Source organism: Diadema setosum, chromosome 11, assembly GCF_964275005.1.
Source record: "Diadema setosum chromosome 11, eeDiaSeto1, whole genome shotgun sequence".
In the NCBI taxonomy this organism is placed as follows: domain Eukaryota; kingdom Metazoa; phylum Echinodermata; class Echinoidea; order Diadematoida; family Diadematidae; genus Diadema; species Diadema setosum.
In genome coordinates this window covers 33,230,672-33,374,850 of record NC_092695.1, presented here as the reverse complement: position 1 = coordinate 33,374,850, position 144,179 = coordinate 33,230,672, and the positions used below count along the sequence as shown (strand labels likewise).

The 144,179-nt window shown below is 40.7% G+C and overlaps 3 protein-coding genes across 3 annotated transcripts in view; 2 read left to right on the top strand and 1 right to left on the bottom strand.

Annotated features, from left to right (window-relative positions):
- Positions 1–20,222, top strand: part of LOC140234845 (cytokine-like nuclear factor N-PAC) — an 80,746-nt gene extending 60,524 nt beyond the window's left edge. Inside the window, exons 10-16 of the mRNA XM_072314890.1 lie at positions 3,750–3,815; positions 9,097–9,207; positions 10,694–10,795; positions 12,070–12,232; positions 13,246–13,425; positions 14,922–15,046; positions 19,332–20,222. Of these exons, the coding sequence (XP_072170991.1) occupies positions 3,750–3,815; positions 9,097–9,207; positions 10,694–10,795; positions 12,070–12,232; positions 13,246–13,425; positions 14,922–15,046; positions 19,332–19,406 (822 nt within the window). The 3' untranslated portion in view covers positions 19,407–20,222. The remainder of the gene's footprint in view (positions 1–3,749; positions 3,816–9,096; positions 9,208–10,693; positions 10,796–12,069; positions 12,233–13,245; positions 13,426–14,921; positions 15,047–19,331) is intronic.
- A 7,635-nt stretch (positions 20,223–27,857) lies between these two features.
- Positions 27,858–81,677, bottom strand: LOC140235084 (extracellular matrix protein 3-like). The gene is made up of 22 exons (XM_072315121.1): positions 81,559–81,677; positions 80,532–80,762; positions 73,892–74,020; positions 70,387–70,638; positions 59,431–59,580; positions 53,945–54,154; positions 51,376–51,573; positions 50,479–50,643; positions 49,662–49,844; positions 41,042–41,175; positions 38,875–39,027; positions 38,225–38,401; positions 37,571–37,826; positions 36,890–37,224; positions 36,090–36,291; positions 35,590–35,694; positions 34,967–35,094; positions 34,211–34,345; positions 33,652–33,778; positions 33,036–33,223; positions 32,410–32,556; positions 27,858–31,577 (listed from the first exon to the last, which is right to left on the bottom strand). Exons 2-22 carry the CDS (start codon positions 80,587–80,589, stop codon positions 31,149–31,151), a joined length of 3,861 nt encoding a protein of 1,286 aa, XP_072171222.1. The 5' UTR covers positions 80,590–80,762; positions 81,559–81,677; the 3' UTR covers positions 27,858–31,148.
- A 43,283-nt stretch (positions 81,678–124,960) lies between these two features.
- Positions 124,961–129,499, top strand: LOC140235434 (uncharacterized). Its single transcript, XM_072315461.1, has one exon. It carries the CDS (start codon positions 124,961–124,963, stop codon positions 129,497–129,499), a length of 4,539 nt encoding a protein of 1,512 aa, XP_072171562.1.
- The last annotated feature ends 14,680 nt before the right edge of the window (positions 129,500–144,179 follow it).

Sequence of the window (144,179 nt, the reverse complement as noted above, 5' to 3'; positions counted from 1 at the left end):
CAATTTGCGAAAAAAAAATTCATGCCGCGAATATATCATGTATTACAGTAGTGTCCAGTTGTGTATGTGTATGATGATGACAATTATAACCCTATTGCTGGGAACTGACTGCATGAAGGCTATGTGACCACATTACCACACTCCAGTGGTGGTTTTGTACCAGTGCCCCCCCCCCCAACATCCTAACACTTCATGTCACCAAGACTTGAGGTTTTTTTTCTTCTTTTTTTCTTGTCCGGGATATGAGGGAGAATCTCCGTGGCTGGCTGGTCTCAGCCGATTATTGGTCCCCAGCAGAGAGAGGCATTCAATGCTATCCCTGAAGAGTGTTTTTTTCGTGCCATGCCGTTCCATGGTAGTAGTCTCAGCGGCACTTGTGTGCCATCTCCTTCATTTCCTCAAAGCGATGTGATTTCAGGAATTAGGGGGTAGGCCTACTCATTCTTGGCCACTTTGAATCACCAAAATATGAAATGTGCACAAGATATACTCACTTTTCAGTGTCATACAAACACTGGATGCGTATTTCTCTCTATGTACTTGTACATCAGCCACTATATGCTGACATAACAATAATCAGCATGACTGCAAATTTGTGCAGATAGTGGAGGAATGATTTACACAGAGGAAAGGCTTGCAAAAATATAAAATGGAAACTGTATTCAAAAACAAACAAACAAGTAAACATCCATAGATTGTTACTTTGAGGTGTTTGTGTTAACTGTATAACTTCAAAGTGTTTGCGATTTGACACATATTAATCAAAAAAAAAAAGAAAAGAAAAGAAAAGAAAATGGCCTCCTGAAAGAAAATTCACCCATCAGTTAGTGGATGGATTTACACAATGTGTATGTACTGATTCACCTGAATTAGTCTTTCCAAAGTTTGCATGTATTAATAATAATAATAATAATAATAATAATAATAATAATAATAATAATAATAATAATAATAATAATAATAATAATAATAATAATAATAATGTACATTTATATAGCGCTTATTACAGTAGTTTCTAAGTGCTTAACATTTAATTCTTAAATTAATACATGTATAAGGATTATGAAAAGCATAATAAATGATATAACATTATGTTACATAATATTACATAAAATTACATTACATTACATAACATTATAATGAATGATTTTATTTATTTATAATATATAATATAATATAATAAAAAAACATTATAAAAAATAAAAAATAATTAATAGTTTGTGGTGCTTGGCTGTATCAGGTACAATCCTTACCAGTACCCTGGAAGGATATATGCACTAGATAGACCTTGATATGAAATAATTAGAGTGTTTGGGAATGTGCCAATGTAAAGCTGGCTGCTGCTTAGCTAGAAGTTAGAAGCATATTAAGGTCCTTGGCTCCACAGACTCTGTATGTTAGGCCTACTTACTACTTTCTGTTACTCACTGTACTAAGTGAAAGCCAAATATAGATCACATGCAAGAGATAAAATGAGATTGGTTTCGGTATATTTGATCTCGATTCCTAATAGTCCTAAGGTAATTTATCATTTTACCGATGTCAAGGGAGGAGGTTATGTTTTTCATTGGTGTTTGTTTGTTTGTCTGTTTGCAAAATGATTAAAACTTTTGAACGGATTTGAATGAAACTTGCAGGAAAAAGTTGATAATGACACAGGGACAGTTGATTTTTTTTTTCTTAGTGATTCAGGAATAATTTTATGGATTTTTGTTAAAACTCATATTTTTCTCCACTTTTTATGCCTCCGCCACGAAGTGGTGCCGGAGGCATTATGTTTTCGGGTTGTCCGTCCGTCCTTCTGCCGTCCGTCCGTCCGTCCTTCCGTCCGTCCGTAATGAATTTTGTGGACAAGGTAACTATCGAAACCTGTTGAGGTATCCTAATGAAACTTGGCATGTATGTGTATTAGGGGGTGAAGTTGTGCCTATCAACTTTTGGGTGCACATGCTCAAGGTCAAAGGTCAAAAGGTCAAGGTCAAATACATAAAATTTCACTATTTCCACCATATCTATTGAATGCCTGAAGATATTTTCTTGAAACTTAGTGTATACATGTCTTACCCAATTAAGATTCTCTGGTGAAAGTTTGGGTCATGAGGTCAAAGGTCAAAAGGTCAGGGTCAAATACATAAAATTTCACTATTTCCACCATATCTAGTGAATGCCTGAAGATATTTTCTTGAAACTTAGTGTATACATGTATTATCCAATTAAGATTCTCTGGTGAAAGTTTGGGTCATGAGGTCAAAGGTCAAAGGTCAAAAGGTCAGGGTCAAATACATAAAATTTCACTATTTCCACCATATCTATTGAATGCCTGAAGATATTTTCTTGAAACTTAGTGTATACATGTCTTACCCAATTAAGATTCTCTGGTGAAAGTTTGGGTCATGAGGTCAAAGGTCAAAGGTCAAAAGGTCAGGGTCAAATACATAAAATTTCACTATTTCCACCATATCTATTGAATGCCTGAAGATATTTTCTTGAAACTTAGTGTATACATGTATTATCCAATTAAGATTCTCTGGTGAAAGTTTGGGTCATGAGGTCAAAGGTCAAAGGTCAAAAGGTCAGGGTCAAATACATAAAATTTCACTATTTCCACCATATCTATTGAATGCCTGAAGATATTTTCTTGGAACTTAGTGTATACATGTATTACCCAATTAAGATTCTCTGGTGAAAGTTTGGGTCATGAGGTCAAAGGTCAAAAGGTCAAGTAGAAATATTAAAACTTCTTTTTTTTTCTCTGTACCTTGGAAAATTGTTCAAGGTATCTTTATGGAACATAGTATATACATGTACTGACTGGAAGTGATTATCTAGAGAATGTAGGGTTCATGGGGTCAAAGGTCAGGTGTCAAAGGTCAAGTGCAAGACTTCAAAATTTTACTATGACCCTCATATTTATGCAATGCTAGCAGGGTTATTTTTTTACACTTGGTGTATGCGTGTGTAACCTAACAGAAATTCTCTGGAAAGTTGTTTTTTTTTTTCTCTTTTTGCCTCAAAGGTCAAAATGTCAAAGATCAATTGAAAGTGCTGAACTAACTTTTTCCTCCATATCTCGGAAGTGGCTCAAGTTACCTTGAAACTTAGTACATATTATGCATGTTCTACCTGAAAGTAATTATCTCATGAATTTTAGGGTCAAGGGCCAGATGAAAATGGTAACAATTTACTATTCAATTCAGAAATTGCACTTTTTCTCCACACCTGTACCTTGAAAATTACTCAATGCCTAAATGTATGAATGGTTCAAAGTCAAGTTAAAGTCCTTAAATCCCTAGATACATGCTCTCCTATTCATCCAATTAAACCTACGTCAAGGAAGGTGAACATTCAACACATTTGTGACAAACTTGTCATTCCAATATTTTGCCAATTTTGTGAAAATGTAATCACACAGTGTCCACATGTACTATCTAGACCTATTGGGAAAATCATGCATTATGGCGGAGGCATACCAGTCGCCAAAGCGACATTTCTAGTTAAAAAATGTTTTGACAAAATGCTCTTGGGAGTTCAAGCTGCGCATAGGCCCATTTGAGATTTGCATATGAGCTCTAAAGCGCATGCATGGATTTGTCTGACTTTCATCAAACTTTCCCTGATATGTTCTACTAATATTGCTGCATTCACTCAATCCTTATGTATATGAAGGTGAACTTGTTAAGTAGTGACTGACATTGTACAGTAGGTTAGTTCCAAATTCAGATTGTGTTTTGTCTCTGATTTACTCAAAGTCCGCCTCAGCCGGACAGTATCCCCACGAGATGGCAGACGAAATGTTCTCGCGGGAGTTTGTCGAGGTATGTGTGTGTGACGTGCAGATATTAGTCTTCATTTTTTTAAAAACCAAACATGGCTGTCTGTATCAAATTCTTCATCGTGTATTGTAAAACTTACATGTACATCATTTCTTATTACTCATGAGCCACTAACCAGTAAAAGTCATGATTGGATAGAAATATGTACCAACTGAGGGAATAGAATGTTATATACAGCTAATAGTGATTACATGTAGTTGGGACTCACATGAACATTAACTCATGTTTGATGGAACAATAACATAGCAATGTTTCCATGGCCCGTAGTATACGCACCTTTGACAGGACGAAACATTAGCTGCATAGCAAGACACATTTTCCATCAAATATCTGTGAAATAGAAAATTTCGGATTTTCTATGCCTGGATGAAAGCTCAATCAAATCACAGCAAGCCATGGCCATGGAAAATGTGGGGAAAAATATGAGTTTTAAATCAAATAGAAAGAATGTGTGCAAAGAGATATCAGCATTAGCTTCTTAAAGGAGTTATTAATTGAGTAGTCCAGCCTAAAGCCCCAACTGTGATATGCCACCTGACAGTGTAAATTTCTGACCTATTTTAGACGGGACAGTTGTTGAATCATGACAGAGTCCTTCCTCCCAAATTGACTTGATTGAAATTTAGAAGCAGAGCTCTACGTAATATTCTGCACTAAATTTGCTGTCAGATGCCTTCATGATGTAAGATCAGAACCAAAAGGGAGTGTGGTAAGCACCAAGCAGAGCCCATGGAGATAATACCCCCTAGTTCCAAAGCGAAGAATACCGTAGTCTTTTTACTCTGATGGTCTCGATCTGTAACCACCCATAGCCTAGAGTGAGTCCAGTTTGCTTTCCAGATATATTAAAGGACAATTTCACCTCCATTAACATGAGGATTGAGAGAATGTAGCAATATTAGTAGAACACATCATTGAAAGTTTGAGGAAAATCGGACAATCCGTTCAAAAGTTATGAATTTTTGAAGTTTTTGTACAGTTACCGCTGGATGAGAAGAGTACTGCAGTGTATGATGTCACATGCGTACAACAGCATAGGACTATATAAAGAGAATTTCACAAAATTTCATCTTTTGAAAAAAGTACACATTCCCTTGATTTGTTACTGACATATGTTATGGGTAATATTATTCCCTTTGCTTTTAGGAAGAGGCAAGTCACGTGCTCTTCTATGATGTGAAAAAAGTGAAAATATGTTGAATTTTCTTTACATTTTCTTTATACTGTTGTACTCATATGACTTCACGTGCCTTAGTAGTCTCCTCAACCAGCGGTTCCAGCACAAAAGTTTTAATAATTCATAACCTTTGCATCGATTGTCCAATTTTCCTCAAACTTTCACTGATGTGTTCTACTAATATTGCTGCATTCTCTCAATCCTTATGTTAATGAAGGTGAACTTGTCCTTTAATGCTTTTGCAGTGAGTGTTTATCTCCATCATTCTTTTGTGGTGCGGAAATTGTTCATATTTGCAGTGCTCATTCCTCATCTGTTTTCTCCACATAACTCCCGAGTCTTTGGCATACTTACTGTATGCCAATTTCCGGCACACACGTATCGATTATCAAACATGATTTATACTGATCTGTGGTGACTGACACTTTTACACACATTCTCTTCATGTATTCCCATTGCTTATAATTCTAAAGATTATACTGACGACTCATCCCTCCAATAAACTTCTACAATTAGTTTTCGTAGAAAGATGATGAAGCCCAACATGTATGAGGTGACATCATTCTTGATTTTAATGTGGTACATGTATGCCTCATGATATTATTCGCTAGTCAGGTCTTGTGAGACAGTTTCACAATTGGTTCGATTCCCAACCAAGAACCGTTTTGCTGGGATGAGAAGTGAATTTATTTCACGTCAGGAAGCAAAGTCAGTGAATTTTTGCTTAAGCAAAACAAATCCACGTTGCACTTTGTACTGCTGACATTTTGCCAATATCAACTGACCGGCAAAATTTAAAACCAATGCAAATATTATATGGCAAATATACTGTGTACAGCAGTCAGATGAAGGTGTTGATAAAACTGAAATCAAACTCTCTTCATTTTGGTTTTGAATTTCACCTGCGTCTGACAACTGGTCTCACTTTGAAGCAGGAAATTAATGATGTGAAACTATATTATATGATATGAAATGTTTAATCTATTTTTTCCCCCATTACACTTCTGATTGTTTTATAACAAGGTCATGTCATGCTATTAATAGCCAACATGGCAATTACTGGCCTCTACCTTTGTCTCTCCCATTCAAATCCCATTTCAAATTGAGAAGCGGAGTTACTGGAGTGTGATAAATTTATCTGAATCCTTCCAAAGAAGGATTTTTTCTTAGTTACTGTCTGGTGATTTAGCAGGTGCACAGACGAGTAAAGCTGTTCTTTGATATCTCACCACTAGACAACCACAGGCATTCTTCTTCATTCCTTTTTGACGACATGTCTGGTATATATTGGGGACTTTGCAGAGTGGCGTTCCACCGGATTGACTTCATGAGAGTTTGAAATATCGTTTGCTGCTGGGAACTGTGAATAGATCCTTACAACAATTGGGCATGCTTACTTTAATTCTTTGCTTGAAGTACTCCACACTGACCCACCCCCCCCCCCAAAAAAAAAAACACCCCAAAACAACAACAAACAAACAAATAGATAGATAGATAGATAAATAATTAAATAGATAGATAGATAAATAAATAAATAAATAAATAAATAAATAAATAAATAAATAAAATAATATATATATATTTTTTTTTTGTAAATTTAGTGGAGGATGCTTAATTATTTCATTATTTCTTTCCCAGTTCTGTTAATTGCAATTTAGTTTTTCCTGCCCGTACTGAGAAAGACGTTCTAACTTTACCCTCAGGTCATGTAAGATAAGTTTACATGTCACTAATGATCCCCAGTGGAGGAACCACAGCCTTATGACTTCAAGATTGGATTGGAAACATATTCATTGTGGGTACGTCTGTACCAACATGTACATGTGATATAGTGGGATTAAAGCTTCTGCAACCAAACATGTTTGATTGTGCAGTTATGTAACTGAGCAACATTCATCTTTGAACAAATTGAACACACTCATATTAATGTCTTCCAGTTATGTTGACATGGTATCTGGTAAGAACGTTGATAAAAGTTGTCATGATCATGCAATGTATCACTAGATCTAGTTTCTTTTTTTCCATGTGATTGGTTGCTTTAAAGATTTGGTCAATAGGAATCATAGTTACTATATATTGTAAATTTAGTTCAGAGGAATTATCTTACTTCTTGTTGCTTGTTTCAGGATTTGTAGATACAAAAACAAAATCCATGAGACTGGTTTGTTATTTGTAGAAGAAATATATCTTTCTGAACACATGAATTCTCCGGAAGGGATTTTCCTCCCATTTCGTTTGCACAGCTATTTTGACATGCTCTACAGCAGTTTATGCGAAATTACTTCATTTTAAAAGTTGCACCATTATTCCATCTTACTTACTGTCTGGTTGGTTGTATGTGTGTTTCTGGTGATCAGTGACTTTCCTTTATCTTTGAAGGTAATAATTGTCCTCTGAGTGCTTTTCCTTGGAATTGACAAACTCTCAACATTCACATACAACTTCTTGGTTTAAGACATTTGTGTACAAGTCATTACTGCAGTAGTATTGTAAGGGAATGATATTTGCAAAACTGACCTAAACAGTATTCATTTTACCAAGTGTAGTAAGTGTTGGGATGCCTTGTGCTAAATTTGGAAGTTGTATTTGACATAATGTCTTTTATCATGGCTACTACTAAAACACTGAATAATTGGTGCTTAGTTACGTGTATGTCATTGAAGGACAGTTTGTCAATCAGGTGTCATAAAAGCAAGTCGACGCAAGAGTTCATTAGTTTGACGTAATGTCTTGTTGAACAATTCAAGATGAATGACTGATAATGAGGCGAGACAGCTACAGAGCAACAAATTGGGGAAAGAAAGAATTGAACTGAAGTGGATGTGTAAGTCTTCTTGCTGCTTATTCACTGGGCAAAACTTGTCATGGTGTTTGTCTGAAAACTACTGCTGTGTTGGACTTTTAATGTGGGAGGAGGCTTGTGGCTGTGTTTTGTGGTACTGTGGCAAAATTTTACCACAGTCTGCATATACATACAGATACACTTGGCAATATTTTAAAAGTATTTCTCATGAATCAATAAGAGGTAGGTCAGTTGTCAGACACTTGATAGATTCATGCATTGCTGTGTGTATTTTCTGAGTAGACTGGCAATGCCAATATTTCAGTGTTGTGTGTCTTAGAAATTCTTGGGTTTATCTCTCTACAGAGGATTCTACAAACTGAAACATCAGCAAACATGAAAAAAACTTGAAAATTTGCAAGTTGATTGTGGAAAATATCTCCCCATCCTTTTTTTTTCTTTTCTTTTCTTGAGAATGTTGCTTCTGAACAACTCTCCCAAATTTAAAGAAATAAGCAGTTTTGCCTGGAAAAAGTCACATAACTTCATTGTGACAATTCTACATGCATAAGTTGCATAATAACAAAAGAAAAGTAAATCAAATTAAATGTAGAGATTGCTTGTAGGTTCTGACATCAGCAGTGCAATACACATCTGTACACGGCGAATGGCCAAGCTCATGAATATTTATGAGGAACCACCCTTTTTCACTGTGAGAACTTCCTATTTGTTGGCAAGAGAGGGCAGCAGACAGAATATTTGTACTGCAGAATGTACACAATTGCAGCCTTGTCCTGATTGCCTGTATACTGTCACTGCTATCATAAAAATGGAAATCACTTTTTTCTCACTTTATGAATGATGAAATTATCAAAGCAATATCTTTATTAATTGATTCTTTTTTTGTCTGACCAAATGCATGTGCTGCGTACATCAATGGATATTTTATAGGATTTATATTGATTTGAGAATCTGTACGATGTATATCATACTTCGACTTATCAAAATGTATTTTACCTTTCCAAAAATATTCTTTTTAAAGAATACATTTTCATGTTTGCATATCTGTGCTGGTGTGTAAATGTGGGTATATGTATAGATCTAATTACATGCATATATGCACAGATAATAATATACCACACTAGAAAGGTATGTGTATATGCTATATGGACACATTAAAATGGAATTTTGTTTTGAGGTTTTAATAAGTTTATAAATTTCTGGGCAAACATGCAGCTCACAAGTTGAGATCCAATAAATGTATTTCATTACAAGTTTATCTTCTCTCCTCTTGTATCTTTCAGTGCGAAGAGTTTGTGAAGGCAGGAGCCAGCCAGGCGGAAACCGTGTCCGAACTCGTTTCCTCATGTGACATCACATTCTCCATGGTCTCAGACTCGGAGGCGGTCAGAGCGGTCAGTTATTGCAACAATCTTGTCGAGAATTGACTTTAAAAAAAAAGAAGATAGATAGGACAACAAAAGTGACAGTATCTTACAGTGCTTTGTTTGTAACTGTAATAGTTGGATGTGTCTGTCACGATGCATAAGACATGTTGTTCCTTATGGCAAGAGGAAAAAAAAAAGGCACTGTTCATTTATTAAAATGATTCAAGTAACTTTTATGTTTTTATTGTACATCCCTATTTCTCCTCAACACCCCCCCCCCCCCTTTATTTGTGGTTTGGTTTGGGATAGTTTGTGAATGCAGTTTCAATCTTTTTCCAGTACTGTAAAAGTGGATATTTTCGTGTGACTAATTTTTTTTGCGCTCGGCCGGGCAAGAAGAGTTTCATGTGTTTTTAATTCTGCAGAATCAAGACATCGACTACAGGAACGTACGACAAGCAAAAATATTTGCGTGCATTTATTTTTGCGCTAGTTTCTGGTTGCGTGAAATGCCCGAGAATTTCAACTTTGCGAAAATTTCCACTTTTACAGTATTGTCCAGTAGTTGTGATAAGATTGTTTTTAGAATTGATATTCTGCATGACATGTTCAAAGCAAATTTTTTAACCCTATTCTAACTGGGGGGGGGGGATCAAATTGACCCCCCCCTCGACATTTCGCGCCACGATTTCGCAATGCGCAAAGCTTTTGCTGCGTCGTTTCACGACTTTTTTTCATTGAAGTCTCCCGCATATTTTGAGACCTAATTTGCGATGTCCGGGTACACCGTTTTGAAGTTACGTAATGTTTTGCATATGCATGTCAACCAAAAAACAGCTCAAATTCATGATATCGTGTGCAAATCCAATGCAAATTGTGTTTTTTGGTTAAATTGATATAAATTAGATTATTTCAACTTTTAACCATTGAAATTAATCAATTCTAGTGTAGATAAGCCTGAAAAAGAGCCTGCAACAAGTTTTGGCAAAAAAACAAGAGAAAACAAAAGGTTGAAAAAAACAATAAAATACATAAGAAATTAACAAAACAATAAAAAACAAAAGAAATTAATTTCAATTGAGCTATTTTTTTACACAAAAATTGTTTGATGTGTCGTGAGGAATTCTGACGTAAAAATTTAGCAATCCTCCAGTCTTTTTAATGGAGTTATAGGTGAAAATATGATTTCATGCACAAATATGCATAATTAATTTATTAAAAATAGAAAGGCAATATTTTTCTATTGTATGACGATGTAATCTTGTAGTTGACATCCAGCTCTATCTTCAGGCAAAATTTCGCGGCAATCGCGCGATCGGCGGCCGAGATCTGAAGGGGGGGTCAAATTGACCCCCCCTCAGTAAAAACTTGGTCTCAAATAGCCCAGTTAGAATAGGGTTAAACATTAATATTTTCGATGAAGATGTTAATCAGTTTTTCATTGTTGGGAGACTGTATTATGCGTTCCTTCTGTACTTAAATGGATGACGGCTGGTGGTGTTTAATTCTGCAGATTGTCTTTGGTGAGAATGGTGCGCTGGACGGAATCAGTGATGGAAAGGCCTTCGTTGACATGTCGACAGTCGACATCGGGACAGTAACAGGGGTGGCAGAGGTGAGAGGGAGACATGGGTAAATGGGCAGAAGGACGCATGTTGGTGCTGTAGCTGGACTTTGAGGTGTTTCAAGCTCTGAATCCAAGGACTTGAAGATAAACTACAGAAGATTTGGATGATACGAAATCTTTCCTGATGAAAACTTTAATTGCTACTGAATGGGTCTATGTTAGCAAATAAGCAATGAAATTAGAATTCAACATAAAAACACATTAACCCAAATCTGTGAATAATCGGTTGATCCAACTCTCTGCGATGCTCATCATGAATGCATAGGACCATTCACACTGAAGTGAAAATCCACTTGGAAAATAAAGGGAACCTTTTTAGTGAAAGTTGCTAGGCAATGTTGTGTTAAAAAATACTTGAAATGTAGGTTAAAAGTAAACAACAACAACAACAATGATGAACACAAAAGTGCAATTTGTCTACCCGTGCATGAAGACAGATATAATAATTTGCAGTGCAAACCCCTCACATCAAGTAAAGAAGGCGTACGCTAATGTACATGGTTGTTGTCATATCTAAGATGTTCATATGACTCCCTGCAGCCATGTGAAAAAAAAAAAAAGTGCAGCCAGCTAGCCAGGGATACTGGTTATGTCATAGCCTTGATATCATGCAGCACACTGCTTTAATAGCCAAACATACATGCGCATATGTAGCATTAGCAAAAGACGAAAAAAACAAACAAGTCTTGATGTCTGGATTTTTTTCAGGGTGAACGAAAAGGTCAAACATTATGTTTCTTAAATGTCATGACATTTCCAAATGAGCATATGCCCCATTAAAACGGCAACTCATTACTCCTGGCTGTCTGTATTTAAGATTTCGCCCAAAGGGACTGTGAGTTGCTTACATCACCAGAGTATATTTCATAACAGTCACACATTGATAACAGTGAAACACCTTAATTCTTTCAAACACATTCAGAGCATGCGTATTATATGTTACAATTGTAATAAAGCTTTAGATACCACAACGATCTCATTACTGGGTCACCAAGATTCTGCGTAAACATGGTTGACTATCAATATTGAATTTTCACATGAAATTTTGGCAAGAAATAGGTCATTTTGAATGTCTCATATCAGCTGCCGGTATTGCATCTATTCACAGTCAATCCCATCCTTTGCAATAGCATCATTCAAGTTACCTTTACTACTTTCTGCTACTACAATGCACACTCTTTTCCAGTGGCAACAGTCATGGATGTGTCGTCACGGTGACAAAGCATACCTATAGTTTTTAATGTTTCTTTGATGCATGGCAGGCCGTTCAAGCGAGGAACGGTCGTTTCCTGGAAGCCCCCGTCTGCGGCAGCGTCCAGCCAGCCATGGAGGGCTCCCTCATCATCGTCGCCGCGGGAGACAAGGAGCTCTACGATGAGTGCGAGTCGTGTTTCCAAGCCATGGGCAAGAAGTCCTTTTATCTCAGTAAGTCAAAAAAATTGTAAAAATGGTTAGAAGAGAGAAAAACTAGCCCATTAACCACGTCAAATCATTGGAAATGAATATGGGAAGGGATTAAATTTTTTTTTAAAAAGGGAAAAAATTTCTTTTAATTCACAATTTCATCTTAAATTCATGACTTGGATCCCAGATTTATCATGCATACATAGACATTGTGCAGAACAAGAGAAAGTGCGAATGTATACAACGCCTCCATGTCATGTGCAACAGTCTCATGCCATGTTTTGGGTTTTAATCTCCCCCCCCCCCCCAAAAAAAAAAAAAAAGAAAAAAAGAAAAAAGAAACAGTGGGACATGATTTCGTAGTACATGCTTTATTTCTGTTAACCCGTTGTGGACAGGCTGATTTTGCTACACCACACATTTCCCATCAACACCTCACGATGAGTTGGCGGTGAGTTGGCTCAGTCGGTAGCGCGTCTGCCTCACGATCACGTGGCCCGGGTTCGAACCCGAGTCTGGACTGAGCAATGTTGTGTGTAAACATACCGTCTCCTCTAGCAAGAGGCAAAACACTCGGTCCCTCGGATAGGACATAAAATGGAGGTCCCGTGTATGAGGGAGCAACAACTCATGCACGTAAAAGATCCCGCTTCATTCATTCATCGCAAAGAGCAGGGTGTTTAACCCGGTGAAGTGGTCCCACCTCACATCCAAGTGGACCCCATGGAAGACCAGCTTAACGTAGCTGCATATGGGCTATCCAGCCATCTTGTCAGATGGAAAATGAACAAACAAACAAACAAACAAACCTACCCGAGTATACTCAGGACTTGTCCTCAACGGATTAAGTTATCTCCTCGTGTGAAAAAAAAATTGTGGCTGTGAAAGGTAACCAAATCTATGACATTTAATTCAGGTTTTATGCCATTTCACTAAACTCTCCCCCCCCCCCCAAACATAATCTTACCTCACCCCTATCAAGGTCATCCAAACAACATGTCACAGCCGTGTATTCATTTTCCTTTTTTTCACAGCGGACACGGGCAATGCGGCCAGGATGAAGCTGGTCATCAACATGATCATCGGCAGCGTGATGTGTAGCTTCGCCGAGGGCATGGCGTTGGCAGACAAGTCTGGTCTCAGCCAGAGTACGCTCCTGGACATCCTAAACCTGGGCTCCATCGCCAACCCGCTGATCAGCGGCAAGGGCAAAGGTGAGAGGTCACCGCCAGACCTGGGGGTGTTTCATAAAGCTGTTCTTAAAGTTACGAACGACTTAAGAATAACTGGTTATCATTTCTTGTCCTGAATTATTGAAATTCTGATAAGTTTAGCACATTAGAACTGATCACCAGTCATTCTTAAGTTGTTCGTAACTTTAAGAACAGCTTTATGAAACACCTTCTGCATGGCATGTCATATGTTGCATGCCTCACGATGATGCATGCAAATATTACTACCATTTCAGACTATGTTCACCCTAGTGAATACCTCAAGGATTATCCTGCATAAATGGGCACTAAAGAAATTTATTTTATCATTTATACTGCCTCAAAAGAACATAAATGATGTCATGATACATTTGCCTAAGCAGGCAACATAATATTCTCAAAGTGATTTGTGAATTTTGATTTTTCTTACTACAATCACAATCATTCTTCATATTATGGGCTACATGTCATGTATAGTAATTAAAAAGTGAAATGCATTTCATTCAATAGCTGCAGTGTTTTTTTCTTGATTTTACTTTATAGACCATTACCAGATCAGTAATGATATTCCCAGTTTGGTGTTTAAAAAAAATGTAATCTGAAAATTACATTAAGAGTGAAAATAATAGATAAAGATGAGCTCATAGATTTTTCCACAATTAACAACAGCTTTCACGGCAGGATTCAATAGATATTGATTCTAAACAGCCTGTGTTAGTGTATGTGGAACCACAGTGATGCTAACAAATGTTTGTGAAGAGCAAAAGGGAGTTATGTCCCATGTAATTTGCATGATTTCCAGGGTGCAGCTTTTCCAGCGCACTTCTACCATTATAGGCTTCTGTATCTTTATTGCTATAATGCATACATTCTAATAGACCAGATTAAAGTGTGTGTACAGTTCTGGTAGAGTTGAGGATTTAGCTTTTAACGTTTTGCGAGATATTCAGAAACCACTCTCTGAGATGTCAAAGAGCATGCAATTCTAAGGGGTATCAAAAGTTTATTTGATGAAAATTGGTTTTGAAATGGCTGAGATAACCAAAAACAAGGTGAAACAAAGAGATCCTAATAAAAAGCTTGGCCTGTCGCCTTTTAATATTATAATTTTTTGGATATCTCAGCCATTTGAAAACCAATTTTCATCAAATAAACATTGAATCCTTCTTAAAATTGCATGCTCTTTCATATTTCATAAGAGGTTTCTCATCATCTCACTTAGGAATGTTCAAAACACGAATCCAGACCTCAACCAGTACTGTACAGTCCCTTTAACACACAATGCATCTTTCAGGTCTTACGTGGAGGGTTCCCATTTCCAGTGAGATGGAATTGTAGGGTTGTGCAGGCACGTAGGCTTAAAACATCATTTGATATACTGGAGGATAAAAGATACATTCTCAATGAGATGCATCAGCATGACCAGTAGAAGTTAAAAAAAAAAAATGTCCAGCCCTCCAGACATCTTTAGAGAGTGCTTCTGTTCTCACCCGATGCAGCTATCCTCGCCAACAAGTACCCACCGGCATTCCCACTTAAGTACCAGCAGAAGGACCTGAGGCTAGCCCTCTCCATGGCCGAACAGGTGGACCAGCCCCTCCCCGTCACGGCAGCAGTAAATGAGGTGAGATGGCCCCACCCTAATACTGACTCCCCCTCTTCGATACCACACCTGGCTGTGAATTCACTTGATTATGATGAATGCCCTTATACATAGACCAGGGCCCCGTTGCTAGAAACTCGAATTGCGTTTGAACGCAACTTCACATCCAACGCAAGTATCTCCCGCAAATTGCGTTTGATTCCTGCGTTCCGTTGCTAGAAGAGACTTGCATTTCATTGTAATTTGCGTTTGATTCCGGTTAATTATTCAGATGTAAATCATAGTGGACAAGGATAGTCTGAAATTAGCCGAAATAAATCCCTGCAAACAGCAAGAGCATCGTGTATGCTTTGCAACAAGGGACGGCAGTAAGTATTGAAAAGTATGCCAAAATATGCAAATATGTGTCGAATACCCTGAATAATAAAGTTTTACAGAATGCTTCTTTAGGATTTGAATGGCTAGGATATTTCAATATGGGCAAAATTTGAATAAACTCACGTTCATGCCGACTTCAATCCCAGAAAAGCACATTCTCCGAAATGACATTGAAATCAATAAGTGGGACTATGGAATCATCTAAAGCTGTGGGGAGTTCGTTGGCAAGGAGTTTTTGCGATCGCATTTATCGCAGCTTGTAGTTTACACTTCGAATAATTCCTGACATAAGTGAATTACGAAATCTTTATTACATAAGTTTGATCGTAAAATACTATGCTACAGTGGGGAATAATCCCTAATTATGATAGAAAATGTATGCTTTCAATTTCGCGTAAGGTCGCTTACATGCGACATTATACCTTGCTAGTTGTAGCTATGCGAGTACAACGTACATATAAGGCAGGAATACATAGGTGTGTGTAAATGCTATCTTCGTTAGACGACGATCAAGGGGAGGGGGTGCTGTAGATAGTGTTGGGTTAGGGCTACAGAGCTGCCAACCGTTCCGAAAAATTCGTATTTGTTACGAAAAATCGAAGGGAATACGAAAATACGAAAACGTCCTTAGAAAGTACGAATTCACAGTGGGAAAAAATAATGGGTAAAAAAAATGGCAAACGAACGTCGCATGTGCCATGTTATCTGTACTCAGCTGGGATATCGATGCAACGCGTACGCACCGTATGTGGAAAGCCCCGAATAGAAAAGTGTGCGCACACGCATATCGCTGCTTGCGTACTGTGTACACCGAACAGAACTTCGCGCGTGTGAATCCCTGCCGCCTACGGTCCCTGGATGTTTACATGGATCGCCGTGGTATCCCCATGTGTGGCCGGCTGGGGAGCGTGAGTATACTGCAGTAGCTACACACTGTAGCAAGCTGCCACTTCAGTACCCTATTTCGTTTTGAGGCGGGGTAGAAAGCGTTCCGTTGTGCAATGTCTGCTTCTTTTTCTCTTCTTCTTCATCCGCTTGTTCCTTGCCTCCCAAGTACGAAATGATTTTAGAGTGTTGTGTGTTTTTTTGATAACGTTATTGCATCATTTTCTGCAAGGAAGAGGTGAGTTTCTGTTCGTGTATTGATGTGCACTGCAGTATGTGCAGGTGAAAAGTGTTCGAACTTTCTTTCCCGAGTATCGTGGAAACTCGATGTATTTCTAGGCCTATTAAAGGAGATCTCATATAACAGAATACTTAAAACAAACAGTTTTCCGGTCAAAATGAATTAATTTCCTTTGTTTTGTATCGTTTATTGACTTGATCCCAAGGATCTTGTCGCAATACCAAGTTTCCACTGTGTATTTATTTTCGCGTAGCTTTCGGTGCTGCAAACTTTTGCTAGGGCCTAAGCTTACTACTGAACTTCGTTTTATTTCTGTCGTTTCTCACACCTCGTTTGGTACGATTTCTTCCATTTTATATCAGTTATCCGTTCCCTTTATACTTTGAAGTATTTAAACGTAATTCTCTTAAGTGTCTCGCACTGTTATTTTCGTAACGGCGATTTCTCCGCTTCGCTGCAATACTTTTTTGAATCGAAGCGACGGAGTTTGATCCCACCCGCTTCGATGTGCTGTTTGTTGTACATTTTCCAAATGTTTGTGTTGTTGGGAGGTGTTGATACTTTGTATTTGTTATTTATTTTCCTAGGTATTTATCTCGAGGGATTATGCGTGTTTCTTAATGTTGATAGGAAAAGGCTAAAATGATCTTGAGTGATGTCTGATGGTGATGATAACTATGCTGGTGACTGGTGTAAAAAGACGGCTTCTTGTGAATGCTGAGCGTACGTGACGTTTGTTTTATTTCCCTTTCCCTCTTTATTCTTCTTTCCCCCTTACTCTTCTTTCCCCTCTCAAGAATGATAAAAAAAAAAGAAATTACATACACCTCACAACAAAAAGAACCACGTGCTATAACAACCTTCGTAAAGTTAAATCTAAATGTTCAATATCAGTAAAGAATAAGGGGAAAACGCGAATGACAAATAAAAGCGAAGAGATTGTGTATGCAGTCTCTTCGGCTCGAAGAAACTTGACACCCCACCCCTCTCCCTTGTGGAAATTTCCACAAAAGCAGGTGCCACACCCAGGTGCGTGCCAGACGAAAGAATGCGCGCACTGGAATAAACAGCGTGTAAATATCCTGGAAATATCGATCGGAGAACCAGCTCATTAGTTGAATTAAAGGAATCATTGCAAAGATATCTTGATTCTATTTCTATAGCCTTTCTTTTGGCGCAGAGTAGGAAACATCGAACAGTCGATTATAGTGTACTTGATCGAATATCTAATGTTCCTTGAACAATCATAAAAGGATTGATTATTCAGTCAATTAAAAATGCAATCACAGAAATACATGAAAGGTCTCGTATGCCCAGACAAATTCACTACGAGTAGGTCCAATGAGATGCAGTCATCACCTGGTTAGACAGCAAAATACAACATGTAATGACAATTAATTTCAGTTCACGCTCATCAAAACTGCTTATTACTTTTCAAAGTTTTGGCTATCAACATTCGTTCGTGGGTGTATTTTGTTTGTTTGTTTGTTTTGTGTGTTTTTCCCTCGTGAAAGACGTAATGATTTCTTCGTATTGAACGTAAACTGCATGTTTACCGTAAACAAGCCATTCAGCTCAGCTCAGCTCAGCTATGGCGCATTCGATCTATCGAACTTGCAGTAACCTCTTATAGGCAGGAGCACATGGCGCATTCCTTTAAACTTGAAAGTGAAGCCACGTGTTTGCACATCGGCGCTTCCACACACAGCGCGGCATTTTGCGATCATCGTTTTAGCAGACTTTCCGATTCCAGTCAGGGGAAAAGGAATTGGAATACTTCGGAAAATACTGATGTGTAAAATCCAATAAAAAGAAAAAAGCCTGAAAACAACACATGATTATGTTTTAATAGTAAACAATAATTGGAAACACAGAACAGAATTTTGCATCCGCTCACACAGAAGCTCTCTTGAGAAGATGAAAGCATTCCCCGTCCCCTGCTAGGTAGTGGAAGCTTCCATAATCAGCCCAGCAAGTTTTTGGAGTTACATACAGGTGTACTTGCACTTGTACACATTCATTGGGAGAAAGCAATCAATCAACGCTGAACATTGCGTAGTTTGGCATCTTTATCGTGCTGGTGACCAGCTCGATGCTTCGGTATGTGTCATAACGTTATGTTTAGAGCCTGTAGGCCTCATAAGTCGACGAGTTTAATTCAAAATAGCAAAAAGAGGGAGATTGAAAAAATACAAATTCTGGTGGAAAAATACGAATTTTGGAGCTGTTGAGTACTAATTTGTGCTTCCAAAGGTTGGCAGCTCTGGGGCTAGCTTATCCACCGGCTACATTTATGCAGTTGATTAAAACCAACCTTCATATAAATTTCCGCAGTGTTTAGGGATTTATTTTACTTTGCACAATTCAATAAACCTTTGTTGAACAAAATGTCAGCATACTGGTGGTGACAATGCAGTTTTTGCTACAATGTAAGCAGTTTTACAGACCATTATGAATCCAATGCAACTTTTCATTTGATCTGAACCAAGAGCAAAGTTTGATTACAAAGGACTTGCGTTTAAACGCAAGTCCTTTCAGCAACAGACTTGCATTCAAACGCAAAGTTGCAAGAGAGTTGGAGGACTTGTGTTTGATTTTTGGAGTTGCGTTTAAACGCAAAGTTTCTAGCAAAGGGGCCCAGTACTACCTTGTTGATGGAGACATGAAATATTTCAGCTATGCATGCATAGCCTAGCAGAGAGTAATAATGCATGATGTCATATTTGTCCAAGTCTATATATATAAGTCCAAGTCTGAAGAGATGATTAACTTGTTTGTTTGTTTGTTTGTCTCTTGCTGCAGCAATATAAGAGAGCGAAAAACATGGGACTCGGGGACAAGGACACGTCGGCTATTTACAAGTCGCTCAGCCACTAGGGCCGCTGGATGCCCGAGGCTAACTCTGCTCAACTTCAACTTCATATTCCGAGCTCGGCCTGGAAAACACGCCAAACTCCTGTAGACCAAGCCTAGTCATGTCCAGCAACGTTTGGCCTCCGTTGGAAGCCTGAATTCCAAACTTCTGGCTAAAGCTCTCTGTCTGTCTGTCTGTCTGTCTCCTTTCTGTCTGTCTGCCTGTCCGTCTCTCCATTTTTCTTTCTCTCTCTTTCGATCTCTCTTTTGTACAGTATTCTTCTGGTCAATATCTGTATAGTATTCTGCTATTTTTAGGGAGACATCCATTTCTTTTTTTCTGTCTCTCTCAAAACCCTCCCTACCTAGTCAGTAGTTATTTTATTGATGCAAAGCCCAAAATATGATTGAAATCATGCATTATTGACTGCTTTTTACTGTATTGTTTTGGTAGCCTTTATCTTTTATTTTTTTTATCTTATTTTTTGTAAATTGTGTGTGCAAATGTTGGTATTCTGTAACAGACTGCAAATGAATCATTGAGTGGTGAAGAAAGCCTTCTGTTTGATAAATTAAGCTAATTTACTACTCCAGTAATTGTCAGGACTTTCAACTGTAAATTTTGAATTGAGTTAGAGAGATATCAGTGAGGGTGGCACAATTTCCACATCTGCTGAAATGATTGTGACATAAATGCCAGTAGTAAAAGATAGAAGTCTGTGGAAATATGTGTATGTTGGGCTATGAACCAAGTGGGGTGCTCTTGTAAATTACTTCTATTCTTTTTTTTTCTGTTTTTTTTTTTTTTTTCAATCAGTGACTCTTGGTTTTAAATGAATGTATGGCTCTATAAATTTGCTCAAGATACATACTGTAACTGTGATCATGCTATCCCAAGAATAGTTAAAGAAGAAAAACAAATAAGATGATTTTTCAGCATTGAATAGGCATAATAATAGATAATGAAGCTCTAGATTGGATGATTGCATGAATCGTCTCCCACACTTACAAAAGCCAGCATGGTTCCAAAGAATGGGAACAAGGTCAGGATTTATGCCGATGATGATGATGAGAAGACTAGAGCCGGAGCAGACGTTTTGCTAGCGGGAGTACGTCGGCTTCGAAGAGTGATGAGGGTGCGATTAATCGCGTCGTACACCTGCTTCTCGGACCAAAATTGCACCACAGCGTATACCTGTGTGGTCTTTGCTCAGAGCTCGTATGTTGCCAATGTTGTGAACAAAAGCATGCCGGCGGAAACCCCGGTCCATTCCATCCACCACCTGCTCAGATGCCAGTTTTAAGAGCACAAAAGTCATCTTTAGGGGAGGTGCATGGCTTTAGAGTGGCAAAATGGATGTCATTTTTATCATAAGAGTCTCTCTCTCTCTCTCTCTCTCTCTCTCTCTATCTCAATGGTGTGACGATTTCCTATAACCCTCAAAGGAATCAGTGTCTAATAGGGAGGGGGAGGGGGCAATGTGGGACTATCATGTGTTGGAAAATCTAATTTTTCTCAATTACTTTTCCTTTATCAGTTGAGATAGATTTGTGGAGGCCACTTCAACAGAACAAATATAAAAGCTTGACAGTTGGAATGAAATGATGTTGAATAATAATAGCGAAATAATTGATCTGCTGTTTTGGCACATCTATACGCAAATGCACAGAAAACAAAAAACAAAACAATTGCATTTAATATACACAGACATTCATAACTTATTCCTGAAGTTCATTTCAATGAAATTTTGCGAGTATGTCCTTATAGGTATGTACATGAAAATTGACCTGTTAATGCATCATGCTGCTGTTCCTTGTGACTTCTAGCCCAACATAACCAAGATATGTGGGAGAGTGTGGACATAACGAGCACACTGAGGTAACAACATGGTGGTCACGCCTCTGGCTGAGAAGTCATCTAACCTTATTGTAGCAGTAAACTGAAAATTGACTACCGGTATTTGGGAAGAAAACCCCCAAATTTTGTACATAAAAGGTGAGGCTCCATCAAGGCAACAGTCTGTTAAGATTAAGTGCACATCTTTGTAATCATTGCATTTTGACGACAACATTTTTTTTTTCCAGTGTTGCAAAGATTAGAGGCATGTGCCTTGCAAATGAAGTCCTGTGTACTGATCCTTGCAACAGCATGGCATTGCCTTTGTCCACCAAAATTTACTGCACAGGATGCAGTTTCACGCAAAGACTATCAAGTTATCAACCTTACAGCCGTCTTTTCACAGGCTTTCTAATGGTCCCATGCAGTGCATTTGGTGTGGTGTCTGCAGAGGTTGTTAGATGGTTGTCGTGAATTGAGCAGTACTTGACCAAAGACTGTAAACAAGTGGAAAAGCAAAGTTGATAAGTCTCTCACCTGAGAACCGGCTTTCTTTGCAGGTTCGAGCCATTGGTACGGTAATAATGTGTATTTAGAACTTCTGAATTCAAAGTCTCTAATCTTTGGAAGTGAGCTGTGAAGAATGTTTCCAAAATTGTGTTGCATTCTCCCAAGATTGCGAAAGGCATTTTTTTGATGGTCTGCTGAAGAAGAGTAGAAAAAAAAAAATTGTTTCACTGAAGTGATTTTTTTCTGCAAGTGTGACTGTACATTCCCACAGTGGAATATGAAATGTTGACTGGATTAGGCAAGCTTTACTGCTGCAGTGACACTATTCCCTTTCGAGACATCCACAAGGCCATTTGAAAAAGACCTGTCTGGAAGAGGGGATCATCTCCTCTCCACAGTGCACGATGGACATGTGCACACACAACACATGCAGGCACACACTTTTGCCAACATGGTTACCAGTATGTGGGACCAGTTAAAAAAACCACCTTAGCAAGTGAAGAGCAGTAATTTACCTTTTACCTCTTCATCTCGTATGCTATATGATGCATTATGGTGATGGCATTTTGAGGAGTGCTGGTGTACATTTGTGCTGTGGCTGTAGATCTGAAGCTATGTAGTCTGGTGGAAATTCTGAGTTTTAGTGGAATGATGTGGAGTGCAGCTTTGGATCAGAGCCGTCTTTCCAATGTTGTGATGAACTGTGACGTAATGGAAGGGAAGAGGAATATGAGGGAGAATCGTGGGAAATAGCTCATTAGTATGTTTATTTTTGTACGTATTGTTGACAGCAGTGATGTTGTAAAATAGCTCGTTGGACATTGGTGTGTAAATAATGCCAAATTTTTGACAGGTCATGACTAACGAGAATTTGACGTATCGGACCATGTCATTAAATTACAAATGACATGATCGATGCATCTCGTTCGATGAATAAATGAAGTTTCCAAGTTTTGTTGTAATTCTTAATAGCATTATTTTGTTTTTGAAGCTTTGTAGTGGTAGCTGTCATCTCAAGATGCTATGTAGGTTTAACAGAGTATCTCTGACTTATAGAAATTTCAAAAGATGACATGGTTGATTAACCCCGTTACCCTGCTGTCTGTATTTGCCTGTAGTTTGCGTCAAGGAGGCGTCACGTGAGCTGCCATCATTTTTATTTTATCTTCTCTCTCGGTAATCTAGAAATACAGAGAGGGGTTGAAGGCTTAGCAGACAGTCCATGTGTACTCACATTTCTGTGATGCGTTTGAAACGTGTTGAGCGTTACGGAGCATTCAAACGGCATTCCCTGCAAAGGATCATGACAAACTCTAAAAACTGTCAATCAAATGCTCACTTCTCGATACGCTCACACAGTACTTTATACGCAGTATATTTCGAGGAGTTGTTCTGCATTTCACAAGTCCACCAGTATTCGTCAAAATATTGCCTCCTGTAGCACAGGTGCATTATTGTGTAGCGTTTCCAAGATGGGAATCCAAAACTTTTCTCCTGTAAAAAACTGATCATACTTCTTTCATGTTCCTTGAATGTGGTTCTCGATCGCAAATTCAACCATTTCCAAATTTTCTGACATGTGCCATTTGCAGAATGCTGTACTCCTGAAATATACGGCGTATGCAGTACACACCCATCTGCACGCAGTAAATACAAGGTTAAGCTATTAAATACATCTCCACCACTGTAATGATTTTTTAGAGATCTTACAGTTTACACTACAAACAAAAACATGGAATAGAGTAAGTCGGCAGTGGGAAACATCAATAAACAGATTACTCTGTTAGCACGAGTTGCATTTTTCAACACGTCTACAAACAAAGTGTCTGCCAATTTTCAAGGGCTCAGAAACCAGTCAACTATGCGTATGTATTTTTTTTTTTAAATGCTGTTCCACTAGCACACATGGTGATTCATACTGATATATTCTGCTGACAATTATTTTTTTTTTATGTCGACCCTTGTAATTATTGTCTCTGTGAAGTACATTTGTATACATATTTGTGACTCTGTTTTCGTTGTAGATTTCATCCTTTTTCATTTTCTTTTTAAAGAATGGCATTGTAATCGTCCTCTTCGTTGAAATAAACTATGATAAACCTTTTAGCTTCGTTAGTTTTTATCAAAAAGGAATATCATGCGTGATGCCTCATTATTGTGTGTTTGGTGCATTCACGTTATGGCAAGTAATCGTGAGATATCCAATCCTGCAAAAAATTCTGCAGTGGTGGATTGGATGATGTGGCATGGGATGCAGACATGGACGATGTTGAATTTACATTGTATCTAAAGGTTGTCAAAGTACTTAGTTTTTATGCTTCCATTTTTAGCTCACCTGAGCCGAAGGCTCAAGTGAGCTATTGCGATCGCTCTTCGTCCGGCGTCCGTCGTGCGTCGTGCGTCGTCCGTCGTGCGTCGTCTGTCGTGCGTCGTCCGTCGTGCGTAAACTTTTTACATTTTCATCTTCTTCTTGAGAACCCCGTGACCGATTTTCACCAAACTTGGCAGGTAGCATCGCTAGGGGGATAGGATCTCAATTTCTTCAAATGGGCACCATGGCCCACCTGGGGGGCCCCAGGGGGGCCCAAACACACTAAAATTAAGGAATCTTTAAAAATCTTCTTCTCTAGAACCAGAAGTGATAGGGCTTAATTGATACTATGAGTAAGTACATTGATGACTGTAGTTTCAAGTTTGTTCATGGGGGAATCAGGGGTGCCCCCCTTGGGACTCAGGGGAGGGGGGTGGGAAGGGGTCCAAATGGGGCCTAAATTGTGCATTTTCATCTTTACCTTGAGATCGCCATGTCTGATTTTCACCAAACTTGGTAGTTAGCATCCCTAGGGGGATAGTATCTCAATTTGTTCAAATGGGCACCATGGCCCACCTGGGGGGTCCCCAAGGGGCCCAAACCCCTAAAATCAAGGAACCTTTAAAAATCTTCTCTAGAACCAGAAGTGATAGGGCTTAGATGATACTATGAGTTAGTACATTGATGACTGTAGTCTCAAGTTTGTTCATGGGGTTGGCAAAATCAGGGGTGCCCCCCGCCCCCCCCCCCCCCCCCCCCCCCCTTGGGACCCAGGAGAGGGATGGGGAGAAGTCGTACAGTTGTAATGGAGCCTGAATTGTACATGTTCATCTTCTTCTTGAAAACCTCATGATGAATTTGACCAAACTTAGCAGGTAGCATGATGCATCCCTATGGTTATAGAATCTCAATTCCTTCAAATGGGCGCCATGTCCCTCTTGAGGGGCCCCTAGGGGTCCCACCCCCCCCCCCCCCACATTAAGGAATATTCAAAATCTGCTCTAGAACCAGAAATGATAAAGCAATGTTAATACCATGAGTTTGTACATTGATGACTTTAGTTCCAAGTTTGTTCATTGCAAATCCAGGGCTGCCCACCCCCCCCCCCCCCCCCCCCCCGGGAGTTGAGGGGGATCCATATGCAGACCTAAGTTTCCAATGTTCTCAGGTAAGAGTGTGCAAGAATGCATGGAAGGTGAAATTGCGAAACTCAGGTGAGCGCGTGACCCGCGGGTCTCTTGTTTTTTTAAATTTGCTATGCTTTAATCTTTTTTTTTTTTCATATATTCTCTCATGTCTAGTATTTCATGTCTAGTTTGGATTGTGCAGCTGCTGTAGTAGTATCGAAGCTATCAACAAATGGTTGCTTGTAAAAATTTGTATGCACACAGGTGAACTATGCATATTGAACATACAGTACATGTACCAGGTTGACAGAATTCAAGAGTAGAGAGAGAGAAAGAGCGTATACATGTATACAGTACATGTAGTGCAGCATACATGGCCGTGTGCATAGATAAATGTTTGATTTATATCACATGCCTTTGACTGCAGTACATACTGTATACATGCACACTGTCTGTTGTGTGTATGTGTATGTGTACTTGTATGTGTGTGTGTGTGTGTGTGTGTGTATGTGTGCGTGAATGTTTTGTTTATTTAAGATATGTAATTATGATATACTTTTTAACATTAAACTCACAATGGCAACATGAATTGGACTAACATTGAGTTGTGATGCTAGTTAATAGTGAAGGACCTCCATTTGAGGGTAAAATTCACAGGAACAGGAACATTCTACACTGCAGTTCAGGAGGACAATCTTTGTTGGTTTGCATTAAAAAGCTGCAATCAACAAGAATACAGCCTTACTGCAGTCCAAATTGGAAGGTAAATACATGTGTGCATTCAGACATGCACACACACAGACGCACAGACCAGACACACACACATGATCATATCAGGACTGCCAGCATTCACCCACCAAAATTCAGGAGATTCAAAACAGCTATCTGGGAGATACTTCAGTGTGTTACATGCAACTCCATGGGGAAGCATAATTCCTCAATCCAGGGAGATGTTTGAATACTCTCACCCTGACTTGTGAAGAAATATGAAGTTTTCAGGAAGTCTCCAACAGAATCAAAAGATTTGCAGCTCTGTCACAAGTACATACATAAAGACATCCCTCCACCAATGATGTTTTACTGCTGATTGCATCACACACACATCCTAAATTCAGTTTCACACCTCATTCAAGTTAGGATATTAATATCACACCAACAGAATGATCAAAGTTTTCATAAAATTTGGATAGGCACAAACAAACAAAAAAATGGAAATTTTGGAGTATCAAAAGATTTCAGTGAGTACATACAAGAGGCAATGATAACATCACCTTTATACAACTCTGCCATTTTTTTTTCTTTTTGTGTATGTATATATGTATGTGTGTGTGTGTGTGTGTATGTGCACTAAAATCTTATTAAAATCATGCTTTTGATCACTAATTTAGCAACTACAAGACCTTCCATGTAAAAGTCGTACAAGATTAATAATTTCAGATGAAGAATGTAATATCATTTTGATGTCTTGTCAAAATAGAAAATCAGGGTAAATATTCTAGGACTTCATATAGGAGACTTGTGAAGTATTATGACACCATCACTTCTGCCAATTTGAATGTGTGGATAAAACAAATATCCCTGATTTTGAGCATGGTGTTGAATTACACATTAAAAGATCTAAAGTGACATTAAAAAGACATTGCTAAAACTTGTAATTCCCAAGTGTTTTTCTGTTTAGCATAGTACTTGTTGATGTTCTGTAGGGTGTATGATTTCTAAGTTAAAGGCATAATTTACCATTTGCAGATGAAAGCATTATTGCTTTAAAATAGTTCTAAAATGTGAGTTAGGGATAGAAACAACCACTGTCAAAATTTGAATCCGTATAATCGATGTCAAGTGTTGTTAAATACACAAAATGTGAACAATAGTTATAATAACAATGTTTCAAGACTAAACCGTATACAGTTACGGTTTACTGAGAAAAACCCTGATATCTCCTTATATTTTAGGTTTTATTGCAAATATTTCATATGGTAGGATGTTTTATGATACAACAGACCTACACATATGCATCAAATGTGATATCTTGAACATTTTTGAAATCACTGCACCCAAAGGTAACCTGGACCTTTAATATTAGTAACTTTGCATCAGTAACCGTTATTTTGTAAGTCGCTGTGAAACTTATGGGCCCGAATTCACGAAGGTGGTACAAATTAAACCATGGTTTAAACCATGGACAAAAACCATGGAGCACCAAGTGTCGCACGGAATATTTCGTTACGAAATTGGTCATTTCATCGACAAAATGACCGCTTCGTTGACGAAATTATCATTTCGTGGACGAAATGTTCATTTAGTTACAAAATGTTGTCATTTCGTTACAAAATAATCATTTCATCGACGAAATATTCTGTGCGACACTTGGCGCTCCATGGTTTTTAACCATGGTTTCATTTGTACCACCTTCGTGAATTCGGGCCATTGTGAACAGTGTCTATGAAACACAGTTATCACAAAGTCCTCAGGACTATATTTTTTCTATATATATTTTTTTTTTTTATAGCTGAACAGTGATGAATAGAAAGATACATAGATGGTAATTTTGAGACGTGTATTTTTACTTTGCCGTTCCGAAAATTCATTATAATTGTGTTATGTATCCACCATCAGTATCATTATTATTGAACTCGTTTGAGTATGAGATGAGAGACAGTAAGAAAGAGAGAAACGTTTCACAAATCATCTTCCCCGCCAGGTTGATACAAGTTTATTGACATTTCCAGGCTCACTTTTCAATGCATTATATTAGATATATCCATCATTAAACCCTGGGGAGGAGGTTGTGTTCTCACAGGTCACGGCAGCGGGGACTGGAAACACGGTTTCGTTCGCGTCCAATCAGGCGCGGGCGTGAAAAGTGACAGCACAAGCTTCTCGTGGAAAAGTCACGATGGTGTATTTTTTCTGACTTTTTTTCTTTTTTTTTTCAAGAGAATACGTTGATCTTTCTTACAATAATATTAATAAAATAATAACATACAGGGCACCCTTCACCTTACGAAAAAAACAAACAAAAAACTACACAAGTTGAGTAGTTCAATGAATTTTAAACACATCATTACATACATTTCTATTCCTACTATGATTTCAATTTGCGCAAGAACATAATTCGCATCAAGAAGCAGAAAAATGAACATAATGACAGAAAATTGATTGTTGAATAAAAAAAAAAAGAAAAAAAGTGGTAATAATGTCAAGTATATCACAACATTAAATTGTTGATATTTTGCTAAACAAAAATGTGTAAATAATGACAACAATAACAGTACCAATAAGATTTACTATTTTAAAATCAAACAAAAAAATCACCAGGCTTCTATTGATCATGGTTAAAACTGCAAAAGACATGAATATTTTAACAAAACTTAATTTCAACTGTAACTCACTCTGAATCTGTTAACTACTAGTAGCTTAATCCATACATACATCCAGCAGTGTTTGATGCCCTGAACGGATAAAGAGAGGGGGTTTATTTCACGTCAAGATTGTGAACCTTATTCACTCTCCTCGCGCGGCAAGATTGCTGGAAGGGGACAAGACTTCTTTGCGACAAACTGCGAGTCGGCGTCTCGCGTTGCACTCCACACGTTGCGAACAACGAGCAAGAGCGGCAAACCATTTCCCCGAGGCCAACACTGCCTCCATCGTCTGTACATTTCATCTTGTTATCTCACTGAAGTTTTACAGCATGGCAGTTTTCCATAGAGGAATACCATCACGTACGATTTTGTGCCTTATGGATGACATTTTCAGGGGGCCACAGCTCTCGTTCTGAAGAAAAACTACCTAATCACAGATATCTACAACAAAATTTTTTCTTCTCTCTCAACATTTTTTTTTTTTTAAAACGGAAACAAACATACACAATCTGAATGTACACACACAAAGTGGAAAGTTGTATAAAGAACATCCAATCCAAACAGGAAAAACAAAAAGAAATATGGAACAGTAAGAAAAAGAAATGGGGTAAAAAGTACAATCTTACTGGACACCAAGGCAGCATTTTTGCACTTGAAAGAATAATAGGGCATAGCTCTTTTGTGATTTTAATCGGAGGTTGAATATTTAGGTGGCGAGGGTGGGATAGGAGCAGGAATGATGACTTATCCAAATCTTCAGACCATTATTGTCTGAATCAAGGCATAGACACGAATGGGTGTGCTACAAGGACTACTGCCACACCTAGGAGGCCAAAGTCTAAAATGCTGATTCTTTTTTTTTTTTAAGTGTGGCAACTTGGTGTCTAACTTCTCGGGATATCATAGTAAATTCGAGCCAGAGACCCTGTACGGACACATGATAACCAGAAACCTACAGGCAGGGACGAATGCTTGTAGCACAGTGTGAAAAAGAGTTTGTAAAATGCTTAAAATATAAGTTATCAACAATTAACTACATGTACTATCAAACATACAAAAAGTCTGAAAAAAAAAAACTTCATGACAAAAAAAGAAATAAAAATACCATTCGGAAGCACCAATTCATACAAGAAAAAATGCAAATCAGATTTAGTTAGTCAAGACTTGCATAGAATATATAAACATGCCTTTGCATATATCACACTAAATACAAAACAAGGAAAAAATATGCTACAAAATGACCGTTCGCGTGTTAACCGACACTCAATCACCTGCAACCAAAATACATACACATGGTGGTTTTCAATTCTGCACCCTTCAATTTTGAATCAAAGAAGTGCCGAATCAAAACAGAAGACTTGTCAACACTGTGCTAACTCATCAACCACTGAACTGAACTAAAAAATAAAAAAATAAAAAGGTAGTCATAAGAAGCCAGTTGTCATGATATGAAACACAATTGTTGCTACGCACATGTACGCTGCCCGAAGTCGTGTCTCACAGACAGAACACTAGAAACTAGAGTAATGCTATGGACAAAGTTTTCTTCTTTTTCATTCTAAAAAAAAAAAAAGTCTTACTGGCGATTACATCTACTGAATAGGCCAATAGAGAAGTGCAACAAAATATAGAATCCCTCTTCCACTCGATAAAAATACATCCTCATTTGCTCTGTATTTAAAAAGGCATATAAATATATATATATGCAAATATTAAAATTGCTTTAATATCATAATCACATACACATGTTAACCTTTGATCTACTCGTCACAAAAAAAATTCCTAGAGGTTTTCTGTCCCGTGTGTTTTCAGTCAGTAAGACAACGTCAGATACATTGACGCAGCCAGCAGCTAGCTAGGTGACTCTATTCTACATTGCACTAGAAATGAACTACTTCTATGCAGGTGGATGGTTTTTAGGTGGAAATAGAGGAATATTATAATTTAAAAAGACAGTTCTTCCCTGTTACCACACATGAATATAAAAATGCTAAAAAAAAAAAAAGACCTAACACTACTTGGTTATTGGTTGATAATCAGCTACAAAAAAAAAAGAGAAGATAATTACAATTTCTAATCATATTTTACAAAATGAGCACCTTGTGAAATACACACGATTCTTTTTTTTTGTTATAAAAAAAAGAGAAAAAAATAATTACCTCCATCAACCTCTTCTTTTCGGAGAACCAAAATTATTAAGGTTGTATCACTAGCGACAGCTTCACGTAAATAGGTAACAGGAAACAATCATATAGCATAGACAAAAATATAAATTACATAGAACTATCGAAGGGCAATGTGTTCGTAATGTCTGGGTCTGGGCAGTCGCAAACTTGGCTTGGATGTATCTCCCTTTCTCGATCTCTGCAGAAACTGGAGTGAACCTTCCAGGCACGTTGCGTTCTGCTTTGCCTCCAGAAGTCTCGCAGCATTTGTGAGTCAATCATCAATGACAGGTATAATGAAACAAATGGAGTAAAAAAAAAAAATCAACTTCATTTCGCGAATTGTTTATCAACATAATGATTGGTTTTTTGCCCTGTTAACTCTTCTCTAAAATTATTAACATTCCTCTTTCAATAATTACATCCAGGATGAAGCCGAAGCTCCCCTTCATTAGACTTCCGTGTTGTCGTCAAAGTGGCCATTTGCAACGACCTTGGCGGCGCCGTTGACGACCATCACGGGCTGCGCCTTCTTCTGCCGGCGCTGCCGCAATACGACGCCGACGATAAGCGCGATAATGAGTATACCCACGATGCCGCCGACGATCATGCCGATGTAGACGACGCTGTTGGAGTTGCTGCCGATGTCGCTGGTGCCCGGGAAGGACTCAATCTCGTTGCTCTTCAGGGACAGCTGGACGCGCTGCATGTTGGTGCCCTCGCCCTCGCCCAGATTGAAGTTGCTCTGTCGGCGCTGTCGTCCCGACCTGGACATGTCAGCAATGGCGTGGTGCTCAACATCTCGTCGGCCAATACCGGAGCTATCGGCAGACCTCATGGAATAGATGGAGTGAAGGTACCATGTGCGGCCATAGTCAACCTAGAGGGCAGTTGCCATTTGGAGAGAAAAAGAGCATTTGTTACTTCAAATTCAACTGAGTGATCTGCTACAGATATTACTGACATATTTTTTAGTTGCCATTTGGGGAAAAGTAGCATTTGTTATTTTGAATTCAACTGTGTGATCTGCTACAGATGTTACTGACATATTTTTGAGGTAGCATTTGGAGAAAAAGAGCATTTGTTATTTTGAATTCAACCATGTGACCTGCTACAGATGTTTGACAAATGTTTGACCTATCAGTGACATGGCTATACAAGACTGCGAGTTTTCTTGGCTCTATCTTCTAAACTTCAGTTCATGGTGTTAGGATCCCTGTCAGTAAAATCTCCTGTTTTATTGAAGAGACATAACTTGTGACCATCAAACATTCAGGTGGGAAAATGTATAGAAGAAAATCACATTTGACACAGTGGGCAATAATGAAATATTCAGTATCAATGGGGGGAGGGGGGGGGGGGGTAATCATTGGTAGCGCTGTAATTACAGAATCTTCAAGTCTGTAAACCTCACTTTAAGCGAAAAGTTTGCCCGACAGTAAAACCATTAGAGTTTTATAAAATGCGTGCGAGATATTTTGGCAGAAAAGCAAATAACATCTTAGCAGTAATAGCACACCTTCTCTTCATGTTAGAATATTGCACAAATGACTGTCTGGCCACTGGAATCACAAGAGGTGGCACTTAATCCATTAGGCTGCTGATGATGCAGCAATTTGGGGGTCAGTAATACTTTAGTGTCAAGGCAAAAAATAAAAAGAGGCAGGACACTATAAATAAGATATCATTCCACCCTGAAGGGAGATACTCACGCCAAATAGGGGGTCGCTGGACATGCGGAATCCATCAGCACCCGGCTGCTGGACGAGCTGCAGATCGTTGGGGTAGTCGATGGCCAGAGTGGCATTGAATGGGACGCCGTTGAACTCCCTCTGGACCGTGTCTGGTGCTCCACGATCCTGCAAAAGACCACCGCACAAACACAAGAAATAATGAGATGCGTTCACGCCATGGACGCTTAGGAGTTTTCATCTCTGATGGTGTCAGACTCTATGTTTTGAAGCCTAGACCTAAGCTCTGATAGCAAGTATCATTTGAGTGTGACACTAAATCCATAAATACTTTTCCACTATACCTGACACTATTGTATACAGTAAGTGAATGTCATAGACTTATCTCTCTTTGAGGAGCTGGCATCCCATTTAAGGGGGTATAACGTATGCTCTTTGTTGCTCGGTGTCACAAAGGTGGGATTAGAGCGCGGTCTGGTGGATCATTGTAGCTTTCCAACAGTCTTCAAATCTAAAACTTTGCAACTTATTCACAATCCAAACCAAAAATAGCTTTAAAAATCCAGAATATACATATAGGCTTTGGAGGACAAAACATTCTCGGCGAAATAATGTCTGCAACTCGAAAGAGGCGGTCAAAAACATACCAGGATCTTGAAGGCGTAGAGGAGGTTGGGCGTGTCGGCAACGCATCCGTACTCGTTGTTGGCCGGGTTGTACTTGGGGATGTATCCGTCGCGGCCAGTGCAGAGGAAGACCTTCTGGATGTCCAGGTTGAAGCCAGAGCCGAGGTTCTGGACGGGGTCAACGTGGATGCGGCCAAAGATGGTATCGCCTGGGAGCGAAAGGGAACAGGATGAGGAGGGATGATCAAAAATATGTGAGGATTGTCTGTCCTCTTGTGAGAAAATGGAAATGCACAGAGAGCACTGATTGTGTAACTTTTATGACGGCAGAAAGAAAAATGCTGACAAAGTTCTGTGAGTTCGACGGCCACATTGGTGGTGTTGAGGACCAGGAATTATGAGTCCTCAAATGAGTGCATTTGGGACAACGCTGTGGAGTGTTTTTGACCATCTTGACAAATCTGGTATTAGAGATGTTATAAACGGCTCTTTGAGCAGCTTATATGTGGGAAAACAAAAGGAGATAACACACACACATATTAGTGTGAGTTTCTCTTTGTTTTCCTGTTGTTGTTTTTTTCACTACATCAAGTAGACACACAGTAAATTTGTAGCAATAAATAAAAAGTTGGCCTACCAGGGTTGTAGGCAACATCACTGCCCTCGCCAAAGCCCATGGATCCGTCGGAGAGGTAGATGGCTTCCTTGCCGACCAGGACGAACTCGGTGTTGAGGCTGTACTCCTCGGGCACTGGGTCGCTCACCTGCAGAATTATGGGGAGAAGCACAAAGGGTCAAAGGTCAGGGCATCCCAAAAAGTCTGGTATTTCTCTCGTCTTACTCCTTTTTTTGTCTATTCATTTTCTGTTTTTTGTGATTCCACTTTTTCGCTCAAAATTCGGTCAAAGTGCAGCATACATGTAATTGTGACTCGACAGAGGATTGAATGACTGCAAACTTTAATATACAGTTATTGCCACAAGTACATGCCGAAATATACATGTCGAAATATACATGTACAAAATTTTATTTCAGCTTCATTTCATCTGTGATCTTATGCTTAGATTTACTTGGTAAGTTTGTTGTCTCACAGGTCAAAATGCCCAAATCTTGTTTGAATTGCTCAGAGTGCTGTCTACAAGAGCTGTGACATCTATCAATGCATCATATTAAAACAAGACGGTGCCCTAGCTCACCTGTTGGAACCTGATGGGCAGCTCAAAGTTGATGGGGTCAGCAGGGTTGCAGACCGGTGGGTTGCTGTAGACGGTGTTGGGGAGGGTGGTACAGGGGATCAGCTGGATGTTGTAGGTGCCACTGTAGTCAGACACCTGCAAGAAAAGAACCAATGGAAGAGAGGAGTTAGGATGGTAGAAGAGTTCTATCATATACAAGAGAGATGACTGGAGAGAGAGTTAACTAAGGACAAAACTAACCTCTTTGAAATGGTTCAAATCATTGTTTAGTCCTGATGTTGGGAGCACTGCAAAAGTTTTTTTTTTTTTATTGTCTGTGTAATAAACTGCCTTTTATGGCACACAGCCTTGCACACAAATGATCAATAACAATACTATATTAACCACAGAGATTGTATTGCAAATTGAGGAAAATGCATGAAAATGCCTGAAAAAACTATAAGAGAAAATACACTTTTTTATCACCATTAAACGGCAACAAACAGGCCATTAAAAACAGGCTATCAAGGCTTTTGAGAAAATTTAGAATATAGAGTTGTTTGTGTAATCTAAGGTAACTTCAGAAATCTCCTTGGGTAGAAGCAAACTGGTGCAAACTAAAACACACACAAAAAAAACCAAAAAAAAAATCCGCTTTTCAGACTGATGTGAAAAGAGAGGAAATTGGCATCACGTACACCTTGCCTTTGATGCTATTTGCTACTTTTTTCTCTCTCATCAACAAAAGTCTTTGAAGTGATGGAGGACAAAACTCACCGAGAGATCAGACACAAACTGCCAGAGCTGCTCTGGCTGGGCATACGTCGGCTCCGTTCTCTGCAGCGCCAGGGAGTAGGTGATGCCTGGGTGGTCCTGAGAGTTCACGTTGGAGACGAGGTCGGTAGCTGCGAGGGAGAAGAGCGGAGTAAAGACAGTGGAATCAAGATTGATCAGAGGCAGTCGAGAGAGATAGGAATAATGTCAAGGAGACACACACAAAACACATCCAAACTTTTGAAGTTGAAAGAAACTTTTACTAGATGAGCAATTGTAGAGATATATGATGGATAATCAAACTTGAGGCAATTTCCTCCACTTTTTGGTACACAAGCAAAAACAAAAATCTGTACAGCATGGTACAGTTATAGCATTAGATATACAGCACATGCAGACACAAAACTTTGGTCAATCTATTCAGTCTAAAAAAAGGGTTCACATGAATTGTGAAACAGACTTTGCTGAAGTGCTGGTGTAGCCATGCTTTAGTATGGGAGACAGTTAACATATGAATAACCTTCTTTTCCTCATGAGTTATGCACAAGACTCGCTCCTTTTTGACAAAAACAACCCCTAGAGTCTGGGCCAGGGGTCACTGGAATGCATGTAAATCTGATACTCACACTCATGAGACTGGACGAAGAGACCATTGAAGAGGGCTTCGGTCCTGAAGTTGACCACCAGGCGGCCTTCCTCGTTGATCCTCATGCTCGTCGGGTACAGGTTGCCTGCGGAATAATCACGAGGAGATAACGAGAATAAACCAGCGTCGCTCAACAAAAACTTGTCTCAAGTCGACTGTATCATGATTGTAAAATGTAAACATGAGCTTATACTCTCTGCTTCTACAATCAAAGCAGCAACTTTGTTTCCTCCGCTGTTTCTAGAACTTGACACTCATGAACATTCGGAAAGAGATTATGATGTCATAAAGAGTCTTTTTATAACTTCTAGCTTCTGCAACATCATGTCACTTTCAGAGTGATGACAAAAGTTTACTGAGAAACAACAAACACCAGCGACAGCGTCAACCTGCTAATTTGCCTGATGACAGAAATGGAACAATCACTTTGGAAAATTTGAAGGACAAAATCCGACATCTGAATCGCTGCTTTCTACTCACCCTGCAGAGACTGGGTTCCGCTGGTGACCTGGGAGCCGATGCCGTTCTGCCAGAGGATGGAGGTGTCGTAGACGAAGGTGAGCTGCAGGGTGGACTGCTGGTCAAAGTGCTTCCAGCCGCCGGTGGCGACGGGGGAGTGGAAGACAAAGGAGACATAGAGCGGGATCCTCAGGCTGACGTAGGACTGGACTAGATCCAGAACCTGGAGAGGAGATCAAGGCACACACCATCATCATGAGTGATCATTATCATCATCATTATCATCATCATCACCAACATCACCAATTATCTCCACTCTTGTCACCATCATTATCACCATATCTCTTTCATCATCATCACCATCATCACTATCTCCACTTTTGTCGCCATCATTATTATCAGCATCACTATCAATATTACCTCTTGAATTTCAATTAGCATCATCTTCTGTTGACTGCTCATTTGATGTTAATCTTAATGATTTCTAACCATGTATTGGATGACTATCTGTAACGTTGAACATGCAAATACACAAATTCTGAATGATATTGTACATTTTAGACTTCAAACAATATTACTCTCTAAGATTGAATACCAGAGTGTTTCTACATTCAAGTCAAGTTTAATGCCTTGTACCAAGAAACATAATAATGTTCATCTATTTCTTCGTGTTACCCTCCAAAGCTCATTCTGTCAAAAGTTGGTTTCAGTACACTATGTCTATCTCGGAGTTACCACATTACTATTTTGCAAATTTCTTCAGGAGAAATTTTTGCAGGCTCTATCTGACAGGACAGGAGAGCTCAGGAATCCAAACTGACCTGTCCATCGGTGCCAACGATACCACCACACTGGTCGAGGAGCTCGGACATGTCGTAGTAGGCGTTGAACTCCCAGAGGCAGGCCTCGAGGTTCAGGTTGCGGTAGAAGCGGAGCGTCTCCTCGCCGCGGAGCTCGGGCGAGAACTGGTAGGCGTAGGTGTCGCCGACCACGTTGGGGTTCTTGGTCTCTTCGCTGATGAAGCCGTAGTCAGTCTGGATCTCGTTGAAGTCCAGCAGGTTGGAGCAGCGGTGGGTGCCCACTCGGTATCCGTCCTTGCTCAGGGCCAGCTCAAAGTTGGAAAGTTGGCGAGTGGAGATGATGGGCAGCATACCATCTGTGGAAAGACAAAATAGATATAACGGTATCAGTACAAGAATACAAAACAGGCATTTGCTATTGGCTCGAATCAACAATGTATTCATTGGGCAAATTCTTCACTCAAGAATAGCTTTCTTCACGGGTTGAGTACATTGCACATGTATTTTTGTGAGGTGTACCGATCATTGTTCATTTGAAACTTGAAAGCATTGAACAGTCTCCATAAAGTACTGCAGTGTAATGAAACAAATCACTTGTGTACAAATTCATCTGTAGCTGTTGAAGCTCTTCTCCACAGAAGTAGCCAAGATAAATCTCTGTTCTTTTAGTATGCTGCCTACAAACAGGGAGAGGTCACTTACCAACATGGGGCATGGTGACGGTGAGGCGGACCTTGTTGGGATAGTCGGGGTCGGCGGGTCCGGTGTAACGGAGTCGGGCGGTGAAGGGCTCGGCGCCGATGGCATCGGCCACCCGCGGCATGCACATACCCTCCGTGGAGCTGACGATGATCGGTGGGCTGGGGTGCTCGCGGCCGGCATCCCCGTCGTTGCTGACGGCACGGGCCACGCACTGGATGCGGGAGCCAGGCCCGAAGTAGACACTGTCCAGTGTGATCTGTGGTGGTTTAGAGTGGATGTTGGAAGCAGTTTTCAACAAAGTGGCAGATCATTTTTTAAAGTAAGGGGTAACATTGGAAATGTAGAATAATTTATGAAGTTGGAAACACTCACAAGATCTTAGAGTATCAGGTACTTCTCATCAAACTCTCTGGAAATGTTATATGAGTGCTTTCACTTCAGATGCATCTTATGACAAATTTTACAGCATTTCAAATCTATTCTGACAACCAATCTCTTTATGGTGATGAAGATGATTCTCTCATATCACAAATACACCAACTTAAATCTTGAATGCAATCCATCTAACACCTTAGCCAGTTACACAATATTATGTATGACCTAAATGAAAAAAAAAATCTACTGAGCCCTGTCACCATGGCAACAAATACTCACGCTCTTGGTGCTGCTGAAGAAGGTGTCACTGTCGGTCTGCTTGAGGGGTGAGGTCACTCCAGAGCTGGAGGTGGGGGCAGAGACCATCCATCTGAACTGCGTGAGGGTGTCGTTCAGACCCTCGGACTCGCAGATCGGACCGGTGGTGGCAAAGTCGGGGTATTTGGGGTTGCATGGCTGTGTGGATCAAGAAAAAGTGACTCACTGTTAGAATGAAGTACTCAAGACTGAAAACAGGAAACATTGAAGATGTAGAACTGATTCAAGTTGCTTACAGGTCAAAAAGATTTACCACAAAGAGCTATAAAATCCAGGTCAATGCTGATGGCAGTGCAACACCAGTATTGGAACTGGATATTGTTTATCAAAATTTCTGTCAAGGATACTTCAGAAAATGAAACAATGCACACACACAAAGCCACATGATCTTGACAACACAAAAAAATTTGAGATTTGATCTATTTGTACCAAATTATCACATTCAACTGTATACACTAGCATTATTTGTTTCCTTTTCTTGGCACATGTACAAGGCAACTTCTATCAAGCGTGACTATGGCTCTGACACAGACTGAACTACACCATGACTAGGCTACGAGGTTAGGGGGGTCATGGGTCACTGAGCCACCAATAGAAGGATCGTCACTTACAGACACACAGATGACTGGGTATCCACGGGGCGGGTTGGTCTGGGCGTTGTCGATGTTGTCGTAGTCGAGGAGGGAGACGACCATGGGGGCGGAGGGGAAGGTGACGCCCGAGGCCTGTCCCTCTTGCTCGATGTAGATGATGGCATGGTTCATCTGCAAAGGGCGGGGCGGAGGAGAAAAAGATGATTACAGCGTTCATCAATAACCTGCAAACAGTCTAGACATCTACTTAGAACTGAGGATTCCCTTAAATTGTAGTTAATTCCATACCCAGACAAGTCTTGGATACAGGTGACTAATCAAAAAGAGAAAGGTCACAATCAAAAATAACATCAAGCCATATGTGAGCCCAGTATGTTTTGATTCAATCAACAACTATCAAAAACTCCTCTGCTTATTTGGACAGACTCTTAGAAGCGAAGACCATTATTACAAAAACTCATGTTCTCTTTTTTTTTTTCAGCTCTGCAAACAAATGTGAAGGGCTGACAGAACTAACAGCTCTTTCAGAAGGGAGAATAGCAAGGACAGTCAAAAGGAGGACAAAGGAATAAAGCTTGCAAGATTTCAACATTCAATCAACTTGAAGGTAAATGTATAAACATCTGGAATAGCTTCAAAAGTAACTCTTTTCCTGTAGTGTTGGGCAAATGTAATGTTTAACAGACTGCTTTGCATAAAGAAGAATCATGCTTGAGAGGTTGAAATGGGAAGAGGGCAAGAGCAACGCTACATTATGAAACCAAGTACCAACATAAATATCAACTATGTTCCCTAGCTGTAGCAATAAAAAAAATAGTGACAATTGAGAATACTGAGCGCAGGTAATGTATGCTCAAATGCACAACATGTTCCTTTTGATATGAGGAAAACTTCACAGTTTCCTTTTTGAACATGTTTAAATAACCTTACAGCCCGGCAGAGAGAATAAAAAATAAATAAATAAATAAAAATTGGCATGTTATACAGACTTAACCCCTCCCCCAACCTGGATTCTGAAATCTCGTAGTCATTTTGCAGGGCCTTGTAGGTTGATAGTAGGGAATGGTTTAACTACTTACATGATATCAAGATTACTGCAGCTACAGTTTGATGGTCCATTACAGAAGTAATGCACACCTTCTATGGCTTACATCTCGTATTCCTCAAAGATGATTATTTCTACTCTCAGGCTACTACCTTGTCTAACATCCTTTATCTGTACCTTTGACTGACCCCTAAAGTGACGACAAAAAACAGAATTATGCCAGGCTATGATCACATGCCCCCAATTCCCATTACATGCAGAACAGCTGTGTGCAAACTATTTTGAGCTTGTAACATTGATTACTTTGGATCTGCCTGCCTCTATAAGAATATTTCAAACTGGGTCTTCACAATCGACTCTAATGCTGAAACTCCAGCCAACATCCAGCCACCCCGCGGAAACAAAGAGCTCTTACAAATAGGAAATGATGTCCTAGAAGTGAAAAATGTTAGGACACCCCTATCCCTCCCCTCCCCCTCCCCCTCCCCCCCCCCCCCCCCACCTCCACAAATGTCCAGGGATTGATGTCCCCTCCTAATAAGTATCGTCTGCTGTGAGCTCACTGAAGACATCACATAACATGTGACATAATTCCATGGTTTGGCTCAACAGTTGTGTAACACAGCTGACTGTCTCGTAGAATTTAGGATCACCCTACAGAATGCCTAACCACCCTACCCTCAAGTCACCCAAAATCTCCCTTTTATCCTACTTTTGACCACAATCTCTCCTTCTGCTGAATGGTACAGGTGTCCTAATTCCCTTTTCTCCTGATAATCAAATGAATAAGCCTACATCATAGATAGACTGGCATGAACATCAGGTTACTACAGTGTGATAACACTGAAAATATGTGTATGTGTATGTATTTGTTATCATGTGTGTACTAGTCAATGTGTATGTATGTATGCATCTACATTTATATATTCATCTATTCACATCATAGACAGACAGACAGATAGACAGGGACACTGTAGATAGATAGATTCCTACATACATACATAATTACATACAGAAAGAGAGAAAAGATGGAGAAAGAGAGAAAAAAATACAAGGAATAATAAGATATAGCACAGCATAGGTTGAAAGGCACAGGGTTGTGTTCACTCGTTTGTTGCCAATGGTAATCTGTGAACTTACCTGGACATCGGCGATCATCATCTGGTCGGGGGTGATGTGGAGGGTGAAGGCCTCTCGCATCTCATTCCGGTCTTCGTCTGGGAGGATCTCGATCTCGACGACGCGCTCGGTGACGTTGAAACCAAACTCCAGCACTGCAGTGGCAGATGAGAAAGGCAGAACACAAAGTTTATTACCAGTCTATACTCTTCATTCAATCACATACACTGTAATAGCAAATTCTAGCCAATTTCATCAAATTAAACACTCAAAAGATGACATAAATAGTCAGACGTTTGTCCCTACTTTGACAAATGAAAATCAAAATATTATTTCAAGAGCTGCAATGATTGTCTAAAGAAAGTGCATACTAAACTGATATATAACCTGAACTTACTAAGTAACCCATTCTTTCCTATGGATATTTATGACATTTTGTTCTCTTTCCAGGTCAAATTGTTATGGGTAAATATAAATCTTGGGTTCTTTCTGGTGACTTGTACCACCACTATTTCCCTTCTAACTACAAACACTAGTCCAAATTCACCACAGCAGAGCACTTTGGTCGTTTTAATGGTGGAGAGCTCATAAATCATGCCTTTCATGTCACAGGTTTTTTTTTTCTAACTCTTCAATAGAAAAGTTATTGGCTGCATCAAGAACAAAGTCAAACATACAAATATGCATTTGGCCTAAAGAACTAACGATAAATTCCATATATCACCTACAGGCATAAAGGTCACTTTGACCTTTAACTTGCCGGGGCAAAGTCTAAACTAAAAGATATATTTCACAGCTCCTCGTAGCTCCTACTCCCCTTCCCCCCCCCCCCCAAATAAAAAGGGAGAAGTGTACAGAGAAACAGCTTGACTGTAAGTGGGGAGAATAGGCAAACACTGATGCAACATCTGAGCTCTTGTTGTGCTGGAGTTAAGAGAGAGACTGGTATGAGCCCCGTATCATATCGGAGCTTTTGGGGGGCAAACAGTCAAATCCGTTGAACAGGGCCTAACATTTCTAAAACAGAGCTTTTTGTGAAATTGCGGAGTCTGATGGGAGGGGAGGGATTTGGGTGGGGGGATTAGGGCTCGACAAAGGAAGAGAAGGAGTCGCAAGAGACTCGGCTGTGTGGTGAATCTCGTCACTTGGTGTCACGCTGACAAGGGTCTTGAGTGCGTGTTTACAAAGTATGCCAACTCCAACGACCTACGGATGGATGGATGGATGGATGGATGAAAGTTTGTGCAGGAACCAAAACGACAAAGCCAAATGTGCTTCATTTCTTATCTCAGGATTAAAATAGGCTTGCTAGTCACAAGTGTTGCATGTCTGCAGTTTTGCTTATCAAAGTAAAGCTTAGGAAAAATATGTTTTAACCTGAGAATGTTTTTCACAGTTCTGAGAGATAGAGAGTCTAATTATTTTCTTAGTATATCCACAAACTTATGCTCTCCAACATTGTATCTATTGACTTGTCTTAATAACATAAATATCTTTTGTGAGATCTCTCACTTATGTCTCTTTTTTAGTAAAGGTCTACCTGACATGCAAGGCATTAGATTTTTCATCAAGTGAGTGTGTGTGTGCGGGGGTTCCAAATATGACATGGGCAAGTTTCACACATTCAAAAAGAGTAGTCAGCCCCAGGAGAGCAAAAGAAAGTGTTAATGACCTTTCTGACAGTTTAGATCAAAGATCAAGTGCAAAGTGTTGAAACAAAGAGAAGAGAAAATCCCTTAGAAGACTGACATCACTTTGATACTGACACCTATGGGTTATGAGGAAAACAACAACAACAAAATATTTTCTCCTTTCTGTGTTTGGAATAGAATTGCAGCATGTCCTGGCAGGTGGCAATTTTTTGTTCGCACAGTCTTGAAATGTTATTTCCTCAAAAGATTGTTTGCATGCGATCTTCCATCAAAAACTACAAAGTGTTATGTGTTCTTCCAAACTGTGTTATCACTTTCTTTCTCTCATGAATCTGCAACACCTACATCCACGCCCCCAAAATTATCTGAAGCTCGTAAAATATGATGAGAGAGACACTTTTGATTTCAAACAAACTGGCGACTCTTTAATTTGAAAGCATGCGTAAATAACTCCTTCACAGTTCCTGAGTTTTATGTGCTAGTGCCGTCACCTCTACTGCTCAAGTGACCACTTCCCCAATCTGAACCTCCTCCCCTATCCCCCATGCCAGGATAAAAAAACTTGGAAGGCAAAACTTCCAGGAAGGATTAGGAATCGAAACTTGCCGAGGAAATAACTTGACAGATGATTTATAGAGAAGACTCCATCTACAGATCACGGCTCACATCGGTTTGGTTTCTATAATTTTCCCTGTCACTTACGAAAGCTGAGGATGGACATATTGCAGGAGTCTGGACTCGAGGCAAAATATTCACCGGGAGGAGGGATGGGACTAACAACTAGACCAGACCCTGTATAATTCATTTTTCCTGACGTCAAACACCATGTCATGAATCTCAACACTACAACTCCCTTCATTTGTACTGGGAGGGCAACCACCATGTTTTGATATTTCTCCCTCTTTATTTTTATTTTTATTTTTTTGGTTTTGTTCGCAGCAGTAAGGCAGCAGTAAGGCTTTATGAATTAGTCTCACACAATATTTTCACCGTAACCAAAATTATTCAAAAACATAACAATACATAAGATGAACTACTGTCTTACTTAAAAATCTATTCTTCGGTGTTGTTAAAATACTTTTTAAGGTCTGATTTGTAGGGTACGATAAAGTTTGATGCCTGTCACATTACTCTATGGCGTTTCAACTCCCTGACGCCACAGGAGAATTATGTTTCCCCTCCGCCATATTCTTCTACAGCAAATAACCGTGTCAGGCCTCTAACGGGCGCGTTGACGGAAGTCATAAACTCTCCTAACCCGGTCAGGTCTGCAGGAATGGCCACTGTGATTCGATCAATTTGCGTCGCGCCGGCAGCCGCGGCCGGCAAACCGAACCAACAGACCATGCAGCCAGCGCCAATGATTTCGTCGTCAAAAAAACTGGGTCTGTTTTTCCACTCTTGGCCCACGTGGTGACGGATCCTATTATTCTCTTTTTTTCTTTCACCCCCTTCTTCTGGCCCTCTCGTCACGGACGATTTCAAGCACAGGAAATGTTCAGTCGGGCAAGTTAAATGCCGGCAGTTAAGAAAGGAAAACATCATCAATTTGCTTTTTATTGGAAGGGAAATGTAATCTGATTCAAATCTCTCTCTCCCCATCCCCCCTTGAACAATTGTCATGAGCAAGGATTTGAACTGCACACAAATATTTTGACTCGCATGATTTTACTGATAGCAGTACGTAATGGATGCGGAGGACTAACAGACAGGTCGGCTTGCCAGGAATACTGGTTGCATAGGGTTGCAAGCTTTCTGTTATAAAAGATTCAGGCACTGCAGGGAAGGAATGGACAATCTGGCAAACTTTGGATATCGCAGCAGCAGACATTTCCCCAAAACATATTTCAATATCTATATTTTTTGTCATAACATTTTCAGCATATCCATTCTATTTTTATCGTCTATACAGCCTATAGAAAATATTTCACTCAAATAAATATGCATTGAAAGGACATTTAGCCCATTTAAACTTCACTATGAATATTCTCCATGTGAAAAGCTGCACAATTTGCCACCTTCACTGTCCAGTACTGCTCAGTCTTTATTGTTGGGGTTGTGACCTCGAATGACCTTGGGGGAGGGTGGGGAGTGATATGTTGCTGATTGAGAGATATGATTATTACAGCTACCCAACGATCTACCAGTATTACCTTGAACTAAATATTGGAGGACGTTCCACTGGAGCATTCATTTTTTTCCCTCCTCTATCCATCCGGGTCTAATTATATTTTCCTCCTTTTTATTATGCCAAAATAAGGTTAGATTTTGTTGGGATAATAGGCGTTTGTAGCCAGCAGACCATGAATGCCTCTAGAAGACAAGGTAATGAAAGACATGGTTGTGTGTGTATGTATGTGTGTGTGTGTGTGTGTGTGTGTGTGTGCAATAATCACCCCTGCTTTATCATTGGGGGAAGGAGGATGCCCTACAACGTAAACCCAGACGAGACATTCATGTGTGTGCGTTTCTACTACTCTTGAAGATTTTAAACCGCCATGCCGCCTTGCCTTGCCGTGAGCCCTCCATGACCGAATCCCTGCCCATCCCCTGCTAATCTTTCAAGGTATTCTCATCCATTAGTCACATCTGCCTGCACACTGGAATTTTCTCCCTCATTTGGTTTCCTTTAGTTTCTCTTGTCCTCTAAATCTTGGATGAATGTTGTCATTAATGATGTCAGCTTTGAAACTAATGTACCATTCAAATCTGTGGGAGGCAGGCTACATGAAAGAAATCTACATAAAGATTTTCTGCCTGATTACTTCATTTGTTATTTGCTGTATCTTTTTTTTTTCTTACTACTGTAATTTCAGCCAGATATCTTAGCCAGATACAAGATCATTTGTCACTCAACAATGTACCAGCCATGAGAGATATTTATTGCTTTACAATGTGCTTTGTGTATATCTTAATGCTTAGTACTTTCTTTGTTTTCAAGTAGCCTTTCTCTGCAAACATAAGGCAAGATGTGATAAAAATGGCCAGTTTTTCATTAATGTTTGTTGTACCGAAAGGGCCACAATAATAAAGTGTAATAATACAAGTCAGAAGCTCCCGACTATCTCAATCACATGATCTACGCATATAAAGATGATGTTCTCATTTCGAGCAACTTCCCACAAATAGCTCCTCCAATAGACCTGATCGGTTTTCCTTCCTAGACAAGCAATCAGACTACGATTACATGATTCAAAAGAACTTTTCATCATGGGGGTGTGTGTGGGAGGAGGAGGGGAGTGAGTTTTTTCCTTCATGGGTCTATCATGTAATGTAACTGAAAGAATGCTGGAGGCATACTTGCATACAAGAGTTACCGGGAGGGGAGAAGAAAATGTTAACTTTGGAACATACTGACGAACACAACCCTGCAGACTTCACCCCTGACAAAGTTTGCTTGCGGCGTTCTTCGCCCAGGTCACGAGCTCCCCAGTTTCTAATTTCCTACTCCCTTGTCTAGACGCCACGCTAAGCCAACTCATTTGTCACAATCATCTCACCGCTTCTCAGAAATCAATCCTTAAAACAACAAAGAATGAGATGGGGGGGGGGGAAGAAAGATACCCAAAAAGTGTAGTCACGCTGCAGGGACACAATCTGGAAGAGCCCTGGGCCAATTTGTTTGTTAGCTTGCTTCCTTTTGCTCTTTAATGTGTGCTTTTGTGTGCATGTGTACGTGTGTATTTTGGCAACTAATCAGGATGAACAATTACGATTTCAAGCAAAATGAGTTTGACTCAGTGCCACAAGCGCCCCACCCACCAGCCCTGACCTGATACTCATCTCTAGAGTAAAGTCTCTTTTTTCTCCGATGTCGGCATCATGCTAAAAGGAGCAAGTGTCTTAAAAGTCTGATTTTTTTTTTCTTTTCAAAGTTTCACTGATATCATAGCGGTTTTGTATTGTTTTGTTTCATCTTATCCACGGAGGCAAGCTAGGAAAGGAGAATGATTGATAAATGTCTCGAAGCGATGAGGTATCTAACAGAACACCGAAGATGAAAATGGTCCGGAAATGGAAACTTGGGGATGCTGAGGGACAGAAATAGATAGATAGAGAGATTGGGAACTTAAGACATGATTTGAGAGGTGTGGGGAGGAAATCACTTAGGAATCACTAAGGAGTACACTACACTGCACCCCCTGGAGATGCACTGTACATTGCAATCTCGCTACAGATAAAAGTCACTGCAAGATTATGGCTAACAGTAAACATGAGATAGAGACATTGGGCTAGAGTGGAATTTTACTTAATTTCTTGAGGCAAATCTAAGCCCTTAATGTGTTCAAAGAACAGGAAAGGAAGGATCTTTAGTTTCTTGGGGTGATTTTTTTTTTTCATTTATATTATTATTACTTTTCTCCCTCTCTTTTGAAGATAACAAGGATTGGGGGACGCATGAAAAACCTTGGGAGGTGAAGTATATGGTCGCACTACATCCCAAGATGGAAATTTGAGAAGCAAAAGAGGAAACGGAATTTGAAGAATAGAGGAAGGGGGAATATGGAAGGGGGGGGGGGGTTGGACCTGGAATTATTTGGTTGCTCACCCTCCCCCCTGCCCCAACTCCAAAAACTATGGGTGTGGAGAGATCGTGGCTCTCACTTGGGGAGTTGCAGGGACATGAGTCAGTGTCTGTTAGTTGGGATCAGAGAATGACTGACAAGGTACCCTCTCTCATGGGATCGACTCTCGAACATGAAACATTTTCCCCCTTTACCCTTTACCTCCTCTTTATTTGCAGCTTTTTTCTCCCATTTGTATTAAAGATTATAAAGAAAGTGGTCCCATCTACTTTATTGGACAATATAACCCGGGTGAATGCACCCTCAAAGTTAATATAGCAGTTTGCAAAGTTGTGACTTTGCATCTATGCTCAGCAAAACAATAGGTTCAAGCTCAGGTCTACAGATAATGGCAAGGTCTAGCCTCTGCCTGGTAGTAAGGTTGATGACAGAGAGAGATTGATCAGTGCTATATAGGTACTGTGCTTCCTCTTGTACACAAAGCAAGCATCTTATCTGATCCTGGTCTATTCATGCTTCCTCACTGAATGGATGTTGCAAAGCAAGAATGAGGGGCTGTAAATTGAGAGCATGATGCTTCCAGTAATGGCAATGACACTTTGCACAGCAATGGTTTGGTATTTCTTGCTTTTTTTTTCTTCTTTTTTTTTTTTTCTTTTTTTTTTTCTTTTTTTTTTTAAAGTATCAGAAGTTTTAATGCTGTGGGGAGAACGACAATTAATTGAATTACATATTCCAGTCTGGAAAGCTCTTACTATTGGCATCTGCATATGCTTATGATGATGAAATCATAATCAACTTTGTTTGAATTGTATGTAATTTGAAAGATTTATCCTAAAACCACAATTAAAAAAATATATATTATTTGTGATTTAAATGCTGAGCAAATTAATAATGTTAAAGAATGATATCACGTATCACAAAAATTCTGGAACATATATTAATGACAACTTCAACTACTACTACTATACTTCTACTACTGTCACCACTACCACTACCACCACTGAAATACTACCGATATTTTTCTCAATAATAATGAAAAACACAAATGGTCAATACTATATAATACCTAGACATTATCACTTCCTCTTCACTGTGACATTACATAAAGGTATCTGAGTTTATCTGTTTTATCGGAATATTGCAGTATTCCAGATAATGTTAAGTATTTGTCTATTGGTTTTTCTTTTGGTTCCTCTCAGAAGTGATGGTGAGATAATCTGTTCACCTTCAACAAATATAACATGCCGGTTAGCTGTAGCATGAACCTGAACCAATTTTCTGGCAACAAGTAGATAAAATATAAACTAGATTAAATACGAGCTACCTTTTTAAATTCTGTAAATTAGGGGCGGGATGTACGGCAAATGTGAAAAGGGTGAAACCCCCCCTTTAAGCATCCCTGCCGCTTCACGTACTGGGGAGACTTGCGCACCTGTTTTAGTCTTAAGCTACCTGAAACAATGACTCGCATCAGGCACCTGCCAAACGCAATGACGCACTTCTACGCATATGCGCAAGAAAGCGCTCAATTCGCCAGACAGAAATGGCTTGGCAACTTGACCCTGGCGGAGCATCAGGTATGACCTCACGACTCTGGCTGGGGTCACAAACCGAATTTCTTCCACTTTTCACCAGCAAAGTCCTTGCGATAAGTTTCGGTACCTTTAGTGGTTGATGATGATCCATCAACTCCTTCTTGTGTTTTTTAAGTCCTTACATATCCCACGAGAAAAGTCAAGGAATATTGGGACATAGCCAGAAATTGTCATCTCATTTTTTCCCCCTCCTGTCAGCCTTGATTTTGAGAAGCCGCAATTTTTTTTTTCCTGTTCTTTTTTTTTTTTTTCAGGTCGATACCAAGAAAAAATGATCACATCTTTGCTTGGAGATTCCAAAATGTTGTCGTCTGATATGTGAGGATGTGATTAATTGCAAAAGTGTTCGGGAAAAATTGATTCTTCCTCTTCCCTTCCTCAAATGTTCTGCTGCTTTTTCCAAGATTTAGTCTTGCTGATACTTAAACATACAAATAAACTGATATTCATCGAAAATCAGGAACCTGCACATACATCTCTATCATTATGTATGTAATGAACTTTTAAACAAGAGAAGCGCATGATAAATGCGTGGTAAACAACAATCTTTTCTTCAGTTAAAATACCTCTTCATGTGGACAATTTCACACTGCGACTGCAATTTGGTATCATTTTGGTAGTATTAACATGCAACTTTCTTCATTTGTTCAGAAAAGTTTTTATCATCCTCTAAACTACACCATAACCACCTATCTATCCTTCTTATCAATCCCCCCTCCCCCAAAAAAAGACTTTCTCACACACAAGGATTTTGTTTCATAGAATAGAATGGTTTGCAGTTAATGTAACACCTAGGCACCGTCACCATGGTAACAAATTTTGCAAAAATGGCACCCGGAGGTGCAAACTGCATTCATTCACGCACCTTGTGAGAGGGGGTTGTAGTCAATACCGCTCCTGGCAGAGCCGTCCTTGGTGAAGACGCGCACCAGCGAGGTCTGCGAGGTGTCGCCCATGCGGATGACGGGGATGCTGACCGTGGCCACTTCGTCCAAGTCGGTGGGCTCGTCGATGCTGAACTTGGTCTCTGGGAACTTGATGATTGGTGCTGAGGTGGAGTAGCAAATGTACATATTTATACATTTTTAAAGATTATCAACATTGAATTTCTATTGAACTTGTAATTTATTTTTTTTTAATTCTAGTACATTGACAAATAATGAAACACAAACGGCAAGTAAACTGCATAATATCATAATGGTAGAAAAAGAAAGATATGTATACTGAACACAATACTAGGATTTTTAGCACTTTAGCTTACCTACCAAATATAAAGATAAGAAAACATAAAATGATCATTGAAATGTTGTTTTAAAAGAGATATCAATCTTCTTAGAGTCATGTCTAGACATGAACTAAACACTGTGTGTCCCTTTAAGTCTAGGTATCCTGCTTTGAGGTCAGTTGCTGTTCATCCAAACCTCCGGTGAGTCACTATGACAATGGTGTAAAAAAAGAATAACTGACCCAAGCTTGGATTTGCATTTGTGGTATTTTTCATGTTTGTTTGCAGCTCTCTTTTTTTTTATACTTAAATTGGAAGAATGGCATGGTGCAGCCAAAAATGAGTGGAAATATTGTGGTCAGTGTGTGCGGTCAGTGGTCACTCACTGACTCATAGAGATATTAGTGGCTGCCTGGTCAAGAGATAAGATCAAGGGTCAGGTGTTTGCTCCACTTACCATCTCCGACGTCGTGGACGGTGACGACGGTCACGTTCTGTTCGCCGACGACGGCTGGTACGCCAGAGGCGGTGCGCGGGGATCCCAGGACGAGGCGGAAGGATTCGTCGGGCTCGAAGAGGTTGTCGTCCATGAGGAGAACAGTGCAGGTCTTGGTTCGTTCACCTGAAATTTCGACGAGTGAAAAACACAGATATGAGACTCAGCCCATACACATGCATTAAAACTGCACATTGAAAACATGGTATCTTTTATTCTTTCCTTTCTATTACTTTGAATTTTTCAGTTTACTAGAAAATATTAGTCAGGTAAAGTAAAAGTTATAAAGAAATGTTACCATCACTGTTATGTTTTGTATTCTCAACAAATTAAAACTTGTTTACATCATGAAAACTTACCCTCACCGAAACACCCCGACAGCTCAAGCTCCGTATAGGTGATAACTTAAGTTTAAAAGTGCTTTGATTTGGACACTGGTGCAAAAAAAAAAAATGCTTTGCCTTTGTGTTACAGGGACAAAACTTAACCTTTCCTTACCAAGATGTGCCAATGTCCCACTTATCTAACACATGGCACAACTGGATCCAGTAAGCATTGTGTTAACTGTCCTCTTTATCTACCACTACTTCAAACTGTTTCCTTTGGGGGGAAAAAAAAAAGGTGTTAAAGTTTGGGAAAACCACAAGGAGGTTCGATGCAAAGCTTTTCACCTCAAAGAACATATCACTGACAAATTTGACCCACTTTGGGTTTTTTGTTTGTATGTATGTATGTACAAGTGTATGTATGTATGTATGTATGTATGTTTGTTTGTGTGTTGTTTGTTTGTTTGTTTTTCATCCAGTAGTTTCTCCTTCAGTCAGGGAGGATAATTAATATCTCTCTCTTCTCACTCACCAGGGAGGAAAGTCACGATGGAGGCCTCGGTGTTGGGTCTCTCGTCGTAGTCCATCATCACCTGGGCAGAGCCCTGGCGGGTGTAGCACCGCACCGTGCTCTCGATGGACAGGTCTCCCGTCCGCACGATCTCCGCCGTGATGGTGTTGTCGTTCTCGTTGACCTCGTATGTCGGATGTCGGAACTCGACCTTGGGCACTGTGCGAGGGAAGATGCGAAGAGAGATGGTAAGATTGATGAAAGGATGATGAGACTATACTCTCGCTGGACTGTGTGAGGTGATAACCTGGTCCTGATGTAACTCAAAAATTCATGTAATATCCAGAATTTCTCACCCCTTGGCAACCTTCACATTGCAAAATTATGGGATACCCTTGCAAAAAATCATCTGCCCACTTATTACTTTCTTCCAGATTATTTCTGCAGAAAAAAAAAAAGAAGTACTAATTCACACAAACATTTTCTTTTTCACATCTCATCTCCTTCAGCCAAGATCATAGATTTTAGATGAACAACTTGTCACATTGTGCAATGATTTATGAAATGATCCACAATTTTCCAGTCTTTATTTTTTTAAGGGGGGGGGGGGGGGGGGCTTGGTAATGGTTGTGTCATAATAGCTCTGTTTCTGATTGTCATTACATCATGCTTGGCAGCTAACATCTCTGGCTGCCAGGCACTGCCAGGGTTTTATGACGACACGTAAAGTGAGGGGAGTCATCAATGGATCAAACTTCTCATAAAGAAGGTGACAGGTGACAGCTCGTTTCTACGTGCATTTGACTAATATCATGTCATTCCCGACATTCCTAATGATTTCTGTCACTGGACTGAGATCTGGAACCAAGATCCTACAGTCGCTGTTAACAGCGACACAGATACTGAACCTCTCCCCGCCCTCCCCATCTTCCGCCATCGCTGGTTGCAAATTGGCAATACCCATGCCCTGGGGATCGACTGTTCAACTCTGTCCCACAGGTGCAACCAATACCTCGGAGAGTTTTCGACCAGTTGTACTTTGCTCTAGTGCACATGCTTATCAAATCATGTAATACTTCTCGCTGCATTGCTTGCCTTTTGCCTAAATAGTCTGCCAGTACTTTGTTCTTTTGTTTGTTCTCTTTTTCAGCACTTCCCGTCACGTGACAGTGTGTACATCGTAGCATCATGTGGAGAAACTTTCTTCAGTTCGATCTCAAGAAGCAAGAATGAAAGAATGTTTCACTGCTTTCATGCACTGAATTTTTGATGGTACCCTAATTTCAAACAACACTCAATAATGTCTCATAGTGAACAATAAACAAAAATGACATGACTGATATTTCAGAAATGGACTAAAACTGACAACATAAATCATTCATTTTCTGTTGCAATTAAAACTCCTTCCCTTTTCTTTTCTATTAAGGAAGAATTACAGAAATCCCGATGGGGGCCACTTTGCATGAGACACACTCAATAATCTTGGCCATGTCTGAGAGACATGATTTCAGTGACATGTTGCGGTAGCAGACTGTAAATCCCAAGTCTACTGTACTTTCACTTGGTTCATGAGTGTTGCAGCCAGTCAACCAGGGACTGCTTCACACACAAAGTGACACCCAGAAACCTCCCACACCTCCCCCCTGCAAGCGTATTGCCTTTCACACCAGACCCAGTTTCGGAGCGCTTCGATCCGATTCTGCCCCTTCACTTTCAAAAGAACATGATATCCAGATTACTTCCTCTATAACTGAGTCACCACGAGCATCAAAACCAATCTGATATCCTATCCTCTCATCTTAACACATATATTGATTTTTTTTTTTCTTCTGCCAGCAAAGTTTGGGATTTCCATCTTGCGACTGAAAGAGTGATGGTAAACAATGAGAACTTGGGGTCTGAGAACCTACACTATCATTGCACCTGCTGCCAAGTAAACTGCTAATTCTCATTTCAGCCACTGACTTTCTGTAATGTAATTTGTGGACTTTTCAACCCATTTTCCTCCTCAATTTGGGGAAATTGTTTCTGGCTCAAAGGAAAAAGACAAATTTACTTTCTCATTGACCAGAGGAAGCATTCTGCAAATTAAATCAGTAAGGTGATTGACCAAAATAAATCTTCTGTTGCTATGGTGTTTGGGATATTGCCTTAGGCCTATATCTATCTGAATGACCATTGGCACTAGACTTCCACATGGGGGGGGGGGGGCCTGAGACATCATCACGTTCTGAATTGGTATTGATTGTATAAAGGAAGAATGCAAAGATGAATCAGTCTAGATATCAGACTGTACCATTATGGGTCTGTGGGGTAGGGCACCAATTTTACTTTTCTTACAAAATTTTGTACAGGATGTCTACAACTAAGCACTGCAGTTTTTTGTGTGTTTTTTTTCAACAGAATGGCTTTGGGAAAGGGCACTGTGATTGCTTGAACACACATATTTTTGCTTTCACTTGGTCTCATTTGATAGTACACTGTATGGGTATTAACTCAGTTCGCACTGTCTTCTACACAAGATCAACCTTTCATCTTATACATGTATCTTCGATGTAGGTAACAAGAGAACGGTCGGGCAGAAACTCACAGTCGGAGACGGTGTCGTTGATGGTGACGACAGTTCTGGATGGCGTGCCGAGCACTCCGTTCATGGGCATGCTAAGGACAAGCTCGAAGGTCTCAGGCCCCTCAAGGCGCGGCTGGCCCCGGTCGTCGATGATGTAGACGCGGACGGTCTGGAGGTTGACGCCGGGAGCGAAGTCCAGGTTGCGGCTGATGCCAGCATAGTCCTCATTGGCTGGGAAGGGAGTGGGGAAAGGAAGTAGAGAGACACACATCACAATTCCAGGTTTCAAACCACTCATTGCACTTAAACAAATGTACATCACATAAAGATATTTATTTTTTAATCTAGTTTGTTTGTTATTGTTGTTTTTTGTCAATCTGCCTGGAGTAGATTTCCATTCTGATTTCCATAAAGTCGTGTAAACTTTTCTCAGCAGCAAACCTCACTGCCGCCAAGAAGAATTCATGGATATTCACGCACTATTCTTTTGAATGCAACAGGATTCATATATCAGTTAGGGTGCTCTGGATATCTAAATAGAGTTGCCCAACAGGTAGGGGGTCAAGGAAAATTCAAAGCTATCTCTCCCATGTTTTTTCATGTTTTTCATAGTTTGCTCAACTGTTACATTGCTTCCCAGGGACACAAAGTCAACATGGACTGACCAAAACAAGAGTAACAAAAGTCGGTCAGATGGGAAAGTTGAAAAAAGCATAAGGCAGACAAACCACAGTCATGTTTACACAACAGCAAATCAGGTAAACACAGGTGTGCATGCATGTTCCCTCTAAAACCGATTGCTATGACAGTTAGAGGTCTCTGCTCTTTTCTGCTTCCCTTTTCTTTTTAAAAAAGAGAATAACATCTATGACACTTCCATAACACATCAAATGTTGAGACTTGAACACAAAAGTGACACCCATGCACAAAGATTACATAGTCTCACAAAACAATATAATAATTGGGAAGACAAACAAGCAATTGCGTTTAATCTAATTTCACAGAACAGGTTGTGGGCTCTGCATCTCTCGATGGCCTCTTTTCTCAAACAATGATCCACAACAGACACTCCATTTTAAACATGCACGTAAACAAGGGATGATAATTACTCCCGATCACCAACATGGACCGAGCATTCACATGTGAAGCTTAGGTGGTAGCCAAACAATCACCAAACAGGTGTCTTAAAGAACTTGGGTGACTACGTGCACGGCGATGAGGTTCACTGACTATTCATCTTTTTGCCAGGGTCTCTTTTGCCAAACAGATGCACCCTTCTGATAATGATGAATCAACTCCTATGTTGACACGTGCCTATCAATCTCTCTGATGTGCAAGGAGCTAGGAGGAATAACAGAAGGCATGTGTCAAAATCCATATCATAGATGCATCGGCCGTCAGGTGTGATTTCCGCGAGGCAACATTTTGGAATGAAGTGAATGTGGGATACTCACAGTTAAGTACACAAATCTGTCTAGTTTCACGGGTCCTCTTTAACAGCATTGTGGTGTTTTAGCAAATTATCATGAAAAGGAGAACAATCCTAGGGGGATGGACTCTTGAAGACGATTTTACTGACACTTTACGCCATTATCATTTTGTTGAATTCGCGGAAGAAAATATAAATGCACATGTGGAACAGGCTACGACTAATGCATGCATCTAAACATTGGAATATATACATGGAACGATCACACACTTGGCTCATGACATAACATAATAATTGCTCATGAAACAAGTGCTTTACCAGCTGGCCCCTTCCTCAGAGGCAAACTTGGTCAAATAAGGAAGAAAAAGACGGTGCATGTTAGTTTGTTCTGTACATGAGTTAGTAATGCAGAGCTGATTTGTTCAGTAGCTGAGGAATGGTTAATTAGTAATGTATACAATTGGAAAAACAAAGTTCATTGGTGGTCAGATGAAGAAGAAAACCAGATTTAAAAAGATGTGGGAAGAGCAGCAAAGGTGGTGACAGAATGTGGTTTCTTTATATCTTTTTTTTTTTCTCTCTCTCTCTTTCCTTCTGCTGATTGCACCAGGATGCCACTAATTCACAGTTCCTTTCATTTCATTTCAGTCCAAATTTTCTGAAAACTGATTCTGATGACGGTCAAAAGCTACTGGGAAGACTTCATGAAATAGTTCTAATTGGCTTGGGCAAGAGACTGTCAAAACGCAATTACACATCTTGTTCTGGTATCCTGGGGAAAAACATTATGAGCATGTAGCAACAACCGCATGAAGGCAAGACTTTAAAGAAGAATGTTCGAGAGGGACAGAGAGAGAGAGAAAAATGAGAGAAATGGGGGGACAGAGCAGAGAAAAAAATGTGGCTTGTGTAGATTACGTGTGTTCTTAGTTTGCGATGGAAATGAGAAATAAGACAAAAAGGAGTGATTCCGCTTGAGACTTTAGTGACTGGGAGTTCACCCCCTTGAATCTCTATCTAATCCCATTTCTCATGAGGAAAAACAAAGGATTAGGCCTTAGCACGGAATCCTGTGAAATCACCTCAGGGAATCTCATTCCTGTGAGGATGATTCCAAGAGACTGAAGCTTTCTTTATCCTTCAGACAAGCAAATTTTGTCTCAGGACTATTCCCCCCCCCCCATCCCTTCCCTATCTCTTTTTTTTTTTCACCACTACATCTCCTTTTTTCAGGCGACAGAGAGAAGTGACAAAATTTTGGAAGCCTCCTCGCAGATTTACAGGGGTTTCCCCTTCGAAAGCTGTCCCGACAAAGTTGGCCGACTCTCTGGCTAGTGAAGCCATTACAAGCAATGAGTCAATGTTCGGTATCATAGCCTGTTATCGCGCCCCCATCCCGGCTAGTCTAAACGTGTCCAACGTTTCAATTGCATATTGTGAAGTACCTAACAGGATAAGTGGAAGTGAAATGATGCAGCCATGTTATTGAAGATGGATACAGCATGAGACAGAGAGGATAAACATAGATAGATAAACATATGAATAGATAGAGAGACAGATAAGTAAGGTGATAGATAGATATATCAATAAGATAGACAGACATAATTATACATATTCAGATCAGAAAGATGATAGATAAATGTATCAATAGATAGACAGACATTTATGCATAGACTGATGAAGAGATAATGTGGTAGGTATGTCAATAAATAGGCAGGTGTATGGGCCTACATACACGGATAGACAGATAAGTGAGCAGAGATGAAAATAGAAGAGATTAAATGAAAGTGAAAGATATGAACATCTCATAGATAGATCCATAGATAGAGAGGAAGGCTGGGGGAGAAAGAGTGAGAAGGAAAAAAAAAATGATAAGGGAGATTACAAAATCAGATGCATACAGGGCATGGCAACGACAAAAATTTCTACCGTCTATTAGTGTATGGAGGAGTATGGTGAAGCATGAAATGTTTGAAACTACACAGGCTCATTTCTCGTTAAAGGTTCCTGGATTTTCCCCAACGATGACCCAGAGATAGAGAGTTGTATGTAGAAGGGGGTTCAAGGATAGAGAGGCACAGTGAAAGGCACTCTTTTGAAAATACAGGTGGAATAAAAGGGGGGGGGGGGCATCATTATCCCCACAGGATCTGAACTAGATGTGAAACTGGTGAACAGCCCCATGTCTGCTCACATATTTAGTCTCTGCAAACCAGACCCGCTTTTTCTCTTTGCAACAAGCATTTGGGATGTCTGAGTCGCGCACTCCACTACATCATCATGTACTAATGCCGGAGCTTTCTACACAGCATGAGCACAAGATAAAAGTGCACGATTTAGATTGATACATCATTTTACTAGATAACTACCAATATCACTGATATTGTTTTAGCAAACGATAACTTTCAAATAATTCACTAAGCCACACTCGTCCCTGGCTGGGTGGCCTTCCAGAAAGGCAGGTCATGAAGCTACTTTCTAGTAATCGACAGGGTCACATCCCCTCCCCCCCCCCCCCCCATTCCCCGAAATGAAAAACAAAGTTAGCGTCACTGGGATTCTCTTCATCACTATGCTGTCATGATTACTCTGAAGTGTAACCACATGAAGTCTTTAGTTTTTTTCTTCTTTTTTTTTGAGGGGGGGGGGGGTTTGGGGGGTGGGGTTCTCGCTCTGTGATGGTGTGTCTCGTCTTTCTACTCAACACATGCATGATTTGGGTTGACTTTCATGACATCAGTCAGATAAGGATGGAATGGAGAGTGTAGGGTAAGTTTTAGGTCAAAGGATGCTCCGAGGAAGCTATGGAAGGGAGTGTCTCCTGAAAATAGGGATGGGGGGGGGGGGGAAGGGGGGGTCACTTCCCTAAATCAAATGACAAGTTGTGTTACATCAACATTTATCACTGATGATGGAGATGAGATGGAGACATTTCTCTTCTCTTATTTTCCTCCCACTCTTACATGCTTTCATCATTTCTTCTTTTTTGTTTTTTCCTATTTAAAATATTTTGCATTTCTTCCCTTATTCTTTTTTTGTATCCTTTTTTGTTCCTATTCACAGGAAACTCAGTGGCTCCTATGTCCATTACCTTATCAATTTGCATTATTGTCTTGTACCAACCATAACACAATAAAGCAAATTTGATTTGCTTGTTGCTATTATTATCACTTTCTTCCTTTGTTATTTTAACTTCCACTTACTTTGCTGAGCCCCTCCCAGTCTTTAAGTGGTACATATTTTTATCATCTTCCTTGTGATCATTATCAATGGTCCCATCACATCACTATGTCTTTGCCACCTTCCGTCTGATGAGTCAAAATTCTGTCCACGTGTTGGACATGCAGCGAGCAATTTGTACGTCCGACTGTGATGCCTCAGAATCCAAACCAGAGGGATATATTTCAATTCAGGCACCACCATGCTCGCAGCAGATGTAACCTGGGAACACATTACCGTTTGGCAGCAATATCCCGTTATGTTGGGGGGGGGGGGGAGGGAATTTTAGGGTAGATACATTGTGTGATTTTTTTTCCCCTTCCTTATGCCATTCTAGCTTTGAGTCATACCATTTCCTGAAAGTCAGACAGGACCACATTAATGTAATCAAACTAGCCCCAGGGAGTGACAACTCTCATATGTCAGTGTGTCTAAAAATGTTCGCTGAATGCTCTCTACACTAACACTGAATGTCAGGGCCATCTTGTTTGTTGGGTTTTGTGGCTGTTATATTCATTGTGGCCATATAGGAAAGGATTATTATCAGTATTGTGTTTTAGGGCATTAAAGATTCAAACACGGCTTGGCTACCAGCTACATACTTTTGTGATCAATCTATTTGATCCAAATGCTAACGATTGCAACTTTTACAGAATGTACAGAAGGGGAGGGGTTGCCTTACTGACATCCATACAAGCATTGCATGAATGTGTGTTAGTTGAGATAGAGGAAGGAAAACAAAAACAAAAGCAGAACCAAATGAGACTGAATGCCAGAGCTGGTGTGATCCACGAAACAGATTCTGATCGAGTGTCGGTCTACCCCCCACTTCCCGGGAACCACGACATGCACAACTCACCGACGGCAGAGACTGGGTTGGAGGCGCGGGACTGCACGGTGATGCTAGCCATCTTGGAGATGTCTGTTCCAGTCCGGTGGACCTGGACCTCAATGTATGGCTGGTTCTCATCAACCTTGTACTCTGGCTCAGCGAAGTAGAACGAGGGAACTGTACACATATGGATGGACAGAGGAAAAAATAATCAGTAATGAAGATGACAAGTATTCGATTAAATTTCTTGCTTTTAATGAATGAGTTGCATTTTGCTTTCTTTTTCACGTATATTCCAAAGCACTCGCAGTAATTGAGGCAGCTACCAGTATTATTTGTTTATATACATTTATATCATCAGTTTAACTGAATTTAGGTAATGAAACACTAAAAATAACACAAATCATCAATCAAACATAAATATATGCACGTAAGTATATATACATAAATTCACTCATAAATACACATATACAAACATGCATAGAAATATACTGATATGTTTCAATTGCCCTAGTGTGGCATACATTTCAATATGCTAGTGAATGTCTCATCTCAACTTATGTCGTGATGTAAAGTTGGAAGCTCCAAAAGATGCACTCTACCTGTTTTATCTCTATATAAGGATGCATCACAATGAAAACATTTAGGAGACAAATAGCTAAGCCCCACAACAGACTGAGCACTGCTTCGTTTTCCCCTTTTGCTCTATGATAAACATTTACATCCAGACTAATCCACACAAGGTCACACCCTTTCATGGGAGATGGACTAAACAGGGGATGTTTCTGGGCCGCGATGATCGGAAGCGAGCCAGAAGACTTAGCATCCTAGTGGATCCATGGTTGGCCAAGCAAGTAAATCCACCATTGTCTTGGCGCGCCAGTTCTACGTCTCCCCACGACGCCTAAGTGAACTCTGGTGCAACCCGTAATGGATTCCCTTTTCTTATTCTATCACAGATTTGTTTACCTTTTCGCTCTTTTTATGAAGAGAAAACAAAAACTTCTGCTATCTGAACTGGAAGGAATTCTTTGGATGTTGTGCAAAAGGGTGATGCATCGCATGAATCACCATGAATCATCGAGAGGAATTCATAAAGACAAACAAGGATACACCTACGTAACTCTCACAACATTCATTATCTCTGATAAAGTGGGGAAGGAAGGAAATAGCAAAAGAATGTGTGGTTACTCAGACGCTAGTTTGGGGTAAATGATTCAAAAGTTTACAACAAATGCTTCCGCCATTAAGTTTCCAATCTACTGTATGTCTTGGTCACATCTTGGCCAGGAATCTACCAGAGCTGACGGGTTCTGAGTGGAGAGAAGAAATACATTTTGTATTACCACTGTTTGTTTGTTTGTTTGTTTGTTTGTTTGTTTTCTCCTGATAATCTTGATCTCATGCCTACTTTGGCAGATTGCTGGCAAATAACTGTGTTAATGAATTCATTTCCGACATGGACATACGCCATCTTTTCTCGTTAGCAGAGTTATTTGGGGTATGTTTCTGTTTTTGTTTTGTTCGTTTTTTTGCTTGTATATTTGTGGGAAAGCAGTTCTCGGGAGGGCTCTTGAAAACCCAGTTTGATCAAGGGGAGGAATGGTTAGTGTCAAAGTCAAAAGAGATCAATCTGCAGCATGTCCTTAAATAATCATCATTTCCCCATCGTACAAATCATTTCCCTCGACATTGAAGTTAATGCCACAACCCATTAATCAAAGTCCAGCTTCATATGACTAAATTTTGCTCCGTTTTGTTTGGTTTTTTTTTCATCTGTACATAGCTTACATATTTTGTTATGGCATACAAAGTGAAGATTTTTTTTCCTTCTTGTCTTCATTTCTGCAAATCTATGAGTACATAATGTGTCTGTTTCTTTCTTTATCATTTTGATGAATGAAGCATACAGACTTTCATATGCAGTTCACTGCATATCATTTCATCAGGACTGTGAATCAAACATTTGCATATCAAATGTCGGTGACTTTCTTTTGGGACAAATGAATACTATTAGCTAGGAACAACAATGTCCCCATTATCTGATAATCCTTGACTTTAAACTAACCTCCCCCCCCCCCCCCCCAAAAAAAAAAAAAAAAAAATGAAGGGCATGTCTCACTGCATCAATTGCGAGATGTCACAACGAAAGTACAAATGTATCATGCATTCGTCATTCCAATAAATGAACGAATGGGAATAATAAAAAAGGGGACATATGAGATCAGATATGTGGAATGAGAAATGATTCACTACATATTGATTTAGCCTTGATAGTATTCACAAACTCTAGACAAATTATATTTCATTTCTTTCTGGGGTTTGTTTGTTCTTGGGTCTTTTTTCTTTTCCACACGAAAAGAGAAAAGCCACAGGCATTTGAATACTGGTAAGCTTGGGATTCAACAGTTGCATCATCCCTCATGTCTTGTAAATCAGACGGCCTTCATCTCCCAATACGACAAAAGCTCCGTATAGGATCATGAGAGGTATTTCATTCAACCTCCCGGATGGACAAGGAGAAGGGCTGCGCAAGGGTCGTCCTCTGATGGCAACAAGGCGTGGTGGATACACAAAGGGCTTCTACTACTGGCTTTAAATTTCTATCGCTGTGTGTGTGTGTGTGTGTTGTGTGTGTGTGTGTGTGTGCGGTCCTACGAGAAATTGTAAATGTTTCGCTCTTTTCCGGTTCAAATCAACCTCTCAAGATTCAAAACTAACAGGGGTACTTCTTCTCCCTATGTTATTACTTTTTTTTAAGGAGAAAGACAGACAGACAAGCAGAGCAGAAATGCTTTTGCAACATTTTACGATTTGAAGTCCACAAGAAGAATATCATGTTTGCAATGTTACATAGACATTTCTCTTTCTCTCCTTTTCTTAAATACAATAACAAACACATCTCCCTTTCCTTGAGAATTATATAAGGTATGTTTACCGCAAAATTGCATTCAATGACATTTCGGCTGCTTGCAAAACGTGGTTCAACCTGAATAGTAGCAGACACTAGGAAGGAATTTGCTGTGGGTTTAGGGTGCTTTCTTTTTTTTTTTTTTATAAAGGTTATTTTTACTAACAATTGAATCTCTAATTCTGTCCTTCCCAGTCAGTCCAATCCACCTACGACAATGGTTCCACCCACGGATGTTTCTTAAATCACAAAGAGAAAAAAAAAAAAACTTGATAAGCAATTCATTCCTCCATTTTCTTTCTTTTTTTTTTCTAGAGTAAATGTATCCTTGAGACAGTTTCAGTAGTGTTAGCCAGACTTATCTTACCTCCTATGAAAGACTTTTAAAGACCAAACTGCACAATGACTTCGGTCGAGTCCTTGACTGATTCAATCAGAGCAGTCTCGGGGAGAGAACTCTATGAAACTCATTTTTGTGTCATATGTTTATCATGTGGTGCAGAGCTTTCTAAGAAGGCAGGTTTCCTATATCTACAGCATATAGATCTTTGGGAATTGGAACATGAATAGATCTTGGAACTCTGTTCATTTCTTTATGTTGTCAGTGTCTTTTGCCAGCAAATGACACATATGCCTGAAAGTTATGAAAATTATTTCCAGATTCACCTAGAGACAGTTCTTGAGCAAATTTGTGACTTGCTTCCATGGCAGTGACAAAGGACAAATCTTTTCCTCTGCATATTCGAGAATTTAGAGTCAAACTGAGAGAATTTTAACCATGGCTTTACCTCAGTGTGCTAGGGTGACTCCAGAATTATTCAAAGTTGAATCAGACATCACCCCCTCCCTTTATATAAAAAGTGACAATGCAGCTAATGTGAAAGCTTCTGTGTTTGTGTAAATGTTTTATTCTTGAATGTATTCAACTGCTTTATACTTTGACAGGCTTTCATTAATAAATCAAAAAATTCTTTGTATCCCTCCCGGAGGCTGGGATTGCGTCCTTGTACTCAAGTTTTCTTCTGATCAGAGTTCCTACTCTCTGTGGGGGCATAATTGAACTCGACTTTGCTCAACTTTGTTGACTGCCCTTTTGTCTCTGAAGGAAGAAAACAAAAATCAGGTTTGAAACTTCCTTAATGAGGAGATTTGCTCACTGATGGTTATGGTCAAAACAGCTGATTTGTGAGTGAAGATGTAATGATTGAAATGCGGGTAACTTTGACCACTTTTTTTCTGTTCTGTTCTGATTCTTGTGTTTTTGTTTTTTATTTAAAGACCAAGTTCACCCAAATAAATGTCTGGATTCAGTAAATGCAGTAATATTAGTAGATTGTATCAGTGACATTTGAGAAAATTGAACAATCCTTTCAAAAGTTGTGAATTTTTAAAATTTCAGTACCCTCTTCACTGAATGAGAAGACATGTGACATGACTGCAGGACAATGATATTATGAAGGAGATATACAGAGGTTTCCACATAATTTGTTGTTGTTTTTTTTTAATGAAAAGTATAAATTCCCCAAACTTGTTCCTGACACATGTTAAGGGTAATATTGTTCCCCATGATATCTAAAACAGGTAAGTCATGTACGCTTTCATTTTGCTAGAAATATGAAAAAATATGTTTAATTCTTTTTATTTTCTTTATATTGTTGTCCCGCAGTGGCGTCACAAACTCTATTTTTGTTTCTCAATGCAAAATCCACCTGCCGCAAGGAATAGACCAAATCACTCGCACAATCTATAGTAGGAGAGCCAATCTGTCCTGAAAAGCGGTACTTTGGGTGAACTTTGCAAAAGTGGAATATTGGGCAGATCTGATCTGTGGCTTTCTGCACCTAGAAACCATTACTTTTGATGGTCTTTGCAACTGTGACCAACTGAAAATATCAGGGATGGGGTCAGGTTCACTAGCAGCACGCGTGCGAGCCAAGTGGGAAATCCCTGTCTAAGGAGTGACAAAAGGGGGAGGGATGTTGAAAGAAGCCAAAGTTGAATGAGAGGGCCCAAATTAGATAGAGGCAACCTAATTTGAGTAATTTGTAAGCACCTGGCAGGGTGAGGTGTAGCAGGGCAGTTTGTATCTATGCACAGACTTTGGCTAGTGGAGGTTGGGGGGGGGGGGGAGGGAGAAAGAGCTTTGCCGCTTCTGAGAGAAGTTGGACTTTAGAATAGAGCATTGGAATGAAATTATTGGCTGATCTGTTTAACAGATGCACAAAGTTGCTGGTTGAGAGATGGCATAATCAAAAATGGGGGAATTGATGAGAACATTGAACCTGAATTGCTGGTCATTTGGCAAACAAAAAGTACCAGTATGCGAAAAGGATTATGACAATGGCCAGCTCTTGGGGAACAGTGAATGAACATATAAATGTGCTTCTGAGATTTTGTGAACATTGAACCTATAAAATTTTGTTTGGAATTGATTCTGGAACACATGGAATCAAGAATTTTACCTTTCAACCAGTCACAATGAAGCAATTACGATCCATACTCTCTTTCAATATTAATGTTCTATCATCACTCTAAATAAACAACAAATCCCTTGTTACCTAACCCATTGAAGACTAGTCCCAAGTATTCTCGGACAGGGGTGTTTTAGGAAAATCAGTTCGTCTTCAATGTATTAGAAGAGAGAGCATGGCATCATGACAATGTGAAGAAGAAATGACGGAGTGACTACAATGAAAGACAAAGCCTTTTAAGATCTTAACATCCAAAGCTGCCTCGAAAAGATCTTCTCTTCCGAACTAGATTGGAAGACAGGGCAAATTACTCATCGGATTGTCGACGCGAGGAAGAGTCATCTCCTTTAAAAAAAAAGAAAAAAAAGAAAAGAGAGCGAGAGAAAGTTGAACTTGCTAATTTCCGCCGCAGACATGGGTGTATTTGTTACTGTCAATTTCAGTTCCATCGCCATAGCGATGTCAAGACTTGGCTGTCAAGACTAGGAAGGAAAGATGCTTTTGAATTTTGAAAAAGCTGATAAGAAGTGGGGGGGGGGGGGGAGATTATGGGAAGATGCACAGCTTGGACGAGGAAATGTACCATCATACCCTAGGGGTAAAGATGTTATGCAGCACAAAACTCAGAGTGAAGGCAGACTATTTTTGACTCTGGCTTTCGAAGTGAGTTATCTTTCTAATTCATATCTCTGGGCTAACAAAAAAAAAGGAAAAACTTGTCAACTCCACACTTTCTTTTTTTTTTTTTGGTGTGGTATTATTTTTCAAAGATTCACACGGAAGGATGAAAAATGAACCTCGTCCCCCCATGTGAGACACACCCCCCCCCCAAAAAAAAAGAGACAAACAAAATCACAAGGTTGTCTCAGTTACATTCAAAAACATTTCATGCACCATTCTTTTCCATCATATCATTACCAAAATAATGCCATTTCACAGCAATTAGTATCGTAACAAACTGCTCCAAGTCCATCTTGTTTAATGACATCATAATAATGATTTCTTTTCGACGTAAAATAGAAAATTAAAACAAAAAGTTAGCTTTGTAAATGTTAAATGAAATTAAGGCCTAAGTTTCTCATGAATGCAAGGAAGGCTATGACCCTATGTACATGCATTATCTATATATTTGAGTAATGACAACTACTAAACACATTTGTTATTTCTGATATATTTTTCCTTTCAAATTTCCCTGTCAAAATTTCATTTCTATTTCAGTCAAAGTACTTTTAACTTTGAGGGGAGTAAAAAAATTCCCCTCCCTTCTTGTCAATCGCTCACTCATTAACTTTTTGCTGGTTTAAGTACTTTTACTTGAATTGGACCTAATTTACATAGGGAAGTGTACAAGGATAACGGGTTCCAAATATGATCAGCGAAAATATGCCTCAGATTTCTTGCATTTATGACTTTTAAACAGTGACTGTTGCCCCCCTTCACTCGACACAATCCGCAAGGTGTATTATTCATTCAGCCTTCGGCTTGAGTGCAACTTGGGGGCAGGGGCTGAATAGGACAAGCAAATGTAACAGCTCTGACAAGTTGACTCTCTCTCTACTGTGTTGAGACACTCAGGCTGGCATGTTTCATGCTGGGAGTTAAGGGGGAAAATCAAGGCTTCAACAGAAATTTACCCACACAGATTACCATGCCTGGGTCTATTCGACAAATACACTGGAATCCCTGTTCCTTCCTTTTGTCTTTCAAGACAATCATCAATATGTGGGACTCTTTCAGATGGTCTTAAGAATCTTAAATGCTGTCCTAAAGTCTTTGTTCCTCATTAAAAAAAAAAATGAAAGACTTGTTTCTATAACGTTTGCTCATATTACAATACCTGATAATGTTCATGAAAGGGAAATTCTAATATTACAGTTGGGTATGGCTCTATGAGAAATGTAACTGAAATAATTCTGACAAAAGGGACTACGCGTAATGCCTGTGGTCGGTTGCTTTGTGATGATAATGTGGCAAAGATATGATGCAAGAAGTTAGGTGGGGTGGGGTTAAACATTTTTTTTTTTTGTGCTCCTTTACTTTCTGCTTGCTATGCCTTGAGGTATGAAATCATAAAAGCACCAGGAATGGTGAAAAAAAAAAGAAAAAAAAAGAACTTGGTAATACACCAGGGTGGTTTGGGGGTGAAGCAACAAAAATCTAGTGTCAGGGGATCGGGCAGTGAGGTGTTGTTCTATTGTTTAACAGAGTTAAATACAAGATTCCTGGAACAGTTCAGTCATAAAAACATAAACTTTGTATCTATAATCAATCATATTTTTTTTTCTTGGTGGGGGGGGGGGGGGTGAATGAACCTTACTGGTTTTTTTTCTTTTATGATGACCTCTCTTCTTGCTTTGAAGAACTACCGGATTTTGATATCATGAAGAATTAAGTCAGCAATTTTCTTTTCCCTATATTTTGCCATAAAGCATGGAGATGGGGGTGAGTATGGGGTAAGGAGAGCTTGTCAATAACACTCATGTTTACTGTCACTGGAGTTTGAAAACATGACTCATCCAATGATCAGACAGGCTGTGGTTAGATATGGAAACGTCAATGTTTGATAGCCAACCTAGTGTTTGGTAGGAGGATGGAGAATTGAAGGAGGCCTACGTTCATGCACCAGACAGAAGCCCTGGGTGAGTGGGTGGGTGGGTGGTAAATCTGACCGTGAAAACTCATCCAGTTCCACTATATTCCACTATATCCGAGCATTAATTCTCTAGACATTAATGATTGAATTTGTTTTGCTTCACTAGTTTTCTGTCTTTTTTTTTAATGACTTTTTTAATGAAAACATTCTATTTCTGTGGGCATCCCATGTGTGAGATCGTGTGGATCTATTCATAAATGATTCATATGAAGGAATATAGTGCAGAAAACTGCAAATACCGCAACCAGAATTGATTGGTTTTACCGAACTGCCCTTGAATGAGGTGGTTAAGTTAATATTTGCCAGTTTCCAGGGTTTTTTAGTCACTACTATGCCTTCCAGGTGGGCCACCATTTGCTGATCATCGATTTGTTCAACGCAAGTTTCAAGCGAGACTTATTCATACCAGTTATACATGGCAGGGCTACCATGTCCTTAAAAACAAGGCAACAACATATGACACTTACTGAGGTGTATAGTTGTGGTTTTGCCAGAGGAGGTAAGACCTTCATTTCAACTGCTGCACTACACTTTACGCAAAACTTCCTTTTGTACACAGAGCGTAGTCATCCACGGGAGGACATGTGTGAATGAAAATGATGTTCGTGGGTCAAAAAGCCAAAAAATTTATTACGACCTTCGTTCCCAAAAGAGAGAAATGTGACAAAATTTCCCACAGCTCGGCTATCAAGCTCTGCAATATATGCAAATCTCAAATCTGGCAGCAGTAGAAAATTGAGGTTCCCTTCCTGTAGTGGTACAACGCTGTAGCCAAAATGATTTATGCATGTCAATTTTGTTTTGTTTTGTTTTTTATTGGGAGGGGGGGGGGGGATGAGAGAGGGAGTAGTACTCCTATATCTACACAAATCTATAAATACATGTATGATTTAAAGAGGACATCTGAGTGATCTGAGCAAAAAAGCCTCAAGTCCAGTCGAATCATGGAAAAACATAATATGTGCATATGATCAGTTACTCAACTTGCACTGAAAGAGTCTTGTAACAAAGAATTGCAGAGAGATTAATTTTCTCCATATTTGATGGTTTCCCCAATAATAACACTCCTTGGTGTGTGCATGGCCATGAAATGTATACCTGCCATTAGGCAGGTGTAACAATGGTTCCCTAACACCACATCTAACTTGGTCACTTCGGAACTGGATTAGCCGACAAAAGTGTTCCCCTCGGCTTCGTTACCGAGCTCCCCAATTTAGAAACACTTTTCCTTGAGTCAAGAGCATGCGCAATTGTAGCCTAAGGCAAGGAACTTTTCTTTTCCTTTCTTTTTCATACTTTCTTCTTATTGAACCTAAATGAACTTCTTTCGTGCAGTCTTTAAAATTACAGCTGAGGTATACAACCATATTTATAATGTCTTTAGTATTTTATGTATGTAGTAGGTGAATCATAAGTTGTGTTATAAAAAAATCCTCTCTAATCTTCTTCTCTTTTTTTTTTTTGGGGGGGGGGAGAACATGTGGGCAAAGAAGTTTGATAGATATGGTAGGGTATCAAGTATAATTTATTATTCATCACTATTTCAAGTTTCTGGTTCAAGACATAATACTGGAAGAAATTTGAAAGAAGATGATGAAACTGATGGCATGTTTACAGAGAATGTAATTTTATTTAAAATTGTCCATCTCACTTTAGCTCAAGTAGTTTCCTTCATTTACACATGTTTAATTGACCCACTTGCTTTTTATTGTTTTGTTTTAGCTTTTCTTTTTTGTCTACCGCCATAATGCCTTGATCTGTTTTGGGAAACCCACACGTAGTGAGACTGAGAGACAGGGTAAACACAAAGCGAGGAATGTGCTTCCACATTCCCCAAGTTCTGGGTACAAAATATAGCCTCAAACAACCTTTGTTGCTTTTCCTGGACTTACAAAGGTAATTATCCCTTTTTCTTGGACAGTTTTGGAAAGATGTATTTTCCTTGAGAAAGTGCGAGTGATTTTTCTGCCCCCATTTTTTTCTTCTTTTTAAAAAAATGAAATTGTACTTTGAAGAACTGGGAGTTGCCTGCCAAGTGTTATGGAAAGTCAGCGTAATTATTGATATCCTGTCGCTGCGGTTACAAAGTTTTTATTATGCCAATCCCCACCATGTCTTTCAAGAGACCAGTTGCCACTGCACAGCCAATGACACACCTGCAAATTTTCTTTTGTCACTTTACTTCCCTTTCCAGTTGTTGTCGCTGTTGTTTGATTGTTCATGTCACTGTGAATGTGCTCCCGGTGTCACCCTTACCGCAGTAAGTACGTGCCGGTCTCTAGGACCCTGGGGGTAATCTGGGCAAGTGGACGTGTGTGTGTGGTGTGTGGTGTGTGGTGTGAGTGTATTTGTGTGTGTGTGTTGATGGGGGTGGGGTGAGATGTGGCATGGGAGAGAAAACTGCTCATAATGCACTGTGGTGGACTAAACCTGGGTGTGGATTTATCATCTCACACAGTCAGCAACTTCAAATGGCAAATTGTGACAATGAACCCACACTTTCTAAGATCACAGCAAGAGATTTTCTGTGGTTCATCAAATTTTCTGTGTTCCTCTAGATTACATTCTGGAACTTACACAGTTATCTAGTGTGGTTCAATATCATAGAATAATTGATCTCCCTCCTTTTGTTCACAGAATGTCATATTTACTCTATTATTCTTAATGTGAATTTCTAATTAGTTACTTACAGGTAGTTATGTTGATGTTCATTTGTTAACTGAAATGATAATGCTTAACTGGCCCTGAAATGACTTGAATTCAAGGTGAACTATTATTATTTACATATGTGAATATGATATGTTTGTGTATTCCACTGACATGGCTTCCAATCATGCAAGTGGTTTTTTTTTTTACCTTTCTCTGTGAAAAATTTGAGAAATAAAACAAACTACGTAAGAGAAGAAGCACGATCATTGGAAAAGACATCACTGAAAACAAAAACTTACCGTCATCGGTATCCCCGGTGATGACCACGTTGACGGAGGATGGTGTGCCGATGCGGCCTCCCATGGGGTTGCTCAGCTTAACCTGGAAGCTCTCGTCGTCCTCGTACAGGGAGTCGTCGATGATGAGGATGCGGCAGTAGGCCAGGTCCTCGCCCTTGTCGAAGCGCACAAAGTTGTCGGGGTCGTCCTCCAGGCGGCTGATGTAGTCGGAGAAGGAGAGCACGGGGGATGGGTCGGAACCGGTGGCAGTGTCTGGTGGAGAGAAGAAATCCATCGGGCGGAGTTAACTCATTTGTTTCATACTTTCCAGAAGTCCTCTTCAAAGCACTGTCTTACCATCAGCTACAGGTACACACAATGCCCCTCCCTCATTTCTTGGTTTTTCAGAACTTCAATCAAAAGGTAAAACAAATGTGTAGCTGACAGTTTGCATAAAAGTGGCTGCAAGAATCGATCTTCCCATTAAGTTTGGACTTGAAAGGAATACCAGAGCTAATACAATAAAGACATCCCTCTATTTTCCTTAATTTGCGTGTGGCATCATTTGGATGTCATGGAATATCTGCATCTAGGTCAATGCACACATTCAACCTCTGTCTACAACAAAATCTTGTAACATCTTCACGACATGACATGATTTCCATTTCATGAATTTTTTTTCAGAAGTCCATTCCAAGTTCCCTTCCTGATGGTAATCATAATGTTCTGCCTTTTGTAGATGCTGTTTGTTGTATTTTCAAAATTTTGCACTTTGAGCACTTGCCCCATACTCCTTTCATTCCCTTATAGTACAAGGTAAAATTTCCATGTCTTCTAGAATAAGCACACAATGTTTCTCTGATCTTTGAAAAAAAAATGGTTTCAATAGGATTCAGTGTCACCATAACAGTACCTTCCAAGTGCCTACAAACAAACTTGATGGGCTTAATTGAAGGAAAAAGTTATCAAATTTTTGCTTGCAGAGTTTCTCTTGTTATATTTGCTAGATACCTCTTTATTTTTGTCTCAGATCACCAAAAGGGCCAAAGAACTCTTATTAACTTCACCTCCCAGTGCAAACATTGTACCACAACAAAAGGGGTCTTAAATCAATCACCCATCTAGTGAATTAATTGGCCCTTTTCAGGAGGGAACCCTACAAAAGGGGGGCTTGACTTATGGGGCACCCCGCGTAAATAAAACACCTATTATTGCGGGATCATTCGTAATCAATACAGATGATGGCTCGGAGCGAGGGGGTCAGCACGGCGACAGTCGTCTGCACAAGGCAAGACAAATGCTCTGCACTGACTGGCTTCCGAACGTAATCTAGCCAGTGGATTGCTTTCCCTCTTCATTTCGTCTTTCATTCTTCCTCTTACTTTTTTTTCTAAATTCATTGCGGTGTTCGATCATTCCCCCATACTCTCGCAGACGGTCATCTGCCCGTTAAGGGTTTGCCTTTTGTTAACGAGAGACAACACTATACAGGAGTGATTTGGAGCATGTATGAGGAGTTAAATGGGGGATATTGACCCATTTGGGGGAAGAGTAGTGAGCCGCTTGACTAATTTTGCATGGATGGGGGGCCTTTCCTTATCATTTCTCTTAAAGAGGATTGAACAAGGTGTCTTAAGACACAATAAGAGGAACAGCAGGGGGGCCCCAAATACCAGTGGCTAGACTAGCACACACAGTACCAGTCACTTTAAAGTTGCATGAAAATGGGGAGAAAAGGGGTTAATGATCGGAAGGGGTAGAGGGAGAGGGCAGTTATGTCACACCCTGATAAATGTTTCAAATGCTTCTTTCACCAAGCTCTGTTGCAAGCAATCGAAATAAAATATAAGGGAAACGATGCCCTCGCTTGGCTGGTTAGTGCCATTGTCTTCGAACAGCAGACATGGGGCTACCAAGAATGGGTCCCTTCATTCAAATATTTCATTCCTAAGCCCGTTCCCCTTCAATAGTGGTGACCAATGTGATGGCAGTGAGATATACATTTTATCACTAGGAATAGGTGAGTGACATGGAAGCTACTCTCCATGCAGATTTTGTCCCAATACAATAACCCAGGCCATGATGGGATTAGGCCCAAAGCTGATTCTGCAGCTGTAAAAAAGCCAAAGAGCTTCTCTTTGTCCCTTTAAGAGCCTCTCCACAAACTGCTAAAACTCGCCTGCAGCCTCATGATCTCCATCCCTTATAAAACCAAATTGAAATCAAAGCATGCAAACTTACTGAGCTACAGAGCGTAAAGGAAAAAAAAAGGCGTGGATCCCTAAAGCTTCGGACACAATCTATTACAGTTCAAACACAGTAACAAATCATTATCAACCTCCTACATTTCTTTATCCACACTGTAAAACATCTATGCCTATTTCACACCCATCATTTCTCATTCCTGTTTCATACCATATTCAACATGGAATCCTAAGTGGCACTTAGCCCTGAACAGGCCACGAAGAATATTTCATAATCACTGTCCTTGCTCAATCCCCTACCCCTCACATCCTCCCCCTCCCCAAACCCCCATTCTCCCCCCCCCCCCCAAGAAAAATTACCTGAGTACTTGCTCAATGCCATTGGTTTTCCTTATGAAATGCTGCCCTACCCCACCAATTCTACCAACTATATGAGCTCAGGGTTGATTGCAATACGAGTCTATAGCTATAATATAGAAATACAGCATTATCAACACAGATTTAGGAAGCAAAGTCATCGGACGAGTGATCAGTGAGGCTGAAAATTCTTGGCATTCCTAGGATATGTGTTCTTCCCTCCCCTTTTTCAGTCCCTTTCTTTTCTTTTCTTTTTTTCAGAATCTACTATGTCTTTTGTGAAGAGTTTCATAGCTGTCCACTCTGTGTGACCATTCAAGTATTGAATCACTTTAAAGCCCAAAATGATTTGACTCCACTACCAAGTCTTGTGCTTTAAACCTTGTGAGATGGCTAATTATCAGGACATGTTCTCTATGGAGAGACATCCAAAGTGGTCCTCCTTTTAGCACACCACAGAACTCATTCATAAAGCAAGTCGGGAATACCTTACAGCGGTAGAACATCAATTGGATATTGAAGAATTTGAATACTTTTAGGTACTGGTTACAAAGATTACGACAGGGTACATCTGAAATGAGACTTTAGTATTTTCATTTTGCATCAATACCTGGCAAAATTGCCAGATGTAGGCCTACATGTGTCTGGTGTCTGTCCACAAAGCTGCTAGAAAGCTGCCATCTTCAAGACTTGCATAGGAAGCCCAAGACACCACTCTTGAGAAGCCATATACCACATCATTGTCATCTCTCAACAACCCTCAAACAACCCTCCAACATCCACCCCAACCCCCTTCCTTCCGCACTTCCATTGAAGGAAACTCCTTTTTCACATTGGGCTGCGGTTTTTCTGGTTGTGGTTGTTTGTTTTCGTTGGGAAGGTGTTTGTGCTGTCCATTTGTTTACTTTCTATTTTGGATGACCCCTACCCTTACCCCCCCCCCCCAGCTCTTCCATCTGCAGTACCTGGCATTGTGGAGCAGATAGCCATGAGTTCTTGGGAGAGGTCGCCAGTTCGCCTGATGGGCACGAGGAACTCGCCGATGTCCTCTTCGATCTCGTAGTTGTCCGGCAGATCGATGAACACAGACGATTCTACGAAGAGAGAAAATCAGAATGAAGGGTATGTGAGGGAAAAAATTTTGTTGATATTCCATCACGTTCCATTTCTGAAAAGTGATGGAAAATCTAAATTTCAAACATTACACAATGTGAAATACAAATAACACACAAATACAACACGTCATGGCTTTTTTTTTTTTTGAAGAACTTGGACGGTTTCAAAGGTAAGGGTAAGGAATGCACATAATAATTTAAATATTATTAATCTCATCATCCATAGCTATTTTCAAGAAATACTACTCATCTTCATTCAGAGTTCAGAATGGGGGAAAATGACATTCATTTCACATAATGCTCAAAAATATTTGGCCAGCAAAGTTGTGACAGCACAATTTTGAAACTTGTCTGCAATAACCCACATTGGCTAGCTTGTCAATACTTATGACTTTTGTTTTACAGTAATAGCAACACACAAACATTCAAATTCAAAGCACTGTATCCTTGGCAGAAGTTTAGCAACAATGGGGCAAATGCACTGGTTAGTCTCCATTCTCTGTGAAAACATGTCACTTACTTGTCTGCTTTCGGTTGTTTATGAACATGAAAATGAGTCTGGAGCATAAGCCTAGCACATTGTCCAAACGTGTGGGTCATATCGGGGTCATGGGCAATTGGTTCATTCATGTGCATCGGTTTGTGAAGGTGTAATAAAGGTGTAATGAGCTCCTTTGGAAAAAAAATAGATTACTATCTTTTTATCGCTTGTTTGTTAGTTAATCTGCTGATGGATGACAAACATATATCACTCCCTTCCACATATTTTGTGCTTCTTCTTTTTTGTTACAAACTTCACGCTCAAAGAAACATAGAATCTGTATTGTTCATGCAAAAACTAACCTCTCAATTTCTTACTTTGTGAGCTGAACATTTCACACAGTCCAATGACAGCACCAACGATTTGCCACCACAAAATCACACCAACTAATGATGCAACAAGCTATCTCGCTTAGATACACTCTTGGTGAGAGAAAACTACTGTAACTGTGAAAAATTATTTTCATTTGACTTGGTTACCACCAAAAAAAAAAAAACAACTTTTGATAAATGGGTGAAAAACAGTAAGTTTTAGGCTCTTGACAGAGTAAATTTCCACAAGGAGCGTCCTTTTTCCATGGTGCATGTTTGGATAAAACACCCCCTTGAATTGGCCGGCCATATCAAACACATCAAAGAAGTATTCTACCTTTAACTTGACTTTACATCAAAAAAAAAAAAAAAATATGCATCAAATGAAAATAATACAATTACTTTTGTTAATATTCTAAAAGGTAACACCTTCCCAGCACATCATTTACACTAGAAGATATTCTTCACCATCCCAAATGCAGTTGAAAAAAATCCTTGATCTTGTATTAATTTTTGTACTTCTTTTCAAAATCAAGCCACCTTGAGTTATCCCCGTGAAAAGTTGTGTCCTCTGACAATTACCCCCCCCCCCTTCACATTTCTTGACCCATAACATGCCAGGCAGCTATCAACATCAATAGCCAATGTGTATGCATCAGCTACACCTGATCATCAAAGGGTTAATATGGGAATCTTGTTGGTTCACCTTGATCTACATACAGCTGTGGGCTCACTGAATTCAGACCCGACACTGATACTATACATGTACTATATACCCCGATGTCGGATTAGGCTGGTGTTTCCAGGATAATTTCACAGATTTCCTGCACTCCCTGCTGTTCAGAACAGGCCTATCCCCAGGGCTATTTCACAACTTTATCTCAATGGACAGGTGTCACAAATATCACATTAGACCGCCCTTGTTAAAGTAATTTTTTTTTTTCGCCACAATCTTCTCTCCTTCCAGATTGAAATCACCCCTCTAATACATCCTTTTCTCAATGCACCCTTTCGGCAACTAAAACCCAATTTCTTTTGATACGATCTACTCCCAGTAGAAAAAGATTACATAGAAAATTCCATTTTCTACCTACTTTGTATGTTCTTGTGCTGATATTGGGCAGGTTAAGCTTGGTAACCCATCATTTTTCAATTCATGCTATCTTTAATTACTCCAGTTTGATTCATTCTGCCTCACTCCATTTCACTACAATACCACTAACACTGTATTAATCCCTCACATTCTTTTGGCACATATCATAATGGGAATGAAAACAAAAGATCTTAGAATTTGAATGGAATCATAATGGCTGCCTTCGTCAGTTTGGCCAAAAAATAACACGCAATTTCCAGAATCATAAAAACACATATAGACTTTATGTCTGAAGGGGCACAAGCTGCTGTTTAAATAGTTTTGCCATCATTATGGTGTGGGAAAAAAAAGTTCCAAATATCTAGAAATGAGGTTTCCAAGCATAATTGCACATCAATACACAAAGCCAGGCCAAGGACCTCAAGAAATAGATTCAAACATCATCTTCACCACACACAATCATTCATCGAGGAGCACTTCCTGGAATCAAACCCCTCGCAAGATTCTTCTTCCACTCGCAAACTCCATCCGATTCCTTCAGCCCCTCATGCACACTCTCTCCCTACTCCTCCCCCCCCCCCCACCCATTTTTCTCCACTCCTCTTACCCTCCTTCAACCTCCACGCCCCCATATCCTCCAACTCCTAGAATGATCACCTCTTTGCTGACCAATTTGGGGGTAATATGTGAACACAAACTGCACCTTGTTCAGGACCCAACAATTCAATCACTCTATAATCAATCAAGGAGGCATGCTAAAATGTTCCCTTTTCTCTCCCCAGCATACTTCTTTCTCCATGTTTTTTTTTTTCTATCTCTCCTCCTTCAAGACATGCTTCAAATGCCTGACATCTCATTCCAAACTTGGGATGTAGAGCAGGAACGTGAAGAAGGAGATGGATATACAAGAGGAAAAAGAGGTGTATCATGTTGTCAGAGAACTGAGGAGGAGAGATATGGGACATGAAAATTTATAGAGAGCTTTGGCTGGGGGTGTATGATGCAGCCATGGGAGAGAAGCTCATGTTTCTAATGATTAAAATTGTCTCGATGACATGCACCGATCACACTGGAACTGAAATCCATCATCACCCCCATCACCACCTAAGCAATTTGCCCCCATACATCCTGGACACGGACAAGTAACTATGAACCTGAAAGATTACTGAAGCACCGTCGGAATAATTTTGATGCAAATCGTTTATTTCTGTCTCTCGATAAAGTCTTTCCTCTTTGCTGAATGAACATATCATACACATACAAGATGAAAAATCACATGCCGTAGCAAGCAAACAAAGAAATTTAAAAAAAAAGAGCTATGCCTTGGTCTTTAAAGACGCTACTCAAACTTCAAGTTTTGAAATGTTTGCATTCTTTTCACGGCTGCACACAGCCACATATCTATGGAGGCTGTAAGTCTGACAAAAAAAGCTCCTAGCTCCAAATGAATGCAAAATCCCTCGCTATTATCTTTTCAAAGCCCCCTGTACCCCAAAGGCGGATCATCCAAGCACTCCCATCGAAACAAAACAGTCTCATTCTTATCTGCACCTAGCAGCTGAAAAACACTGCCAGAAATCCATGTTTTCAGTCAAAATTCTTTTGAGTGCACAGGAAACATATTTCAAAGGTGCTACTACACTCATAAAATAAGCAGCCCCTTCTCCTTTTTTGGTCACATATGTCTTTTATACTCTTTTTCTTTCACAGAGAACAAAAAAAAAAATCTTTCAGACTTTTGGAATGTCTGTCTTGTGATTTCTAACAATGCTTCTAAAGCTAATTCCATCACTCAACTGAGCTCCTCCACAAAAACCAGGCTCAATCCATTGATGTTGTATACAGCCCATCTGCCCTCACCACAATCCATATCACCAAAGTCATTATGGCAATCACATCACCATAATTGCTATCACATTCATCATCAGCATCAACATCATCATCATCATCGTCATCATCATCATCATCACCATTTAAACCACATCACCATTTCTTCAACAGACATTCGATATCATCCGCATCATCACTATCATCACCTCAACCATTTTCATTGCAGTTTATTTTGCTTTTATTAAAGAAAGTTTCTGATTCAGACCCTTCAAACCTGCAATCCATCTTCTCAGTTCTACTCTACTGCAACCTCTTTCTTCTCTTGTGCATCATCTACAAAAGTTATCATTTTACCTCTGAGATGTTGCAATGTGATCACTCAAAGTGAATATGAATACCTAAGCTTATAACCAACTGACAACTTTTTTTAAAAATCTATACCACGTATCTATCTAGCTATCTATCTATCTGTCTATATATCTATCTATCTATCTACCTATCTATCTATCTCTGTATATGTCAGTCTGTCTGTCTAGTGAGCTTGTTATGATTGAGCTACTTCATGAATGCTGTCTCCTCTCGAACAGAGAACAATGTTTTTAAATTCACCAGTTTCAACATCCCCCTGTGAGATCCAATCTTTCCTGTCCATGGACTCATGAACTCTTCTATAAAACAGCCCTCTTTCATGACTCTTTGTATCTAGAGGGTGAATTTTTTCAGGGGATACTGGTGATCACTCATGACATCTGTTTTCAGTCTGTATTTGAAAATCTGACAAAGGAATTTTCTGTTTCTGATGCCACGAGAGCCAAATAAAATCAAGCTTCAACTTCTCAAGAGAGGGACTAAGAATTTACCTAATACACAGAAGATTAAGCATATTCTCTTTTCCGCCATTCGTCTGGCCTGAAGAAGAGAAAAGTGCTCTCATTTACCTAATCTTTTATCCCTCATATAAAGCCTGACAAATCTTACCTAGACTAACCTGCAATGATGAGACAGTATATAAATCTTTTCTGGCACCTTCAAGGCAGGATTATCCACTTTGTTTGAGAAAAGAAATGCTCAATTCATCTGTGCATGAAATGGACTCTAGGCTTTGTTATCAAACTTCCTAAGAAATCAAAGACACACTGACACTTAATTCTACAATTCAGATCCTGTCTTTCAATAGTTTCTAACAGAGGCATGAAAGATTTGAACTGTTCACAAAACTCTGGTAGAGTACCGAACAATGTAAGTTTGTCTGGCAGCTATAGCGACAGTAGGCCTATATCTTCACTACCCCAAGCAAACAACTGTCGCAGAAACATATACAATGTTCATATGTAAATACCTGTGCAACAAACGCATCTAACTTTAGACAGTACTGTTTAAAACCATTTAAAACCATTTTAATCTTGTCTAGCAATTCCAACTTTACGCTGGCCCAGAACCAGTTTGCGGGCATAAATCAGCCTACTTAGGAGGAAAATCTGTGAGAGAAAAAAAAAATGGAAACAACTCCAACAGCCCATTTCGCATTCTTCAGAATCGGTGATCACAAGCCAAATGGGTATTGCAATGTTCACAGGTTTCAGCCTTGTTAACACCGGTCCTAAACAGTCACAAAAAAAAGGGACAAAATTTAGTTTTGTTTTGTTTTGTTTCATTCTATCCTTCCCTCTGGTGCTGGCACACGAATCCTTTGTTGCCGCCCTCGAGAGTCAATAGTTGGATTTCACGAGTAGAATGTGTAATGGTAATGAGACTCCAGTGTTTGGACCACAGGAATCAAGGGTTGTCACAAGAGAACTGGATATGATGATTGCTGTCTTTATTTCTCCCATTATGGACTTAGATGACCCCCCCCCATCCCATCTCTTCCCCCCCCCCCTTTCCCAATTTTTCTGCCAATCTTGTTATAAATGTAGCACCTTCAGTGTGATGGTGTAAAGAGATTTAACGCTTTTTACAAAGCACCCCATTAAAGTCAGCGATGATTGTGATCGTAAAAAAAAAAAGAGCAGCCATGTTATTTGACCCAGTCCCTCCATATACAGGGTCAATGTCCTACCACACACGACCTCAGCAAGACGCACACCACTTCAGCCCTGCAGACAAGGTCATCTCCAATAGAGGGCGCACTGTGATCATCCTCACTACCTTCATCATTCCAAGGAAAAACGTCATTTGCACAGTCAATTCAGGAAGTGTAACTCATCACCATAATCATCATCATCATCATCACCATCATCATCATCATCGTCATCATGAGTAACATCAGGCCTACCATCTGCACCACCACTACCACCATCATCATCTCTATTTCTCTCCAATACCCTATCCCTCTTTGTCTCTCTTCTTCTGTCCCTCTGGCCTTATCATATCAAAGCCAAAATCGTGGAAAGACAGGGTCCAGAAAGATGGCTCAGTATCCCTCCCCCCTCCTTTCTGCTTCATTTATGATCCAGTCTTTTGAGAGAGAATTTTGTGTATGACAGCACAGGAGAGTAATTTTTTCCTGCAAATTTTCATAGCTTATCTCAAGTTCAAGTTGTTAAGTTCAGCTTGGCCGGTTAATAAAATTAGTAATCAACTGATTACAGCATAGATAAATCCTAGTCATGTCTATGAACAGTTAGCTGATGTTATTCCTCTTCTTTCTGTCCTAAAAAAACTTTGAAAAAAAAAAAACATCCCAACTAGTTGAGATCCCTGAAGAAAGCTTACCATCTTCAGGATCAAAGATGGTGACAAGGGCGCGGTCGGGGTACTCCAGAGCTCCCATGACTGGGTCGTGGAGGATGATCTCGAAGGTCTCGGCCTGCTCGTATTCGTTGTCGCTGGTGATGCGCACGCGCCAGAAGCCCTCGGTCTGACCGGGGTTAAACTGGACCTGCCTGGCAGACTTTCCACGGAAATCCTCGCCGGCCACGGCGGTGCCATCGGCAGTCTGGATTCCTGCAGACGGTGAGGGAGAAAACCGGAGGAAAGAGAGATTCTAACATGTTCTTTCCTCATTCTTCGTGGTCTACACTTCAATGATAATTTCGCAACAACTGAGATATCTTTCAAAGCTGATGCACTGCTCAGTCAAAATAAAGGTGTCTGTCATGGAATTCTGATTAAACCATTTGCTAGTAATGCTGGTGCTGCATAAGATTAACACAAACAAATGCAAATACATATGGGTTTTTTTTTTCGAAAAAAATATCAAGTATAGTGAAAGTAACAGATTTGTAAGAGTTTGAGCAAACTGGCATACTCATTAAGAAAACTAGCAGACATCATAAAGCCATTGATCACATGATACTGATATTGCTTGCATACAAACCTATCTACAGCATAAAAAGACATGAATACAATTGTGATTTTTCAGGTAGAATGCACAAAATCAACTCCCTCTAGCTTGAAATTGAAAGATAATGTAAAAACAAATAATCACAGACTTGTCTTTACCAAAGCCATGGAAATATGAATAGAAGAAGGTGTGAAATTACTGACATTGTGTGTTTTCGTGGAAATTTTCTCTTGAAACCTTACTCTCATTTCACTACATTCATCTAATTCCATTGTCCTTCTGCGGTACAAGCTCTTCGTAGAAAGAAGGATGCTTTTGTTTTCAAGTCAAGGGCACTACGTCATTTGCTCCCAAGAAAATTTCCTCCCCATCTCCCCCAAGACCCCAAACAAACAGTAAGTAGACCACAATTTCCACTGCCAGAAAAAGAAGCAGATCCCTGAGAAAGATACTCACCGACGAAAGAGGTCTCTCCAAGGTATCCGCGGCGGATGAGCTTGACATTCAGGTAGCGGTCGGTCTCGTTCACCTCGTAGTACTCCCTCTCCAGCGAGATCCAGGACCAGTTGAGACGGAATGGCTGGTTGGACAGAGCATTGCCACCTACAAGAAGAACAACCAATCAGGTGTCATTACACAAATTAGTGGCTTCATATTTTTTTTTCTCTCTCTCTCTCTTGCCTCATGTAATATATTCCTCAGTGTGCAAATACCAATGAAAGAAAAAAAGAAGTGCCGAATTGGATACGAATGTGTCAAACAGTGAAGAACTGAAATTGTACATGAGAAATTACATTTACTATCAGCTGTAATTTATATTCAAGAAGACTAATGAAGGTGCATTCTTGTGGGCTTTTTTGAATACATACTTCCATAAAATATTAAAACAAATACCATTCAAGAAGCAATAAAGGTTGTAAAGAAAGATGAAATCAACATGCAAGTCACACCAGATGAGGTTTGCCTTTAACTCACTGCACAAAATTATTCATTTCATTTAAAGTGTGCTTCATTAAACAGAACTGATAATTTCATTCATTCTGTCTTTCATTCTTTCATTTCTCCTCTTCCATTCTCTCTCACGTTCATCTGATCATCCACGGATCACACAAGCAAACGCTCTGTAATAACCCAGGGGGGCGTATCAGTTTGTTCTGCCATTGACCATGTCCAGATGTCCAAGCTAGACCATCCCTGCAGGGAAGGTCGTAGTCAGTTGAGGTCACGCCCAGACCTTGGGTGTCCACAGACCTCAAAGGGTCAAGAACTGGACTCCCCCACAAAAATTGGGCCAAGTGCAATCTATTACTGACCGTCCAGGGGACTTGATAGCCCTGTCGGCAGGAAAAGTAACAGTGACAATTTCTGACGGGAGCTGGACTCTTAAGGGGGACGAGACACCAGCAACAGATGTTGGTGATGAGGGGTTACCCACGGCAACGGATTCTTTGCAATTCCTGTCTGTCTGCATATGTCTATCTCTCCCTCTCTTTATCCCCCCTAAATCCTTCCATTTCTATTTCAAAATGTAACATATCAAATACTGATTATACTATGCAGTTTCTTGAAATAGGTTCTCTTCTCATATTCATGCATGAGATCTGATGACCAGAGTACTCTTCTGTGCATTAGCTTTACAGCTTACATTTCCTATAAGCTTTGACACTTGAATCTCTGCATGTACACTTGATGCTTCTGTATGTTTGAGGTGTGACCATTTGCCCGTGTGTATATTTGTCTGTCTGTCTGTCAGTGTCTCTGTTTTCCTTCCTGTTTTGGACGAGTCGTATCTCTCGCAAAGCAAGCCATCTGGATGCCATAGCCCTCTCCTCATCCCTCTCAAGCGCAGACGGACAACTTTCGAATCCTCTACTCCGAGATCCTTTTTTTTCTGCTTACTGCCCCCTCCCTCACCCGATTTTTCCCCCCACACATGATCTATCTCGTATACAGGATGATGACTCGTAATCCCCCTGGACAATTTAAGAATAAATTCTACATCTTTTAACGGAGAGAAAGAGAGAGAGAATCCAATGATGACCCCTACATTCGATATCTGCTTGAAGCAAGCGGACAATTGTTTACTCAATGGTGCAACGGCCGCCGAATATGAAAATCTCCCATATGGGTCTAATCACAGGGTACTAATGGAAGTTGTGGAGGGGGGAGGGGGAGGGCAGAATTCAGAAGGATTCAAAAAATACTGCAGAAAGTGATCACCTTGTTTGTGCTACGGATACCACCACATCCAGTAAATCATCAAACGAAAAGTAGGTCCACTGGCAAAATATATTTGACAGAAGTGAGGGCAGGTTTACACAGTGCCCTGAGCAATTAATAACTTCATTCAAAGTTTTTCCCTGATATCTGCCCATCAAAATGTCAGGCATAAATTCAGGTAAGAAACAGCCATATAAATCCTACAACAGGATGGTTTTGCATTTAGGGCACATTTTTTTTTTTTTTTCAACTGGTGTAAACTCGTGTTTATTGACAATCTGCCAATCAATCTCCGACTGGCACAACGTAATGTTACGATTCAAGGAGCAACTTATACTTAGGAGATCCTTCCAGTTAAAGCTTTAAAATCAAGTGACAAGCAAACCCCAAATTATCTTTAGACCATACTTCTTCCAAACTTCACTCCTAGACATAAGTTTAATTGCAGTGTGACCTATACCTTCACATTTATCACCTATACTCAAATAGGATCTACATACTCTAATCCAGACTTTTATGAACATGTGAACAAACAATAAACATGGTGCACAAAGAATTCTGGTGCAGAAGCATGAAAATGTTTAAAAGTGAGGCAGAGAAGCTGACACATTTAATCCCACATTTTCTGCCTTTGTTGGCCATTCTTTATACCTTACGGCACTACAGATCATGGAGAGTTGAGATCTGCAGTTAGGCCACTCCTCTGACCCACCATTCCACCTCCCTCTTTCCTTTTCACCTCACAGAAGAATGACGATTTGATTAGCATTAGAGATTACCATCATGACACGATTGACAATAACATTTCACAGGTCTCCCTTCTATAGTCAACTCGACTTTTCTCCTTTCTTCCATTTTCCCCCTCCCCTTTCGAGAACAAATCTTTACATTTTGCTGAAAAGTTTGTACTACTGGGGAGGCACTTACACACCAGGGTGCAATGATATGTCATGTTGCTGGGCAACAGAGTGGTGGAATGTGCTGCCTGATAACTAAACATTTGAAACAAGGGTGAGCACAAGTACCCTGAGAATGGCACATCAATTTGTCTTCTTTGTGGAGAGGGCTTTTCTCCCCCTCCCCCCCCCCTCCCACTCCCTTTTTTTGGATCATTTCTCCAGCCAGCATTCATTCACTGTGCATCCTTTTCTTTGCAGGTGAAGCAGAGTTTGCGGAGGAAAAGTTAAAGATAGCTTGTTATCGGCTGAACTACGCATACAATGGGAGTTTGAAGAGTAATTGCCCCGTGGGTTGTTTCTCAACCAGAGACCGTTTCTCAATGTAAAGAGGCTCTCCCAGGAAAATCGGGTCGGGCATCGCCGGGGTCGAAAGGTCAGTGAACTATCTAGCAGGGGTAGAATAAAAGGAAATGACGAGTCTCTGAGCTTCCTTCATTTTGAGATGGATAGATTGATTCAGGAAGACAAACAATTATTCAAGCTGACAGTTTCAGCTTTTCCTAATGAATGCAAGAAGGAAATTGTCTCCACCATTTTCTTGCCTGCCCTCTCCTCTGCAGTAGATTTAATCTATCCAAGAGAAGTATATATTATTATATATCTCCCCCAGACATCAAAATGCCCACCAATAATGCTGCTGATAAGTTGTTCAGTCTGTCCGGGGATGAAATGAGGTCAACTATCCGATGATGGCTGGTTGGTAGCTGTTGGTTTGTTGACAATGGCAACAAGCAGTCTGTATACATCCTCACTCCTTATCCCCATTCCGCCAGCTGTATAGAACTTTCCTCCTTTAACCTCCATCTTCCATCCCCTCCACTATTCCTTCCCAAACAACTCCTCCAACCCCAACACCCAGTGTTTATCATCATCTTTTGCTGGCATCCTCTTGCCAATCACCCGTTCTCTATCTTCTCAAGCCAGTCAACTTTGATCTGGATGCCAACAAAGGATGCCCAAAGAGGCTGCCATTTTGTATCCTTACAAAACTAACACAGTTGTGCATCATATCCCATCCCATACATTCCTGGCAGACTCATGCAGATTTGAAATCATAAACACATGGAATGAATGATACTTATATAAATGTAAGAAATGAATACACCGGTGGATGAATAAAATGAACACACATCACTTCAGTACATCAAGTTCCTCACCAAAATGATCAGGTACACCGTTGCCGGCTTTGCAGATTATGCATTTGCTGGCAGAAAACAAATATGGCAAGTTCTACGATCGTCATTACAGGACGGTCAACAGTGAACACAAAAGTGACAGCAGTATTTATTGTGCTCCTTTATTTCCTTCATAGGTGACATTAAAATGAGAATGAGGAGACCATCTCAGGTTATTACCTGAGCATAGGTACTGGCATAGAAACCAGACATGGAAAGGTAAGCCCAGACACCCATGAACAGTACCCAGTGGGGCAGAGGAATAGGAGAGATTCCATTGCATAATATTTGTTGAGAGTGACTTGAACAAGCCCATTCTTGAAGGCCGGTGAAAGGATGAAAAATCCCCCTTTTGTCATGCAGTCCGAAAACTCTTGTTGTCTTCACGGAGTGAGCGAACAAGCCTCAAATCAGAGAGCGCTGTTTGCGTGAGATTTGGGGTCTCTCGATACGGAAGAATGGCACCGCGCATTTGGCGCAGAGATTAGTGGGTAAACCGGTCGAGAAATAGTAACACCTTCGCTTGCCAATTTTTTCCCCCTCCCCTTCTTTTTTAAGAGGTAAAGGCAAAACATATTTAAGTATTTGAACAATGTTGTTCAGAGGATTAAAGGAGTGCTTGTGAATAGCGAGCCAACAGAGTGAGAAACTGGAGCAACCCAAACATACTTGGCGAAGACGAGTGGGTGATGCACAAAAAGCAAAAGGATCCATGGCAACAAAACTTTAGATATTTGGCAAAAGGGAAGAAAAAGAAGACAGTTAAAGTAATTTGCCCCCATCAGAGGGCAAAAGGCCACGAAATACCGCGTATAGTCAAACAGGAAGTCAGCAAAGTGGAATATTCAGTTCCAAAGATACCAAGCTATCAATCAAGAGATAACATCTACACAGTGTCACGTGTCAGATTTACAAAAACACAAACATCTCTTATCTTCTTATCATCATATTATCCTCTTATCAGTGAGTTAATTGCACCGTAGCACCGGCTGCTCAAGGTCTATGGACCTCAGCATCTCTTTGCTCCCATACAATGAAAGCCAACACAGAAATGTGGCATTTCATATACCAATGAATGCAAAGGGAATGACTGCCACATTTCTGCTGATGGTTTCTGAAGGGGAAAAAGAGACTGCCGGGACATGCATGAGCACATGTTATTACAGCCCCGGTGCTACGGTGCAATTAACTCACTGATAAGAGGCCAAAGCTTTTGAATTCTTAACGGTCATCGAAGCGCTGTGCGGAGGGAAGGACAAAAAATCTCGAAAGTTCACCTCCTCGTATCTCCCTTATTTTACCACCAAATCCCTTGAAACTTCACACATATATCAAATATGAATATATCATCCTTCATATGATTTTTGGGCGAAAACGCTGATGTATCTTTCGAGATATGTGTATTTTTCTGCTTGAGTCGACTGTGGGAAAGGGTTACGATTTTTTCCCGACACAAGTCTGCGCCTGCATGAATATGCATTTGATCAACATATTACTAGTCTGTATACACCAGACTCACAACCTGCGAAGTCTCGTGTTTGTGCAATTAGTAGTTAGGTAAAAATAAGAGCAAAAAGACAACCAACTTTAAGAGAAGATACTGGACATGCACAACTAGATCATCCTCCTGCGCATGCGTTTTCTACTGGTGAGTGCACGCTTAGCCAATCAGCGGTGTCAGGCTCGGCGCAATGCGACAGAGGTCGATTTTCGGTCAGCAGGGTGGTGAGTGGGCAAGAGAGGAACCCTGCTTTGTGCTTCAACTGTTTCAAGCAGCACAAAAACCAATACATCGGACTGCGTATTCCTTACGCCATGGATTTTACGTGGGTCACAAGTGACAGTGATCTCGATTTTTTCCAGACATAGCTGTGCGCCAAATGATACAGAAAAGATATTTGGAGAGCAGCATGGATATACTACCATAAGTCATATACCGAAGTTTCATTTTTGTGCAATGAAGGAAAATGTGAGAAAATAACACTTGTTTTGAGACCAAATTTTCTGTTTTGGAAGCTAAGTTTCGACATTATTTTCACACGTTTATCCTCAATAAAACCCCAAATAACTAACATTACGAGTTAGAGAATAGTTTCTTCTTCAGTTTGCTGTATAGATTTAATCATTTGATGGCTTTGAGGTGAGATATTGCGATTGTCCTGCAACACTTCCCCAGCGGTTTTACGCACACAAGCTGTCTACTTTTTGCAACTGAGGCTTCGAGGTCATAAGCTTTTGGCGAGTTAATTGCACCCTAGCGCCGCGCCTGATTATACACGAACTCAGCTGACATCAAGGGCAGGGGAAACTAGACTCTATGACAAGAAAGCAAGCCAAAATGAGGTGGAAACAAGCCAGAATGATGAAGAAAGCCAGCTGGGATGACTGAGGAAAGGAGCCAGGCTGCTGAAGGAAAAAGCCAAGATGATGAGGAAACAACTCAGGATGGCACAGAAACAAGCCAAGATGATGAGGAAACAAGCCAGGATGCCACGGAAACAAGCCTAGCTGATGTGGAAACAAGCCAGGATGCCACGGAAACAAGCCTGGATGATCACAGGGCACAGATAAAAGCATGATCCCACAAAATCAGACTATTAGGAAGGGGCAGGAGAGGAGGGAGTTCAATAACTCCCAGAATAAGCTTGACTGTCATCCACAAGATAGAGGAATCATTTCTTTAGCTAGCTGCATGGGGAGGGGGGGGGGGGAACTGAACAAAGAAGTTCTGCGTCAGGGGAAGTTGGCTCTGAAATGTCAAGGGTGATGGAATCACACCCCGCAGAAATCCTCTTCAGGTATCACATCTTTTTCATGTGGCTCTACATGCTATGCCTAGAGAGACAAGGGGCATTATCATGATTACACTAACAAGTCTCCTTCCTTTGACACAGGTAAAATCTTCGGGCTCTTCTCTTGCGCACTGATAACACCGAAAGACAACTCTAGCAAAAGATAATGCCCACAGGAGGGCTGGAAAGTCCTTGAGATCTTGTCTGCTGCATCACGGGAGGAGTCATGTAGGAATAAACCTGATCAAGATGAGGTATATTTTCTATCATAATTCTCAATCCCATCAAAACCACCGTATCTTGTCCCCCTCCTGCCTCGCCTGAAATTCACTCAAAGCTCCCCATATAAAACATCAGTGGTGTAACTCTGTGCATACGAACAGAGAGCCAGAGGGGAGGAATTGTGGCCCCTTGACCCCAGTCAGCCCCTCATCCCCCCCCCCCCCCTCACTTGATAATGCTCTGTGACCCTGGCACATTGGAAATTAGGCATCATTATTATGTTGTTCTACTTCTTTTATGGATATTTTTAGCTACAGCATACAGGATACGAACAATTGGCTTTGGTCCGCTCTCAATCTTTTTTCTCACGAAATCAGTGGTGGATGAACATGGGTTCCAGTAGCTGACAGACAAACTATATAATGTCATCAGTGGAATAAAGAATCTTTTCTTTGAAATAAGCCACAATGATGTCAAAATCCCAAAGTTCATCAGACAGGATGTATGTAGGGTTGTGACATTTACTTGCATTACCTTTTTGCATGTCATACAACCATATCCCCATAGGTGCAATCAAAACGGGCCAATGATCATAAATCAGAAATTAATGGGGGGGGGGGGGACCTTATCCACCGAAACTTGGCCGACCATGTTCCCTCCTCTGACAGTCTGTATAATCCTGGAATGAATAGTTGTTACTGTTCTCTCATTTACAACAGGAAAAAAAGGGAACAAAGCTTTGAGACTGGAAAAAAAAAATGACACAGAGAGGTAATTTCTGCAAAGACCCCCTTTAATGAGGTCAAACAGTTTGGAGTTCAAGGGATGTCATTCTTGGAGGAAGGTTTCATTTCATTCACAAGGGTGTATGAAACAAAAATTAAGAGTTACTGTGAGGGAGAGGGGGGATCATATGGGGGGGGGGGGGGGGGAGAGGAGAGGATGCCGCTTCTGAACTTCACAGTTGACCCCCTCCAGAGATATTCAACAATGACAATCTTGTACTGTACTTGACTTCATAAGGCAAGGAAGCAAAATGTTGTTACAATGCCCCTGGGGTGATTTTTTTATTTTTTATTCAAATTTGCAGTTAAATTTGAGTTAATATAGGCAAATAGGATATGTCTTCCGATAGTTTCACAAATGCTGCTCCAAAATTGTGAAAATGTCTTAGGGGAAAAAAGGAATAGTCCCAGAACTTGCCCACATGTCATAAACAAGGCTCTCCCGTGGAGTCTTTCCTGCCTCAATCCTGGATAGCTTTATCCTAATCCTTCAGAGCATGCTGACATATTTGCCACAGCTTTTCTACTTAATATCATTTTTTTTTTCTATTTTCAATAAAAACACAAACAAATACTGATCAAGAGTAAAATCATAAAAAAAACAAAAATCTGGACTGGAAAAACATACTTACTGAGCAGTCTTTACAGACCAAGATATATTTATAAAGGCATGCAACCATATACAGACACACACATACTGATGCACATACACATAGTATGAAGATATTTTACTACCCGGTATACAACCTTCACTGAACACGATGAACAGAAGGTTGTTATAATGTTCATGTTATGTTAACCTAATTTGTTACCTTACGACATTAATTGATTCTTTGACCTCCCACGGAAAATTAGAAGACTTTTTTTTTTCTTACTGCCAGCTGGGTAATTCCTAAGGTCAGAACACTACAGGGGAAAAAAGAACTCAGTTCCTGCTGCACTTTCTCTATCCTACTATCATTTTTCCATCTCTTTCTCATTCTTTCTCTTGTTCTATCCCTCTTTAACTTTCCTTCTCTCTTTCTCTTTAACAATATCGATGGCAAATGCAACATGTTTTTCGCGTTAGACTGGTTGGAGATCCCCTATCAAGTGTAACCCAAATGTCTCGACCTCTTGCTCTTGGAACGTTTCTCCGTGGCAACAAAGCGGTATCACATCGCTAGTTAAAAATCAGAGCGGATTTGTGCCCGTCATTTCGACTCAAATTTGCACAGAAATGCTCCGGATGGGGGCTGCTCATGACAGCATACTCATTAGAAACAGGCCTTGCATCTTTAAAAGACCTTAATAAAAGAAGGGGGAAGGAGGGGGGGGGGGATAAAAGATACACTATCAAGCTGCTTGGATCATGGGAAACATATGCCACCTCCCTTCTCCTTCTCCCTCAAATTAAAGTGTCTACCAGAAGTCTACGGGAGAAAATTCCTCCCTGATTTAACGTAAATAAAAACTTGTCATTCATTACTACCAACTGGCATTCGGCAATTCCACTCCGCCATCACCGCTCACGTCCTGTGCCGAACTAACAGATGCTTATCGCTACTCTCTGATGACCACTGAAACTATGGGGTGCAAGTTCGATTTCAACCATATTTTTAGAATCCGACGAATCTGCCTCAAATCAAGAGGAAGAGGAAAGGGGTTTTGATCACAACTTGGAGTTAAAATTTTGATGGAAAAAGCTTCAGTGTTTTACATTCCTGACAAAATACACAAAGCAACCCTTGTGCCTCCTTCCCTAAATGTATCATGAAGAAATGGAAACAAATTCATATATCATTTGTATGAAATGAACAGTATTTCAGCTGTGGCTCTGTCTTTTTTAGGCGGAGGGTTAAAATAAAACAAAACACTTTTTTGTGTCTACTCTTATTACAGGTTAGGGATGTTACTATTTCTCTTGTCATTGTTTAAAGTTATACATTGTAGTTGTGTATACTGTCAGGGATACTGTTATTAACTGAACACATAAAGGCTATGCAGTTTTCTGTAACTTTACCAGCCTTTACAGGTGAATCTAGCCTATTTTCTATCTCTGCAAAGACCCATCTTCAAGAATGGACGTGGCATGGTATTACAAACCTAGCTGATGTGAACTATGTGACCAACCCCCTGCAGCATGAGTTTCATCCTATAGCCTTTACAATACCCATGTACTGCGTAGGGAGAGTACATCGACTCCTGCAATACCCTCTGAGGGAAGGGGCATTGCAAAAGGGCATGTGAACTTCGCCAATAAAGCCAAGTTAAGGCGACATTTTCAGCATTGATACGAGCAGTGGTGGAGACATTCTGGAGAAGATTCGGTTTTTGAAATGTCTGGTTCCACAATCTTCCAATTTCAAACCCAAGTGCTGCCTTTAATTCTTGATTGGGCCAAACTACTGTGCTATTGAGTGGTTCAATGACATGACTTTAAATAGAAACTGGTCGCCAAAACCATTAAAGGTGATGTTACGGTGACATTGTACCTCTTTCAGCAAATCTCAATTGGCGGCAACATCACAGCCACTAATAAGGGAGCATTGCCATGCAGCTCAGAGCTTATTCCTCTGAATCATGTTTCAGCTGGGATTGGAACGAGGCTTTGGACATGGATAGGACCTACCCTCTCTAAGTTAGCCTTCAAATCAATCAATGCCTTTTCAATTTGCTGGTTATTACAGAACATCCACAAGATAAACTCCATGTCTTCCATGTGGAGGTGATGGGGCTGATATGTATGCCAACACCACCACTCTGTAGACCCATGGATGATCTTCACCCTAACTTCACACTCATTGCTGCAAGCCATCCCGTCATGCAAAGCTAATCTGAGGGGGGAAAAAGATTCATTGCTCAATGAAACATTCCCACTGTAGACAGACCCTCAAAATAATATGATGAGTACAGGTTCCATGGCTTCATTATCCACACACTCATTAATTCACCCCAATTTCTTATCATTCCATTTTCAAAGAAAACAAAAAGCACTTTTTATGTATTATAGATATATGGGGGCTCAGAGAAGGGCACAATCTTTCCTCTCCCTCCCAAGCTTCTTGTTAACTGCAAAAGTCTTACTTTGAAGAATCACCTGCACGTGACTTTTCACCGCAAAGCGCAGGATTACTTCTCAGAGCAGTAGACTGTGATTGGAGGAGACACGCACAAAAGTTTGACTCTCTTTCTAGAACCCTCTCCCTCTCGTTTATCTCTTGTTCACTTTGTAACCTCTCCTCCCCTCCCCCCCCCCCCCCAATTATGAGTCACTTTTGCTAGACTGATCAAATATTATTGTCACAGTCTTCCAAGGCCATGAAGAATGCCATCACCTGGTACGGTCTGATTCAGGATCACTCAAAAGTGTAGTCACGGAAACTCTGTCTCCACTTATACCATCAATCTCATTATGAATCCTTTTATATATTTTTTTTATACAACACAAGAGACAAACCAACCAAATAAACAAATAAAATGAATCACAGTGAATGCAATCAAAACCACTATTGGAATGCATTTTCTGAGGCCTTTTGAAAGATTATCTTCTTTGAAGGGATAGCCCATGCAGAAAGAGATAACCAAAGAGCAAAGATAGGAGAGAGATAACCAAAGAGCAAAGATAGGAGAGAGAAATTGAAAGATAGATAGATAGACAGACAGGCAGATTGATAGATAGATAGATAAGATAAATCTATAGATAGATATAGAAGGGAGAGACAGCAAAAGAGAGAATGAGTTGCAAGAGCAAGTGAACCTCAACAGCACTCATCAAGATTACAAAAGAGAAACAGATGAACAGCAGCTTGTTACATAATACTTGGGGAGGGGGTAATAATACTTATGCAGTTTTACTGGGTCATCTCAGCATACAGCTATCTTCCGCATGATATGTTTTCATTCTTCTTTGCCATTATACCTTTCCAGATAGCAGAAGTTGGTGACTGAAGTATCACATTTTATCAAACAACTCCCCCCCCCTTTTTTTTTTTTTTGAGGGGAGAGGAGTGGGAGGTGGGAGGTGGGGAAAAGAGTAGGAGGACAGGGAGGGAAGGGAGCACACACATGCTTAATATGTATTATTTGTGGTCTTTCCTGAAGATAAATGCTCTGCTTGTACTGACCATGAATCAAGTAAATTCAAGCACCCCCTCCCCTTCATAACTTCTCACTAATCCCTGCCCCTTCTGAGGATGGGGGGGGGGGGGGGATTGACAAGTAATGTGACGCTATCTGAGCAAGGTTAGCTAAGCACATGGCGGCAGAGACTGTTTTCTTAGCCAAGTACTTCCTACTTGTGCTGTAAGGTTAGGACAAGTAATTCACACTGCTAATGAAGAGCTGACCACCCAATAGGAGAATGTCACTATTATGACTTTCTACAGATACAGCTAAAGAGTGAAGGGGGGGGGGGGTTAAGGAGGGAGAAGGCAGTGACAGAAAGAAACACTGATGTGCCACAAACTTATATTCTGCGAGAAAGTTTATGAATAAACATACATATATTATTCACTCCCAATATTCAGTCTTTCTACAGTCCATTTTGAACAGGATATCTCCATTTCGAGGGAGAAGGGACAGGTATTATGTAATCTTAATTCATAACACTGGATGGTATTGACAGCTGAGTGTTCAGCACAGAAAAGTAGAGTGTTGCTTCCTGTCCAATAAAGGTCGCCCCACAATGTTTCTTCCTCCACACACTGAGAATGTGCTTACAAGCTGTACTGTGGGAGATGGACGAGATGTGGGGAGGGGTAGGATGTGGGGAGGGATATAGGATGTGGGATGGGGTATAGGATGTGGGGAGGGGTAGGATGTGGGGAGGGGTAGAATACTGAGAGGGAGAGGGATGTAGTGTGTTGTGTGGGGGGGGGGGGGTGGGGATACAGGGAGGGGATGGGAGAGGGTAGGGGATGGAAGCGGGGAGTAGTAACTGTAGTTTCCATGTTGCACAGATGGTCTGCATAGCTTCGTTAGTTGTGAAACATATGTGTGATTACGGGATGTAGTTTGGTGTAGATGTTTATCTCTGTCACTATATGGTATACACAGGCAAAATAACAGGTAGATAATGATGATTTCTTCAACTGAAGAACTATCACAGAGTGTCTCTTTAATACCCAGACTTGCTTTAGTCTAACTATATTTACTTTAGTCTAATTATATTGCACTACATTTGATGACACTTGACTTGGTTACCTTGATGTTGCATTTATACCAGGTCAAAGGCAGAACTGTTTATTTTGCTAAGGACAACCTTCGAAACAAACTGCGCTATTCTTGACAAGATATAACAGTAGAGCATCAAACTGTTTCCTACAAAGAATAATTTTACAGTTTTCAGTCTCAGAGGCCATAAATTCTTTCATGTTTCAAGGTGTTCAGGGGAGATTCCTTAAACCTATCCATGAATGGACACACAAAAGAGAAAGAAACAGAAAACAGAAAAGTAAAATCCTAACAGTTGTTTGAACACAAAGCAGAAAGTTATGCAACCTTAACTAGAGCAAACCCTTCAGAATAGCGAGGCCCCGGCCTGACCGATATTGGCACAAAACTCAGCCACACAGGACATACAGGTTTACATGAAAATATGCACAAAGATCATGAAGTACCGTAAAGTAACTCTTTGAAATCCACCTTCACGCACTCACAACTGGTGACAATTAAGGATGAAAAGACACCATGATGTTGTAATTCACACTACAATCTTGAAGTGAATCCAGCTGATGATTCCCATTAACAAGTACTACAGTAGGCCGACATGTAGAACCCCTGGACAAAGCAGCTTGATATCAACGCAAACCAACACATGTGGGACTGAAGGAATTGAACTCTTGGAGGCCACTGGTCTGGCTACAGTGGAAGTCTGACAAAAGTTCATGATCAGTTTCTGTACTAAATACTCTATTGAAGCTACAAGAGAACCCCACAGAAGACATCTGAAAAATATTTCAAAAAACATTCTGAAACACTCAATAAAACTGAGGACAAGGTTATATCAACATGGCTCTATCCAAACCCCACCCCTACCCCCCCCCCCAAAAAAAGAAATCTTTTAGTAATAAATTTATATCCTTTATTTCTCAATCCCATTACTTTATGGGGAAAAAAAAACTATAAAAGGGGAACGTCATATTGTGCTGAGTTTACGTTCGTGATATGTAGACCTAGCTGTTCTCAACACTGAACTACAGCAATGAAGAAAAAAAAATGTAATTAAACAATAAATTTTTAGCAGATTCAGCTGAAAGTTCTCACCCTACAGAATCAGGTTCATACACCAGTGACACAAATTTTCAAGGTGGTTAGATCAAGAAGGCAGTCAAGTTAGGGAAACACTATGGGTACCCATCATGATGTGGCCTACTAATGCACAACGTCTTTACTCGCTAAATCTGGTCTTCATAGAGGTCTGACCAAAAATTTGTCTCAAACTAACTGGACAGGTAGTTTCCGTGATAAATACACAAATAAAACCTACAAGTGCAACTGCCCAAACAGCACAGGTTAATTTCAAGCTGTTCTGAACAGGTATTAGATGCGATATCCCTCAAAAATGAAAAGTCATTGAATGCCGCGAGTGGATATGTAAATCCCTGGCACACATCTATTAAGATACGAGCGAAAATATGGGTGCAGCTTAATCTCGTTTTAAGAGGGCGAGGAGAAGTAAAGAAAGGTTTTGTAATATGCCATTTATGAGCAGTGGAGATGAAAATGCCATCTCTTTACAACTCTGGGCCACTTTATAGGCATCACTTATGCTGCAATGTCTGGCTTCTTAGTTGCACAGAATCGGTGTCATTTGTCACTGTGATTAAAGGATCAGCCATAGAGTAGAATTGCTTTCTCAGAGCTATATAAACTTCATGAATGGAATTTCAAGCTCCCCCCTGATATTGTAACAGTTATACCTCCCCCCCCCCCCCCCCCCCCCCGATATTGTAACAGTTACACCTCCTGTACTCTATGGTGTGGAGTCAATTGTAGCTGGTGCCTCAACTATTATCAGATTTTGGGTGAAATTGGCAGCATTGAATCCAGGCGATTAATTCAAGAAAAAAAAAGCATGTCTAAAATACTATCGATTCTCCCTTTTGAGTGTGTTAACATGTGACTTTTATCACAAAACTTAAGAGAGGTGAACCGAACCATGCCAGAAAATTTAGACAGTTTCTATGCTTGATATGGCAGCTGCATTAGAGAAACACAACATATAAAGATTGTAGATGTACCTGGTACAGTTGTAGATTAGATCTCTAGTATCATTGAAAACTGGCAAACAACAGAGAAAAAAAAAATTGGAAAAAGGTTGTAATTTAAATAAAATCACTTGAAACTTTCAGAGCAGACAGACACAGAAGGGAGGGATGACCTCTGACATGGTTACGAACATAGGAAGGAGCAGCAAGAGAGACAGAGAAGGAACATACACAGACTCATCACTGATACACGTCTTGCAGTTGAAACAACATGGTGATGTTGATGCAAGAGTTCAAACATTCAAATCTTGATGCCTATCGGCTTTATCAGAATAGCCACTTCCAGAGTCAACAGGAGAGAAAAGGGGGTGGGGATGGGGGATGAGAAGGGCCCCTACTGTACCTCTCCTCACATTTTGATTCTAATGATCCACTACAACCTTAGACCAAAAGTGCTCCTCAGCTCTTACCCTCCCCCCCCCCCTTTTTCTCGCTCATATCCTTCTTTGTCCCACTGTTAATACATCTTATCCTGTAGCTCTTCATCCCCCAATAATATTTAGATAGCTACAGAGTAATGTCCTACTGTTCCCTGTTCAGACACTCATCTACCAAGGAGTTTGTGTTTGAAGCTCCTTGCTTCAACCAGGCCAGCTGTTACTGTATTGTACCTGCCAGTGCTTGTATGGCCCAAATCCTTCAAAATGTTGTACACTTGTAGAAATTCTCACAATGGAATTTGCGATCCCCTGTCCTATGGATGAATACCAAGCATAGCAGACCAGCTACAGTGTAATTGTTCCATAAATATGTGAACTCAAAACAGGTGCAAATCAAAATTTACAATGTTTGTCTGTTCATTGGTATTTGGATCTGCTACTAATTCCCACCCCCATGAAATACTGCTTTGTATTACATTAAGGAATAAAAATGTGCTTGTATGTTTTGTGAATACAAGCATTAGAGGAATAAAAACAGCTCTGATTGTTACTTGTGTTGTCATGGCGACATTAAACTCTTGGGACACCAGTACTTCAAAATCTATTTTTAAAACAGGACATGAATGATGAACAGAGGCAGGGAGCTCAAAGTTTTCTTCATCTCTATATTTTATCTTTATTCTCTGTTTCCCTTCAAGATTTCAGTTGGCTGAGTCGGAAATCTCATTCTTGGTCTTCTCCAGGTTTGGACTTGAGTGCTTATTGAAATGATTCAATTTACTCTGGAATTGTTTTCAGCAACGATTCTTCTCTTCAGCCTGGAATCACACATAGTTGCGATGCTGCATACTATAGCTGTCTATGAGAACCAAGTAGGTAACAAAGGGCAATTCTGTTTTGTCGAAGATGGAGTTCTTTTTCTTTCCTTTCCACCTCCCCCCCCCCACCTCCACAGAAGCACAAAGAGAGGTACTTTTTAGAAGGAAAGGTAAGAAAAAGGTGGTTTGTGGTCAGAATTCACACATAAAGGGAGATCATTCCACGAGTCAAGCAGGGCCTTGTAAGTCCAGTAGCCAAGCATTCAGTCCAGCGAAATCACTACTCATCTTCTATCTATCTGTGGTATGGAACGGCGCCCACCAAGAGTGGACTGCAATAATTACGTGCAGCATCATCACTCAACCAGACCCACTGACTCTCAGAGACAATGGAAGCACATACACAAAAAAGAAAGGCTCAGTCCTAGAGTTTGTTTGTGTGTGTGCATAGACGTGTGCTTGTGTGTGTGGAGATGCGTTCAGGGCTGGGGTAGGAAAGGAAGGGGTCAAAAATGCTTCAATTGTAGAAAAAGATATCAAATATAAAGTAGGACAGATTCTGAGGTCATTGTGAATAACCCCACAATCAATCTCCAATTTGGTTACACTATTTCAAGTCTTAACAATGCCCACCAACTATTCGTTCCGTAACGCTGTAACTACCGCTCTTCAAGAACACCCAGCGACCACAATATTACTCTCAAAGGTGCCATGCGCACCTCTTTTATGTCCTGTTGTTGGCGGCCGCAGCAAGGGACCAAGCAGTTTGTGGTGGATTGGTCCCACTGAGCACCATTGGTCTGATGGATTTCGTTTCTTATTATGGTCATTTCACTGCCACGATGTCTACATGTGTGGCAATCTCATATAGGGACAAAGTGATTTGAACTTTGTGCAGCAGAGTAAGACAGAGACAGACAGACAGACAGACAGACAGACAGACAGACAGACAGAAAGACAGACAGACAAAGGGTAGACTGCAGCAAAATCTTGTGACATCACACATTAGGGAAGACCCATGATACCATCTTCATCTGATGTAGACATGCCAGTTGCAGCTTTTAAGTAACACCAGGATATTCCACTTCGTCCAACATACATAAAAGTTCTCTCTTGTGATTGTGAAGTGCTTACCCCCACCCTCCTCCACACCTCACAAGATAAGCTGTGTGCTGGTGAATGTTTTCAGTCCACACAAGGCATTAATGATTATCATGCATGATGCTCAAGCTGGTCACGGTATTTGCGAAGTCAATTTGACTAATACGTGGGAGTCTGGTGGTCTCTTAGTCAAATGTAACCTATCTAGTCAACTTTGAATGACCACGATTAGTGATTTATCTCACTGGGTCTTGAGTTTCTCTCTTTCATGCAAGTCTTTTACAAGACCAAGAACTTTTCTTGTGTTCATGTTGAGCAGTTGACAAGGTGTGAGTGTACATGAGGCAAATTTCTCATTTCCCATCTCAGCACATCATGCTTCCTATCATAAATGTGCAACTCCCCCCACCCCCATGAAAAAAATGCTCTCACACTCAGCAATAGCTACAGCAAATATTCACTTTTGTCTCTTAGAAACAAAAAGAGTCTCCTACCTTGTTTGTTTGTTTGTTTGTTTGTTTGTTTGTTTGTTTTTCACCGAACCACCACTTCAATGGCCAAATGTTTAGTAACCTCCAAACACTCTACACTTCACTTGTGAATTGGTATTTCTACTGAGAGCACACCTCTGCACAAAAACAAACAAACAATGAACAAGCAAACAAACAACCTCACTTCAATGGGCTTTCGCAGAATATGTATTCATTTAGTTATTTACTTTGGGGTCTTTTTTTTTTTCAGCCTGACAGCAATACCAGCCAATACATGTCCTTGAGGCATCCCGCTGGAGCGATGGGGACGCTTTTTCTCATTGGGATCAGGATCAGGTTGTCAACTCTAGCTAGTGACTTCATAATGACCTCGGTCGGAGATACATAACTTTCTACACTCCTTCTCAAAGAGAAGATGGTTTAGACCCAACATTTTTGACTCCGAATGAAAGGCATTTCATGTGAACTGAACAACAGAGCACCAGTGATCACTCGTCTGTGCCTCATTATCCAAGAAGCTTCAATGCTCGACATCACACCAGTCATTCCAATTCACCTGTCAAATCAGTATTTTTTTCCTTCCTTTTTTTTTTTCTTTTTGTGACCACTGTCAGTTACCCCTGCCATCATAAGCGCATCCTACACCTCCCTGGCTTTCTTTTACGCTATCACCTATGGCTTCTCACGAGTTTTCTACAGCACAGCTGACTTAAGAACTTAATTGGAGGGACTCCGTCCAAACCCAGTGAGCCTTGCTATTGAATCCTTTCAAATTTGACTGATTTTCTGGCAATAAGAAATTGGGAAGGTTTTCAGGGGCCCCCTGGAGGATTGTAAAAAACCCACTGGAAGTGCCTAATTTGGTATCCTCGGGGAGAAGAGCAGTTATGATATTGTGAAAGCAGCAAACTTTTCATTAACAGGCTTCTATGGCTGATATCCTAAATTGGGAGGCATCAATTCTCGTAATGCCAAATTTTTCATGCTTGGTGGTTGACATGAGACAGAGTCCTCTCATGCATACTACCAAAATCCCTGCTATTCCAAAAGTTTGGAATTCACCATTCTCTAAGCATATCTACCTGATTAGTCACCATGGAAGGAGCATTGTAATATCACCAGCAATAGTTGCATCATCTAGCCCATGGTTGAAACGTGATACAATATGCCAATTGAACAACCACAGAGCAGGAAGATTGCCAAGCTACTTATAGCAAAGCAGCAGCAGGCAAACTTTTCTTGAAATATCACAGAAATCATGGGTTGTATATCATGAGAAATCCATCAGGATTGAAAGGCATCGGCTCAATTCTGCCTGCACCCTGTCCCCTGGCTTTACGGAAAATCTCCCCACATTATATGTCCACACAGCAAAGCGCAGGCGAACAGACAACGAAAATGCTTGTTATCTCAGATGCCATCACTTTGCGATGGTTGCTCGCAACATGAGTGCGACAGGTCAAGAGAGGCTATTAATAAATCACTCGCATTGTCAAACTCCCAATGTTTTCTGAGACCACTGCGATGCGGATTGCACACAGGGTGCCCCAGGTGTCGGCGGCACCGGTTGCAGCTTCCGGATTCCTCCGTTTATTCATTCAACCTCACGATATCTCCATTCATTTCTCATAAATTGTCGCTGCCTCAAATCCACAGACAAATAGGCGGGGACTTTGTTGTATCCGCTGCTTTTAACCCGTTCACTACATATACCATTCCAGCACATCATTTCATTCTTCATTCAATGTTCACCTGCCAACAAGTCCTAATTGTTCATTTTTCTTTTAAAGGTTCCTTGAGACAAGTCATTTGGGCACGGAATGAAAATATGATTATGAAATGCAACCAAATGGCACATATCAATTTCTGGTTGAAGCCCCATTTAACCGGAGTGATATCTCAATTAGAATGTCAGTCTAAGTGTATCCTCCATAGGAACACATCTACATTGTGCCTTTTATTCTCAGGTTTGACAGTTTGACTGACACCTGACGAAGGGTTTTATTTGAATTGAAAGTGCAAATATTCCAGACACTCCTCAAAATAAGAAGGGTAGGGGTAGGAAAGGATTGTTGTTTTCGACATCTCTAAAAACCTCTTAACATGAGGCAAGCAGCATGCCCTGCAGCAAAAGTGTTTCTTCCTTTTATCTTTTCTTCTAGGGTTGGAATATGTCCCCCATAAGATCCCTTTAACTTTAAACACGTCCCACATAGAATACAAATAGTTCATGATCCACTGAAAAAATCTTGTATTCAAAACAAAGACTTCAATTTATTGTAAAAGCTTAGCATGATATCTCACAGTATACATCTTTTCCTAACTGCAATATTTTTCAATTAATCACCCACAGAAAGGAATAAGAATTAAAAGAGTACATCACAGCTCTCATTGCCACTGTACAGGGGTCTTTCAAAAAAGGCCAATATGTGGTATTTACCAATAAAGTGCTTTCCATTAATGATACGTTTCGGGGAATTCAGGAACCCATTTTGATAGAGGAAGGCTTCTTTGATCAAATTAACTCCATTTATTAGACAGATGTTGCTTGGCACATGAATAAGGGAGTAGGGCCTATTCCTTCAGTGAAGACAGGAACACACACACACACACACACATACACACACACACACATACACACACACACACACACATACACATTGATACTGAGGCTTCAGGGTAAGAGAAGAAGAGGAGGTGGGGTATTTTAAAAAAAAGTTGCATACAGTCCTGAAAAGGTCAAGTTCGCAGACACTGCCTGAAGAGGATGCTATAATTTCCTTTCAAGAAACAGGGTAAGAAAAAAGAAGAGAAAGAATTTAAAAAAAAATGGGGGAGGGAAAAATGGCAGCTCCAGTGTGCACGTACAGCGCATCACTCGCACATGACGTTAATGAGTCTATCCCAGCCAGCATTATGCCTGATCTCCTGGTTGGGACTAGCTCCTTTCGATAAGAGGTGGGGAGATGGTGGCAGCACTAAGGCAGAAGGCTGACTGATAAAATAAAAAGGGGACAGTGTTGTCTACTGTCTTGGTGGCTGCCTAGGAGCCAGACAAGAGCTTTGTTTGGGAACTGCATGTGAGCCTCCCCCGGAAGCTAACTCTCACCTTGTATCATCAATTGATGGAGAATGGGTATAATGGGGGTGCCATTAAACTGATTGACAGGCTCATTCATCTAGGCCCTTTCTAATTGGGGTTAATCCGCCAATCTAATGCAATTGACCCACTACCCAGCAGGTGCTAAACGAAGATATTACAGGCGGTGACGTTCAAGGCGAAACAAAAAGTGTTGATGAAACCAACAGGCACAGCTCGCGTGATGTCTTCCTATATACCAAATTGACATCTCTCATTGGCTATGTTCTGGCGAATGTTATCACTTGCCTTCCTAGAGCTATGCAACCATTCTTCAAGGAGAGATTGTTTTGGCATTTCTAGCATACCTGGTGTATCCCTTACTGTAAACTCAACTGGATGTTCATTAAAACCCCCTAAATGTCAATGACACAGCTTTTTGCTAATTACATGTTCTGTGTTCACCCCTGTCAAGTATAGCCTTGATTTGGGGCTGACAGTCCTCACCTGCAATGCACCTGCACAGTGAGTCTGTGCAATTACAGTATTGTGGGATCATCACTGGCCCAAATGACATCACGATTAATCATCAGATGATGTACACACTTGACACAACCCAACCACAGAAACTACATGCCAGCCAGGAAAGTTCTATCACTACGCATACACACTTTAAAAACTACACGGTTCATACAGCTTTGATATAGGGCCTACAACTCTGACTTCCCTCTTCTCATTCACCTGAAAAGACAAAATTAGAAAGGGGAATGTTTACTAACACATTCCGCAGTCCAAACATGTGTACCGGAGGGGTGGACGATTGAGTGGCCAGAAGTGACCGCCCCCACTGAAATACGGCTTGCTTACACTTCTCTGCCTTGCAAGTCACAGCCCGGTACTGGACGAAACAAGAATAATTTCAGACTTCAATTTGTTTGCACAGAAGAGGTTAACAACAGGATGAGGGAAGTGGACATAAATTTCACGAACAACAAGCTGGGGAGCTTTCAGTACGTTCCAAGGTCTGGTGCCATAAACCTTCCCTTTGATGTTTGAATTACATACTTGACCTCCAAGGAAAGGAAAAGAGGAATAAGGGGGGGGGAGCGGGGAGGGGGACTGGGGATGCTTGTAAGACTGCTCTTTTGTACCATTCTGGTTTTTTATGAGATTTATATAGGCCTCCTTGAATCAATTGCCCTGCCAGTTCAGCACGGCTACCGGCATGCAGAGTTCAAGTGTCAACGCCGGCTATTCTGTTGCAGAGCAATATTTCAGTCATACAGTCATCCCCCCCCCCCCTCCAATCCAAAGCCATCATTACTCAAGGAAAAACCATCTTTTTAAAACTGTTTACAAAGTCATTCCAGACAGCCTCCCTTTTGTTTAAAAGAAGTGCCTGCAGACAAGGAGCTGTAAACATACTCAGGATATGACCCAGAGAGAAATCATCTTCATCTGACCTTTAACCCCTATGATTTTTCACTGGGGTGGGGGGAAAGAGGTAAGTGGGAAGACCTAAGGCAGACACCATTGGTAGTACGTATTTGAGGGAGACTCTTCTTCTTTTTAGAAAACAAAACAAAACAAAAACATTTCCCTCTTTTTGAGGATGCATGATGATAGCAAGGAATGCCAAATGGATAAGACACATGCAAATCTCCAGCGGCCAGCATGGCAGAGGTGAAAGTTAAGAGATGATTGAGGATTGATAATTCTTTGTGTGGTGTATCTCCTTGATAGTTTGAAAGCAGTCACATGGAACAAATGAGAAATTGAGAAAAGCTCCTCACAGCTGCTAATACAGTTCAAGTCTGCAGGGGCCGGCCGTGTGCTTGCTGAATTAGATGGAAGGTTCAGAAATAGTTTTGGGCTATACATCATCTTGTTCAAACAAACGCTGTCTGAGCACAGAGCTCCACAGGACGGGATCGGCACAAAAAAATAAACGCCATGTCGGCATAACTGAAGAAGATATGATAACGACAAGACATGGCAATCATATTTTGCATACATGGTTGAGGCTTGGCTGCACACTGGAAATGGCAGCTCTTCCAATCAGCCAGTGGATGTCTGTGCTCTTAAAGAGGGGAAAAAAATCATCAGCCTCTACACGTACTTCTTTTCCATATCTCTCAACATTTCAATCAAATATAAAATCAAAAACAAATTGTGCATGCATGCATACAGTGACAACACAAGTGGATCACACACATGGCCTATAGGCTTCAACAGAGGCTGCGTGGATAAACTTCACACAAAATGCAGATCAAAGCTCCTATGGAGAAAGACACACATAAATCACTGCACAGCAACATTTGCAGCCGTTGCCGAGCAACTGCCAGCAAGAAGTCATGAACTCTAAGCCCATAAACACTGACACCGAAACTAGTCTCCGACATACACATTATGGGTATAAAGGAGTCGTTCTGCTGATACCAAGTCATTCACCATGTTTAAGACATGGACATCATGACAGTTTATATGCGTGTCCTTTCTTATCAGCACCTCTCTTTGTGGCATCATTCTTGGATGGTTGGCATGAGCGGAGGATGAGGGGAGAAGCTCTCCGCTGTCTCTGGCACCCATTGGTCAGCAATGAAAAAGGAACTTTGAACGAGGAGAGGTCATCGCTGGACGTCAAGCCAAGAAACAGGAGGACATGGACACAAGGCGCGATTGTAACAGCTCCTGAAAGAATGTTTCATTGCAATTAGCTGTCATCACCGCTGTGGCTTTTTTTCATCAGGGAGTGGGGACGGACAGCAAAGGGGCATCCCTGGAATGTCATTAACTCTGTGATTGCGCAACAACACAGCACATGATCCAGAGCCTGCCTCCAACCTCAAAAATTTGAAATACAATGACAACTAGTTTATATGAATGTAATATTTCAGAGCTATCTCGTCCCTCCTCAGAAAATTTTAAGTACCCCTCTTATCTTTTTCATCAGTTCTCTGTTTCCCCTTCTTCTAATATGTCATACACAGCTTGGAGAAATGGTATTCAGAGCACAAAAAAAAAAGACTTCCCATAAGATCTTGATCTCACATAGCACTAAGGGACTCCATTTAGTCGTTGTAGCCTAATACATTATTTCTCTGTCATTCTAGAAACTATGTCAGCTCTAATTCTATGATCAAACAGAGACTCTTTAAGGTTTCTCGGATGTCTCTTCATCAAAATCATTTCCTGTGAGTTCTAAATCTAAACTGACTAATCAGAGGTACATAAAACATCAGAGGCATATAAAATATGGAGACAACACGCCACCAGTGTGTCAATCTGTGCACACTGGGGGCAGTTTCCTGGTCTGAGGGGGTTATTCGGCTTTCGAACTACAAATAGCATTTTCCCAGGGATGGCTTATTAGATCGCATCTTAGCACTTCCTCACAAGCGCAGTAATGCTTGTCCCCACGCAAATTGGTGTATCCGCATCTTCGGGGTATTTTCGGGGGACACCGATGTACCCCGCTGGATCATACTCGGTATTCTTTGAATGGAAAATTGGATGCAGCACAAAAGTGGCAACTTCATCTTTCATTGTTTAAATATGCCTCAATATGAGTGAAGAAAATGTTCCACAAATGACTTAATAATTTCTAATGGTTGTTGAGTGAGAACAATAACTTCAGTGAAGAGCTCTACCAGCAGGGCCAACAAAAACTTGTGATGCTTTGCTTCACTGCTCCCTACATCATCCAAACCACTTTCTCAGAGTCTTGACAACTGCAAGATGTTCTTCTTTTATGAATGAGGAGGGTGTGTGTATGTGTGTGCATTCACATGTGCGTTGGGGTGAGGGGGAGGGGTGTGGTTACTGTTTTTTGGTAACATCACTAGTCACCTTCAAGCAAATCTAAAAGTGGCAAATGCAGTAATTGACATTTAGCTATCCTCAAACACAAACACTTTTGTACAAATTGTACCTACATCACAGTGATCAAACACTGGAGCTCGACAAGTTCAAAAGGACCTGCTAGCCTCCCATAATTTCCTCTTCACTTTCCTCTTTGTATTTTCAGCCCCTGAGATGATAGGTAAGGATTCCCTTGGATGAGTTTGCTGGAACCCCCCCCCCCCCCTCCCTGATTCACTGGACTAGAAGCTGAGTTAATTGGATAAAGAGTGAGCTTGATCTTGTTGAGAGTGTCTTCCGCACTGAGAGATACCTGGCTGCAGTGTAATCACTATCCAATGATCCCCTCAGCACACAGCTTGAGGGCATAGCTAAATATTACCTCCAGCAGAAAAGCTCCGGAGGTCAGGACATTACAGTCTACATGGAAGGGGGAGGGGGGAGGAGGGGGTTGAATAGAGCGAGAGAGTGTGTTGAGAACTATTGTGACTTATAAACATAAGGATCTCATGAATCATGTACCATGTGTATTCACTCTCTCCCTACAGTCTAAGCCTCTACCTGCTAATATGTATGCGTCATACTGTAAAACCAAAAATATTTGTGTTTATGACATTTTCCCGAATCGTGCAAGGAGCCAAGATTTGTGAAATTTAAATAAATGCAAAAGTGCTTGTCTACACTATGCATTGAATGCCAGTGGCAATTCACAAAAAAATGGATCGTTAGCCCATACCTGTAGGCCTACTACCATCTTGTATCCCATTCCAAAATCACACCATTTCTAGTTCTACTAGAATTTTGCCAAAGCCACCAAAGCAGCCACAAAACTGCTGTGGCTGTAATTGCGTAATGATCTCTGCACAATATTACTTCAGATAATCTCTTCTTCTTTCTTTCTTTCTTTCTTGTCTACTTGGGCATCAGTGCAACTAACCTATTTCTGTTCCGGCATTTGGTCTTACATTTGTTTTGCTCGTTGGGAAGGCTGGGAGGATAGAGTTTGACTTCCTCCATTCATGGGGGTATTCAGGTCGAATATTGGATAACCTCTCTTGTGGGTGCAGCTCTTCCTTTTTTTTTTCTCTGTTGCCACTCCGCCAGTTTTCCTTAGAGCGGCACTGGGGGATTAGCCCTGCACTTATTCCCTGTGAAAGAGGCTTAGTTCATGGCCATTTGGCAGGCGGAATTGACCAAGCCCCTGGGCCACTGCATGTAGATTCTTTTCCATGGGTGTAAGTGTTAAGGCTAGCCGTATATTAAAGAAATATTCCTACTTCCTCAGGCCCCATGCAGTGGAACCCCCCAAATCTCCCCGCCAAACTGTCAAATACGTTTGCAGCATTGCACATTCGTACTCACTCACTTGCTTCAAATATTTACATTGCAGGACCTTTCAGGCCGACTAAGTCTTTCTTTCTTTCACAGCCAATAGCTCAAATCCAAGTTAGCTTGAGAATGCATTGGTTGAAAGCCATGGCTATACCCTCGTACAGCAACTTTTAGCTATTGCAGAGAGCACTGGTGTTTGGGGAGTGTACAATGGGATCTCCAGATCAGGTGCTCATAATTAACAGTTGAAAGCTTTGAATCTTCAGATCTCAACTTGGATATCATCATCAAAAGTGAGAGAGAGGTAATCTTTATCCTTTCTTTACGAATTGAAGGTCCTCCCCCCCCCCCCCACCTGCAGCCATGACTTCATTAGTATGCACTTGACACTGATGGTTATACACACACATACACATACACACACCTCTACTCACTCTTCAGACAAGGAGCTACAAAAGACATTCACTAACCTTGTCACACTTTCACCTTCTTGTGTTCAGGGAAAAGAAACAAGATAGACAAGATGTGTGACTGGCTCTTGAAATTATACCTTGTACTGGTACTGACAAAGTTAAAGCTCATGGAGGAGAGGGCTTTGATGTGAAATATGGAAGACCACAGCAATTGGTTGTTTGTTTACAAACTTGCACTTCCCTTGGAGTAAACTTCCTCAACCACAATCAGTGAAAGCATTTTTGTACGTGCTTCTAGTACAGCTGCAGCCAAAAATGATAATAAACATTTCAATTCTAGATAAAGGGGACTCAATAAAAGGGGGATATCAAACTATGCTCTGCATGGCAACTGTCATAAATAACAAGAAAATGGGGATTTGTGGAACGGCCAATGGAAATGACAAGTATCTTTACAATATCATGTGGATACTCCTCTTCTAGAGCAGATGATTCAGAAAATGAGAAATCCATGGCAACTGCAAATGGAATGGGACGTGTAAGAATTCTCTGCGGACTCCTGCAGGACATCTGCCGACCACTGCATCACGTGTATCAAATTGGCAACACTTGATGATGAAAGTCAGAATCGTTTCATCGCAAGGCTTTCCTCTCTCTCCACAAGCGCTTACAACTGATCGACAAACAGGATGTCATGATGCACGGAATTTCCACTCCCCAGATAGCTGCATCCTTTTCTGTTTACCGCTAGTTATTTTTTTTTGTACATCTTTCTCTCCCTCTATTTCTCCTTTTGAAGACAACCCAGCCGATGCAATAAAGAGCAAATGTCTGTAACTATTTCAGTTTGACTCTTATCTATGTCTAAATACTTCAGGGGGGGGGGGCACCGATGAAGGTATGGATATCAAAGTCATTCATATGAAGGAAGTGTGTCTAGACAAAACTGCAATAATGTTTTCAATCTTTTCTCACATTTTGGAGGGTTATTCTTCTTTTTTTTTGACTTACATTGTTCATGTCAAAAGACCATGACTGGAGAAGTACAAATGTTCTCTTGGGTAACGTGTCCAATCCTTAAAGATAATATAAAGTTTTGGTATTACCTCAAAAGTTTCCCTGAATTTCCTTGTCTTAGTTTGTGTTTCAGGTTAAAGTACCTTTCATATAACTAACACTGTGAGATTTACTCGGCCCAAAGTGCTCTCATGTCTTAGTAATCATGCAATAATGGTTTCGTACCAGAGCCGCCGCCGTCGACGGCGAGGTAGTACACCTATTGTACGAAACCATTATTGCATGATAACTGCGACCAGCAGCGTGCAGCCCCATACGCATACTGAGTAGCTAACTGCGACCAGCAGCCCCATGCGAATAGCGTAATGGGGCTTCGCATTGTAGCATTCAGGATCATGACAGATTTAGTATCGCGGGTAAATATCAACTTAAAATCCAAAAAAATTCTTCAATTTGAAGACTTTCCAATTAAGTTGAAGTCTTGAAAACAGGCTTCGGGCAACGTTTGGTTCTGCCAATAGTCCCTTTCTGTTCGAATTGATGACTGAATGTGACTCTGTCGAGAGGACCTTGGGAGAGCTACATTGAATTGACGGCCAGCGCATGCGCACACAAACATCTTAGCCGTTCGTCGATTTGAAATTTGTTCGCATGTGATGTGTGCGTATGCGCTGGCCGTAGTAATCAGTGTATGTAGCTCTCCCAAGGTCCTCTCGACAGAGTCACATTCAGTCATCAATTCGAACAGAAAGGGACTATTGGCAGAACCAAACGTTGCCCGAAGCCTGTTTTCAAGACTTCATCTTAATTGGTAAGTCTTCAAATTGAAGAATTTTTTTGGATTTTAAGTTGATATTTACCCGCGATACTAAATCTGTCATGATCCTGAATGCTACAATGCGATGCCCCATTACGCTATTCGCATGGGGCTGCTGGTCGCTATGCGTATGGGGCTGCTGGTCGCAGTTAATTGCATGATTACTAAGAAATGAGAGCACTTTGGGGCGAGTAAGTCTCACAGTGTTAGTTATTTGGAAGCTACTTTAACCTGAAACACAGAAATTCAGGGAAACTTTTGAGGTACCAAAACTTTTTATTATCTTTAAAATCTGATTTATCTCCTTTCTTCCCACAGAAGTTCTCTTGCAATACTGAAAAGTTCTTTGAAAAACGAATGAAGTATGCAATTCATGGCTACCACTGATAAGGACAGAATACAGTTTGCTTGAAAATTGTTCACTATTTGTTTAGAAAAAAGGAGGGAATGCATACAAAAAAAAATGGTAGAAACATATCTTGTGTGACCCAGATTTTTCAACACTCTGAGCTCAATACCAGGTGGTACATGGATGCTGCTACATTTTTCTTTCTCTCTCCTTCTTTTACTCCCATTCTGCTACAATTTGGACCTCGCTCCGCTTGAGGTCTTCATTTGAATGGTTTTTATGCGACTGTAAGGACCAGAGCATTGTTACCTGTTGATCACGGTAGGCGGAGGGGATAAACAAGAAAAGTGAGATTAGATTTTCTGCAAACAACTTGAGGCTCCCAATCCATAATGTGTAATTTTGCCTTTATATACCTTCCAGTCACAGTTTGACTTCTTTTTTTTTTTCTTTACTGCATTCTATCACAGAATATCTTTTCCACATATTTAGAACAACTACAATATGCCATTTCACAGCTGGTTTTCTCTCTCTCCCTTCCTCTAAAAAAAGTCACATGTGAACAAATGCAACACAACAGTTCAAGAGGGGTGCTTTCAGAAGTCTAAAGCCCTTGAAATTGGCCTTCTCACAAAATTAGACCAGAAGTCATCTAGAACTTCTGTACAATTGGAAAAGAGCACAAGGTTATGTTTGCACAGAGGCCTGTGGTATTACAGCCGAGACTGCTGAAAGTTCTGCTACTTTTGTGCGACCTTTGCCATACCATGATAAATGTCCCCCATTGGCAAATCTAGAATAACATCTCCCATTAAAAAAAAAATAAAAAAAAAATTATATATTATACATATAGGCCTACATATATCTTTGTAACTAGAATCTACTTCACGGCATTTTATTCTAATGCAATCCTCATGACAAAATAACTCAGGCAATATTGATCACATTTTAATAATTTTCTATTGATTCAACCTTTTAATGGCAAGCAGAATTCAAATCTAGAAATAATAGATTAAAACAAATTTATATCTATATTTCACTCTAATAATGCATATCCAAAACATTCAATTATAAGGTCTCGAATATTGTGTATGTGCATGCGTCCACTAATGGAAGAAGGTTCACTTCACTAGCTGCTTGTGTTCTACTAGTATGACAGATGCTTGCTCTAAAACAACACACAAGCCTGGGGACCAAATGTTGTTCTTGTATGTGTCCCATTCGCTTGTTCCATCGGGTCGACATTATGATTTATGTGGGGACAAATGTCAGATATACTGTGGTAGTCTTGCATCAAGTCCGTGAGCTATGATTATGTTCCTTGACCCCCTCCCTCTCACCCTCACACACTAAATAATGCATGTTTATTTTGAATGAACATGCACCATACATCATTTACATCAGTTACACTGCATGTCTTTGTTATTTCTTTGGTCCACAAAATAAACAAGGCTTCTTTATTAAGAAGAGTAAATCAGAAAATGTTTGACCTTTGAAAGTGCTGTGTCAAATATGAATAATGATTGCAATTGGTAGAACAGATCATGGCTGTTTGATGTTCAATTTTCCTGGTTTACTGCTGCCTTCCATTGCAATTGAAATGTTTTGGACCTATTCCCCATCGGCCAATATTCAAGGATGGCCGCTGCAAACATCTTTGACATATTTTGCTAAAACACAGCTGAGCTACCACCAGTGCCAACAAGTCTTTAATAACGAGACAGTTGAAGGAGTCTTGGAATTATCCCGTCGGCCTCTGAATGTCAGAGCATAAGAATTCCCTCCAGTAGCAAAACTTCTGTTACGGATCAACCTCAAGTCAAAATTCTTCAGGGTGTCTCGTTCCTTAACTTTCGTTCACCTCAGCCAGGTAAGCTGTAAAAGCAATCCACCTTTTCCTTGCTCTCAATATATCAAATTTCACTGCAAGATAAGAAACAAAAATGTCCCAGACATCCTCACCCTCTCCACCTATAAAAACAAAAACCAGAAGTTTTTCCTGAACTGGAAAATCCTCCAGCTCCAAGATGTCACAAAAGTCTGAATTTCTCTTCCATTTGCCATCCTAGCCACATAATCATCTCAAGCTCTCGACCATGGATCAAATTGAGATTGCATCCTAACTTTTTGAAGGAAACAGCCTTGAAAACAGACTATACAGAAGGTCTGTATAGAAGGAAGGGGATCAGGGCATTTAAAAACAAAAGTCCTATCTGAGAAAAACAGTTGCCATTTCATGCCCGGAAACTTGGGTTCATTTTCTGCTAGTGAACCCGAAGAATCCAAAGCACATCTCATGGATACATCTCTCATCATAGTCCATGTAATCTAGATCTTTTGGATGTGACTTTAGAATATCATATATCAAATGTTACAATCATTTCATTCTATAATGAAAGGGAGAAAATAATAACATAAGGAGAGGAGATAGAGATACTGGTAGATTATCGGTAGTTGAGGGGGAGGGGGTGAAAGAAAAAAAAAAGATTTACAGTTTTCACCTTCCTTCCACAGGAGGGTATACTGCCAGTTCAATGGAATAGGTCACAAAACAACAGATTTTTATGAGCTAACAGGCCAGACAAGTTTATCAAAAGACAACAACAACAAAAGCACAGCTCATAAGAGCCATAAAGCAATAATGATAATACTAATAACAACAACAACAACGTCAGCCAGACAAGACGTTGGAGGAGTGAAAGTCAAGTTAGGCCAAAGGCAAGCAGGCAAGCTGCCAGCCAGCCTGCCAGCCAGCCAGCCAGCCACAGCCAGCCAGGCCTTGCTTGCCTGGGCCAGTTGGCCTGGTGCGCTGGAGAACAGGTGCTCTGCATTACCCCTGATCAGCAGGTGGTCAGCTGTGCACCACAAGGGCAGAACAACTTGGGTCTTCCTCTCCCACCTTCTCTCACTTTCCTCTCCTTTTCTCTTCTGTTATAGGCTTTTTTGTTTTGTTTTTTGCCCTAACCTACTTTTCCTTGCATTCTCACAGGTTTTTCTGTACACATACGATACACAAACATGCATCTAAACACATAGAAGTCAAGGTTCTGTTGTGTTTGTGTGGGGTGTGCATGAACAGTAACCGGGTTGTGTAACCATGGAAACACCAAATGGGCCACCACGTACCAAACAAAGTACCCATCCCCATGAATTTCACCTGAAAGTGCTTCTTATTGCTGCCTGTGGAGGAACGTGATGTATGAGGTGAGAAGTTCAAATCAGAACTGGTTTCTCCAATCAATGAAGATCAAAAAATGATGCACTGTTATAGTGGCAGGAAAAAAAAAAAATGAGTTTTGTACAATTTGATTTCAGATCTCACAATGACAAATATATGAGCAGCTCACTCAGTGTGGCCATGTTATTTTGGAGTATTGTTAAGTTTTTGCTATGAAGCAGAGGTGAAAGAGGAATTTTGCTCTTTCTCCCTCCATCTTCATTATTACCAAACTAATGAAAAAAAAAAAAATTCAATTCGAGTCAAGGAAGTGGAATAGGCTTTTTGATCATCACCTGTTTATTTGCCCCCTTCCCCCCCCCCCCCTCCAACAGAACGTTCTCTACAGCAAGTCTACTTTTAATTCTAACTCACTTTTGAGGGGGGAAAAATTAAAGGTGGATTAGATTTGCCTGAAAGTGATCACGACGTGGCAAATTCAGGTTTTAGGCACCACCGTCAGTCAGCCACGCACCAAGCGTGCCGGCTTGAGATGTCGGGTGCGTCATCATTTGGTGTTATTATCCACCTGCACATGAGTAATTGGGGCGCATGATGCAGACATCCGAAAGGGAAACGTGAGGAGAATTACAACCTTGGGCGAGGACGTCTGAAAATCATGACATTGTTTTAATGCAGCGGGAACTGCACTTCACTTGGAATTGATTCGATGGGCAGTCGCTGCATGGATTAAATCCAAATGCAACATTCAACAAAAATATGACACTATTTCTCACTGCTGGCTTTGACAGTTTTTGTGTTTATGTAGATTCCTCTGCTGTGAGGAATATTCTCTTGCATGGCATATTTCCCTGATTTACTGTTCTTTCCTCCTCCTTTTTATAATGCATGAACAGACTGTATGTTATTTTTGTAGTCTAGGGTCTTCGAGATCTCCTATCTTACAGCCCTAGCAAGCACTCATTCAAACACACAAGAGTAGATTGAAGCGGTGCTGATTGCCTTCCAGCAAGCACATCCCACACAGTTCAGACCAGAGCTTCAATCCTGCAAACAGCCTACTCTCATTCAAGCACACAAACCACTGGATGGCAAAACCCTACATCTGGTGCAACTCAGTACAGAGCAATCTTTACCTCTACTCCATAGCTGATGTTGATTTCATCAATTTAAAAAGGTGGAAACCTTTCACTCACCTGAATGGAAGTAACCGATTGGCGACAAATCCAGAGCAAGGGACGAGCAAAGGAAAAGAAAGAGAAAGAAACAAAACAAAGGGTGTGGTTAGTTTCATATCATTATAATGTCATCTACGGTATTATATTGATACCATAGTTCAAGTTTACACTTATAGGAATCATGATGATGATAACTGCAAAGAGATGATTCTGTCTTTGAGGAGGGAACATTCTCACTAACCTTTCCTATGAGTGTAATGAAATGAAGACTGGTGTCATAAACTTTGTAAGTTTGTACATTTCAACTAGAAGTAAGATCATTGCTTAAGAAGGATAAAAGTGAGCAGAGAAAGGTTACTATCAAATGATCAACCACTAATGGATGAAAATTCCTGAAGCATTTCCACTGGAAAAAGAGTGGCGCAGAAACATCTCGATGGGGTGGGGGGGGGGGGGGGTGGGTGGGATGTATGGGGGAAAGAGATTGTAGATCTCAACATGAAGATATGCCTTTAAATATTAGACAAGAGTGGATAAGATTTGTTCTATAATCACCAGGAATCACACAGTAACTTGGACCAGCCAGACCAGTTCCAAACAACAAATCTTACAAGGGAAGAAAAGTTCAAGGAGAGCCCCCCTATTGTACAAGGCCCTGAACTATCTTTTATCTGCAGGTCTAGGAATTGCTGCCTGCATGGATGATAATGACAAGCATCTGGATTGTCATGGCAACCACCACGGTTGCCAGGGAGACGATCTGAGGCCTCTGAGGATCGCACCTGGCCAAAAGTTCTGTAGTCATCACAACCAGGCTTGGACACAGTGCAATCGAGGGTCTTTCAAAACAGCATGGTTAGTTTTGATATCTACCATATCTTAGAGCTTTGAAGACTCCCTCCCTCTCTATCTATCTATCTTTCTCTTCTCCTTTTCCTCCTTCCTTCCCATTTTATCTTTCCATGCCAAGTTTAATAGATGCAACGTTTTGAGGAACGATATGGCTCTTTTGAAACAGATTAGCACCGTGCCGACTTCATCTCGTTCTGACTCACATATCACGACCTTGGCATCGCTAACAATCACCACACTAACAAGCCCTCCTTTTCGTCCTGTCCATCTGGGATGGAAATCATCAACTCACACACACAAAAAAAAAAAATTTAGTGTCAGCAATAAGTCCTGCAACCTTTTCTGAGGGGTTGAAGGTGAAATATTCCAAAGAATATCTTTCAAATACACTGAACAGCAGCATCAAGCTCTGCCTCAGTAGGTATTTGGGCAAAGGATCAGTTTTGGGAGTCTCACTGACTGCATGTCTTCCAATATTGATAGTTCTCACTTCTCTTTGCAAAGAAATGTTTCCATTTTCCTGTTGAAAACATTAGATACATGTTGTATTTCCTTCCATTTCTCTCATATTGGAATCTCAAGCAAAAGTCACATGTTTCTTGCAAATGCCTTAAATTGGCATCTGGTTTCACAGCTAACCAGATCCCTCAAGTGCATCTTCCCTAAATGAATTCTATCCCTTGACAGAATAAACACATGGAAAATACTAATGCAGATATATGGACAATCATTTCAATTTATCCCATTCATACAGTTTTGTTATCACTATAATTTTTTTTTTCATACATCACAGGAGCCATGATCAAAAGATTCAAACACAAAATTTGCACTTACAATGAACCTATGTGCATAAACCATCAAGAAAGATATAGCTGATGTGCAAAAATTTTGTTGACTGACTCAAATAAATACACTCAGTGATAAAATCAAAATCAAATAAAATGCAAAGAATGGGACTAGGCATATTTTACTTTGAGCATCTGTCAATCATCTTACAATATTTAGGTCAGGTTTGATAAAAAGCCATGAAACACAAGTCCAGGTAAGTCTGTTTATGTCAAATACCCTGAAGGAAACCAGTTTGAGATCAGCCCACTGTCATGTTTTATCTAATATTCTCATCTGTATTTGAACTCTGATTATCACGTAAAAATCTTTGATCTGGTCTGCGATAAAATATACCCATTGTCGGGATGTGGACGATGCGAGTTCACTCTAGCTGCAGAGACCCACTCTCACAAACATGGGTTTCAGAAAGTCACTTTGCTGTTTTTATGACAGCTGGGTATGATGATAAAATCATTCAAATATGTCCAGTTTACCATCAGATAGTCTCACACAGCAAGTTTTTTTTTTTTTTTTTGGGGGGGGGGGACTGCAAAAATCAATACTAAAGTCAATCAAGAACTTCAAACATTCATGAATTAAAAAAAAAAAAGAAGAAAGAATGGGATGCAATTCTTGGGTTGTCACGTGTGATACGTGAGACAGGGAAGGGACGTGAAAGCCGATGCGATGACTTTTACATACGTACATCTGGTGATGATGGTGACTCTGAGTCAGACAGACACGTAGAGATTCTCTCATGAGTAGTAGGTGCTTCACAATCTGTGCTAATCCCTGCCCGCCTGCGCTTTGCCTTAACTAAAACAGACAAACCTTCAAATTGCAATTGTGACATAGTGTTAACAAAACAGGTTGCCACTGCTTACACTAAAGCAAGATAATTTCGCAGCATGAAATTTTCACAAATTGCTACTCGCATTCAATGCATATAGTGTAGAAGTTTCTGTGTGCATTTTCATTTCGTGAATCTTGGCTTCACAAAATTCACGAAATAAAAAATATGCAGGCTAATATTTCTGCTTTTATACAGTAACACAGTTAAGACGCCAATCCTTCCAAGGTCTACAGACGCATGTGCTATTCCGGAATGCCAATTTCAAACGCAAACAAACAAATGGATCAAACCAAACCTAGCAATTCTTATTCATAACCTTCCCTTCCACTTTGCACTCAGCTTTGACATTGTAATGTCTTGTATCACTACCTTCTGCCAGAGTGATGACAAACTGAATTTCTTCTTGTACTGTTTGCGCATTTTTGCGGGAGCTCATTTGCCAGGTTAGAATGAGCAGCTTGTCATTACATCTGTGAGCATCATTCAACAGGCACAACCTCAGACTTTTGGTCACAGAGGTTTTAATCAGGGAGTTGTCAGATCATGTTAGCATAATCCTGTTTTCATACGGGACCACATTTGTTGCTATATGGATAAGGCGACTGCTAAGATATAAAAAGGGCATTGCACTCTACATGCCCTCTTTTGACAAATAACTAGAATTCAAAATGGCTGCTCGCCACCAGTAGCCCTTTTCCCAGGGTACCACAATTTGTGGTTCACCCCCTCACAAGTTTTATCAAAGTGAAGAAACTGTATACCAACTTCAATCACGGATTCACTCTCCACCAACTAGTTAACAATGCCACCCTGGAACACGGCAAAAAAAAAAAAAAAAAAATCAGGGGAAGGGGGAGGAGAGTTTAGACAAAGTAGTCACAGAGGGATGATAGACAATATTTCTTCATTTCCTTTAGGCTTTCGTCACAAAGCAGATAATTTCTGTGACAGACAAACACGGCAGGCACCCTCTTCACGAAAGACACAAAAATTGAGACCACCTCACGTCGAGAGCAAAATTTTCCCCAATTCCAGCTCTTTGACTGAAATTCCGCCACACGAGACGACGGGGAGTGCATTAAAACACCAAGAGAAGGCAGGGATTAGCATCAGACACTGTGCGAACAGGAAATGATGAAATTTACACTATTGCCATTTGGAGTGCAGAGGACAGCTGTTATTGAAAAATTAGCCCTCTCTGTTGGGGTCGTGGCGTTGTCTTGAAGGTGGGCAAGTTCACTTCAACCTCTGAGGAACCAGCAGTGGTTCAGCTGTCCCTCCTATAACAACTTGGCATAGAGGAAAGAGTGGAACCACATAAAAGGTAGAGGAATCCCCAACATCAATAAATGCTGGAGCCACATAAAAAGATGGACAATCAAACTTGTTAAATTTCAAAGACATCTATTCAATTTTCAGCTTCTTGTGCAGACCCTGTCAACCCCCGCAGATTTTTCTCTAAATATTAAATAATCTCTCACAGTTCAACTGCAGATGAATATCATATGTCGTTGCCGAAGACCAAGACATAACCAGACAAAGTAATCTGAGAATTCTTTCCGTCTTCCACGTACGGAGAGGGCAACAACTTGCAGGGATGGGCGTGCCACATTCACGGTACCAATTAACCCCATCCCGTTCCTCACTCCGTTAATCATATGCGCATGGATGGCAGATTGTGACATACAGTGGGGATTCCCACACTCCTAATCACAGGGGGCAGACTTCCAGCCCATACCCCCTCTCCTACTGGTCCCACTCACGTGTCATGTCCTGTCACGATTTCTTCCCCCTATCAGGGGCTCTGGGTTTATCAGCTCCAGGGATAACAAGGGAAGCTTCTTCATCTTTCCAATTTTCCACACGCAGAGGAGTTCAGTGCCAGATCATTGTTCATGGCAACATTCAGACAAGATGGAATGACAAAGAATGGGTGCAAATCCGCCCTAAAATACCCCTTCCTGCCACAATCATGCACAGTCTCTTCTTGCTCAACCTTCTCTTGCTCCCCTCCTCATCTTACAAATCATGATCCTCATCCACAAAGGAAAAGTCACAAGGCAAATCAACAACATACTTGTATAACACTAGCATAGAGCACAGGCACACTTGCAATAGCACACACTTTGGCATACAATAAACATATCGAAAACATATCTTTATGACCTCTAGTTTGACCTTCATTTCAACCCCAAATCCCCGCTGAATCTCTTGCTAGATTCTTCCTCAGCAGATGGGGAAAAACGATGGACAGAAGGAGAGAGAGAGCAGGAGTGTCAAAGAGAGAGATATGGAAAAAGCAAGACAGAGAAAAAAGGAACAGAGAGGTATTCCTCCTTTCTTCACTGCTCAAGCCTAACAGATCAGACCAATCTCAACGGAATGCCAGGGGAATCTGTGAACCTGATATACAAGTTCGACCAATAAGATGCCACGAGGCAGCGCTTGCTGATGCGCGGGATCCCTGGTGGGATTCTGGGATTTGTCACTGACTGCTCATCTTCATTCAATCACCTCAACGTGCATCGTGACAGACTCACATCAATGCGTAGTTACTGAAGTAAAAATTCATTCCTCACAGAATTAAGATGAATCACTACACAAAAAACAAAAATCCATGTGCCCTGGTCATACCTATACCACACTACAACAACAAAAAAGTTCTCAAAGCCTATCCCCAAGTTTGAAATAAGTTGTGTGTGCAACCAAAACACTGATTTCAACAGCCACCAAAGTACACAAGATATGCTGTAGAGTATGAGAAAGTGGGACCAAGATGGAACAGGACACACCAAAAACAGTATCAACTTTGGGACAGCTGACTACACAATACATGCCAAAACTGACAAACCTGAGACCAACACACTTCATCCATCCTTCCCACTGACCCTTTCTCCCCTTTTCTTACCAAAACAGTGCATCCAATATCATGGAATCCCCGTGTTTCTCTGTCAAAACGAAGCTCAATGGATGAAATTTAGAAAAATAGATTATGAAAATGGGGAGAAGAAAAAAAAAATTGCCCCGTGCCATCGAACTGAAGTGCCCTCTAGTCACAGTTGCACTTTTCTGAATTCTCTTCTCCTGTCCCCTTGGACCTCAAGTCTTCCTCCCCCATCTTTCCTATTTCCTTCTTGATCCTAAATATGTCTGATTGTTTTTCTTCCCCAGGCCATGTCAATAATCAGTGGTGCAGGGAGGCAGTGCTGTCTGAAAGTCGAGGTCAGAACTGAAACTGTGAGCAGACCATCAAGGAGGGGGTCATCTAGTCTTTGATTCAGACGGGCGACTCTACCACCACTCAGTAAAGCTCATGAATCCTCCCCCCCCCCTTCCCCTCAACGAAAAAAGAATAGATAAAATAAAAATTGGCTTAATGTATTTGCACATTCACGGATCAAGATGGGGTGTAGAAGATGCTATGTAGTATACGACTATGATATTTTGTGTTGAACTGAAGTATAGTAAAGCAAGGGATAGCAATGGTTTCCAGGTGCCTAATGGTATGATATGGGCCTACACTGTGCAACACAGTGGTTTAGGTGGTTCACTGTGGTGTTGCTTGCATTGGTACTCTACTGGATACTAGTAAAGGAGAGGAGTCCTTGTAACATAGCAAGTTGAAGGTGTATTTCTTGCCCTCTGTACAGTAGGTAATCTATTTGTTCTAATCCATGACTGAGATTTTCCTACCAATTCTCTCAAACACCTCTCTATATGAAAAAAAAAATGGCTGTCATTTTCAGCCTTCATAAATTCCATAAACATTTTTCAGATCAGCTAACTCCTAAGAAAGACTTACCACCACTACAACAACAACAACAAAAACAGAAAAATGACAGACGAGAAACTGGGAATGTAAAGAGTCTTTGTTATGTGCCCTATTTTCTGTATCACAAGAATGATGACAAATTGCTGGGCTTGCCCCATATGTGAAGACATTTCCCATGACAAATGGAGCTACAATCGCCATAGCGACAGCAAATGAGTACCGCCATGAAAGGACGGCTCCTCCTTGAATGAATGAAGAATGTCTGGCAACAATGATGAAACCTGTAATAAGCCATTATGCACAACCAAGGGCACAACATCTGTCAAGTTTGATGGATCGTTGGAGACATTTAACAACTACAAAGACTGGGCAGAAAGATATATCAAATCAGGGAGGTGATCAAATCCACAGCTACATGTACCTCTTTGCCTCGATCAGTCCCCATGCATTAATCTTTAAGTAGGGTAAGTTTTGGGAGGTTGCCTACATGTCAGATGCCCATTCCCACTCTGAAACATGTAGGCCTACAGGTGCAAAGTTTTAATTCATCATCTAAAGATGAAATGCATATTACACATCACAGCAGAACATTTGAACATAGAGAGAAAATCCAATCCACATCGAATCCCACATGGAAGTCTTTGGATAGGGATCAAGGAGCAACTACAACTGGTATTCACTTGCCCTTCACTTGACAGCTATCCTGTATGAGAAAGGTATGCATGAATAGCACACTACAGCCAGAGCATGCTGAAAACTAAAGATGCCTTTAGAGAAGGGGGAAGGGGAAGTGGGAAGGGCGGGGCCATAAGATAGGCGAAGAATAATATCAGTCATCATAATCACTATTGCATGATGATGCATACATTACACAAGCCATATCTCTGCCACGTCCCATGGACAGATAAAAACAGGCCTTCAAAGATGAGGGCTTTGCCTGTCTATCGGAAGTCAAAAGGGCTTTTTACACTTGTAAATTTTTGCTTAGCCCCGGACTATCGGTGGGGCTAAGGGGGGGCCTTAGCCCCACCGATAGTACGGGACTATCCTTAGCCCACTTTCTGTTTACACTCGTTTTTGCCAAAGTGGGCTAGCCCCACCGATAGTACGGTACTATCTGGCCCTGCAAAATAGCAGGGGTTAGCACCGCAATTGCGGTGCTAGCACCGCAATTGCGGTGCCAAGCAAGTGAGTGTAAACAGAACGAAAAAATAATCCTGGGCTAAGCGACGGAGACGAAGTGCGACCCTCACTGACCAATCAGAAACGAGGTAATCAAGTGCTGCCGGTGCGTGCGTGTACGTGTACAGTACACAGCGTAATTATGAATATTCATGTGGTTTGGAAAGTCCGGGGCTAAGAAAGACGAGTGTAAAAAGGTCAGTTTTCTCCTTAGCCCCGGACAAGAGATAGTACGGGACTAATTGACGAGTGTAAAAAGCTGAAAAAATTGGTACGGGACTAACGATAGTCCTGGGTCAGAGAAAGTCCGGGGTTAAGAAACACAAGTGTAAAAAGCCCTAAAGGGGGCAGCCCTTTACCCCCTTCCCCTGACCCATGTTCCCCTCTTCCATCCTCCATCTTACATCTGCAACTGTCATCCCAAATCTCCAGTCTTCCCACAACCTGATAAATGTCTCATCATATGCAAAAAATGACCCACAACCCTGTCCTGGTATTCTGCAAAAGATACTTCTATAATCGCACTGCTGCCCAACTTCTCCACTATTTTTTCCCCTCCAAGGTAATCTTCATCATATTTGTAATGAGGCCATTTCTATTCCTTGGGAAATGACTTCAACTCCACAATGTCTCTATACCTCTCAAGGATTTTATCATCAACATTAATTTAAGGGTTTTTTTTTCAATCAAACATTAATTTTAGCAATTCTTTTTCTTTCCTTTTGCAATTGGCACACTACATGTTGTGATGCAGTTAACGACACTGCCTCGCTTCCAGACAGAACGTCACGGTGTGATAGACGTGTAATCCCTAACAAATCCCTCTTTCCGGGCACAGGTGAATGGCCAACCCTCTGTTCTCAATCCTCGCCACTGTGAATCATTCCATTCCATAAAGAAAAAAAAAAAAGAAAAACAGTCAATGTTTGAACTCTGCAAGATGGGGCAAACACTGATTGATTTTTACTGACAGTTTACACAAGGATGCAGCCATTCATTGGGCTCTAATTCCTAGGATAACATGGGTTATGGACAAATAATCTGCTACATTGTGTCCATTTGCTTGGGGGGGAGGGAAGGGTGAGGGCAGCTGATGTTCAAAGCCCTTCTCCTACCTTGAGCTCATCAAAATCCTCTTGGGGTAAGAAAAAAAAAACAGATAAAAGGGGATTCAAGTCACACATAGGTGACAGAGCATTATGTGCAGTGACAACTTCCCAAATTGCGTGTGTGTGAAGTCGTCACTCGTGCAAGTCATCCGCAACAGAGAACTGCAATGGCCAAACCCAACGGGTTTTAATACCCCCAGCCAGCACACAACTCTCATCTCTGAAAATGAATCTCCATAGGAGTGCTGGAATCAATCTGTGTCAGTGTGACAGAGCGAGTGGATCAATCCTGTGTCATACATGCACCACAAATTGATGATATTGAATATCAGTCATTTGAAAGGATGACATTTCATGTATTTTTACAGCATATAGTTAGTGCATCAATACTGCAGCCGCCATATTGGCTCTATGGTATAAAAGGTGATCATTCAGCAGAAAACTGTCTTCTCCTTTGCAAACCATAATATTAAGGGATACAAAGAAATTGTTGAGTTCGCAAACCATAATATAAAGAAATACAAAGAAGATGTTGAGTCTTTGGAAATTTGTGGAAAGTTTCGGCTGTTTCCCCAGTACAAACTGTTACAATCAAATATATAAGAAATGTCGAGTCTGGGGAAACTTATGGAAAATTTTGGGAAGGGTGCTAGTCCCGGAGAGGAGGGAGAAGCACCACACATATATACATGGGATTTTCCATCATGACCAGCCAGGTGGTAGTGGACAGTCGCTAAGACAAAGTAGAGTGTAGTCTAATGGTCAGCCTGATGGTCACTTTTGAACAGGCATGATCATGGCCTAAAGCCATGTAACCGACAACTGATTGGAGGATGGTTTGCATAAATTATTAAGGGGTGGAGCATGTAAATGCTATTATATTCATTATGTTGTTGCTAGGTGTTGCTAGGTGGTGCTAGACAAAATTTTCCATAGCACCATGTGCTGCACCCTCAGAATCATTATAAATAGAATGATTTTGTTCTTTGAAGTTAGTTGATTCGAGCATTCATGTATTCATCGGTCACTCATTGAGTGGGAGATACCCACTCTCTTATACCGCACCGGAAGACTTGTGAACTTCATCTACAAGACAATAAACGACCATCTTTGTACATATTGTACATCACTGTCTGCTTCGAAGTTCTTCAAAGTGTCCTCGTGTGGTTGTTGAGCGTGAAAGGTACGCCAGTGTGCTGAGAATGCGGCATTGCTGAAAACCATCCAGTTACATTTGGTGGCAGCGGTGGGATGAACTCCCAGTACCCGAGCAACAATTAATACCATCAGCTGAGACTCTATTTCTGCGCTATGTGATCCAGAAATATTGCCTGACCCGGGAGAAGCTGAGTAGCAACCGTGCTGTTGGTGACAAAGTTGCTTTTGAACACTGTCTTGGGACTCGAAAGCTTTGTGTGCGAGTTCCAACATCGAGAAAGACTGGAAAAGCAGAGCCCAAAACTTGTATCAGTCGTCTGCAACGCAGTTGGGGTGTCGTCAACACCGACGTTGGGCAACGAGGTCCAGCCTGTGGCTTTGCAGACAGACGGGAGATCGAGGGGCTGACTGAGACGACATCGTGCACCGGAGTGAGCAGTCGTCAGGACAGAGTCTAGAACAAGACTACAGCAGGGGACAGCTGGCTGACCCAGAGTGACGGCAGCAACGGTGACCACAAGGAGCCAAGGCCAGTTTACTGATAAGGGGGAGCGAAAGGCTTATCAGAGGGGTAAGTGAGTTTCTCTTAATTAGTCAACTTCAAGGCAAGGCAGAGAGAGTGGACACACTATTGTGTCTCCATATTGTATGTATAGTGAAAAGGTTGCATGTTAATCAGTTTGGAACATGGCAGAAGAGGGTAACCTAAGTCAGTTAAGGATGCAAGAGTTGAGACAAAAGTGTGAAGAGTTGGGGCTGTCACATGAAGGGTTGAATAGGAACCAGTTGATCAAAAACATAGAAGAGGCAAAGGAAGAGCAGGCTTCGCCTCTGCCAAGTGCACCAGTCATGAGCACAGATAAGAATACGACCCAAAACACTGCTGCGCGCACTGAGTCTGATACAATGGAAGAAGCACGCATGCAATTTGAACTTGAAAAGATGCGGATGCAGGTGCGCCTTGCTGAATTAGAAAATGCCAAATTGGAAATTGAGCGCAAGGGGACCAATGCAGGGTCTTTTGGTTTAGATGGGGGCATCAGAAGGATGCCGATGTACAAAGAGGGAGAAGATGTTGATGTGTTTCTCCGTGCTTTTGAGAAGATGGCGCAATTAAATGAGTGGCCAAGGGAGGTATGGGCACTACAGCTCGCTCCCTTACTGACAGGTAGAGCTAGGGAGGCATACTCAAGACTGTCACTTGAAAGTAGTAGAGTGTACGATGAAGTCAAATTAGCCATCTTGCGTAGGTATGACCTCACACCCGAGGCATATAGGGTCAAGTTCAGGGAACTGAAGGTGGATAGGGATGAGACCTATACTGAGTTTTCCGTAAAGCTGACGGACCTTCTCGGGCGGTGGCTCCAGGGGGCGGGGGCTTTAAACGATCTAGACAGACTAAAGGAGGAGATCCTAAAAGAGCAAATGCTAAAACAAGTGTCTTTTGACCTAAGGGTGTGGCTCCGAGACCACGAGCCAGATACACTGGGTGACATGGCAAGGCTTGCCGACCAGTATGTCATCAGCAGAAAAGGGGCAGGTAAACCACAGGGACACTGGGGAAAAGCAGGCCCTAATCACTCCCCTAAACCAGGTTGGAATTCGGGATCAGGAGGGGGAAAAGGAGAGAGTAAGCCAAACCCTCAACAGAATAAGAAGCAAAATGAGGATAGGGGTAACTACAGAGCAAAGGTGAGGTGTTACACCTGTGATAAGTTTGGTCATATCGCAGTAAATTGTCCAAATGCCCACAAATCTGAGGTCCAGGCAGAGAAGAAGGGGAATGACAAATCCAAGGAACACGGTCCCACCTATTTCTGTAGACCTGAGCCCCACCCCAAACTAAAACCATACATTAGTGACGCCAGACTGGGGGACAGACATGTACGTTTGCTGCGTGATTCGGGGTGCACTCATTCTCTAGCGAGAAGTGATGTTGTAGATCCTACATTCATTATCCCAGGTGAGACAGTGAAAATGAGAGGTCTCTTTAGTAAGAAAGAGGTACCGATTGCACGTGTGCATCTCATTAGTGAGCCATACGGGATCAAGAAATGGATCCGTGTTGGACTGGTAGATGAGATTGAAGTTGATGTTTTGCTTGGGAATGAGGTGCTAGATGAGAATGACCCTGACTTAGACATCCCCGACTATGTGAGTAGAAAAGAGGCAGGCTTAGTGGTAACAAGAAATCAGGCCCGTGAAAAGGAGTTAAAAGAAGAGCAAACTAGAGCAGAAGTGATCAGATCCAAAGTTCAGGTGAGGGACTTGTTCGGGGAGAATGAGCAAGGAGAGGCTGCAGATAGTGGCAATGATGATGATGAGAGAGAGGAGGGTGCACATGAGGTGAATGATGGGAATGATGTGCACGATGATGATACAACTGTAGGGACAGGTGAGTCTGATACCACTAGTGACAAGGCAGCAAACGGAGAACAGCCACAAGGAGAGAAAATACTCCCCACTCACTTAGACATTGGTAGAAAGGAATTGATTCAAGCCCAACAAGATGACCCCTCATTGAAATCAGTATGGGAGAAGGTGGAAAAGAAAGAGGGAAATGAGGGAAGATGTCATTTCTATGTCGAGAATGGGGTACTCATGCGAGAGTGGTCAGGAAACTCTAAATCAAAAAGTAGTGAGGTGTACACGCAAATAGTAGTACCAAAGGGGTATAGAACAAGACTACTGGAGGTTGCCCATGACAATCTAACAGCTGGTCACCTCGGGGTAGGCAAAACACAGCAAAGATTGATGCAGAATTTTTATTGGCCTGGTATTTTCAGAGATGTGGCAGAATTTTGCAAGACTTGTGGTCCGTGCCAAAAGTGTGCAAGCCAGACAAGAGGGATTAGTAGGGCAAAACTAGTCTCGGTGCCAGTCATTGGCAGCCCCTTCAGAAAGATAGCAATTGACATAGTAGGGCCACTGCCTCGTAGTAAGAAGGGAAACAGGTACATTCTTGTTGTGTGTGATTACGCAACCCGGTATCCAGAGGCAGTACCCCTCCCCTCCATTGAGGCGGAGAGAGTGGCAGACGAGCTGATAAGGATCTTTAGTAGAGTAGGGATCCCCCATGAACTCTTGTCAGACCAGGGGTCAAATTTTATGTCCCTACTCATGAAGCAGCTGTGCAGTAGTCTAGGCATTAAACAGATAAGGACCAGCCCCTACCATCCCCAGGCTAATGGCCTAGTTGAAAGATTCAATGCCACCCTGAAAGACATGCTCAAACCCTACACACTGGAGGGAAATGTGACCTGGGATGACCTCATCCCATATGTATTGTTTGCCTATTGGGAGGTTCCCCAAGAATCTACAGGGTTTTCCCCTTTTGAGCTCCTGTATGGACACAGAGTAAGAGGGCCCCTAGATGTGATCAGAGAGGCATGGTTGGGAGAGACAGTGCCAGAGGAAGGGTTAGTATCATATGTGCTAAATTGTAGGGATAGATTAGCCAACATCACAACAGCTGCCCAAAAGAACCTCGCCCAAGCCCAGAAGAGGCAGAAAGCCTGGTACGACAGGAAAGCCAGGACAAAAGACCTACAAGTAGGCGACAAGGTGTTAGTCCTCCTCCCATCAAGCAGCAACAAGCTGCTAGCCAAATGGCAAGGACCCTATCCTGTGATACAGAAATTGAGTGATGTGAATTACGTAGTTGAGATGGGGGACAAGAGGAAGAAGCATAGAGTATTTCACACAAACATGCTGCGAGTTTGGAGAGAGCGAGAGGAATGTGTGATGTACACGGATGTGGATGATGGAAATGATGACGAGTACCTAGACCAGTTTATAGAGCCACTGACACAAAGAGGGACCTCTAGTGAAGTGGAACTCCCTGACTACCTGACAACACAACAAACCCAACAATTAGGTGACGTCATTCATGACTTTACGGACATCCTAAGTGACAATCCAGGACGGACTGACAGGATTGAACACGACTTAGTGACATCCAATGACCAGCCCATTAGGCAAAAGGCTTATCGACTACCTCATGCTGTGAGAGAGACAGTAAAAAGGGAGCTAGATGAAATGCTTGAGGCAGGGGTAATTTCCCATTCAGATTCCCCATATGCTAGTCCCTTAGTAATCGTAAAAAAGAAGGATGGGTCACTAAGACTTTGCGTCGATTACCGAAAGCTTAATCAGGTGACAGAGTTTGACGCCTACCCTATGCCCAACATTGAGGCTATCATTGATGAGTTGGGGAAAGCCAAATTCATGACAACCATAGATCTAACCAAGGGATATTGGCAAGTCCCTCTCACAAAAGAAGCAAGGAAGAAATCTGCTTTCATAACCCCATTTGGCCTTTTCGAGTTTAATGTCATGCCATTTGGCATGCAAGGCGCGCCAGCAACTTTTCAGAGGTTGGTGGACCAGGTGCTGCGCGGCGTGAATGAATTTGCGACAGCATACATAGATGATATCATCATCTACAGCGAGTCATGGGATGAACATCTTGCTCATGTGCGGGAGGTGCTTGGTAGACTGCGAGCGGCTGGCTTGACAGCAAAACCGAGCAAATGCAAGTTTGCACGAAAAGAGGTATTGTACCTTGGCTTTGTTTTGGGTGAGGGATGTGTCAAGCCAGAGCCTGCGAAGATTGACGCAGTTGTGAATTTCCCTCAACCAGTCACAAAAACTGACGTGCGCGCATTTCTAGGACTGACTGGATACTACCGTAAATTCATCCCTAACTACAGCAAAGTGGCAGCCCCACTCTCAGATCTCACTCGCAAGAACGAACCAAGGTTAGTTAGGTGGAACAGCAAGTGCAGTGAAGCACTGGAGGTACTCAAACATGCACTAGTGAAATCACCTGTGCTTAGGAACCCTGACTTTGAGAAAGAGTTCATTGTACAGGTTGACGCATCTGACAGAGGTATTGGGGCAGTGCTCAGTCAGAAAGATGAGAAAGGGGAAGAGCACCCCATAGCCTACATCAGCAAAAAGTTGCTACCAAGGGAACAAAGGTACGCCACGATTGAGAAGGAATGCCTGGCAATCGTGTGGGCTATCCAAAAGTTTCAGCCGTACCTGTTTGGGAGGAAATTCCTTGTACAGACAGATCACAATCCACTCCGATGGCTCCATCAGATGCAGAACCATAATGCTAGGTTAATGAGATGGTGTCTGCAGCTGCAGGCTTACCCCATGCGTGTAGAACACAGAAGCGGGGCTAAAAATGGAAATGCGGACGGTCTGTCACGCATGTAAGCTGTGACTATTAGGCAATTATAGCTACTCCTAGTTGTGCGGAATTTGCTCTCTGGTAATAGAATTATGAGAAAATGTATGTTAATGCCTTGTATCTCAGTCATGATAATGATGTTGGTAGAGAACATATAGTCCTGTATAATATGTTAACATCACAAGTTAACCCTCTGCCTTGCTGTTGACTATAAGAGAACTCTCTACCCGAAAACCCCTTTAAAGTACCTAACGATGTGAATTTGAATTTCATCATCACTTGGACACTAAATACCGTTCTGGCCAAGAAGAAGGATTCCGTAAGCATGGATGCCACACTAAATATTTGAACGGCTGCAAGATGAACACTAAGAAGTTTAGTGAACATTGTTCCTGTGGCCAGGATTAATTTGTCATCATTCTACACATTGAATAATGCACTATGAATGATGTGAATTTTGTTTAATCACTATCCAAAGAATTATGCACTGAATGTGGAAGGAAAGTGGCGATTCAAATGCTTATACTCGCTCACAGCTGGCTCTCATTTTGCAGGAAGAGATGAATATTTATAATTACCATGTGTATTCTGAGCATTTTCAAGTATGATAATATGATGTGCCAATAACACATATATTGAGCAAGTGCAAAACATGGTTTGAATTTCTGACAGTTCAGTTGGTCAGATGACAAATAATGAATGTGTGTAAATAATTACTTTATGTTTAATTCTTTCAACAGGGAGCAGAATTATCTCTTGGTGTACATGATGAATTTAATGTGACTTTGATGCATAATCATTGGTTAATGGAAATGGGTATATGAAAAAGAATGTTGATCTTTATCATTCCACCCCATTTACATTATCTTAAGGAGGGGGAAGTTTGTGACAGAGCGAGTGGATCAATCCTGTGTCATACATGCACCACAAATTGATGATATTGAATATCAGTCATTTGAAAGGATGACATTTCATGTATTTTTACAGCATATAGTTAGTGCATCAATACTGCAGCCGCCATATTGGCTCTATGGTATAAAAGGTGATCATTCAGCAGAAAACTGTCTTCTCCTTTGCAAACCATAATATTAAGGGATACAAAGAAATTGTTGAGTTCGCAAACCATAATATAAAGAAATACAAAGAAGATGTTGAGTCTTTGGAAATTTGTGGAAAGTTTCGGCTGTTTCCCCAGTACAAACTGTTACAATCAAATATATAAGAAATGTCGAGTCTGGGGAAACTTATGGAAAATTTTGGGAAGGGTGCTAGTCCCGGAGAGGAGGGAGAAGCACCACACATATATACATGGGATTTTCCATCATGACCAGCCAGGTGGTAGTGGACAGTCGCTAAGACAAAGTAGAGTGTAGTCTAATGGTCAGCCTGATGGTCACTTTTGAACAGGCATGATCATGGCCTAAAGCCATGTAACCGACAACTGATTGGAGGATGGTTTGCATAAATTATTAAGGGGTGGAGCATGTAAATGCTATTATATTCATTATGTTGTTGCTAGGTGTTGCTAGGTGGTGCTAGACAAAATTTTCCATAGCACCATGTGCTGCACCCTCAGAATCATTATAAATAGAATGATTTTGTTCTTTGAAGTTAGTTGATTCGAGCATTCATGTATTCATCGGTCACTCATTGAGTGGGAGATACCCACTCTCTTATACCGCACCGGAAGACTTGTGAACTTCATCTACAAGACAATAAACGACCATCTTTGTACATATTGTACATCACTGTCTGCTTCGAAGTTCTTCAAAGTGTCATCGTGTGGTTGTTGAGCGTGAAAGGTACGCCAGTGTGCTGAGAATGCGGCATTGCTGAAAACCATCCAGTTACAGTCAGTGAAGTAATCCATTTCAATTAGATCAAGGATAATAACAGCTCCCAAAGAAAGGAAAGAACTCAACCTATCCCTGGGGAAGGGGGGCGGGAGGGGTAGTAGATTTATATATCATAATATAGCAATCTCTCTTCATTATGTTGTCCCCCCCCCCCCCCCCATCCCCTGCCAGATTCCATTCCATTCCAAAGTACATTCAGTCATGAATAGCAAAGAAATAAAAGGCATATCATAGAACTGATGAAGCTTGGTATTAGCATCATTTTTCAGCAATTTCTCATCCCAAAGGGGTCGGTTCTCTGCTGCCTTTTGTACTCTCATTTTTTCCCCCATTTGCCTTCAAATCACTAGATGCACCCTTGCGATGATCATACGTTTTTTTTTTTTTTCTTCTTCTTCAAATGATCGTAAAACGATAATTGCGGCAAGTGCACAAGCTAGAAATGTGAAAAACTTGACAAGATGAACACTGGAGCATTCTGACACTTCAAGAGAAGAATGGCAAGACAATTTCTTTCTCTCTAGTCTAAAGCTTTAAGAGAGTTCACAAAGTTCCTTGCTGCACCCATGTTGTACTGATGGGTATTGTGTGGACAGTTGCTTATCACAACAAAATTGTATTGACAATGTAGCTTATAGAGTGAATAATCACCAATGCTGTTAAAGGGCAACTCTTATACTAGCATTGAAGAACATACAATGGCAAACATGCTATTTCATTCATGTTCCATGCTCCCTGGATAGCATATATCTGACTGCCTAATGTGTGTTAGTCTGTTATAAGATGAAGTAGCTGATTAAATTATGTTCAACACACTGTATCCTACTAATTGTCATACATTATTTCGGCAATTCACTACCTCAAGAGGTATACTTCAAAGGTGATTAGAATTGCTGTCTCTACTCCACGGTCAATGACGATACTTGACTTTTGGATCTACACTGTTTTTAATGCCGTAACTACTTTTCTCATTCTGCACACATGTTTGCCATATGATAGAAAAAAACCACAAAGCACACAGATTTTGCCTTATTTGAGGAGTTTTCCAAGAAAGCTAGATTTTTTTTTTCTTTTATGGCGGGGGGGGGGGGTAATGTCTTACACAGAGTCACTCATTACTAGGGAGGGGACGGTTTCATGAAACAAAGAAGCTAAATTGGAAATTTGGATTTTTGCTGTATGTTCTACTTTCACCCTTGCTTGATTGAAGATTACTTCTTGTTGTTGTTTTTTTTTCTATGACCTGAAACTTATCCAAGTACTAATGTTGATATATGTAAATGGCATTCTGCACAATGACATAATTCTTGACTTAATCAGGGTATCATATATGACTTTGAAAACTCACCTGTTTTGAATCAAAGAAATCCAGAGACAGAGGAGGAAGGGCCATGTGAGTTTGTGCACCATCACAGAAATATGTGAAAGAAAAAGAAAGTGAGAGAGAAATGCAACGACATTAGTTTTCATACAAATATCAACATCATATCATGCTATATACAGTTCTGAGTACATACAGCAAATTAAATGTGTATTTTGCACAACAGTGAAATGATAGATGGACTGACTGTACTCTCCATTCTTTGCATACGGTAATTCTGAATTGACGCTGCCCCCTCAAAGTCAAATTGTTTGAGCTGGGCAGTCAGTATTGGTCCTGCACTTGTCGTCAACCTTGTGGCCAGTAGCCAGCAGTAGAGGAAGTCGTACAGATTACAAACGAACAGATGGCAATGTCATACAAATACCTCAAGTTTGCTGAATGAAACTCTCCTCCTCTTACAGCCATTAGTCTCTCCTTTTCAGACACAACACTTGAATGATGACAACTGATGACATTGCCAACAATCACACAAGTTTGCATTCAACATTTCATTTTAAGACAATGTCTACTTAATAAAGTCATTATTTCTTCCGACAAACATCTCGCATGGAATCGTTAAATCAGATCGATTTTCCCAGGGCGAGAAGTTCAAATGAAAAAATCACAGCCATCCATTTCAGATTAAGATTTTTCAATCCCCGAGAACAAGACTGGAGACATCCTAAGACTAATCATTTTCAAGTTGTCGGCCTTCGGAGCTCAAGCATGCCATCAGATATGGGTCAGCTTGGCCAGGGTAAATCCAAGGGGTCAATAATCAATAAAACTGCCACAAATGGAAACAAACATCATGTAATCCCTTGTCAAAATAAGGCCAAACTGGTTTTCTTTTCCCCTCTTTTCCTCTTCCAAAAATAAATAAAATACAGGATGAAGCGAAGAAAGAGCAGCAATTCATTGTTCTACAAAATGATGACACTTGGTAAAATAATGGCACATGGGACAATTAGTTTCACATTTATGAGCATGTGTTTGTTAATCAAACATTGACTAATCTCAATATAGCACTTAGGTCTATAACTCCTCCCCTTCACACCTTTGCTCTCATTCCACATTTCCATTCAGTTTTAAAATTAAACATGATAGGCTATTGGGGTAGCATGATCTCAAGTTAACCTCTCTCAAATTTTATCACAAACTCTTTTATATCCTCGTACCTGTCAAACCGTCACAAGTGCATTTACAATCTTGAAGGAAAATCTCTACTCGTCAATTTCTTGACCGATACTGTATGCAAACAATCAGCCTAAATTTCTGTTTGTATGTGTGTGTGTGTGTGTTTGTAAAGTGTAAGCAAACTTATGAGTCATAGTTATGGTCAACACAGGTGAAAAAGAGAAAGATGATTTCTGAAGTATCGCTGTCTTGTGTACAACTATGCCTACTGGGGGGGGGGGAGGGGGTGGGGGAGAAACATTTATGAATGTCCATGAAAATACCTCTCCTGCTACTAGACCTCCTTTCACCCGATGTTACAATATGAATTTTGCCGCGGGCCATCGCATTCACCTGGTACAACCCTCGAAGTGTAGGCAAACTGAATAAAGGAGGTACCTGCTCACATAAACCTTTTTTTTTTTTTTTGGGGGGGGGGGAGGATATTCATGAAGCTATGCAAGCAAAGTACACCGCCAAAAGAAGTTGAATTCCTCATAAAATTCAACACTGATGATGAATACGCAATATTTCCACACAGTAAAGGCACTGCATGCTGTATGACCATATGCAGTTTAAACAGCTTTTTGAATCAAACTTTTTTACAGAATTCTGTGATACATTTCTGCTTTTCATTCTTTATGGAGTTTTCAAATAAAAGGCCAAGAGCATTCTCATCTCCTAAGACCTCTATTTCCCTCTTTTATTTTTCCTTCTTTTTTTTTTTTTGGGGGGGGGGGGTAGTTTAGGCTTTCAATATCAGGTTCAGAGATTTAACATTAACAAACGATTATAGCCAAACATTGTATGCCAAACATTTGGAGTCAGAGATCTATCAGCCGCATTTGCCACAATTCGTGTTATATCAGGATCACCGTCTTAATACCAGCACAATGGGAGGTGCAGCCAACGTAAAATGTAGACTGAAAAAAATAAATGAACCTTATACATATTTTGCTTGCATAAAACTACAGCATGCTAACTAAGAAAAAAACAATATATTAGGAATGCCAAGACAGAAATCTTCTTCTCTTTTTGGCTTTCATGTTCATTTTTTTAAGCTCTTCATGGATTTTACAAAAAAAAAGAACACATACATTACAGCTACACCACAATTTCACGGCCATAATCTGTCAAATCTCAAATGCAGGAAAAAGAAAAGACTCTTCTCATCGGGGATGTTGCACTCCTGCACAATTTCAATGAACAGCATTAGCAATCTTCCGGAGTCAAATCAGTACACCGTCTGGCATGACCACAGGTTGAACCCCACACCCAAGAATTAGGCGAGCCATTTCAAAGCGTCGAAAACACAAGAATGCCAGAACACTGGTGATTATTTACATCTTTTTTTTTTATAGTCCAGACATTCATAATGGTTACCCACTTGTTTACTCCTTTTAGTATCAACTTTCATTGTCTCTCTTGGTTTTTTCGCCCCCCTTCCTGGCACCTTCCTCCCACCCTTTTCGGATTATTTTCAATTGCTCATCTGAAATGACTTTAATGGTTCGATTTCACAGCATTGACTCCATTTTGGGGGGTATCACGCCTCATTGCAGACCAAGGGATTTGCTGTTTCACTGCGATGGGTGATAAATATTTACACGCAGGCAAGCAGAACAACACCCGTTCATACGGAGCCTCTGAGATTCGGTCGTTTCCCGCACCCATCCGAAGAACCGCATATAAACCCGCTTCAACTAAACCATCTGTAGAAAGGACGGAATGAGTATGAGGAAGATCCAAAAACCAGTTGGAGAGCCTTTTTTTTTATTGATTCAACAAGACAGAATCTTCCCCCTTTGCCCTCTTGTTTCACCGAGCAATAAGCTGATAATTTTGAAAAGCCCTTATCACTTTTGTCACAGGAACCATCAGCAGCATCAAAGTGTCATCATAACATATCACCACTGACACCACAAAAAAAAAAAAACGACCAAAAATGAAGACACAATTTTACATGCATGCAGTTGAAATCAATTATTCATCATTCAAGGATATTCATTTTCTTTTTTAATGACCTGCAGAAAGCAAGCCACTCTCCCAAGAGGTAATGTTAAGTCACAGACGTACAATCCTATTCTTGCAAAGAAAAGACAAGTTGATCAACATTGCCAAAGTGTCAAACTAATAACAAAATGCTTACGAGAGCAGATCAGGTGGCTCTGTTTTTATTGAGGCAAACAGCAAGAAATACTTCCAACAATATCACACTTCACAAAGGGGTGTCAGCCAAAAGAAAATTATTTGTCATTAACCTACGTTTCATAAAATACTGATCCGCTGGACATTTATCTGAACAAAAATATGGCATTTTGCACTTCTACTACTGTGCATCACAGTTTGCATGTTACATAAAAAAGAGAAATTTATTGGATTTTATTGTAACTCATCCCAATAAAAAATGGGGATTCAATGAGAGAAGCACTATGGTTCCCCTTTTGACCCAATGAAAATTGAATTCGGTGTACTCCTTTCTTCCTTTTCTCCTCTCACTTTAAAAGCACACCTGTGTTGCGTTTGGCACCACAAAACTGAATTGGATTTTCGGCTCCCTGCTCCTGAACACACCAAATGTGTTTTGCCCTGCCACCTTCCATGCAGGGTGTAATAATTTGGTTTGATTTGGCAAAATTGTCACTTGACTCACAAGAAGTTGGTTCATTTTCTCTCCGAAAATAGACAGCTAAGAGAAATCAAGTACATGTCTGAATTTGATGCGTTTTTGCATCTGTTTGGGTGTCTGTGAAACAGTGTTTTGTTTTGTTTTGCTAATCAAATTTGCTTTGATTTCTTTATTCTGTTGACAAGCATTTTTTCTATCGATTATCCAGGGTCTATTTGCAGGCTACAAATGTTGGTTACAATGGCTTTGAAAGCTGTACCGAGATTGATGAGAGTAGAACAAAAGACATGACCCAACAATGAAAACATGCATGCACATCAAAGAAGCGAAAAACAGGTTGTGTAACGGATCATAAATTTCATGAAGTGGAGTGGTACTCCTCCTACCAAATAATTAGAAAGAATTTCAGGGTGGCGCAGTCATGTATTACCAAGCAAAGATGCGAAGTTAGCCATCTGTAATTAGCCTTAACAGACAGGTGCCATGGTGTTTGTGTTTTAGTTATTCATGCAGCTCAGACTTGGTCCCCGTTTCACGCCGCTTCTTGAGGGAATCGGTAATGCGAGGCTGAGCCGCAGCAATTTTTCATACAAAAGGTGACAGGGCTTGGCTATGTTCCTTACATCATAATGGGCTCTGTTATTAGTTTCATGCAGTACTCGATCACATGTGCACGAATGTGAGAGTTAATTGGAAAACATGCCAGCTCTTGCCTTGTAAGCAGGTAAGGTAGTCACATTTTTAAAACCAAATTCGACAGGAAAATGAGGAGCATCAACCACCCTCACAATTTCGGGTCGGATATTTTTTTGAAGCTGTTCCAGTCATCTGCCATTTTATCACAGCCCTTGGTGCAACTGAGAGTCTTGGGCTGAGGTCAGGCATCAATGACCAAGCAGTAACTGTCAAGAGTGCAGCAGCACTAATTTTTCATTTCTGACTTCACGCGCATGGCACTGCACAATTCTACCTCAGACGATTGCTTACTTGGGGTTATAAAATGATGATTCATGGTATAAGCACTCAATATATGGTGTAAAAAGACCCAACATGACCACAAAAAAAAATTATGAAGAATATTTCTTTGTAACAGCAATTTCAAAGATTGATAATGCTACAACAGCACTAAATCAACTATCAGAATTGGTTGTTGTTGTTGCCATGGAAATCAGGACTTTCCAAAGTTCCCATGGCAACATGTCTTTCCTGCATAAGGCCGCAGAGAGTACTTTAAAAGTGATGAGCACAGAGCCAATGCATAACACCAGCGACTTAAAGAATTGTGGGGGATTGTGAGTCAGAATGAACAACCCTACAGAAAACGTAACCATAGGACTTGATGTATCGTGTAGGTCACACACTCAACCAAGGGCTTGAGCCAATCTCCAGGATTGCCATTGTCATGGCGATTAATTTGTTTCTACCAAAGCAATGTCTGGCATTTTCTTTCTTCTTTTCTCCCTCTTTTTTTTCAAACTTAATCACTGCGGTATTTGCCACAGGGAGGGTTAAACAACTAATAGGACAAGGCATGTGGGCAGGAAGTTTGATCTTAAACTTGTCGGTCAATATTTATAGGATGACAAGAAGAAAAGAAGCGCTGTTTTTTTTTTTTATTTGCTGCCTTCTTTTCTTTAAGAACTTGAAAAAACAGTTTACAGAGACAGAGATATGGATAAGAAACATAAACAGCTTAGACTTGTAATTGAGTGAGAAAAAACCTCCCAAATGGCCTGTTCCACCAAACAAGGTGGAGATAAATCTTGGCTTGTCTTTTTTTCTTTTCTTTGTGGGATTTGGGGCTGGTCTGTGTAATATCAGACAAGGGTCTGTTTTGAGTTTATGTTATTGCTAAGCAGATGAACAAACAAGACTTAAATACCTCTGCCTCCAGTGCCTACATGACTAGCATAGATTGTAGTCAGCACCAAATCAAGTCTGCGATGAAAACCCCAATATCTTACGGAGGAAATATCACCTTTTTTTAATTGACTTCCATGCACATCCATGGATGAATCATACTTCTGCATGCATGCTTGTCTGCTAACACATACACACACAAAAAGGCTCTGAACTTTGAGCGGCAAACAGGTTTTAACACGAAAAATATTTTCTAGGAACATCTATTGATTCTCACCTCCCAACTAAGATTTTTTCCCCTGCTCCTACCAGCTCACCCCAAGCTCTCTGCAGAATTCATGAGTAACTTTGAGACATCAAATTCAATGCAGATGACAAATGATAGGAAGTCATGATGAAAGAAATCATCTTTTGCCCAGCCAGACACTTCGCCCCTCTCACTCTCAGCGGGAAACGGAAACCTCCCCCCCCCCCCCCCCATTTGCTGATTATTTCATCAAGAAAGGAAAAGAAAGAAAGAAAAAAACCTCAAGCTCTTTTCAGACACAGCTTGCAATTAATCAAGCTTTGTACAGAGGATGGCAATTTGCCTGTGATAAAATACCCAACCTATGAACTGGAGCTAGATGCCCTGTGATGTCAATGATATAGGCCGATTAACAAGGGGCTGGGAATACATCCATCTTTACCTCTCTGCAAAACACAAATATAATCATAACAGGGAACACCACTGTGTGCAAGGAGAATAATCATGATGTAAAGGAAAGATTATGCTTTGAAAAAGAGCCACACATTGATAGTGACATCCAAGGTACTAAAAGCAGGTGTGACGTCTGAGGGGTAATAAATGAGAATGAATCATCCCAGTGATCTCTGTGAGAAGTGGAGGAAAGTTTAAGACCAAATGACTTGAGCAAGAAAGAGTAACGAAGTAAGAAGACAGTCATTGGTAGGAGAAAAAATGAGAGGAACGTTATGATCATGTGTAACTGGCTAACAATGTTCTCATGCAGCAATTGAACAATCTCACCAAATCAATCCATTAATCCTACCAAAAGTTCACAAGTTGTTATTCACTTCTAAAAAGAAGCATTATATACAAGTACATTGTTTATGTGTCACATCCTTTTGTGGTGTTTCAATCTGACAGATTAAGCTTCGCGGAAAAGTCATAAAGTAGGTCGAGATCAACGTCGTTCAAATCTCTTTTGTCTGGCAAACTGGGTTGTGATCGGCTTGGTGGCAATGAGCATGTAAGCTACCGCAAAAATGTGATGGGGGTGATGATGCTGGTGGGGCATGGATAGTGTGATCTAGGGTTGTTACTTAAATGCCGTCTACCTCCTGGTGAGCCACTACCTTCCCCCCCCCCCCCCCACCCCTTTACAAAACCAGGGAAGATGAGTAATATCGCGGTCATGGACAGGATATGTGCAATCAATTTTGCAAATATTTTGACAAATGGTATCAAGCACCTATCTCTTCAAGCAGAAAAAGACATTGGCATCAGACAGAACAGACAAATCCAGGAAGGCAGGGGGGGGGGGGGAGAAAGAAAAAAGGGTTGGACACATGGAACTGTCAAGCTTTCTGTGATATATTTTTTCAATACACATGGATCCCCAAACACAGGTCTTTGTAAGGATTCAGTAGTTTACACAGGAAGCAGAAGAGTGGTGGAAATGAAGACAGAAATAGGCGGACATCTTTCCCACTCACATCTCACCCCTGCAAAGGGGAAACATCAAATCATCACATACTTGCAAGAAACACCGGAAGCTCAACACAAGTCTCATTCTCATTACCCGTGCGAGCAGAATTCACTTGCAACTGCCAAGAAAAAAAAGCAGATACAAACCATGTTTTCAAATCATCTGTTTTGTTGTTGTCTTATTGTGTAAGAATAAACTAATTTACAGCCCAACAGTGTCTCCTTTCTTTCGAAGTGATGATGAGAGAAACAGCGCCCCCCCCCCTCTTTTCTTACTTTAATTTGAGTTCTGTAATACATCTGTATGCAGTACATGGTCAGACATGCAAATACCTCCTCAGCGCACAACACTGACCACCGAACAATCACGCCTCCAGCGTTCGGCTTTGTTTGCTGGGCAACACCTCTTGTTGCAGGAGCAATAAGATGCTTGAACTTATCCGGTTCCGGAACACAACGGGCATTGTCGCAACTTGAAACGGACTTCCTAGAGAGTCATCGAATCAGTAACACCTCCCCCCTCCCACAAGAAAAAAGAAAAGAAAAAGAAGACAAAAAAAAAAAAACTCTCTGCTTAGAGTCTGTATGAGATGATGACATGAACAGTGTCGGGATGTCACTGGGTTTTAACAGCTTGATTGAAACACCTCCAGTAGTTTGTTTTCCTTCTTTAACTCTCAATAGGATTCTTGTTCCTCTTCTCTTAGTTTTTTTTTCTTTCTTTTTCTTTTCCTTTTCCTTTGGTAGAGGAAGATTGAGAATGATGGGTGTCAAGCAATAACACCTTTTATTGAATGGCCACAAGATGCGGTAAAACTACCATGTTTGTCTTCCCTTCTGACATAAAAAGAAGTAACAAGATGGGTCAACTGTGTGGCCAGAGCAAATACCAAGCAGGAAAGAAATAAGGTTCTTGTAGTCACCGAGGTGTGAAACATCATCCTGAAAGCAAGCATGTATGCCATGTCTGGATGACAGTGAGAGGAATAGATGGGTAGTGGAATCATGAGAGAAATGAGGAGATGAAAACAAAAGCAACGATTCCTACCACACAGTCTTCACAAAGTGGAGGTGGCCCCATCAACAGCTCATCACGGCATCATCCCTCTTCCATTCCTTACTTCATACCTGTGAACATTCACACCTCTAGTTCCCCCCACCCCCCTCTCCAGACTCAGCTTCTCTCTCAAGTTATGGTAGAGTCTGGTGCTAATGAGTGACCTTGCCTACATTTCACTTCACACATTCACCTCACATAAATGTTAGGATGGGAAGCTCCTCTCGAGTCAATGATACTGTCATCCAATATTTGCAGACATTCCGTCCCACTGGCTTACTAATTCCTGACTCCACTCTCTCAACAGATTCCTCCAGGCAACAAGTGTTATTTGCAATGAGATGCAAATTAACCTGGTCCTAGATATGTTCTGTTTTATTCAGTGCTTCTGTAAACATCTGCCTGGACAACTTCTTTTCTAGCACAAATCAAAAGCTTCCACAATTCTACATACCATTGTGTGCCCAGGTAAACGGCACGAACGCACGTAATTCAAAAAAGATGTGCCCAAGAGAATGACACGAATGCACACAGGGCACCTGTTATACTTTTAATACAGGCATCGCCAGCGTTCGCATCGCTCTCCAAAGCACGCCTTCCTTGAATTGCGTGCGCTTGCGTCGCTTTCCTGGGCACACCATGATATACAACTAGCAATCCGAGATCATGAAGAACAGACCTGGTAATAATCACGCAGGGATATCACAGAATAGACAATCTTACTTGTCACAAGAGGATCTGATATAAAGCTACTAATTCCTAGTAGCAGCAACAACACAAGAACGTTTAGACGTAATGACAAATGCTCATGACATTATCTCTGCATGTTATGTCACTCATATCTTGCCTCTGCATGACTACATTTCGGAAGTCTCTATTCTTGTATCGTTTGGAGGGAAGAGATCAATTATGTTGACATCCGCAATACTTCATGGTTTTACCCCGTTGTCCTTCATTCGGGAATTGCTTCGGAAAGCAAAAACTAGACTGCGGATGGCTGGCTTTCAGCAGACACTTTATACAGACCATTCCATCTGATCTTCACTCCAGGCAAATGTAATACTGTCAAACTTTGTTAAAAATTTATCATCACACAGCAGTACTTTCTGAGCAGTGTTTACAGCGGGGTATTTTGCACATGAATGTGAAGCCACAAGAAAAATATTGCTCCAACAGAGTTCATCACCTGTGCAAGAGATAATTTCGACCGCAAAGAGTCTTTCCTGTTTTCTTCGGGCACGAATAAAATGGCTCTGACTGGAGAAAAAGATAGACAGAGGGGGGATTAGATGTGTATTGAAAGAATACAACCAGGGATAGCTCAAACAGTCACTGAACCCAGAGATCAGCCTGCATAATGAGCCCATAAAGGAAGGATGACCACGCGTCTACCAGAAAACCTCAACCACAAGCTCTGCTTACCCTGGTCACCCCCGTGTCTTCCTGAAGTGAAATGAACCCCGATTGATGCCTTGCTTTTGTTTTCGTTTTCCGATTGATGAGCCCTTTTCAGGAAGCAATACACCTCCAATGACTTGACGTGGTCTGGCGAAATAACGGCTATACTTGCAATGGGGGATATTCACACTTCCCAGAACAACTAAAGACTTCTGTGTGGGATTTTGGGGAGCACAAAACACATCAATTTCTCAGCTGTTGTTGTTATCTCTTCCAATGCGAGGGAAGTGGACAAGATATAAGAAAACAAAAAGAAAAGGAAAGACAGTTTGGGGAGGAAAAGGCAAAAGGGCTAATTTGTCTGGGGTGCAGTTGCCTAATGGATTCATTGCTCTCGCATTTGTAGATTTCATGTATACTTAAAATCAAGGAGGGCATCCTCTTGTGTTTGGAGGAGTCCTCTCTATCAACCATAACATCCTGTCTGGAGGACAAAAAGGAAACCAGATTGTAGGGAGTTTTCTCCAAACAATCAGAGTTACAGTCCTACCTTACAAAAAGAAAGAAGATTTGTGGGGAAATTGATTTAAAAGATTGCTTTGGTCTGAGTCGCAAGACTCAAAATGCATAAGAGGGGGAATCGTTGAAATCATCCAAAAAATGATATTTATATTCTTATTTCATTTCATCTTGTTTTATTTCTTTGGTTCTCTTCTGTTTGTTTTGTTTGTTTGTCTGCTTTGTTTTTTGTTCTTTATATTGATTGTATAATCTTGAGGCTTCCTGCTAAGTAAGACAAGGTTCGAAAATGTACAGCAGCAAAGTTCCGATTTCTACTTCAATTCAACACACGTTTGCATGATCTGGTTGAGATTAGATAGACTTGTACAGAGGCACTTGCGATGATGGCCACAGGGTGAAAATGATATATTCCACATTTTTTCTGCAAAACCTTCAACAAGAAACATGAAAGATGTCAATGTAGGTGGCACCTTGTATCCTCCAGTCCAATGTATCATGCTTTCTCCCAACCTTTCAGCATCTCATTTCTGCCATAACACACATCAAGAGGATGTGATGCCAAAAATGTAATAACCCATTTCCACATGTGGGCAAGGATGTTTTTAATGAGTGGATATTGCCGATTCCTCCAGGCAAGGTCTCGTCATTTTTTTTTTTTTTTAGAAATAAAAACATGTGCATTTCCCCTTTCCAAAGACTTTTGATTACATAAAATACTGATCTCTGGACAGTAACAGTGGCATAAAACATCAAAGATTGTGCATCCATCCTCATCAAATCTGCCTCTCACATGATTTCCACCTCTGCAAATTGGCAACAAGATATAACTAGACAGATACGTAGATGAATAGACAGAAATATAATAAGATATATGCACATATCAATACACATAGAAAGATAGATAAATAGAGAGGGGGAGAGAGGGAGAAAGATAATTGTATCAAACTGGATGCACAGATAGATAAAAAGAAACAATAATACTGATGAAGTGGTGGATAAACAGATTTAAATATTGGCAGAAAGATAGCCGGATGAATTAACAGATGGAGGGAGGGAGAGAACAGGAAAAACAGGACTATTGGAAAGGCGAGGGGGAAGATCAGAAATTGGAGAAGGTGGCTGAACTAAAAATGC

Excerpts from the sequence above, each read along its gene's own strand:
- LOC140235084 (XM_072315121.1), bottom strand. The coding sequence starts at position 80,589 with ATGGGAGCTCTGGAGTACCCCGACCGCGCCCTTGTCACCATCTTTGAT. Across the intron at positions 70,639-73,891 it reads TATCTGCTCCACAATGCCAG|ACACTGCCACCGGTTCCGAC; the intron begins GTACTGCAGATG and ends TCTCTCCACCAG. Across the intron at positions 38,402-38,874 it reads ACCCAGTCATCTGTGTGTCT|CCATGCAACCCCAAATACCC; the intron begins GTAAGTGACGAT and ends TGATCCACACAG.
- LOC140235434 (XM_072315461.1), top strand. The coding sequence starts at position 124,961 with ATGGCAGAAGAGGGTAACCTAAGTCAGTTAAGGATGCAAGAGTTGAGA.